A 144,179-nucleotide genomic window follows, 5' to 3' on the forward strand; every position below is an offset into this window, starting at 1 on the left:
CAGTGCAGTTTTTCCTGCTTCCAAATGCTGACGACCTCTTCCTGAATTGGTATAAAGCATACCCAGTCCACAGGCAAAGGTGGACCACCTGGGGGGAAAGTATGAAAGGGGGACTGCAAACATCATGGAACCACAGGCCCAGTGCAAAACTCCACATCCAGAAGTGGAAGTAAGAGGGGAGAAAAGAGATTTGAAGAAAAAAAATGCAGAGTGATTTCAATACCGTAATCGCAATTCGAGGAGTCACATAAAGCCATTTTCCTTACTGTTTCCTGGCTCTCTATGTTACGAATTTGCATGTTCTTTGTGTTTTCTTCCTTCATTACAATAGGTGGCAGGTAGGCATTAAAGTCAGCCAGAGCAGTCTTTATACTACCACTTCGTGAACTCAAACTATTTTTTTTCCCTCATTGGCCACTGGCGATCTCCTGAAATTAACAGAAGACCAAAACGTGCCTTTGGAGCAGGCTCCCAGCTTTTATGCTCCTGTTCTGTCATTCTGACAGTTGTGGGGTATTGTGAGAATATTCAGAGGTTCGTGAAAAATGTATGGAACATAGAACATAGAAAATAGGAGCAGGAGTAGGCCATTCGGCCCTTCGGGCCTGTCCCACCATTCAAAAAAAGATCATGGCTGATCGTCTAATTCAGTGCCCTGTTCCCACCTTCTCCCCATATCCCTTGATCCCTTTGGCATTAAGAAATATATCTATCTCCTTCTTGAATATATTTAATGACTTGGCCTCCACTGCCTTCTGCGGTAGAGAATTCCACAGATTCACCACCCTCTGAGTGAAGAAATTTCTCCTCGTCTCGGTTCTAAATGGCATACCCCGTGTCCTGAGACCATGACCCCTGGTTCTGGACTCCCCAGGCATCGGGAACATCTTCCCTGCATCTAGCCTGTCTAGTCCTGTTAGAATTTTATAGGTTTCTATGAGATCCCCTCTCATTCTTCTAAACTCTAGTGAATGTAGGCCTAGTCGATCCAATCTCTCCTCATACGTCAATTCTGCCATCCCAGGAATCAGTCTAGTAAATCTTCTTTGCACTCCCTCCAAAGCAAGAACATCCTTCCTCAGATAAGGAGACCAAAACTGCACACAATACTCCAGATGTGGTCTCACCAAGGCCCTAACTGCAGTAAGACATCCTTGCTCCTGTACTCAAATCCTCTTGCAATGAAGGCCAACATACCATTCGCTTTCTTAATTGCTTGCTGCACCTGAATGCTTGCTTTCAGCGACTGGTGTACAAGGACACCCAGATTTCGTTGCACCTCCCCCTTTCCCAATCTATCACCATTCAGATAATAATCTGCCTTTCTGTTTTTACAACCAAAGTGGATAACCTCACATTTATCCACATTATACTGCATCTGCCATGCATTTGCCCACTCACTCAACTTGTCTAAATCACATTGGAGTCTCTTTGCATCCTCCTCACAGTTCACATTCCCCCCCAGCTTTGTGTCGTCTGCAAACTTGGAAATGTTACATTTAGTTCCCTCACCTATCTGCCAAACCAATATTTTCTGTAAAATGAATAAATCAGTCTTGTTAAAGTACTTGGCAAATGCCAACGGTTGCCGAAGGCAGGGTCAAACACCTGAAGGGCGAGGCTCATCAATACACAAGCCTAGACAGGAAGGGTTGAATTCTCCTTGAAGAATTTCACTTTAAGTATTGGTTGCAGAAGAGTAACCATCAACCTCAAGCAGCACAAGGGACATCAGGCCACCAGATAGAACCTTGTCCACCTCCGTTAGGTGCTATTTTAAAAACCAGAACATCCAATTCATCATCAGCATTTTGCAGAGAAATAAAATCGTCATTGCTACAAATATTGGAGATGGTCCATTCTAAAAGTGCTGGTTTCAGAAGGTCTGCAGGGACAGTATATTTTTGCTTGGCAGCTTATACAATACATCAATGAAACTGAAACTGAAAATAAAGCACAATGGGGTGGATCTTGACTTTGCGAGATAATGTACAACAGGTGATAGCAAGAGGGCAGCCCGTTTTTCATCTCTCCCGATCTTTATTTTCATTGACGTCAAAACCAGGAGATATGTAAAATGGGCAAATGATTCACTATCACTATTTTACACGTTGGCACAAAGATAAGCCTCACAGCTGATACACCAGTGAGAATTTGGAGCTCATTTACTGTTGACCTTCAAATAATTTCTTCAGATTTGGCAATGTTCCCTTTCCGTTACACTTTTTCTTGCACCCTCCAGCTCAAAAGTTTTGCGTCTTAATTTGCTGGAACTGCAGGTTGATAACAGCACAGCGAGGGTAACAGGCCATCTGGGGCCTTAGTGAATGATGCATCCAACAGTCCATCAAATAAAGAAACAGAGGAATGACAGAGAAGAAATTAGAGTCAAATGAGGTACAGAGAGAGAAATAAAGTGAGCAAAAGAAAGATTCTATTACGAGGGAAAGAAAAAAAGATAGAAAGGAAAAGTAAGAAAAAATAATTCAAACTTTAAAATTTGAAATGTTTTAAATCTAAAGAGTTTACTACATGTAGGAATGAAACTCCACAGTTTAAATAGTTCCCCTTTTGGGTCAGAGAGATTGACTGGCATTGCAATAACAATTATCACGTCACTAAAAGGATATTTGCACTGTTAATTATTAGTCCTAACTTGCTGTAGTGAGTTTAATGGACAATTAATGTGCAAATCCAGCAAGTTCTTAAAAATAACAGGAAGGCTAAGGGCGAGATGCCTTTTGTGCAAAGCAAACCGCAGAGCAGCACAAATCAACAAGGAGGTTCTGGAGATTCCCAAATGATGGTGTATCTCTTCATCTCCTGAACTTGCTGTCTGATTTGCACATTAATAACAGCATGTGTTTTAGCCCAATATATGCACAATCAATATATTAATCTTGTGCAATTGTGAATTTCATGTCCACAAACCTTACTTCCTATTGTCAAGATTTTTATTTGCATCAGCACTATCATTTGCTATGTCAACATTTCCCATCCAAATTTTGTTAAGTCAACTGTCATAATGTAGTTGTAGGCCATTAGGTGACTCTGTGGAGGGAGTTTCTGAAGCCTCCCTCCAGGCTATTGTTTTATATATAAGTATTTGGAGCATTTGCGACCATCTTCAGCCAGAATCACCGAGTGGCTGATCCATCTTGGCCTTCGCCTGAGGTCCTCAGTATTTCAGATGCTAGTCCTCAGCCAATTCAATTGATCCCACGTGATATCAAGAAACGGCTGAAGGCACTGGATACTGCAAAGGTTATGGTTCCTACAACATCTCAGCTGTAGTACTGAAAACTTGTGCTCCAGAACTGGCCGCGCCCCTAGCCAAGCTGTTTCAGTACAGCTACAACACGATGGACCGCTGGGTTGAGCACTACCTAGAACTGTACTCCAGGGAGAATGCTGTCACTGAGACTGCCCTCAATGCAGCCCAGCCTCTACCAGTCATGGATGAGCTGGACATACAGCCAACCAAATCAGAACTCAGTGATGCCATTGATTCTCTAGCCAGTGGAAAAGCCCCTGGGAAGGACAGCATTACCCCTGAAATAATCAAGAGTGCCAAGCCTGCTATACTCTCAGCACTACATGAACTGCTATGCCTGTGCTGGGACGAGGGAGCAGTACCCCAGGACATGCGCGATGCCAATATCATCACCCTCTATAAAAACAAAGGTGACCGTGGTGACTGCAACAACTACCGTGGAACCTCCCTGCTCAGCATAGTGGGGAAAGTTTTTGCTCGACTCGCTCTGAACAGGCTCCAGAAGCTGGCCGAGTGCGTCTACCCTGAGGCACAGTGTGGCTTTCGTGCAGAGAGATCGACCGTTGACATGCTGTTCTCCCTTCGTCAGATACAGGAGAAATGCCGTGAACAACAGATGCCCCTCTACATTGCTTTCATTGATCTCACCAAAGCCTTTGACCTCGTCAGCAGACGTGGTCTCTTCAGACTACTAGAAAAGATTGGATGCCCACCAAAGCTACTAAGTATCATCACCTCATTCCATGACAATATGAAAGGCACAATTCAACATGTTGGCTCCTCCTCAGAGCCCTTTCCTATCCTGAATGGTGTGAAACAGGGCTGCGTTCTCACACCCACACTTTTTGGGATTTTCTTCTCCCTGCTGCTTTCACATGCGTTCAAGTCCTCTGAAGAAGGAATTTTCCTCCACACAAGATCAGGGGGCAGGTTGTTCAACCTTGCCCATCTAAGAGCGAAGTCCAAAGTACGGAAAGTCCTCATCAGGGAACTCCTCTTTGCTGACGATGCTGCTTTAACATCTCACACTGAAGAGTGCCTGCAGAGTCTCATCGACAGGTTTGCGGCTGCCTGCAATGAATTTGGCCTAACCAGCAGCCTCAAGAAAACAAACATCATGGGGCAGGATGTCAGAAATGCTCCATCCATCAATATTGGCGACCACGCTCTGGAAGTGGTTCAAGAGTTCACCTACCTAGGCTCAACTATCACCAGTAACCTGTCTCTAGATGCAGAAATCAACAAGCGCATGGGAAAGGCTTCCACTGCTATGTCCAGACTGGCCAAGAGAGTGTGGGAAAATGGCGCACTGACACGGAACACAAAAGTCCGAGTGTATCAGGCCTGTGTCCTCAGTACCTTGCTCTATGGCAGCGAGGCCTGGACAACGTATGTCAGCCAAGAGCGACGTCTCAATTCATTCCATCTTCGCTGCCTCCGGAGAATACTTGGCATCAGGTGGCAGGACCGTATCTCCAACACAGAAGTCCTCGAGGCGGCCAACATCCCCAGCTTGTACACACTACTGAGTCAGCGGCGCTTGAGATGGCTTGGCCATGTGAGCCGCATGGAAGATGGCAGGATCCCCAAAGACACATTGTACAGCGAGCTCGCCACTGGTATCAGACCCACCAGCCGTCCATGTCTCCGCTATAAAGACGTCTGCAAACGCGACATGAAATCCTGTGACATTGATCACAAGTCGTGGGAGTCAGTTGCCAGCGTTCGCCAGAGCTGGCGGGCAGCCATAAAGACAGGGCTAAAATGTGGCGAGTCGAAGAGACTTAGTATTTGGCAGGAAAAAAGACAGAGGCGCAAGGGGAGAGCCAACTGTGCAACAGCCCCGACAAACAAATTTCTCTGCAGCACCTGTGGAAAAGCCTGTCACTCTAGAATTGGCCTTTATAGCCACTCCAGGCACTGCTTCACAAACCACTGACCACCTCCAGGCGCGTATCCATTGTCTCTCAAGATAAGGAGGCCCAAAAGAAAGAAAACAAAAACAACACTGGCATCTAACCGACAATGTAGAAAATTGCCCAGGTATGTCCTATCCACAAAAAGCAGGACAAATCCAATCTGGTCAATTACCACCCTGTCAGTCTACTCTCAATCACCAGCAAAGTAATGGAAGGTGCCATCGACAGTGCTATCAAGTGCCAAACAGCAATAACCTGCTCACTGACACTAAGTTTGGGTTCCACCAGGGCCACTCGGCTCCAGACCACATTACAGAGTTTGTCGAAGCTTGAACCAAAGAGCTGAACTAAAGAGGTGAGGTGAGAGTGACTGCCCTTGATATCAAGGCAGTATTTGACTGAGTATGGCATCAAGGAGCCCTAGCAAAATTGAAGTAAATGGGAATCAGGGAGAAAACTCTCCACTGGTTGGAGTCATAACTAGCACAAAGGAAGACTTTTATGGTTGTTGGAGGCCAAGCATCCCAGCTCCAGGATATTGTTGCAGGAATTCCTCAGGGTAGTGTCTGAGGCCCAACCATCTTCAGCTGCTTCATCAATGTCCTTCCCTCCGTCATAAGGTCAGAAGTGGGAATGTTCATTGATGAATGTATGATGATCGGTACAAAGAACAAAGAACAAAGAACAAAGAAAATTACAGCACAGGAACAGGCCCTTCGGCCCTCCAAGCCTGCGCCGATCCAGATCCTCTATCTAAACATGTCGCCTATTTTCTAAGGGTCTGTATCTCTTTGCTTCCTGCCCATTCATGTATCTGTCTAGATACATCTTAAAAGACGCTACCGTGCCCGCATCTTCCACCTCCGCTGGCAACGCGTTCCAGGCACCCACCACCCTCTGCGTAAAGAACTTTCCATGCATATCCCCCCTAAACTTTTCCCCTCTTACTTTGAACTCGTGACCCCTAGTAATTGAATCCCCCACTCTGGGAAAAAACTTCTTGCTATCCACCCTGTCTATACCTCTCATGATTTTGTACACCTCAATCAGGTCCCCCCTCAACCTCCGTCTTTCTAATGAAAATAATCCTAATCGACTCAACCTCTCTTCATAGCCAGCGCCCTCCATATCAGGCAACATCCTGGTGAACCTCCGCTGCACCCTCTCCAAAGCATCTACATCCTTTTGGTAATGTGGCGATCAGAACTGCACGCAGTATTCTAAATGTGGCCGAACCAAAGTCTTATACAACTGTAACATGACCTGCCAACCCTTTTACTCAATACCCCGTCCGATGAAGGAAAGCATGCCGTATGCCTTCTTGACCACTCTATTGACCTGCGTTGCCACCTTCAGGGAACAATGGACCTGAACACCCAAATCTCTCTGTACATCAATTTTCCCCAGGACTTTTCCATTTACTGTATAGTTCACTCTTGAATTGGATCTTCCAAAATGCATCACCTCGCATTTGCCCTGATTGAACTCCATCTGCCATTTCTCTGCCCAACTCTCCAATCTATCTATATTCTGCTGTATTCTCTGACAGTCCCCTTCACTATCTGCTACTCCACCAATCTTAGTGTCGTCTGCAAACTTGCTAATCAGACCACCTATACTTTCCTCCAAATCATTTATGTATATCACAAACAACAGTGGTCCCAGCACGGATCCCTGTGGAACACCACTGGTCACACATCTCCATTTTGAGAAACTCCCTTCCACTGCTACTCTCTGTCTCCTGTTGCCCAGACAGTTCTTTATCCATCTAGCTAGTACACCCTGGACCCCATGCGACTTCACTTTCTCCATCAGCCTACCATGGGGAACCTTATCAAACGCCTTACTGAAGTCCATGTATATGACATCTACAGCCCTTCCCTCATCAATCAACTTTGTCACTTCCTCAAAGAATTCTATTAAGTTGGTAAGACATGACCTTCCCTGCACAAAACCATGTTGCCTATCACTGATGAGCCCATTTTCTTCCAAATGGGAATAGATCCTATCCCTCAGTATCTTCTCCAGCAGCTTCCCTACCACTGACGTCAGGCTCACCGGTCTATAATTACCTGGATTATCCCTGCTACCCTTCTTAAACGAGGGGACAACATTAGCAATTCTCCAGTCCTCCGGGACCTCACCCGTGTTTAAGGATGCTGCAAAGATATCTGTTAAGGCCCCAGCTATTTCCTCTCTCGCTTCCCTCAGGAACCTGGGATAGATCCCATCCGGACCTGGGGACTTGTCCACCTTAATGCCTTTAGAATACCCAACACCTCCTCCCTCCTTATGCCGACTTGACCTAGAGTAATCAAACATCTGTCCCTAACCTCAACATCCGTCATGTCCCTCTCCTTGGTGAATACCATTCGGTACCATTCGCAACTCCTCAGATACTGAAGTAGTCCATGTCCATAAGCAGCAAGACCAAGACAACATTCAGGCTTGGGCTGACAAGTGGCAATAACATTCATGCCACTTATGTGCCAGGCAATGACCATCTCCAACAAGAGAGAATCTAACCATCTCCCCTTGACAGTCAATGGCATTACCATCGTTGAATCCCCCACTATCAACATCCTGGGGGTTACCATCGACCAGAAACTGAACTGGACCAGCCACATAACTACTGTGGCTTCAAGAGCAAGTCAGAGGCTGGAAATTCTGTGGCGAGTAACTCACCTCCTGACTCCCCAAAGCCTGTCCACCACCTACAAGGCACAAGTCAGGAGTGTGATGAAATACTGTCCACTTGCCTGGATGTGTGCAGCTGCAACAACACTCAGGAAGCTCAACACCATCCAGGACAAAGCATCCCGTTTGACTGGCACTCCATCCACCAACTTAAACATTCACTCCCTCCACCACTGACGCACAGTGGCAGCATATACAAGATGCACCGCAACAATTCACCACGCCTCTTTTGACAGCACCTTCCAAACTCACGACCTCTTCCACCTAGAAGGACAGGGCAGCAGGTACATGGGAACACTGCCACCAGCAAGTTCCCCTCCAAGCCACACACCATCCTCACTTGGAACTATATTGCCATTCCTTCTCTGTTGCTGGTTCAAAATCCTGGAACTCCCTTCCTTACAGCACTGTGGGTATACCTACCGCACATGGACTGCAGCGGTTCAAGAAGGCAGCTCACCACCACCTTCTCAAGGGATGGGCAATAAATGTTGGCCTAGCCAGCGATGCTCACATCCCATGAAACAAATAAAAAAAATGTTCAAAACTGACTCTGGGCATCACGATTAGCTAATCATATTGAAAATTAGTAAGCAGTAAACTCACAAGAGTCAAGTTACTATTATTTATGCAATGGCTATATCAGCCACTCTTTGCATTCAGCCTGTGCCATCTCTCCCAAGTAGTGAGACATAACTATTATGTAACAATTGTCATGGACTTTTATTTAGGCCATAAGGAAGACTCTGAGTAATGACCTATTGGGTCCATTCTGTTCCTGATGGCACCGTCTACTGAAATCCCCTGGGGATCAGTACAAACTCACAGAGATGAACCTTGTGGTCATGCACTGTTTGGTTTTGCACTGATCCTTGACATGAACCGAGTTTTCAGTACTGTGTTACTTTGCATGTCAGATGTTTCTGATCTGATACAGCCTTGTTTTTCGTATTTCCTGTTTCACCTCTCGTTTAGCTTGCACAAAAAATATAAACTATTTGCAGAGCGCTTGTCACTTTCTTACTAGCCGCTTCCTTTCAGACTTTTAAAGAGTGATAAACCTTGCAGTATTTGCTTCTGTAGTCTTTGCTTAACTTGCTGGGACTTGCTGACCCTTAACAAACCATTCAAAGAAAACGATCTTAAAAAATAAATTTGTAGTGGGGGGCGGGGGTGTCATTTTCATCTTGCACGAGCAGTGAGTGTTGCTAAACAAGCATTCAGAGCTAGCTTACCAGCTGAGCTGGATGCTCAATGTTTAAAGGGGAGGCGGGGGTGGAGGACAGTGTGTGCAGATGGGCCAGTTGCAGCCCAGAGGAGCATTTATGTGCAAATATCTGCATTAAAAAAGTCACAGGAAATGGTTTTCTGGAACAGTCCCTTTAAGGCTCCCTGTTAGGCTGCTTGACAACTGGTACCAATGAGTGGAGCATTTATGGTGTACGCACCACCCATTTAGTACTTGGAAATTGCACAGGAGCCCTCCACTGGACACCCAACTGCACAGTCTCAATAATGGGGTCCCACCGGAAGCTGTTAGGTACCTATGTGAATCCCTGTGAAAGCCTCAATGGAAATGGCACTGGGCAGATCAGATGTGGGAACAGTGGTGGTAGGGGCTGTGAGGGCAAGAGGGAAAGAGTTTGGCACTTGCTGTTTACATAGCCTGGGTAAAACAGAGATGAAAATCACACCCCCTCACCACTCCCAAGAATGTTCAATCATTTAAACACTTACAATAAACAAAGATACCATGCCCCATTCTCCCCCAGTTCCCATGCCTCTGTGACCCATCAGAGGCCCATTATTCATATCATAGTTGCCCCCCTAGAAATGGTTCCAATTCTGCTCTAAAAAAATTGGATTTATCATTGTGTCACAGATTTACATAGATGTGTCGTTCAATTAGAGATCCAAAAGCATTCTCTGATTTTACAGCTTTCCTCCATTGTGTTCCAGAAGATTGTATTAAGCATGCCAAGGTGCTCAATATTAACTATTCAAGAGCCTGCTTGAATGCTTCTTGCACTTGCTTGAATGAATAATGGATCATAACCATTGTCTATTTTTAATCCTTCCCAATGAATAGGGCTGCTTCTTGCTGGAGTACAACAATAACCTGCATTTATATAGGGCCTTTAACGTAGTAAAATATCCCAAGGGGCCTAATCAGACAAAATTTGACACTGAGCCACATAAGAAAATATTGGGACGGGTAACTAAAAGCTTGGTCAAAGAGGTAAGCCTTAAGGAATGTGTTGAAGGAGGAACAAAGGAACAAGACTAGGCCACTCAACCACACAACCTGTTCCACCATTCAATCAGATCATGGCTGATCTGTATCTTAACTCCAACTACCCACCTAAGTTTTGTAACCCTTACTACCCTTGCCTAACAAAAATCAATCAATCTCATTTATGAAGTTTTCAATTGAATTAGCCTGAACAGATTTTTGTGGAAGTGAGTCCTAGATTTCCACTACCCTTTGTGTGAAGAAGTGCTTCCTGACATGACCCCTGAACAGCCGACTCGAATTTTATCGCTCTGCTCCCTTGTTCTGGACTCCCCACCAGAGGAAATAGTTTCTCTCTATCATTCAAACTGTTGTTGTGGAACGTCTCTTGATTTGCAAGTATGTGCTTATTGCATTTTCATGGCCAGACCTCTTTAAAAAGTCCTTTGGAAGCCTGAACTGGCATTGAGAGTATTGACAGCAATTGAGACTAGCTGGAATATGCACTGCACGTAGCTGTGGAATCTCAGCAACATTAATGATGCACTCTTGATGCTCAGAAGTGCTCCAGTTCCTCTTAATTTCAATGGACATTGAAGGCTTTTCATGATCAACCCAACTACTGGCAGACATTAAGTCGTTATTTTGTGTGAAGTGGACTTTCTAGGGCCCCAACTGTAAAAAGAAATCCCCAAGGTATCAATATACATTGATATAACTTGATGAATAGCCTATTGGAGTTATTTTGACCCACTGGTGTCCTGAAGGTGCCCTTGCTGTGCCGCTTAGAGAGGCTGCTTGTGACAACCTACTGCAGGTGCTTGCACCATCACCAAAAGTCCATTTGTTTTGGGAGGGTAGAGTAACCCAGTGTGATGAACGAGGGGAATAGTCCACAAAAGCCACAATGAATGAGGTAGCAGATGGAGGCAATCAATCGGTCACATAATGTTCCAGACTTTACGAGCTATGATTTATACAGTGACGCAGGCTTAAAAGGATTAATGTTAAAACTGGCCTTGCCACAAGAAAGTTAAAGCCCAGTTCCATTTCCCCCTTGACGCAAGTATTTTTTATGCAAATTCAAAGAAAATGTAGTCTAAAGTCTACTTCTGATCTGAAGGAAGGAACTCACTGACAGTTCTGGTTTTGTAATTGAGCTATGCGAGCAGCTGATATTGATAACATCTTTATCCATGGTTTAGTGCTGATTCTTGCTGACAACTAACAGAGAAACAGATGCTCCTCTAACTTCTTGGCTCCATTGTCGCATGTTTTTGTCTGCACTCAGTTTGTGAGTCATCAAGACGCCTTGCTTTGCCGTCAGTTGTGATTCTTAATGGAACAAACACTTGAGGGAAAAGGAGATGCAATAACTCCTTCACAACTGAACATCTCAATCATTGTGTTTAATAATAACAAACAAACTGCACAACATTTCCCTAGCTGAGCTTTAATTCATTGCATATTGAGAAATTCTCTATTGGAGACGTAACTATTCTCTGCAATGTGAAAGACCGCATGATTTTTAAGTTAGTTATGAAGTTCTGATTCACACTTGGGATAAAATGCTATTCCATAACTAGACAATAAATATTCTGTTGTTGCCAGTTACAACACCAGCAACAACTTGCATTTAGTTAACACCTTTAATATAGTAAAAATATCCCAAGGTGCTTCACTAAAGCATGATCAAACAAGCTACATAAAGATATATTAGTACAGGTGACCAAAAGCTTGGTCAAAGAGGCAGGTTTTAAGGAGCAACTTAAAGGAAGAGAGGCAGGTAGAGGTTATTTATTTATTTATAGATACAAAACTGAAACAGGCCCGTCGGCCCACCGAGTCTGTGCTGACCATCAACCACCCATTTATACTAATCCCGTATTCCTACCACATCCCCACTTGCCCCTCTACCACCTACCTATACTAGGAGCAATTTATAATGGCCAATTTACCTATCAACCTGCAAGTCTTTGGCTGTGGGCGAAAACCAGAGCACCCAGCGAAAACCCACACAGACACAGGGAGAACTTGTAAACTCCACACAGGCAGTACCCAGAATTGAACCCAGGTCACTGGAGCTGTGAGGCTGTGGTGTTAACCACTGTGCCACTGTTGCAAGGTTACAGAGTAAATTCCAGTGCTCAGGGCCCAGACAGCTGAAGGTAAGCCAGCAAAGGTAGGGCAAATAAAATCGGGGAAGCACAAGAGACCAGATTTGGACAAGCAATGAGATCTTGTAGGGTTCTAGAGCTGCAGGAGGCTACAGGGATATGAAGTAGCGGGTCCATGGAGGGATTTGTAAACAAGGATGTGAAATTTAAATCCAAGGGTTTCCTGTAAATTAGTTACTAAAGATCTGATTCACAGGTGGGATAAAATGCTATTCCATAATTATGTGAAAAATATTATTCTTGCCAGTTACTACTATTAATATATATTTGCAGATTCAAAAATACTTTTGAATTAATTTTTGATTGTGATTATTATAAGTATGCTCGGCGCTTTGCTTTCCCAATAGTCAGCTAAGCCAACTTTCAGCTCTCTTCAATGTTGGTTGGCACAATTCCTATTCTGCAGGAACTTTCTTACTCTCTGCTGATATTTAACTGCATATGGACAAAAAAAGGAAGGCAAGCCTGCAATCCATTAGGAATGAGGGAGGGAGTATGTCTTGGTTTAAATTAATCCTCTACTCAAGGATTGAAGTGATTTTTAAAATTGGATTTTGTAGGGGTGTGCGAAGCCGAACAGGACATGTGTATTCTGGTTTAGGGTGTAATCCATGGTTAGGACACTGATCATCTCATATATAAGGTTGGTGCTGTATGGCATTACTCAGGGCCAGAGTGGTCTCCAGACTAGATTCGATTGCCTAATATGCTTGGAGCGTAATTTTCCAGAACCTTTTGCTGCTAATTGGTTTGGGTTTTTATGTGGTTTTTTTTGCCTCTCCAAGGGGTGAGTTTTGTGTGGGGTGGGGAGTGTGTGTATTGTGATGCACAAGGTACCGCAGTTGTGTGGGATAGGCTGAATGGCCCAGTTGTTCATTTGTAAACCATGGTTGTTACAAACAGAATTGAGAGAAAACTGAAACCCCAGTTCTTTTCATTTTACTGTCCGTAATCAGTGTGTTTTTGACAAGGAAGATATGTTTCTTAACCATGAGTTATGGCCAATTTGAATAAGCGACAGCACACCTTTCGTGGGTTTAAATAAAGAGGATTATTTTTATTCACATGTTCACCCCGTAAGTCTGACACTATGTCACTCACTCACCACTCCCTCTCTGACACACACACACACACACACACACACACACTTGAGAAAGAAAGTCTTTAAAGAGGATAGTGCACTTTAACCAATTGCAAACAAAGGAATAGTTTGTAAGTCACGTGATTTGACTTATTTTGGGGAAAATACATGTGTTGCAGGCCGGGTGAAGAAGACTTCTTCATTCCTGAAGTGTAGTTAGGTAGATTCGATAGCTGGAGTCAGATAGCGAAGTTGTTGCAGGATTCTCTCGAAGAAGTTGATTTTCAGCAGATCACTAAGTTAGTTGCTTTTAGTCTCATTACCAGGAGGTCGGTTTTCTGTACTGAAAAGGATCAGGCTTGGAAGCCTTAAGATGTTACAGCCTCCAGTTCTTTTAAGGCACGATGTCTACTTTCTCTGCATCTGTTGGTTGCTGATTCACCAGTGTCTCCCTAGTGCTTGGAGTAATAGGATCTGTTATCTGTGATTAGTTTCAGTTATGTCACCACCTGATCAATACTTGCCTACCCAGAATGATTTGAAGTTCGAAGCCATTGCTACATAATTGGGGATGGATGATGGCCATTAGCAGCTACTTATGGTTTAACTGGTTTCTTTGTTAAGTTTCAAGCTCAGAGACAGTGAGTCTGGGAGTTCATAGATAGTGCGTTTTGGGTAGTACCACAAAATATAGAAGCAGAGTTAACGTTTCGGGTCAGTGACCCTTCTTCGGAACTGACAAATATTAGAAAAGTCACAGATTATAAACAAGTGAGGTGGGGGTGGGGCAAGAGATAACAAAGGAGAAGGTGCAGATTGGACCAGGCCACATAGCTGACCAAAAGGTCACGGAGCAAAGGCAAACAATATGTTAATGGTGTGTTGAAAGACAAAGCATTAGTAAAGATTAGGTGTGAATACACTGAATATTGAACAGCAGCAAGTGCAAACGTGAAGAAAAACAACCTGAAAAAAACAGTGGGTAAGCAAACTGAACAAACTAAGATGAAATGAAATAAATGCAAAAAAAGATTGTAAAAAATGTAAAAAGGAATGTAAAAAAAAAGGAAGAAAAAATAACTAAAAATGAAAGTAAAATGGGGGGCTGTCATGCTCTGAAATTATTGAACTCAATGTTCAGTCCGGCAGGCTGTAGTGTGCCTAATCGGTAGATGAGATGCTGTTCCTCGAGCTTGCGTTGATGTTCACTGGAACACTGCAGCAATCCCAGGACAGAGATGTGAGCTTGAGAGCAGGGGGGAGTGTTGAAATGGCAAGCAACCGGAAGCTCAGGGTCCTGCTTGCGGACTGAGCGGAGATGTTCCGCAAAGCGGTCACCCAGTCTGCGCTTGGTCTCCCCAATGTAGAGGAGACCACACTGTGAGCAGCGAATACAGTATACTACATTGAAAGAAGTACAAGTAAATCGCTGCTTCACCTGAAAGGAGTGTTTGGGGCCTGGGATAGTGAGGAGAGAGGAGGTAAATGGGCAGGTATTACACCTCCTGCGATTGCAGGGGAAGGTGCCCTGGGACGGGGACGAGGTGGTCGGGGTAATGGAGGAGTGGACCAGGGTGTCGCGGAGGGAACGATCCCTTCGGAATGCTGACAGGGGAAGGGAGGGGAAGATGCGACTGGTAGTGGCATCACGCTGGAGGTGGCAAAAATGGCGGAGGATGATCCTTTGGATATGGAGGCTGGTGAGATGAAAAGTGAGGACAAGGGGAACCCTGTCACGGTTCTGGGAGGGAGGGGAAGGGGTGAGGGTAGAGGTGCGGGGAATGGGTCGGACACGGTTGAGGGCCCTGTCAACCACAGTGGGGGGAAATCCTCGGTTGAGGAAAAAGGAGGTCATACCACCTCCAGCGTGATGCCACTACCAGTCGCATCTTCCCCTCCCTTCCCCTGTCAGCATTCCGAAGGGATCGTTCCCTCCGCGACACCCTGGTCCACTCCTCCATTACCCCGACCACCTCGTCCCCGTCCCAGGGCACCTTCCCCTGCAATCGCAGGAGGTGTAATACCTGCCCATTTACCTCCTCTCTCCTCACTATCCCAGGCCCCAAACACTCCTTTCAGGTGAAGCAGCGAGTTACTTGTACTTCTTTCAATGTAGTATACTGTATTCGCTGCTCACAGTGTGGTCTCCTCTACATTGGGGAGACCAAGCGCAGACTGGGTGACCGCTTTGCGGAACATCTCCGCTCAGTCCGCAAGCAGGACCCTGAGCTTCCGGTTGCTTGCCATTTCAACACTCCCCCCTGCTCTCATGCTCACATCTCTGTCCTGGGATTGCTGCAGTGTTCCAGTGAACATCAACGCAAGCTCGAGGAACAGCATCTCATCTACCGATTAGGCACACTACAGCCTGCCGGACTGAACATTGAGTTCAATAATTTCAGAGCATGACAGCCCCCCATTTTACTTTCATTTTTAGTTATTTTTTCTTCCTTTTTTTTACATTCCTTTTTACATTTTTTACAATCTTTTTTTGCATTTATTTCATTTCATCTTAGTTTGTTCAGTTTGCTTACCCACTGTTTTTTTCAGGTTGTTTTTCTTCACGTTTGCACTTGCTGCTGTTCAATATTCAGTGTATTCACACCTAATCTTTACTAATGCTTTGTCTTTCAACACACCATTAACATATTGTTTGCCTTTGCTCCGTGACCTTTTGGTCAGCTATGTGCAGCAATCTGCACCTTCTCCTTTGTTATCTCTTGCCCCACCCCCACCTCACTTGTTTATAATCTGTGACTTTTCTAATATTTGTCAGTTCCGAAGAAGGGTCACTGACCCGAAACGTTAACTCTGCTTCTCTTTCCACAGATGCTGCCAGACCTGCTGAGTGACACCAGCATTTCTTGTTTTTGTTTCAGATTTCCAGCATCCGCAGTATTTTGCTTTTATTATACCACAAAATATAGGAGGTGTGAATTCCATAAATGGTTTTGTCTTGATATGTCCATCAAAGGGAGGGACTCCACCCATGGTCATTCAATTGCATTATGGTTCATTTAAAAAAAAGGAAAATTCAGTTCCAGAAGACCGTGTGCTGAATATGGTCCATGTTTAAAGTTATGAATAGGACATGACACACCTCTGCCACACAGAAAAATAATGGAATTTTGATTCTTTTTTTTTTACATTGCTTTCCTGGTAAAGCAAGAGAAATACAAACACACATTCTTTGCACACACATTCCAACATTCACACATTAATCTTATACTGCAATTGTCTGTTACAGTCGCCTGCTGGCTTGCACTCTAGATAGTGCTTTTGGCTGTTAACTGAAAGGCTGGTGGACTTGAACCAGCTGGTCACAGCTCAGTCTGTAAGGGTTTTGTTTAATTGGTGGGGTGTCTCCTACATCCACGTTGTGAACTGTCAGTGAGGTACGTCCTGGTCAGTCCCTACACAGTTCTTTGAACTCCCTAAGCAGGCTGCTTATGTCTGTCTTCTGGTTGTCAATTAAATAGGTCAGCATGGTGTTTAAAATTAGGGGGAGGTGGTGGCGTAGTGGCAATGCCACTGGACTAGTAATCCAGAGCCCAGGCCAATGCTCTGGGGACATGGGTTTGAATCCCACCACAGCAGATGGTGAAATTTGATTTCAATTAGTAAATCTAGAATTAAAAAACTAGTCTCTCATGATGACCATGAAACCATGGTCGATTGTTGTAAAAACCCATCTTCTTCTCTTTGGCCTCCTTGTCTCGAGAGACAATGGGTAAGCACCTGGAGGTGGTCAGTGGTGTCAGTCGCTGCGAGGCAACTATGAAGTGACCTCTCCATGGCGCATGCCTGGGCGAATGTATGGAGGTTGAGAGTTGCCCAAGCGTCAAAACCCCCCTCTTGGCCTTTCTGGTGGGGTCCAAAGGAGTGCAGAGCACGACGTTTGGCACCAGTATGGCTGCAGGAACTGAAATATCCCTTATCCCTTAGGGAAGGAAATCTGCCATACTTCCCTGTCTGGCCTACATGTGACTCCAGACCTACAGCAATGTGGTTGACTCTTAAAATGCCCTCTGAAATGGCCTAGCAAGCCACTCACTTCAAGGGAAAATATGGATGGGCAATAAATGCTGGCCTAGCCAGAGATGCCCACAAACAAATAATAAAAAATAAACCTTCCAAAATCTCTGTGTTTGTAGGTCTTACAGTCGAGGATTCAACCTGTGAGTTTTCTAGTCCCTCTTCCTCGTCTATCTCATCCTGGCTGCCACTGCTGTCCTCTTCTATCCCGACCTTCTGGCAAACACCCACTGGTTGGCTGGGTTCTAGGATATAATATCTTTTTAACATGTTAAGGTGGCATAATCAGTGTTTCTTTCTCCAGTCAGGGGTATGAATCAGATAATTTACCTCATTGATCCTTTTGGTCACACTGTACGGGCCGCTAGATTTTGCTCTAAAGGGGTCACCTGGCTGTGGCAACAGCACTAGACCTGATCTCCTGGCTGGAGAGTTTGAGTCTCAGCATACCTGTCTGCCTGCTTCTTCACAATTGGCTGTGGGGCTTTTAAGTGCTCTTTGGCCATAGAACAGGCATTAAAGAGTAACATGTACTCGCGTAATGAGGTTTCCTCTCTTGGCTCCAGAAATTTTTCTTTTACTAGCTTCAAGGGGCCTCGCACCTCATGTGCATAAATTAATTCGAACAGACTGAAGCCTGTGGATTCATTAGGTGAATCTCTCGTGGAGAACAGCAAGAAACCTAATCCCTTATCCCAAACATGAGGGTGTTCAAGGCAGTAGATGCGGATCATGGTTTTGAGGGTCCAATGATACCGTTCTAATGATCCTTGGGTCTGTGGGTGGTAGGCTGAGGATTTCATCTTTACTATACCTAGGCTATGGACAACCTCCAGGAACATACGGGATATGAAATTTGTTCCTGGATCCGATTGGATCTTTTTTGACAGGCCGTACCGGGTAAAGAACTGGGTCAGCCCCTCAATCCCAGCTTTGGCTGCGATTTTCCTGAGAAGGCTGGCCTCAGGGAATTGAGTGGTCAGGTCCATTATAGTGAGGAGGTACTGATAGCCATCCTGGCTCTGGGCAAGGGTCCTACATGGTCTATCAGGATTCTGTTAAAGGGTTCACCAAACGCTGGGTATGGATTTGAGTGGGCAGGTTTAATTCAGGACCGTGGCTTTCCTGCAACCTGACAAGTGTGACAGGTCTTACAGAATTCGGCCACATCAGACTGGAGGTGAGGCCAGCAAAAATGCCTGTTTATTCGGGCCAAGGTCTTGGAGGCACCCACGTGTCCAGCCATTGGAATGGCATGGGCAATTCGTAAGATTTCCTTATGATACTCTGGGGGCACAACAATCTGGTGGAGCACTGTCCACTCCTCTTCTGTCAGTCTCCCATGGGGTCTCTACTTCTGCCCCGTCTCTCAGGTAATCGCATTCTGGGACCTGGGCGGCTTCTGCCTCGGAGCAGGCAGTCTGCGCTATATGCTTTAGGTTAGAGACTGCCAGCTGAGCCTTAATTAAGGAGGCTCGGCTGAGTACCTCCTCTCCTTCATTCAGGTTCCCAAAGAAGGTTTCAGCCAGCCAGACTTCTGGCTAATTCAACCAAGTTTCTGGCTTTTCATTATTTAAACTGGCCTGCCTGGCTTGGGATCGGGTCACAATATGGGAAGATCCCTGGGACCGCCTCCTGTAACTGTTCTGTTTCTTTCTTCCTGTTTGGCTTGTCTAGGATTATGGGGGATGCTACCACCTTACTGCCAACCGAATCATTATCAGGAAATCTATCCCAGCAACTGGCAGCTCAGGGACAATCCCTACAATGACTGGCCCAGAGACTAGGTCACATTGTTTTTTTTATTCCTTTGAGGGATGTGGGTGTCGCTGGCCAGGCCAGTATTTATTGCCCATCCCTAATTGCCCTTGAGAAGGTAGTGGTGAGCCACCTTCTTGAACCGCTGCAGTCCATGTGGGGTAGGTACACCCACAGTGCTGTTAAGAAGGGGGTTCCACGATTTTGACCCAGCAACAATGAAGGAATGGCAATATAGTTCCAAGTCAAGATGGTGTGTGACATGGAGGGGAACTTGCTGGTGGTGGTATTCCCATGCATCTGCTGCCCTTGTCTTTCTAGGTGGTAGAGGTCGCAGGTTTGGAAGGTGCTGTCAAAGGAGCCTTGGTGCATTGCTGCAGTGCATCTTGTATATGGTACACACTGCTGCCACTGTGCTTCGGTGGTGGAGGGAGTGAATGTTTGTGGATGGGGTGCCAATCAAGCCAGCTGCTTTATCCTGGATGGTGACGAGCTTCTTGAGTGTTGTTGGAGCTGCACCCATCCAGGCAAGTGGAGGGTATTCCATCACACTCCTGATTTGTGCCTTGGACAAGCTTTGGGGTGTCAGGAGGTGAGTTACTCACCGCAGGTTTCCTAGCCTCTGACCTGTTGTTGTAGCCATTGTATTTACATGGCTATTTCAGTTCAGTTTCAGTTCAGCTCAATGGTAACCCCTCAGGATGTTGATAGTGGGGGATTCAGCTATCCCCGATAGAGGGGAATGGACATGTATCCTCCTCCAGTCCTGTTGATTAGCACTTTGGCATTCATGGCAAGTGTCAGGTCTTTTCCCAACATCAAGGATTGTGTGACCCCTTTATCCTTGAGCAGTACCATTTAGGGGCTTGCCCATTTCCTTAGAGGGGTATGGAGACAATGTTCCTTGGAGGACAAAACTCCAGTAGTTTTCAGAGATTTTGTCCGGTTCTACCATGCATACGGCGGTACTGATAGAGGGGTCAATTTCAGCAGCTAGGGCCACAGTCTGATCTGCTATGCCACCTATCGGGGTATCCTTCTCAGGGCTGCTTTTGTGGATCTCTATAAAGAGGATTATTTTATTCACAGGTTCACCCCGACAATCTGAAACTACGTCACACACTCACCGCTCACACACATGCACACGCACACACTCACTCGCACTCAAGAAAGAAAGTCTTTAAGGAGAATAATGCACTTTTACCAATTGCTAACAAAGGAATAGATTATAAGTCACCTGATTTGGCTGTCTTGGGGAAAAGACATGTGTTGCGAGCCCGGTGAAGAAGGCATTTTCACTCCTGAAGTGTAGTTATCTAGATTCGATAGGGTCGTGAATCAAAGTCGTTGTAGGATTCTCCTGAAGAGCTGGATTTTCAGCAGGTCTCAAAGTTAGTTGCTTGTGGTCTCATTACCAGGAGGTCAGTTTTCTGTACAGGTGAACTTGAAAAGGAACAGGCTTGGAGACCTTAAGATGTTACAGCCTCCAGTTCTCTTAAGGCATGATGGTACTGCCTTGTCTGCTTTTTCTGCAGCTGTTTGTTGCTGACCCAGCAGTTTCTCCCTCGTGCTTGGAGTAATAAGATCTGTTTTCTGTGATTAGTTTTCGTTATGTGATGACCTGATCAATACTTCTATTGATCACCCGGAATGATTTGAAGTTCAAAGCCATTGCTACACAATGGGGGATGGATGGTGGCCATTCACACCTACATATTATTATAACCAGGTAAGAAAGGGGTCTAGGGTCCCCTCTCAGCCTTCACCTGGTCTTACCATTGCAGGGTGTTATTTTTTAACACACCGGTTTTTTTTAACCTCCCCCTTAGTGAATCCTTGTTCACTGCTTTCCAATTGTAAGGCAAAGAAACCAGCCAAACAGGTTTTCTTAGGCTTAAAGAAGAAAGGTTAAACTCTATTAAACTTAATTTAATTGGGTTAACGCCAATGGATACACGACGCACCCACGCTAGCATGCATCTGCAATACTCACATGCAGATAGAGACAGAAAAGAGCAGAAGAAATAAAGTGGAAATGTTTGAGGCAATATCTGAAGATGATTTTGGTTAGGGTTCTTAGAGCTTGCTGTAGAATCCTTGATTGTAGGTAGGTCTTGCTTTTCGTTGGGGTCCAGTATTCTTCTTAAACCTTGTTTGATGGAGGAGACTTTTCTCTCTTGATGGTCATGTGTTCTCAGTGGGTCCAGAGGCTTGTGAGAAAGAGATGGGGCCAGACAGGAGAGGCTGTGGTGAGCCAGCCAGGAGAGGTCTTTACAGCCCAGGAGCAAAACAATCTCTCTCTCAAACTATCTGTACAATTCAAAAAACTCAGGTTGCCCAGCAGGTTAGTCATGAGACTAGCTGGTTTGACCATGTCTGGTTGTGGATTCAGCCATCTTAGCAGTCATCCTGGAACGTGAGCTTCCTCACCTTCAATGTCTGGTGATCAAAGTCCATTGTGGGGTGAATGTATCAGGGAATGGTCCTTTGTCTCCACAAGCACTGTCTGTTGGTATGTAAATGTTTTTTCCAGCCACGGCTGATCTGTATAACTGTCATTTCCTCGCACCAGCAACAGTTTAAAATCAATGTTCATATGACAAAATTAATATGCCTCATTCTTGGCAGGTGGGAGTCTGCATGATAATATGATTTAACTGGTTTCTTACAGCTCTTTTTGTTAAGTTTTGAGCTCAGAGACAGTGAGTCTAGGAGTCCATAGATAGTGAGTTTTGAGTAGGACCACAAATAATAAGAGATGTGAATTTCATAAATAGTTTCATTTTGGTATGTCCATCCAAGGGAGCTCTTCACCCATGGTCATTCAGTTGCAAAGGTCACCTGGCCCGCTGCAACCATCTTATGCAGCGCTTTTAATTTCCAATGTGGTTCATTTAAAAAAAAAAGGAAAATTCAGTTCCGGAAGATTCTATGCTGAATACAGTCCATGTTTAAAGTATGAATAGGACATGCCTTTACTGGACATGACAATGGGACTCACCATGGAGGTGGATGTGGAAGTTGTGGGTTAAAGAGTTGCCTGGGTCCTAAACAGTTGATCTTGAAATTACTTAAAACTTTTTAGCTCTGGATAGCAATCAAAGGAATGGGGAAGTGGAAAAACTGCTAATAATTTGCTTTGGATCAATTAATATTCCTTCATTAGCCATATTTAATATATTAAAAAATCTTAGATTGTGTAGACTTCCTAACGTTTTGTCATTTTCTTTTTCATTATTAATTCCTCCATCCACATTTATAGTGGAAACTGTCTATGTCAACTTGTTATGCTGTAATTACATTCTTCCATCGGTGGTGGTGCTGTAGTGCCTCAGTTTGCTCCCAGCTCTTAACTTTTACTCAGACATTCCTTTGCTCCAAAAAACTCTGCTGTTGGCTTCCCCAATTTGGCTACTTAACTATGGATAATAATATAAAGTGAACTATTATATAGAAAGAAGGACAGAAAGTATGACTGAAGGGGGACTGAATTACATCTTCGTACGTTGATTCAATTATCCTCTGCCCTCCAACCTTACTTCATCTGAATACAACACTGGGTCTTAACTCCCTGGAAGGTAACCTTCTCTTTCACTGCTTGGCAGTAAATTGGGGAGCGGATTACCCTCCCATAACGGAACCAGTTGGTTGTTCTTTCCACCGTAAACAAATGCTCTGGAAACTGGCACAGAAGGCCGTGGCCTCGCATATCCTGCCTGATACGGCAAAGAATTGTGGATCACACCGACCAAGTTATTCTAGATTTAATCCACGGCCCAGTGGCTGCTTCTGCCACTGTAAATTTAAACTTGAAATAAAGTGACAAGTAATTGTGCATGCACAAGCAGGCATTGGCATACACATTTTTTTCTATGCACGTGTGTGTGCTGCAGGTGTGCACAGCATGTTCCTGCATGAAAAGACAGAATTCTGAGTGGGAAAAAAATTGCCTGGAAGCCTCCTGTATGCTATGTAATAGCTGAACTTCAGCTGCTCCTGAATCTTCCTGGCTTACTTCTTTAGGTGGGGTTCCGAACACAGATGATTCAGACATTATTCACTCCCTTTGCTCATAGCAACAAGATTGAGCCACATTTGTGTCCACTCGCTGCTGCTTCTAACAGAATATAGCACAAGCAACAGTGCAGTAAGAAAGATAGGACTAGTCGTTTGGTAGTACAGAACTTGAGTATTGCTGAAAACAGAGACATTTTGTTGAAACTTTTCGTCTTGCACTCATCAGGACAATTCACATACCAATATAAGGGAAAGCAGCAAATCTGAGAAGAGAGTGATGATTGGTTGGCAGATGGACTCTGATTGGTAGAGGTGTTGCCATGGAAAATGCACCAGTGACTGACAGTTAACTGCCAAGCTTTGTTTGAAATTTAAACCAGGCAGCTTGACTATGATTGATCAAGTCATTGCCATGAGGAATGAACCAGCGAATGGCTGTCACTTATTTTGCTTAGCTGAAACAGGCACAACGTGTGTACATGTTCTTTCTGTCTGCAAAGAATAGGGCCCTGTGTATATGTAGCTTCCAGTACGCACAAATGCACCACACTGCGAGCCCGACTGACAATCTTAAATTGGTTCTCAGCAAAATTCTTAGCACACTGTGGATTATTTAGCAAATATTGTCCAGTTGCGGAATCACAAAATGTTTCTGTTTTCAGCAATACAGATAGGACTTGCATTTACATGGCTGAAATTAATGCACACGGCACAGATCTTGGTGGTGGACTGGAAATAGGCGCCGTCACTGAATGGAAGAAAAGCGGCCGGCCGAAAGTGATCACACAGTGGCTGGCCAATTAACGGTCTGAGGGCAGGTCGCCCATCCAATGAGGTTGCGGGGGTGGGCCATGGGGTGCCAATCTCGGCATCACCTGATGCAGAGTCAGGTGCTGCTGCCATTTTTATGGGTCTGCCAGAACTGCAGTCACTCCTGCCTTGAATGCTGCCAATGGCAAAGCAGCATGCCAGAGGGGGAAGTCGCTCCAACTTGAAGGCTGACCAGTGGTGAATCCAACGCAATGATCATGGCTCAACCGGGCAGTCAAGGAGACAGCCAAGAGGGCACAGGAGACATGTTGGAGGGCAGATACCGGGTGGCCCCATGGTTTAGTGATGCCTCCCTGCAAGTTCTCCTCCAGCTGCACAGTAAAGGCAGGAGGTACTCGTCTCAAGGAATGGTAGGACTGTCTGACCAAGGAAGCCTGGATGGAGTAGCAGCAGAGGTCAGCAGCCATGGGGTCATCACGCCCCGGTGCTGGCTGAGTGTCGCAAATGGCTCAATGACCTCCCCAGCTTCGTCAGGGTGAGTCCTACATACTGCTGTCATCATTGGGGCTTGCATGTGGCAAAGCGAGATGAATCACTACATGAGGAAGGAGTGACCAACCGGGCGTTGACAAGGGGGAGCAGCAGCACCATCTTCCTTATGATGCATAGCTGCATCTTGATGACAGCCACACGTCCATCTTTGCTTACCCTCTCCATGTTCCTTGAGAGCTGACGGGAGGCATCTGGGAGCTCCCATCCTGGGCCAAAGGGATGCCAGCAGCATATGTGTTGTGCTAGTCTTTGTGTGGAAACTTACAATGTCCCTCCTTCTACCTGCAGGAGAAAAGGGCCCACAACAGTAAGGAGATGTCCAAGACCAGTGGTGGAGTTCCTGCCATTAGAGCACTGATGCCAGCAGAGGAGGAAGCCCTCAAACTAGCTGGAGTGTAGGGTGGCTGGGTGATAGCAGATCGCAAAACTGGAGTGGCAACCCAAGAGAGTGAAGAGGCATTGAGCTCATTTGTCCACCACTGACAGGCAGAGTAAGCATGGATGGGAGGACAAGATGTGAAGCCCTAACCACTAACTGTGTTCTCTCGTGCAGATCGCCACACTCAAGAAGGACAGGTTGCCGCTGAATCCAGGGGCCTGCAGTCCACCTCTGCGTAGCAGGAGGGATCCTCAGATGGTGTAGCATCACATCATTTCCCTGCACCTTCCCCCAGTGCAGATACTCCCACATCAGTGGGTATACACTCGTGACTAGAATCAGGGTTACAAGCTGGTGAGCAGATCACAGACGCCGAGGGAGGCTGTGAAAGCTGAGGCCACTGACTGTCAGAGGACTGTGACAGCCAGACCTTTGCTGAGTCCCAGGTTGATGACAGACCTCTGGTGTCGGTCACATGGAATCTGCTGGAGTGGCAGCAAAAGGGAAGGCAACCTCTTTCGGAGATGCCACAGGCCATGAGCAGCCATGCATGGACAATGGAGGAGCCTATCCAGGCTATGAGTGCTGCCATGTGTCAGGCATGTGGGTGAATAGCTTCCTCCATCAAGAGGTTGGTGACCCTCATGGAGAGCCAGATCCAGCAGACAAGTCAATGGATGCCGGAGATGCGTGTGCTCAATGCAGCAGTGGCAAGGTGAAAGGGGGATGAGGCACCTGGAGTTTCCTAGACGTGTGTGTCCATCTCAGGTAAGCAGGGGCAAGTGTGCCTTGCAGGAGAGGAGGAGTGGCTGCCTCTGGATCTGGGGGCTCATCTCAGGGCGCTCTGAGCGTGGACAACAGCTCCTCAGCACCTCCGCCAGTGACCCCAGTGCCTCCAGTAGCCATGCTAACAGAGGGGGGTCCTGCACCTGTGCTGGAGCCCCTCAACATGCCGGGGCCCTCCAGGCCTCGGGCAGCCAGAAGACAGCCGCCAAAGTCATCCCAGGCCACGGGGCAGCCCAGTCAACAGCTTGCCTTCACTACAGCTGTAAGCCCAGGGGTTGCATCTCATAGAAGCACTCATAAACACTTTAAGAAGAGTACGCAGATGCACTAGGGGTTCATGGGGGTTTAGATTTGGCACATGTTAAGAGTAGATAGTTTATTTACAATAAACGTATGTCACAGTTTCTTGTTTCCTGATCTTTGCTGTCTTGTCAGATGTCACCTACACCATGGCACACTCAGTGGGCTCCAGGGTAGGGGCAAACCTAATTTGGTCATCTCCTCAGATGTGTCAGTGAGCTTGGTGAGCTGGGCGCTAGGCAATGGAGTACGATTTGAGGCCAAAGTCGGGTGAGTTTTTATTTGGCAGGCATTGAAAGGGCATTATGGTTGCAGGAAGCGGAAATTAGATTGGCCCGATCCTCCCTTGCATGCCTCCCAATGCCCCTTGTCGCTGGTACAAGGGGCTCATCATCCTGTCCCATCTCCTCTGCCCCTCCTCCACTTTCTCCTCATCAGATGAGGAGTGACGCTCATCTACATCCTCCTGATGCAAAGCCTGCCCTCTCTGCAGTGCTAGATTATGCAGAGCACAGCAGACCTTGATGATATGGGAGACCCTTGCTGGGGTAAACTGCAGGGTGTTAATTGTGTTTAAACATATGCAGGTGGAGGGTGTTGATTAGGGTCGTACTTGAGTATATATAATGAGATACCTACTGAAACTGGATGAAGGTTTGAGTGAGGAGCTGCATATTTGAAATCTTTTTACTTTGTAAAATAAATGCAAGACTGAATAAAGATTGGCTCCAGCATATTCCTTCAACAAAAAGCTTTCTGGAATAAAACACAGGGCTCTACCGGATCGGTCGAGGCAATGGAATCTCATTGTTAGGAGGCCAACGGCCTGCTCGATAGTCGCTCGGGTGGACCCATGATGGAGGAGGAGTGGCACAGAGGGAGGGAGAACCAGGCTCTGGAGGCACCACTGCAGCAGGAGCAGCAAGAGCTCCAGCATCTGGCTGGGCAAGCCGCAGAAAGGCGCATTGTGCTTGGACAACATGTGGCCGCGTCAAGAAAGGCCAACTGTGGCCAAGAGTGTACCGGACTCGCCTAAACTACCTGCAGATATAAAAACACAAGAAAGAGGAGCAGCAGTAGACCAAATGGCCCGTCGAGCCTGCTCCGTCATTCAATTCGATCATGGCTGATCTTGGGCTTCAACTCCACTTTCCCGCCTGCTCCCCATATCCCTTGATTCCCTGAGAGACCAAAAATCTGTCTAACTCAGCCTTAAATATATTCAATGATGGAGCATCCACAACCTTCTGTGGTAGAGAATTCCAAGTATTCACAACTCTTTGAGTGAAGAAATTTCTCCTCATCTCAGTCCTAAATGATCGGCTCATTATCCTGATCTCGGGCCAGGAAGACTGGCTATGTGAGTCCCATGGCCATTGATCTCTCCTTTCTCGTGTGCTGCCCTTGAAGTCAACCTTCCCTGAGACCCCACCTTATCATTCCCCTTTGAACCAGCCACAATGACTGTATGTGTGTCTTGGTGAGAGGCCACCAACACAATTTTCTCCCACTGCTCCTCTGAGACCAACAGCAGAGTACTGTCCCCTCTCAGAGGCCTATCGCTGCAGTCCGGCAGTGGCCTCCTCTCTCCTTTCTTCCAGCTAATTCGAAAGATGAATGCAGGCACTTATACTACGGCTGACTTCCAAAGGCAAACGTGAGGCCTCGCTTTGGTGTCGCCACCTTTAAGTGATCAGGGATCTGACGGCTCGTGATCCCCGTGCGCTGCCTGTTGAATTCCAAACCGTGCACTGAATCCCAAACAACAGCATGTAAATGAGTACCTTGTCAATGAGTTCAATTGCCTTTCCGCTGCGGTACAGCAGCAACAGCACCTTAGAGGTTTCCCACCACTGGTAGAACGCGGACCCAACATCACGCCGCCGGGGTCCCACTCCAGCGCGTCCCCTGCAGAATCTCTGGCATGCACTACTTCCCAACCCGCTCCCGACAACTCCATTAAACTCCACCCAGGTAGTGCCTTTCAATATTTCTGCAGATCCCAAAGCACATTACAGCCAATTAAATACTTATGAAGTATAGTCCCTGTTGTATGTAGGCAAACACTGCAGCCAATTTGCACAGAATAAGATCCCACAAAGAGCAATGTGATAATGACAATATCATGGACACAATCTTTGGTTCAGCAGCACTGTTGGTGCCAGCACAATGGAAGCCAAAAACTCCAAAAAGTTGGCCGGAACATTTCCGGCCACTTTTGGTGCAGGCTGCGTAGTGCACTCTGACTGTAAGGGTACCAGCGCGGGAGAGCCATGCCTGCACCAAGAGCATGAAGAGCGGTTGAATTATGATGTCAGACAGCCTCTACGGTTGATTTGGGGCAGGATCTGACATTTTCTTTGCTGTTGCAGAGTTAGTGCAGGTAAAGCGTTGAGTGTTATTGAAGGAGTTTTGAAACCTTTTTGGATTGACGAGGGTGTGGAGCTGGATTTTGACAAGGAGGTCAGAGGGGTTGGAAGGTACGAAGGAGAAAGCTTGCTTTCTGTAATGGGGGCTATAGTTACAGTCCCTCTTGAGCTGCAGCCTGATTTAGAAATGCAGCAGAGGCAGCAGAAAGAAGAAGCAGTGTGCATGGGGAGGAGGAGGGGGGCTCTCAATAGAAGCCCCTACACAAGGGTCTTTAGGGAGCACTTCTCCTACCTCCACCTCAGTAAGGAGCAGTGTGCAAGATGTCAATATTTCACCAAGTAGGTGATAACTGCACTGTGCCACCTCCTACAATCTGGCTTGCAGCAACAATGCAGGGTGAGGACGGCGCTGTCAGTGGCTGTCAGGATCACTGTGACCCTAAAATTCTACGGCAGTGGATCCTTCCAGGTGGGAGCAGGTGGCATGAGTAACATTGCACAGTGTGCATCAGGGAGTTGATAGAGGATGTATATAGGAGTGGGGACTTTATCATTTTCTCACTGACCAGAGAGAAGCAGGAGAAGAAAGCATGTGGCTTTGCCAGACGTGCAGGATTCCCAATGGTGCAGATTACACGTACATGGCTCCACAGGACCCACATGTTAACGGGGTGATGTTATGCAACCACAAGGCATACCACTAAATCAACATCCATTCAATATGCGATCATGTCCAGAAGACCCTTCCATTGAATGCCCACTATCCTGGCAACAGCTAAAACGCATTCATTCATCTTGTGCCAGTCAGCTGCATCCACCATCTTTGACTTACTCGCCGGAGCATGTCTCCGAGTTTGTGGTGTCTGCTACGTGCTCCACAACCATGCTATCATTAGCCACCAGGCTTTCAGATGCTACCTTGGGAGGAGGACACAGAGGAGGAGGAGAAGGAAGAAGAAAAGGAAGGAGAAGGCATCCGGAACCCGTTCACTCCGGACAGGCTGTCCATGAGCAGATACACAGACTCGGGTTCCCCGAGATATCATCACAACATCACAGTTGCTCCACAATTCGACACCTTTCAGTCCATCTGCTACAGACCATTACTGCATCCTCTTGGCCCAAATCCTGAAATAAAGTCACCCTTAAAAAACCATTCCATAATAACTTTATCCAGCAACACTTCCAATGATACACACACAAAACTGAACGACTCACCCTTGTGCATTCCCTTGGTGTCTTTCGTGCAGCAGCTCTAGCCTATCCTGGTGCTCCTATGTGATTCCAGCCCAGCAGCTGCAGACGGCTGGTGGAAGGCTGCTGACTTTCACTGGGGGCGACTGCAGATGGCCTTGCAGGATGCCCTCAAGCAGCTCTGGGTCTTGAGGGCTCGGATTCAGACTACAGCACTTCGACATGGGCAGCAGTAGTTTGGCTGGCTGGTTGAAAGGTAACAGCAAGAGCACTGACGGAGTGGCAATGGTGGGAGGCCAAATGCTGTCAGCCTGAGAGAGGACAGAAAGTTCATGCTTTACAGAGTCAGTGATGCTATGGAGTCACTGACACTAGTCTGGGATGGCATCTTAGCAAACCTACAAATCCATTATAGGACAGATTGCAGGACTGTTGTGAGATCTTGCATGCCCCTTTGAGCAATGGACCCACAACCATGCTGACAGACGTCTGAGCCTACATGGCACTAAGCTGGGTTAACATGGCAACAAGCAAGGGTCTCATGACCTCAGTCTGAACTTCCACTGCAGCACTAAGACATTGGGTGGCTTCCGCCTGTGCTGCAATGGAAGCTGAGACATCGGCCACCAGACACTGCTTCATGACGGAATCCACAAATGCTGTCGTGGAGGTATAGAATCATAGAAAGTTTAAGGCACAGAAAGAGGCCACTTGGCCCATCGTGTCTGTGCCAGCACTTCCACATAGAAAGGGTGGACTCCATGCTCTGTATGTAAGCCTGTGCCAAGTTGCAGCTGGACTCCTCCATGCTCCTTGACAGTGACAAGAGGCTCTGTGGCAGGCCTGTCAACGCACTAAGCATCTCTGCGTGCATGTCCATCGGTGTTCTGCATGCCACCACATCGAAGTCATCATCTAAGTCCCCTGCAGCAGAACTCGTATGTGACTTCACCCTCTGGGGAGCTGGCACATGCGCTGTGCTGGCTGCACCTCCTTGTGCCCGGTGACTCAACATGTTTTGATCGTGACCCTCTACTCCCCTTTAAGGTATCCGCTGTTCCAGTATCTGAGCTAATGGCTGTGATTGTTGGATTCTTCATTAGAGATCTGGTGTTGCTCACACCCTTCAGGGTGAGGCTACACTGGCTGGACAGGTGACAAATCCCTGAAAGCAGAAATACAGAAGGGGAGGGTTAGAGTGAGGGAAGGGGAGTGGGGTGGAAAGCAAGAGGTCCATCGTTACACCATCGACAGATTGCACCATACCAGATAGCAGGATGAGGGTGACGTGGAATTCATCGACCTTGACTCCAGGAATCGACCTCTCTGGACACCTGCTCCCATTCCCTTCTCATGCTGTACCTTGAGGGCCTCCTAAGACGACATGGCATGTCTCCTCCTTTCCAACCATTCAAGCAGCTCCTGCAGCATTAGTGCAGCTCCCCTTTAAGAGGTACAGGCTGCCTTTCAGAGGCCAAGGCTAGCTGTGTATCATGCTAGCCATGCACGCTGCTGGGCCTCCTGCTGAGCGTGCAGCCAAACAGCAGCGCATTCCGTGTTGGGCTGCACAATGCAATCATGGAGATGAACAGGCAGTATGAAATTTGCATGCTGCCTGCCTCAACATGAGTGGGCATGGGATCCCTGTGCCTAATGACAGACCTAAGGCAATTTTCTCCCCCTTTGTTTTAGCGGTGTTGGTCAAGGGATAAATATTGAACAGCACACCGGGCTCACCTACTCTTTTTTTAAATAGTGTCATGGGATGTTTTACATCCATTTGGAAGGCAGGGGGCTTCAGTTGATATCTCATCCACACCTTTCCTTCAGTACTGCAGTGGAGTGTCAACCTGAATTTTGTGCAAGTTTCTGGAATGGGCTGGGCCTATAACCTTCTGATTCAGAGACAGAGACAGCTGATTCTTTGCCCCTTGCCATAGTATGAAAGCTTACCCATGTGTCCAAGGGGTCAAGTATCATAACCAGCTGTCTGTTTTCTGGGAAGATGAGCCCTTAATTTTTCTGCGAATCATCTGGGTAACAAAGAATACATCTAATCTGATTTAAGGTTACAGCAATGCTCTATTTATTCCTCTCATGCATAATTGCATTAAAAGTCAGGGGGCTCCTTAATTCAATTAGTGTCAAAACTAAGGATTTCGTCCTAATACTTGATCTACAGGGTCATAAACAGCATTGGGCTTGGTGACTTGGTGCTTGCAATACATTGTATTTGAGTTGCCTATAGCCCTGTGCTTTCTACGTTGTGGCTAAGAAGCTACTGCATTTGGTAGAAGGGAGAAGGTAAGATACTAGTTAGAAAATTCAAGAACATGGTGTGTCATTTTATTTAAATATACAAGTTAGGTGATAAAGCATTGATTCCACTGTCTCTTCATACACTTTTGTGGTCTTAAGAAACATTGTCATGTACATAAGTGCTCCAGGTTACATCTAATTATGGAGATATTTTTCACAGAATCACAGAAATGTTACAGTGCAGAAGGAGGCCATTCAGTCTGTTATGTCCACACCTACTTTCTGAAAGAGCAATTCCCTCAGTTCCGTTCCCCTGCCTTCTCCCCATAACCCTGCACATTCTTCCTTTTCATATAAATGTCTAATTCCCTTTTGAATGCTTCAATTGAACCTGCCTCCATCACTTTCTCAGGCAGCACATTCCAGACCTTAACCACTCGCTGTGTGAAAAAGTTTTTCTTCTTGTCACTTTTGCTTCTCTTACCAAATACTTAAAATCTGCGCCCTCTCATTCTCTATCCTTTCACGAGTGGGAACAGTTTCTCTCTATCTACTCTGTCCAGACCCCTCATGATTTTGAATACCTCTATCAAATCACCTCTCAGCCTACTCTTCTCCAAGGAAAACAGTCCTAACTTCTCCAATCTATCTTCATAACTGAAATTCCTCATCCCTGGAACCATTCTTGTGAATCTTTTCTGTCCTCTCTCCAATGCCCTCATGTCTTTCCTCAAGTGCAGTGCTCAGAATTGGATGCAATACTCCAGCTGAGGCTGAACTAGTGTCTTAAACAAGTTCAACATAACTTCCTTGCTCTTGTACTCTATGCCCCTTTTAATAAAGCCCAGGATACTGTATGCTTTATTAACCACTCTCTCAACCTGTCCTACCACCTTCAATGACTTATGCACATATGCACCCAGGTCCTCTGCTCCTGCACCCACTTTAGAATTGTATCCTTTATTCTTTATTGTCTCTCCATATCCTTCCTACCAAGATGAATCACTTCACATTTCTCTGCATTGAACTTCATCTGCCACCTGTTTGCCCATTCCACCAACATGTCTGTGTCCTTTAGAAGTTCTACACTATCCTCCTCACAGTTCACAATGCTTCCAAGTTTCATATCATCCACAAACTTTGAAATTGTGCCCTGTACAGCAAGGTCTACGTCATTAATATATATCAGAAAAAGCAAGGGTTCCAACACTGATTCCTAGGGAACTCCATTGCAAACCTTCCTCCAGCCAGAAAAACATCCATTAACCTCTACTCTTTGTTTCCTGTCACTCAGCCAATTTTGTATCAATGTTGCTGTCTCTTTTATTCCATGAGCTATAAGTTTGCTCAGAAGTCTGTTGTGTGGCACTGTATCAAATGCCTTTTGAAAGTCCATGTACACCACATCAACAGCATTGCCCTCATCAACCCTCTCTGTTACCTCCTCAAAAAATTCCAGCAAGTTAGTTAAACATGATTTTCACTTAGGAAATCCATGCTGGCTTTCCTTAATCAACTCACATTTGTCCATGTGACTATTGATTTTATCCCAAATTATTTTACCCGGACCTTTTCCCACCACCGAAGTTAAGCTGACTGGCCTGTAGTTGCTGGGATTATCTTTATACCCTTTTTTGAACAAGGCTGTGACATTTGCAATTCTCCAGTCCTCTGGCACCACCCCCGAGTCTAAGGAAGATTGAAAAATTATGGCCAGTACCTCTGCGATTTCCACCCTCACTTCCCTCAGTATCCTTGGATGCATATCATCTGGTCCCAGTGTTTTATCCACTTTAAGTACAGATAGCCATTCTAATTCTTTCACTTTATCAATTTTAAACTCCTCTAGCATCTGACTTACATCCTCTTTCAACAATGCCTCAGCTGTGCCCTCTGTCTCCATGTGTAAATCCTCTTTCTAGTCCCTAATAGGTCCCACTCCTCCTTTTATCACCTTTTTACTATTTATATGCATATAGGAAACTTTGGGATTGCCTTTAATTCTAGCTGACAGTCTGTTTTCATGCTCTCTCTTTGCTTCTCTTATTTGCTTTTTCACTTCCCCTCTGGACCTTCTATATTCAGCCTGGTTCTCAATACTATTTTCTACCTGGCATCTGTCATACGCACATTTTTTCTTCTTTATCTTAATCTCCACCTCTTTTGTCATCCAGGGAGCTCTGGATTTGTTTGCTCTATATTTCCCCTTCGAGGGAACATACCTTGACTGTGCCCTAACTATCTCTTCTTTGAAGGTAGCCCATTTTCATCTACCGGTTTTCCTGCCAGCTTTTGACTCCACATTATTCGCCCCAGCTCCATTCTTACCCCATTGAAGTTGGCCTTCCCCAGGTTAATTATTCTTACCCTGGATTGCTCTTTATCCTTTTCCATTGTCAGCCTAAACCTTATGATACAATGATCACTATCCCCTAAATGTTCTCCTACTGATACTTGATCCACTTGGCCCACCTCATTCCCAAGAACCACATCTAGCAGTGGCTCCTTTCTCGTTGGACTAGCAACATACTGTCGTAGAAAATTTTCCTGAACGCACTCTAGGAATTCTTGCCCCTCACTGCCCTTTACACTACTATTATCCCAGTCTATGTTTGGATGATTAAAGTCTCCCATTATAACTACCCTATAATTTTTGCACCTCTCTGTAATTTCCTTGCAAATTTATTCCTCCACGTCCTTCCCGCTAGCTGGTGGCCGATGGACAACACCAAGAAATGTAACTGCACCATTTTTGTTTAGCTCTCGCCAAATTGATTCTGTCCTCGACCCCTCTGGGACATCCTTTTTCTCCAGCACTGTAATGCTCTCCTTAATACCATCACCCCTCCCCCTTTTTTCCCTTTCCTATCTTTCCTGAACACCTTGTATCCGGGAATATTTAAAATTCAGTCCTGCCCTTCTTTGAGCCAGGTCTCTGTTATAGCCACAACATCATATTTCCACATGGCAATCTGCGCCTGTACCTCACCAATCTCATTAACCGCACACCGTGCATTCACATACATGCACATTAACCCTGATTTAGACTTTATTACTTTCTCCCTTACTCTGACCCCACCTAATAATGTACTATTCCCTACTCTCATGCTATCTATCTCCGCCAGTATTCTGTGCACCTTGGTATTCCTCTCTAATACTTGCTCCTGGTTTCCACACACCTGACAAGTTACCAGTTTTGCTTCCCTCCAATTTGAGCTCCCTCTCAGGTTCCCATCCCCCTGACAATTTAGTTTAAACCCTCCCCAACAGCACTAGCAAATCTCCCTGCGAGGATATTCGTCCCAGTCCTGCTAAAATGCAACCCGTCCATCATGTACAGGTCCCACCTGCCCCAGAACCAGTCCCAATGTCTCAGAAATCTGATGCCCTCCCTCCTACACCAGTTCTCCAGACACATGTTCAATTGCTCAGTTCTCCTATTTCTATGCTCACTTGCACGTGGGACTGGCAGTAATCCTGCTTTTGAGATCTTGCTTTTTAATCTCCTTCCTAGCTCCCTAAAATCTGCTTTCAGGACCTCATCCCCTTTCTTACCTATGTCATTGGTACCAATGTGGACCACGACCTCTGGCTGCTCACCCTCCCCCAGAAGAATGTCCTGCAGCCTCTCCGTGACATCCTTAACCCTGGCACCAGGGAGGCAACACACCATCCTGCAGTCACCTTTACTGCCGCAGAAACATTTGTCTGTTCCCCTAACTTACGAATCCCCTATCACTGCTGCTCTTCCACTCCTCTTCCTCCCCTCCTGTGCAACTTAGCTGTGACTGCAATCCTCTGAGGAACCATCACCCTCACCAGTATCCAAAATGGTAAACCGATTAGTGAGTGAGATCATATCAGGGGACTCCTGCACTACCTGCCTGGATCTGTTAGGCAGCCTGGCAGTCACCCATCCCCTCTCTGCCTGCATGCTCCTAACCTGTGCTGTGACTACCTCCCTAAACATGCTATCCACATAGTCCTCTGCCTCATGGATGCACAACTGTGACTCCAGCGCCGCTCGAGTTCCGAAACCCGGAGCTCAAGTTCCTGCAGCCAGTGACACTTCCTGTAGATGAGTTTGTCTAGGACACATGGTGCGTCCATGACTTCCCACATGCCACGAGCTGTACATTCCACTCGGCAAAGCTGCCCTGCCATACCTTAACTTTACAGATTATTTATTGTAAGTAGAATAGCTTACCCAGGTACTCACCAAACAGCTCCTTCCACTGCACTGAAGCAGGAACCAAATACTGGAAGGTTAAAAAAGTAGAAAAAAATTAGAAAAATGGAGCACCTCTCCCCACCCCCCCCCCCCCCCCCCCACCCCCCACCACCTTTGCACTGAACTTGTCACTCACCAAACTCAAATCTCTACACTCAACTTGCAATCTGCACTCCATTTGCTAAATATCTGCAATGTGTTCTGGGCATATTTGTGGCTGAGTGATTTTTGTTCTAATAAATGTCTAGCATAAATAGACTAGTAACTGGGAAAGCATCCAGCCTCAGCCTGTTATTGCTTCATATGGTTTGAGTGCTTCTATAATGAGAGCGAGAAAGTTCTGATAAATTCAGAATCATTTCTGAAGGGCGGCACAGTGGCGCAGTGGTTAGCACCGCAGCCTCACAGCTCCAGGGACCCGGGTTCGATTCTGGGTACTGCCTGTGCGGAGTTTGCAAGTTCTCCCTGTGTCTGCGTGGGTTTCCTCCGGGTGCTCCGGTTTCCTCCCACATGCCAAAAGACTTGCAGGTTGATAGGTTAATTGGCCATTATAAATTGTCACTAGTATAGGTAGATGGTAGGGAAATATATAGAGACAGTTGGGGATGTGACAGGAATATGGGATTAGTGTAGGATTTGTATAAAATGGGTGGTTAATGGTCGGCACAGACTCGGTGGGCCGAAGGGCCTGTTTCAGTGCTGTATCTCTAAAACTAAAACTAAAAACTAAAAATTTCATTCATTATTATTGATCAGCAGTTCCGTATAGCAGTGGTCCTGAAACATCTGGATTGCAGCTTTCTTCCTTCCCCTGCCAGGCATCATGAATTGAAGGCAGAATTTTCCACGTCACTCTGACGTCGGATCCTCCTCATTCTTTGTAAGTTCTAAACAAGTGCAGAATGACAGTTGATGGTATTGAGATGGAGTGTGGGGAAAAATGGCGACTGCTCTGAAGAACATGAATTCAATTGTCAAGACCAATAAAATAAATTGAGCACAATTTGAATGAGTACAGCAAGCACTTTGTGCTGCCATTTTCACATTATTTACACTTCCTGTGCAGGTGCATGTGTGTGCACATGTGTCTGCGTGCATGTGATGTGCGTGTGTGTATGTCCTGTGAGGAAAGATTAAATAGACTGGGCCTTTATTCTCTGGAGTTTAGAAGAATGAGAGGTGATCTCATTCAAACATACAAAATTCTTACAGGGCTGAACAGGGTTGATGCAAGAAGGATGATTTCCCTGGCTGAGGAGTCTAGAACCAAGGGACACAGTTTTAGAATAAGGGACAGGCCATTTAGGACTGAGATAAGGAGGAATTTCTTCACTCCGAGGGTGGTGAATCTTTGGAATTCTCTGCCCCAGAGGCAGTGGACGCTCAGTCATTGAGTATGTTCAAGACTGAGATCGATAGATTTCTACATATTAAAAGCATCAATATAGTGCAGGAAAAGGGTGTTGAAGTAGAAGGTCAGCCATGATCTGATTGAATGATTAGATTAGATTAGAGATACAGCACTGAAACAGGCCCTTCGGCCCACCGAGTCTGTGCCGACCATCAACCACCCATTTATACTAATCCTACACTAATCCCATATTCCTACCAAACATCCCCACCTGTCTCTATATTTCCCTACCACCTACCTATACTAGTGACAATTTATAATGGCCAATTTACCTACCAACCTGCAAGTCTTTTGGCTGGTGGGAGGAAACCGGAGCACCCGGAGGAAACCCACGCGGTCACAGGGAGAACTTACAAACTCCACACAGGCAGTACCCAGAATCGAACCCGGGTCCCTGCAGCTGTGAGGCTGCAGTGCTAACCACTGTGCCACTGTGCCACCCAAATGGTGGAGTGGGCTCGAAGGGCTGTATGGTTCCTGCTCCTATTTCTTATGTTCTTATGCATGTATGCTCCAACTAGGCCGAATGTGCTGAAAGCCATTTCTATGATTGACATATAAGTCACTGTAATGTTGCAAGTGGAATTGGGTGAGGAATTTTACACACACCAAAACATGCAAGTGAAATGGTTACAGCTGAGGGAGAAACCAGAAAAATAGTAGAAACTGAACATTTTCAGAAGAAGTGGGCCTCCTTATTGTAGAGAAGTATAAACACACATGACCTTAAATCCAATAAGGGTTGACCTCAGAACTTAAAGTATGCTGGGTCAGATTATAAAATGGCTTTAAACGGACAAATGAAAAGGCAACAACTAACTGCTGTGCAAAGGAGCCATGAAAAACCATTGCCCTATGGAGATTCATAACTATCAAGGTCGGGTATATGGGTCAAAAACACCTCTATTGACCCCTGCACAGCGACTTAAGAAATTTCAAGTAATAGTCTTGTAGACTTTGTTGCTTAAAAACATAATTATGTCAATAAATTCTCAATTGATGGATAAATCTGGGAACATTAATGTTTAATAAGCACTTGTACACAATCTGCGAACATAAAGGGAAGCAAATCAGTGTTATTTGAAGTTTTATAATGGAATGCTTGTAACAATAACAACTAGTTTCAACTGAAGACAGTGTTAATTTTACCCTACAGTCTCAAGCAAGGACTATTGCTGCACTCTGTACACTAGGGCAGTGGTTCTAAAACTTTTCTGTCTGCGGACCGCTTAGACAGGGCGGAGGACCCCACAGACCACTTATTGGTCCGACCCCTCACGCTTTCCCCTGCCACCTCAAAAAACTCATCAGAATTAATAGGAATGTAATAACTTTATGTGCATTATCATTTTTATTGTATACCCTAAATAAATTATTAATTCATGCCAGAAACAAAATAGACATTTTCATATTATAGACATTAATGCTATTTGAAACATTCTAATATGTTATAAAATTTTCACAGTAATCTGCTTCTGAGAAACTAATACTTATCCTCAATCTATATTAGTCAAACAAAATCAACAGTAACATAATCTTGTTTATAAAACTACATCATTGTTCCTTGTGCTAATGACAACTGGGGCCACGCACATGGAAGCCGGTCTGGTTGTGTGATGTCATGCGAGTGGTGGGGATGAGGGTTCTGGCTTTTTCTCTCATATGGCCTCGGCCGTGGTGTTGCGCATCAGTGATGCAATTCAGACCAGTTCACAGACCACCTGGAGGACCCTCACAGACCACACTTTGAGAATTACTGCACTAGGGCTCACTTTTAGCAATTGCTGCTTGTAGGAATCATGTGTTCCTTAAACTGAATGTGCCACTCTCAATAACTCTGCCAAATTTCCATCGATTTTTGTCCACTTGGTTTTGTGCTGGAATCCTCAGTGCGGTTCAACAGACCAACTGCACTCTTCAACTAGAATCTGGTACTTTAAACACAGAGCAGTAAACAGCTGATCAACTTCTTCTCCAATGTGTTGCTCAGATTCTTAATCCTCTTTCTTTTTTGTTGCATTCAGTTTCAGCACTTTTAAGCAGACCTCTATTTAGGACCCCACTGGCACTGATCAGTACTACAGTAGACATCTGGGGCTAAATTTTCCATGCCCTTTGAGGACGGTTTCGGAGGCGGGAGAGGGCGGAGTATTGCAACAGAAGACATTGGAACGGAAGACTGATGTCTTCATGTCAGATCCGGATTTTCCGAGGGGCGGGCAGCAAGGCAGGAGGACAGTATGCCTGGACATTGCAAAAAAGTAATTAAAGCAATTAAATTGCCAATTGCAAGCTATTTATGGGATTTTTTGAATTTTCCAGAAAGTGCACTGGAAACACGGGCCTTCAGAGCCCCGGCAGGTATATGGGGGCAATAAACAAGCAGAAGGTGACAGCTGCACTCAACAGCCATCAAGTGAGCCAGTGTGCCCTGGAAGGGAAAGTAGAGCAGTGCAGGCATCAGGTATCACTGTCAGATGTGGGGGCTAAGGTGCCAGCATAGCAGGGGTATGCTACCAGACTGCCATTTGGGAACTGGCACTTGTGTGTATTAATGGGGAGGAAGAGGTGTTGGGGTGGGTGAGTGGAGGAGGTGTCTGGGTAAGAAACCTTGGAAACTGAGAGTGCCCACCTGCCATGGGCATCGTGCACGCAGGAGGTGGGACCTCTAGTGAGGAGGAGCAGCAGAGAGGGAGAGAGCTGCAGCCACAGCCAGCGGTACAGCAGCAACCTCAGGGTTAACTGCGGCACCAGCCTCGGGGTGGGGATGCAGGAGGAGGGCGCAGAGGAGAATGCGAGCAGAATAGGGTACCCTGCAGGGAGGGTCTACTGTCGGAGGATGAGCTAGATGTACAAGCGGCAGTGTCACCAAAGACTGCGCCTCTCCAGGGAGGCCGTCATAGCTCTGTGTGCCATGATGGCAGATGAGCCCAATGGTGGTGGTGGCCACCCAATGCCAGTGACACTGAAGGTCACAGTGGCGCTAAACTTCGATGCCTCCGGTTCATTCCAGAGACCTACTGGAGACCCCTGCGGGATCTCCCAGTCTGCGGCACATCGGTGCATCACAGTGATGACCAATGTCCTGTTTAAGAGGGCCAACCAATACCGATTTCCACACCGATCCCGACGGTCAGGCTAACAGAGCCATTGAGTTTGGGGCATCGCTGGATTTCCCCAGGTGAGGGTGTGATTGACTGCACACGTGTGGACATCCAGGCTCCCATAGATCAGCCAGCAGGCTTCATCAACAGGAAGGATTCCACTTGCTCAATGTACAACCTGTCTGCGACCACCGCAAACGGATCCTTCAAATGTGTCAATGGTTCCCAGGAAACCGCCATGATGCCCACATACTAAGGCAGACCCAGGTGTCCGACCTTTTCACCCCATGTGCCTTCAAGGATGGATTATGGGAGATGTGGGCTACCACAAAACAGATGGCTACTTACGCCTGTGAGGATCCCAAGCACAGATACAGAGGAAAGGTACAATGCAATCCACGGGGCAACGTGAGTGACCAGCAAGCAGGCCGTTGATCTACTGAAAATGCGATTCAGGGGCTTGGATCGATCCAGTAGGACCCTTCAAAATGCCGCAGCAAGGGTCTTGCGTATCGTGGTGGTCTGCTGTGCACAACACAACCTGGCGCTACAGAGGGGAGAGGTGTTGAACAATAAGGATATAGTGGAGCGCGATGCTTCCTCAGATGATGAGGATGTGGAGGAAGCTGGTGACCAGGCAATGCAAGATGAAGGACCTCAGGGACCATAGGAAAGGCGCAAGGGAAGCTCGGGATGCTCTAATACAGGAATGTTTCAGAATGACCCTTGCAACCTGATCCTTCCATTCCAATAAAGTGTTAGCCATAGGGTGACAGTAATGGAAGAGGATGTCAGCAGAATGAAGTACATCTTTATTGAATGTGAAAACAGACTGAAACAGTAAATCTTAACAATGCTCTCGCCCATGAACCCCAAGTGCAGTTAGATGCTCTTCCTAAATCTCTTACGCGTGCTCCTATGAGGTGCTCCTTCTGCACTGTCAGCTGAGGTGGAGGCAGGCTGCTGACCTTGCTTCCCATGGCTTGGGATGAGCTTGGCAGCTGTCCTCTGGCTGCCTGAGGCCTGGAGGGCTCCAACATACTGTGGGGCACCTGCACAGGTGCAGGAGCTTCCTCTGTCATTGTGGCTATATGAGGCACTGGTGTCACTGGCAAAGGGGTTGAGGAGCCGCTGTCTACAGCAGGAGCACCCTGAGAGGAGCCCCCAGATGTGGAAGTCTCCTCCTCCCTCACAAGGCACACTTGTACCTCTCTGCTGACCTGAGTAGTCTGAGGACCTGGTGGTGAAGCCAGGCACCTCGTCCGTCTCTTCCCCCAGTTATTGATGCACAAGGTTCATGGATTCAGCATTGGTGTGAACGTCTGTGTGCATCTACGCCATCCACTAATCTGGCTCTCCATGAGGGTCACCAATCTCACAATGGAGGAAGTCATGTGCAAATGAGAGGGAAATGGCAGCACTCATGGATTGGATGAACTCCTCCACTGTCCGAGCCTGGGTGCGCTTACCCTCTGAAATCTCTGCCAGATCTTCATCCACCTCACACTGTACCTCCAGCATCTGCCAACTTACCCAGTGGCACATCATCGGCCTGGGGCTCAGCATCACCAGGCCCTCCTATACTCCTCCAAGCGTCAGTGGCCTCGGCTGTCACAGCCTGCGTCAGCTGCTCTGGTATGTCTGTTGTGTTCTCACCAGGTTGTGACCATGAATCTAAATGAAAACAGATACCCATCGATGTGAGAGTATCTGTGCTGGTGGAGGGTGCGGGGGAGAATGATGCGATAGTGCGTCCACTGAGGATCCCTCCTCCTCCTCAGATGTGGGCGACTGTCCCTCAGTCACAGCAGCTCTCTGCTCCTGTTGCTGACCCGAGTAAGAGAAAATATAGAATTAAAGGTTCTGCACCTCCCACCACATCCTTCCAGCTAATACCTCTGTGGAGGTCCATGTGCCCACAATGCCCTGTGCTTGCCAAAGGCTATCTTTTGTGTGTCTCCTCCTCCATTGATGTCAGGATAGCCAGGAATGGGGTGCCACCGTCGGTCCGGGCACTTTCCTTGACATTTTGAGCTCTCTTTTCTTCAGGCACAAAGATAAACAATGTTAGTCACCCAGCAAAGACTAGAACAATGCCTAAGCTGGTGGCAGCCTAGCTGTCTATGATGGTGTCATACTAATGCCTCCTGCATGCCACCACTCTGGAGTGACCTTGTCAGAGCTACCACTGACAGGCCATCGCCTGTTGCTGGGGTGCAGCCACGCCTCTGACATTGCCTGATCCCATTGGCACCAAATGGGCGGGCATTCCCTCTCCACCAACCTCACCCTTAGATGTTGCCACTTGTAAGCTCCTAAGGGAAGTGAGGTGTGTAGTAATCACCTTGACTAAATGAACAAGGTCATTCACCCCATGGCTGCTGACCTCCTCTGCGACCTCCATCTAGGCTTGCTTGGTCAGGCAAGCCGGTCTCCTCCTGCCATCCCTGGGGAAGAGGACCTCCTGCCTTTCCCGAACAACCTGGCTGAGAGTCTGCAGGAAGATATCACTGAACCGTGGGGGCACCCAGGATCTTGCTTCTGCCATGCCTTCAGTGCCTTCTTCCTTCAGTGGGGTTGATATGGATTGCAGCAGCACTTTTCAAGGCAGCAGGCTTGTTTGAAGCAGCAGGGATACTCAAGACACCATTTGTACTCAAGGGAAGAGAGGCATTCAAAGAGAGCTGGCAGCCCTTTCAATATGGTGCCAGCACCTCACCGCATCTGCTGCCTCACTGCCCGCCTCCATTCCCTGATAGGTCAGCCCCCCACCCCACCCCACCCCAACTCCTGCTGGCAGTTAATTGGCGTGCCAGCTCAAGATTGCTATCTCCCGGTCGCTCACCTCACAAGCGGCAGTGGAACTGGCTTCCAGTCCCGACGGCTGGACCTCGGACCTACTCACAAAATCCAGCCCTGGGAAATGTCCACTGTGATCAGTCAGGTGCAGTGTTCATTTGAACTATTGGTCAAACTGCTCACTTATAAGCTGATTCTACTGAACTGGAACGATGTCCCTGAGCAAAGGAAAATCAAGCATTCACCAGTCAAAATCCAGCAACAGCTTTGCAAGCAATGGAGAGCTTCCTGAGCACACTCAGACTGTACTATCCCAGGGAGTCCTTAGAGAAGAGGAAATGAAGGCAGGAGAGCCAATCAGAAACTCTGTGGGGCCTCAAAAAGGGTGAAAAAGTTATTTGAAAGGAGCACGTGTAAAAAAATGTGCTTTGTATTTCAAGACGTCTCGATAAACACGAAGAAAACTGCAGACAGTCTTACCACCAAAATTTGTGAAATAGTGCGGTCATTTGTGAGCCAGCTGGACAGTTATCAATCCGCTGCCTCAGACCTATTGGCTGGATCAACCTCAAACATCCAACAAGTGTCGCAGAGTGATCGTCCGAGAGCTGTGGTGAAAAATGGGTTACTTTAAAATGAAAATAATGGTCGTCTTCATGAAAAGGAAAACTGTGGGCGAAGGAAAGTCAAATACTTGAACTAGAAACAAACTAAAATAGTTCAAGCAGAACATTAAGGTGCACAGAAAATGCACTTCATGGATTAATTTTGTATAAATAATTGGAGAATTTAGACGTTTATTTTACATTTAAGAATATTTTTGTGCAAACTTTTTTTTACTTGATTTGCTGTTCTTTCAGTCATGGATGAAATGCTGATTGAAGATAATTTCCATTTCTCTCAGATTCAGACAAAATTGCATGACCCACATGGTTTTTTTAAGGGAGGCTTTAACTTCAGCTTCCTCTACAAGCTCTGGCCAGTCATCTTAAACTGAAGGACACAAATGGATAACTGTGGGAACAGTTCACATGTTAATTCAGATAAAAACTATGAGCTTTGAACTACAATTTAGTTCTCCAGTAGAAAAACACCATTAGGATCCACACCTCTGTATCAGGTTGTAAAGAAAGAAAGTCCTGTATTTCATGACCTCAAGAGGTCCCTAAGCACCTTACAGCCAACTAAGTATTGTTGAAGTGTTGTAATGTAGGAAATACATCAGCCAACTTGCAAGGTTGCACAAACAGCATTATGATAATTTCCAGATAGTCTGTTTTTGTGATGTTGGCTGAGGATAAATATTAGCCAGGACACTGAGGAGAACTCCCCTGCTCTTCTTTGAAGAGTGCCATAGGATCTTTGAGACGGCAGATGGGGCCTCGTTTTAAAGTCTTATCCATAAGACGGCACCTCTGACAGTAGCGCACCCCATCAAGCTATAGCATCTGTCCTTACAAACCCAGCAACTTTCTTAAAGCGTGACTGCCTAGTTCCAAGAAAAATTAGCTGTGCATTCAGTTTTTATCCAAGATTTCTTTATCACCAAGCAATGCATTGTATTGCAAATAACTGTAACCGCAGAAGCCTGTAAATCTTGTGCACAAATGACTTCTCTCTGCAATGCTATGCAACGAGAAAATACTGACCAACAACAACTGATATTTATATAGTACCTTTAACGTAATTAAACATCCCAAGGCACTTCACAGGAGCATTATAAAACTGAAGGCTGGATTTTGTGCAGGAGGCGGGGCTCCCGGCGCTGGGCTGAAAATTTGGGTAAAGTCCCGCCTCAGCATTTTTTCAGACCCCCGCTCCCCCCCCCCCCCCCCCCCCCCGGAGCGATCCTCCGATCTTTTGAGGTCAAGTTTAAGGAGGCGGGATCCCCGTCCCTTTGAAGACTTTATAGGGTAGGAGATCCCGCCTCCAACAGCTGCTGGCCAATCAGAGGGTCGGCAGTACAGCAGTCTCAGCAGCACCACCAGGAACAGTGGCCACTGCCGGTACTGCAGAGGTCTTGGATCCAGGCCCAGCATTGGAACCCCAGAATGCAAGCAGCTGAGGTGGGGTCGCCGGGCCAATCTGCAAGGCCCTGGCAAGGGGGTTGGGGGGGTGGGGGGGTGGTGGTTGTTTTGTCCAGTGGGTGGGAGTCCCAGGGGTTACAGCTGTTCCCAATGGGGTCCTCCATCGGCCACAAATTACCCACGAAGATGGGACCCATCCCAAGCCTGCAGGGAGGGAGCTTCGTTTTCCAAGGTATTCTCACTGCATGCGGAAGCCCCACCCCCTTCCCCCGCCACTGGTAAGATTCCAGTAGCGGCGGGAAGAGGCCCTTATTTGGCCTCTGGACGGGATGGTCGTCATCGGGCTATCCTGCCACGGAAGAGTCAGAACCAGAATTCCCGGCGTCGGGTTCCATGGTGGGCGATTCTGCCCCGATTCTCCACCACCCCTGCCATGATACCCTCCGTTGGGATGAGAACAAAATCCCGGCCAAAGTATGACACCAAGCCACTAAAGGAGATATTAGGTCAGATGACCAAAAGCTTTGTCAAAGAGGTAGGATTTAAGGAGTGTCTCAAAGGAGGAAAGTGAGGTGGAGAGGTGGGGAAGTGTAGGGAGGGTATTCCAGTGCTTGGGGCCTAGGCAATTGAAGGTGCAGCCTCCAATGGTGGAGCAATTAAAATCAGTGATACACAAGACACCAGAATTAGAGGAGCACAGATATCTTGGAGGGCTGTGGTACTGGAGGAGATTACAGAGATAGGGAGGGGTGAGGCCATGGAGAGATTTGAAAACAAGGATGAGAATTTTAAAATCAAGACTTTGCTTGACTGAGAGCCAATGTAGGTCAGTGAGCACAGTGGTTATAGGAGAACGGGACTTGGTGCGAGTTAAGACACTGTTACGGACAGGTGGTAAGTGGTGTGAGTAACTGCCACTCCTCACTTCCCAACTGACTGCAATTGTGTTTTGTTAAAAAATGGTGTGTTAGTCCCCTGAGCATTTTAGAGTTAAATAAATAGACAAATGACAGGTTTTCTCGTAGGTTTTAAAAAAAAGATTAAATTTATTTAAACAGCAAAAACCTGAATTTCACAACCTTCACCCACTCATGTGTTCACAGACACATGAATGCACAAGATTAGATAGACAGAGAGAGAAAGGGTAGGATGCAATTTAGGTTCAAAGGGAGGTAAGAGTTTGTGGTTTACAGAAAACCTGTTGTATCTTCTCGAGCGGAAAAGTCTTTTCAAAGGTGCAGGCCTGTATGTTTGTAGTCGTGAACTTGCTGACATGTTGAAGCTTTCTGGTGGTTAAAACTTCAGACTGTAGGCAATGGTCACTTTAAGTTGTCTGACGCAGCAAGCTGGAGTGTAGAATTAGCAGCAGAATTCTTATTTATGCTGGTATGATCTCACAGCCTTTGGCTGGACTGGTTTTTGTTTTTTCTCTATCTCCTCTCTCTCTTCAGAAGGCTACCTTTTAAGGTAAAACCTTTGATTTTCTGTTAGGTGACACATGGCCCTCTCCCCTGGTGTAACCACACAATGGAACTGGATGTGGAAATCATGGCTATCTGTTGATGTCTAAATGGGGACCATTCTGTATAATGATGCTAATCCACACCTATTCATTTTGTTTTGGGCTGTGAGTCAGCTTTTCTCCATAACCCTTTGTTACTTCGTTCATGTAGATAGGAGTCATCAATATGCAGTGGTGGTCCTTTCAATTTCAATGGGTTCTCCCCAGAGCTATTCAGATACAGTTAATAAGTTTCATCTTTGCAGACAGGTTTGTTGATTTCCAGTACAGGCATGACCACTACTTCATTTTGACTATGGTACAAGTGCTCATGTTCTTGTGGTTTAGTTTAACAGTTGACTTTTTATTTTCATAATTCCTCCAATTCATTGTTCATTTCTTCACAACTCCTTCTGACAATGACAACATGGGCAGAGAGTTTTGGATAACCAGCCAAGAGTGCATTGAAATAGTGAAGTCTAGAGGTAATGAAGGCATGAATAAGGGTTTCAGCAGCAGATGAGCTGAGACAGGGGTGAAGTCGATCGATGTTACAGAGGTGGAAATAGGTGGTTTTAGTGATGGTATGAATATGAGGTCGGAAGCTCACCTCGGGGTCAAATGTAACACCAAGTTTGCGAACAGACTGGCTTAATCTCAAACTGTTGCCAAGGAAGATGGAGTCAGTAGCTAGGGAACGGAGTTTGAAGTGGAGACCGGAAACAATGGTTTCATTCTTCCCACTATTTAATTGGTGGAAATTTTTGTTCATCCTGTACAAGATGTTGGATAAGCAATCTGATAATTTAGCCATGGTAGACAAGTCAAGAGAGGCGGTGGTGAGGTAGAGCTGAGTGTCATCAGTGTATAAATGAAAACTAACACTGTGCTTTCAGATGATGTTGCTGAAGGGCAGCACGTAGATGAGAAATAGGAGGAGACCAAGAATAGATCTTTGGGGACCACCAAAGGTAACAGTGCGGGAGCAGGAATAGAAGCCATTGCAAGTGATTCTCTGGCCATGCATTCCATGGTTCCAGACATCCTGAGGTTGGTAATGGCAGAAAGGAAAATTTCTGCGAGGGGCAAGGAATTTGGGCTGGAAGTCGCTTCTTCCAGGATTCTGCCATGATGGAAATGCCCTTGTAAATTCACTGGGATTGTGTTGGCAAATATTCCCTCTGCATTTCCGCTCCCCCCCCCCCCACCCCCCGCCAAACCCGCATCAATAGGGCACTTCTGGGGGAGTTCCAGACTATGCTAGGAAATTCAGACCTTAGAAGGCCTCAGCGGACCTCACGCCTGCTGAGAGCTGGTGTCATTTCCCCTGAATGCCTTACAAAGACCCCTTACTATTGTGAGGTAAGCAATTCCAGAAGAAATTGATTATCCTCCCAAAGAGGCCTGCATGTTCCATTGAGGGAAGAAAGGGACTTTCATCAGGCCCTCCCAGGGCCTACTGTCTTCGGTCTGTTGGCATGGTAACCATTTGACAATCCAATCAGTAGTTCAGGTGCGGGATACCGCCGACATGGTATACCAACCCCTTGGACTTTGGAATGGGGTAGGTGCATTTTTGGACTTGGTTAGGGGGGTATCTGCTCTGCTGCACTTCTGATGGCACAGTAGGACACTGAGGCCCTGTGTATTTAATTCATTACCATCTTCTAGAATATTACAGTTTCTCTCTCCCTTGCCCTTCTGTTCTTGCCCCAGATTATTTCTCCTGAGGCATTAGGAGGGCTACTGTTGGAGGCTACCCTGGCCAAAAATGGCTCTGTAGTACAGTCACTTGACCAACAGGGGCTTTGAACTCTATTTGGAAAGTGGAATGCAACAAATTACATGAGGCTGCAGCCCTTAACAGTAAATGAGTGTGAAAGGGAAAAGATTGTTTGACCTTTATAGAACTGAAAAATATTTTAAGATATGTTTATAGCCACATGGGAGTGAAAGAAGCAGCATGTTAAAACAAAGTGAAGACAAACTAAGTAAGGACTCATGAATCCGAGTCTGTGGGCAAGTGACAGCCACAAAACATCTTGGAACCATAACCCAGTGTGAGCCATCTCATTCGACCCACTGTCAACACTGCCAATGAATTGCTCGCTGCTTGAAACTTCATGCTTATTCAGGGATAGTTAGTGGCAATTGGCTGTGCCCCCAGGCGCAAGCAACAATTGAATGAAGGCCTTGAAGCGACAAGTGAATTATGTAGAATTTAATATCACTTACACATTTTACACCCCTGTTAAGTCATTGATAAAACTGCAAACAGGGACTCTTCTTGACTCAATACCCAAGTAGCCTTTTGATGGGGCTCTAGTTAAGAATTTTCTATTGAGAAAATAATGCAAAATCCTTGCCATGACATCTCTCACCTCTCTGGGAGTAGTTTATCCTTTATTGCATAAATTGCAGCTAAAATTTCAGCGATGGCATTTCCTTCTAACCACTAAATCTGATTATGACACAGGATAATGGCCACTTCCCTTTTCAGGACTAGTCTGCAGGAACTACTTAAAAATCCTTCTCATTTACAGGAGAGTACGTGATCACCCATACAGAACCTCTTGCTAATTTTTCCTAACTTCCGGCTTTTTCCAAATGGTAGTTGTTTGCCAAGGCCAAGAGATTCTTTTTTAGTTTTCAAACCAGGAATGTAGGATATGGCCCAGAGTGAAAAGAGAAAACAGGAAAGAGAGAAACTGCATAAATAAATATTTTTTGAAAAACATTAAATAACAATCAAAACTGAATGGACAAGAATCCTCAGGATCAAATAAATAATTGGGGGCCAATTTCCCAGGTCTCTCCCCCAGTTCCCAGTGCTGGGTAGACTTGGAGACGAGAGTATTATCACTGAGTCACAGTTGACACCAAAAAGAAACATGTATCCGTGCGGCATGTTGTAAAGGCATTAGAGAGAGTGCAGAAAAGATTCACAAACTTGGTTCCAGGGATGAGGAACCTCAGTTATGTGGATAGATTGGAGGAGCTGTGGCTGTTCTCCTTGGAGAAAAGAAGGTTGAGAGGAGATTTGATAGAGGTGTTCGGGGTCTGGGCAGAGTAGATAAGGAGAAACTGTTCCCATTCGCAGGAGGATCCAGAAACAGAAGACACCAATTTAAGGTGATTGACAAAAGAAGCAAAGGTGACATGAAGAAAATATTTTATACGTAATGAGTGGTCAGGATCTGGGATGCACTGCCTGAGAGTGTGATGGAGGCAGATTCAATCGTAGCTTCCAAAAGGGAATTGGATAATTATCTGAAGAGAAAAAATTTGCAGGGATACTGGGAACAAGCCGGGGGAGTGGGACTAGATACAATGGGCTGAATGACTTCCTTTTGTGCCATAACCATTCTATGATTCTATTTTGAAAATCTACTCCACTGAAATGCTGATGTACGCACAAATCGAATACAATTGGAAGATCCCTAAACTATTTAATTACAGATCATCAGAGATTGTAAATTTCAAGTTGTTACGACCCAGGGAGAAAGAGGTCTAGGGTTCTCTTTCTGCCTTCACCTGGCCTTACTATAACACAGTTTAATTTTAAACACTCCATGTTTTTAGCTCCCACTTGGTGAATCCTTGTTCACTGCTATCCAATTATAAGGCAAAGAAACCAGCACAAACAGGTTTTCTTAGATTTAAAGAAGAAAAGTTGAAATTTATTAAACTTAAACTTAAACTCTAATTCGGTTAACACCTACGGATACACAATGCGCCCACACGAGCATGCACACGCGACACACATGCGCAGATAGAGACCAAAAGAAAACAGAAGAAATAAAGTGGAAACGTTTGAGGCAATATCTGAAGAGTTGTTGTTACTGTTCTTCGAGCTCACTGTAGAGTCCTTGATTGTAGGTAGATCTTGCTTTTCGTTAGGGCCCAGTATTCTTCTTAAACCTTGTTCGCTGTAGGAGACTTTTCTCTCTTGGTGTTCATGTGTCTTCAGTGGATTCAGAGGCATGTGAGAAAGAGATGGGAGCAGACAGGAAAGATTTTCTCAGTCCAGGAGCATTCTGCTATCTACCCAAACTATTTGTACAAATTCAAAAAACTCAGGTTGCCCAGCAGATTAGTCATGTGACTAGCTGGTTTGACCATGTCCATTTGTGTATTTGGCCATCTTAGCAGTCAACCTGGAATGCGAGCTTCCCCACCTTCAACATCTGGTGATCAAAAGTCCATTGTGGGTTGAATGTCTTATTTGTCCTTTGTCCTTTCCAAGTGCAGTCTGTTGATATGCAAATGTTTTTCCAGCCAAGATCTGACAAATTTTTTAAAGCAAGTCCTTACTTCACTTCAACAAAAGTTTGAAATTTAATGTCCATGTGGTGAAATTAATATGTCTCATGCTTGGCAGGTGGGGGCCTGCATGACAACATTGTTCCCAGTTTTGCATGAATGGGCAGCATGTAAACACTGAGTTCCAAAAATTTGTCGTAGTGCAACAGAAGACATTTGAAGTGGCCCATTAATAGTGAGCTGTTACAGATGGAACAGGACTATGATATTCTGACATTTATTTGATCATTTATATATTCAGGATTCAGATAGTACGTAACCCCATCAGTTTGATTAATCATTGAAGAGCTGACATTTTTCAATACAAATGTGTGTTCCACCAGCTAACATCTGGAAAAAAAGATCTTTCAGAAAACATGAATGCTGAGCATATTAAAACATAGAATAAAGATTTTTTAAGCTCATTCTTCGGATGTGGGTGTGTGCAAATATTGCCCATATTTAGTTGCCATTGAGAAAGTGGTGGTGGGCCTTCTGTTGTATGATTGCCTTTAAAAGTAATGTCCCTTTATGCTAATGAGCTAAGTACCTGGATGTATTCATGCGACCCAAAGCCAGAGTTACTCTGCAACTGTAAGGAAGGTTCTGTAAAACGTTTGCTCTGTACTGTACATACTAGTTTAACTGTTAGAGCTCTTCAACCAACTGGACTCCACGCATCTTATTTATGTTGCATCAGACAACATAAAGAACTCCTTATATGGTGGCAGCAATGGGACAAAAAAAAAGTCTAACTCATTACATCTTCTTCTTGAACTGCTGCAGTCCATGTGACGAGGATGTTCCTGCAGTTTTGTTAGGTTAGGAGTTCCAGGACTTTGACCCAGCGATGATGAAGGAACAATGATTCATGTCCAAGTTGAGATGGTGCTTGACTTGGAAGGGAACCTGAAGGAGGTGGTGTTCCCATGTGCCTGCTGTTTTTGTCCTTCTAGGTGTGGAATAGTGTGGTATTCCTTTATTTCAGCAAAGGGCTTCAAATAATAGTAACCTATTTTCCGCCTTTTCAAATGCTGTGTACTTCAGCCATTTCCTATTTTATTTCAGATTTCCTATATTCAAAGTTTTTATTTATTTATCTTTTTTGCACCTGTAGGGTTTGCTGAAAATTATAACCTTGTCATTTGAGTAATAATAGATAATAGCCTGCGCGAAACTGAAGAATTTAATAGGTGGGTCAGTATGACAGAAAAGTCCATCATTATGAGTTGATCACAAAATTTTTGGGTTATTTGCAGCTTTTAAGAAGCACAACAAAGAGCTGAACCAGTGGAGGCTGCCCATAATGAAACCATTTATTAGCTGATGCCTGTTAATGGACAGGTTGATAATGGGGCCAATTGCTCAAGACACAAACCATTCATTGCACAATATTTTCAAATACAAAAAGAACAAAGCCCTTTAGATTTACAGTTGGTTTGGACTTGGAAGTTGCTGTTTTTGAGGTCCAAACAAACTTCCTACATAGCAACCTTTCAGAAGAAAGTGGGTCAACAGGCTAACCAAGGAGATAGATCATTTGGAAATTAAAACAGAAAATGCTGGAAATATTCAGCATTTGTGGAGAGCGAAACAGATGTAAGGAATGGAATTTTTTCCAGGCTGGCGGAGGTGGGATTGGAGGCAAGTGGGCCAGAAAAATAGCAAAAAATGCTGTCAGGCCGCTATCTGACATCTTCCCGCCTCCTTCCGTCTTTCCCAGGACAGGTTGGCAGTGAAGTTGGAAACCTCACGGCTGAAGTGCAAAGGCTATTTAAGTACTTAAGAAGGTAATTAAGAGGGACTTTGCAAATGGATTCCTGCTTTTTCAATAGCGGAGTGGTCCCACGCTGTGTCTCCAACCAATCAGGTTGGGAAGGCGAGTGCATAGCGGGAAGAACTTCCTCAGTAAAACTGACACACTGAGGAAGCTTTTATCAGTTACACTGAAGAGCTTCAGCCATGGCCAGGTTAGAAGCTGCTCTGCAAAGCATTCCTGTCAGACATTGCTATCACTGCTTGATGGGTTATTGCCAGCTATCTTGAAAGCACTTCACCCACCTTCAGCTGCACTTCCCCACCGCCAGCCTGTAGAGTGGCATAGGAACAGCTTATGCAGCTCCCCTGTCCACCTCTGCTGAGTTGCAAGGGCAGTACCAGCAGTAACACCAGCTGCCTTCTCCTCAACCACATGCCCTTTCACAAGGCAGAGGGGATGGATACAGAGATCCAGCTTGAAGGAGGCGAGAACCTAACACAGGGTCTACAGGCAGAGAATCAGTTCTGTCGACATGGTCTGAGCACCAGTGCTTTAGGAGGCTCAGGGTCTCATGGCAGGTCGCTGCTGGCATCTGTGTCCTCAAGGAGCAAGACTGCCTTCCCAGTGGACCAGGTGAGTATGTATGGTCAATGGCTGACAAGGTGCCTGTCACCGGAGGCCCAGCCCCCTACCCCCCACCCCGTGTCTCCGACTCCTGCAAGAAGAGAAAGCAGGGAGACATAATGGCTTGTGTGCAGAGGAAGGAAGGACACCATTTTTAGAAAGTAGTGCCGAGGCATGGGTGTGAGAGGGCAGTAGGCTGAGGGGTGTGAGTGTTGGCTGCTCAGGGGGGTATATGAGGCGTCTGCAATCAGAGGAATGAGTGTGTTGACCTGAGGGATGCTGTGCAGGAGAATGCTGGGAAAGTCAGTGTGGCACTTGGCATCTGATAGTGTTATGGTGCTCACCTGTTGTGCCATCCTGGGTTCCTAGATCCTCTTGGTGCATTGCCTGCAGGGTGGAGGAAACACAGTTGCTGCTCACTTCCTCAGTCACTTCCAAACAAACCTGCTTGCTTGGAGAGGATGTCCTCTTCTTCCTCCCATCCTTAGGAGACCTCACTTCACTGCAGCCCCTCAGCTCCCTCAGCTCGACCTCTAGGTTAGAGTGGGAGACACGGGGTGGGGGGGGGGGGGAGTGGGTGGGGGGGCAGTCTTCTCAGGTCTCCTCACCATTCCTGTGGGTGCAGCAGCCTGAACAATTTAGGTGCTGCTAAGCTTTTCTGACACATGCTATGGTCCCTTTAAACGGAAATCCTTCCTCTGACAAAATGGTTGCATCATCCCACCTGCCCACTCTAATTGATTGAGGGAACAGAGGCAGGCCGTCTGATGAAGAGCAACCAGAAGGCCCACTAATCCAGAAATCGGGTTCAGGACCCGAAACGGGTCCCACCATTGCACCAGAGACTAAGTCCATAAGATTCCACCCAATGTTTCAAGTTGATAACCTTTCATCAGAGCTGGAAAAAGTTAGAAATGTAGCAGGTTTTAATTAAGTGCAGGGGTAGGGAAAGTTGAGGGGGGAAAGAATATAAGGGAAGGTCTTTGATAGGGGAGAAGGCAGGAGAGATTAAATGGCAAAAGGATCATTTGGGAATGTGGACTGAACTGTTTAAAGTCTACCCATGTACTGAAAATAGTGTGGTGACTGAGCTAAATAGCTCCATTCGGCTTTCTGCAATAGTAAGAGATTTATTTTAGTGTGGCATTCTCCAAAAATCCTTTAAAAAGATTGCTGATTAAATTCCTTGTACACAGTGTAGCTGTTTGACCATATCTTGCACAGCCCCCTATTAGCTTGATGGAGCTCTATGGGTCAGTTTTATGCTCACTAACGTCCTCTGTGCACTGGTTATTATTAATGGGCTCACTGCAATGCAGCAATGTTGTTGTGCTGTTGTGGCTCAGTTGGTAGCACTCTTGTCTCTGAGTCAGAAAGTTGTGGACTCAAGTCTCATTCCAGGACCTGAGTGCAACAATCAAGGCTGCTGCTCCAGTGCAGTACTGAGGGAGTGCTTGACTGTCAGAGGTGCTGTCTTGCAGATGAGGTGGTAAACTAAGGCCCTGTCTGCCCTCTCAGGTGGATGTAAAAGATTCCATGGCAATATCTTGTTGAAGAGTTACTCATGGTGGCCTGGCTAATATTTATCCCTCAACCAACATAACAAATTATGTAGTCATTATCATATTGCTGCTTGTGGGAGTTTGCTGTGTGCAAGTTGGCTGCCATATTTCCTGCATTAGAATAGTGATTATACTTCAAAAGTGGAATCACAGTTGTTTGATTTGGGAGCATTGCCTGGTGATGGGCCTGCTTTGGACTGAGTCCTATTGGCCTTACTTCAATGTAATTGATAATCAGGTGTAAACTTGAATATTATCTCCATTAAAATAACTTATTTCAGTTAAGTGAAAATGGTTTTACTTTCAGATTGCAGTTTTTTTCTCAATGAAACAGCTCATTTAAAACTGTGAATATGGATTGAGAACAGGAAGGTCCTGCTCGATAGTTATTTTAATCTCTTCATGAAAGTGACCTCCCAAGTTGTCAGTGTCATGCCTACAATGTATTGTGCCCAGACTTCCAAAAGGCATTTGACAAAATATCATATGAAAGCCTATGAGTTTAGCTCAAAGCTGCAGGGATTCAGAGTAAATTGGGTCTGGACAAGAAATTGGCTGAGGGATAGGAAACAATGAGTACTCATTAAAGATGTTACAGTAGGATGGGAGAAATAGTAAATGGGATGTCCCAGGGATCACTGTTGGGACTATTATAATATTTAGTTTACATCAATGAATATTTTCCAAATTTGCAGATGCTGGAAAAGTAGGAAAGGCAATGTTAAAAAGTATCTCAAAAAGCTTTGTTGTTTTGGTTTGAAGTATCAGTGAAAGTCAGGGAATGTATTATTGTCTATTATTATTTTTGCTTTCGCACAATGTATTCCTAGATAAGTGTGGCTTATTAGTTTTTAGCCTGAAGTATATAGTCTGGTAGTGTTCTCTGCTGTTATAAACAAATCTGGAGCACATGTTGTATTTACCAGATTATTGCCAGAACTATGTGTCCTGGCTTGTCGGAAGACCTTACACAAATCAACGACTCTCGGAAGACCGCCATCATTAACAACGAGGTCAGTAGACTCAATGTGGACATTGCAGCAGTTCATGGACACACCTCCCTGCGAGCGGATCTCTAAGAGAGCAAGACTACACCTTCTTCTGGCAGGGTAGGGATCCTGAAGAACCAAGACAGCATGGAGTGGGCTTCGCCATCAGAAACTCTTTGCTCAGCATGATAGAGCCACCTTCAAATGGCTCAGAACGCATACTGTCCATCCGACTGCTCACCGCCTCTGGTCCAGTACACCTACTCAGCATCTATGCTCCAACACTCTGCTCCCCACCTGAAGTTAAAGACCAGTTCTACGAGGAACTCCATAATATCATTAGTAGCATCCCCATTATCGAACACCTGTTCCTGCTGGGGGACTTTAATGCCAGGGTTGGGGCCGACCATGACTCATGGCCCTCCTGCCTTGGGTGCTACGGCATTGGAAGGATCAATGAGAATGGACAGAGACTGCTGGAGTTGTGTACCTATCACAACCTCTGCATCACCAACTCATTCTTTCATACTAAACCCTGTCACCAAGTTTCATGAAGGCACCCAAGATCATGTCGTTGGCACCAGCTGGACCTCATCGTCACAAGGCGAGCCTCTATAAACAGTGTCCAAATCACACACAGCTTCCACAGTGTGGACTGCGACACTGACCACTCCCTGGTGTGCAGCGAGGTTAGACTCAAACCAAAGAAGCTACATCACTCCAAGCAGAAGGGCCACCTGCGCATCAACACGAACAGAATTTCTTATCCACAGCTGTTACATAAGTTTCTAAATTCACTTGAAAAAGCCCTTCACAACACTCCTGCAGCGGATGCAGAGATCAAGTGGGCCCAAATCAGAGACGCCATCTAGAACTCAGCAATGACCACCTTTGGCAAATGTGAGAAGCAGAATGCAGACTGGTTTCAATCTCACTTTGAAGAGCTGGAACCTGTCATAGCTGCTAAGCGCACTGCACTGTTGAACTACAAGAAAGCCCCCAGCGAGTTAGCATCTGTAGCACTTAAAGTATCCAGAAGCACTGCACAAAGAACAGCCAGGTGCTGCGCAAATGACTACTGGCAATGCCTATGCAGTCGTATTCAACTGGCCTCCGACACCGGAAACATCAGAGCAATGTATGATGGCATTAAGAGAGCTTTTGGGCCAACCATCAGGAAGATCGCCCCCCCTCAAGTCTAAATCAGGGGACACGATCACTGACAAACGCAAACAAATGGACCGCTGGGTGGTGCACTACCTAGAACTGTACTCCAGGGAAAATGCTGTCACTTAGACCGCTCTCATTGCAGCACAGTCTCTGCCAGTCATGGATGAGCTGGACGAACAGCCAACTAAATCGGAACTCAGTGATGCCATTGATTCTCTAGCCACTGGAAAAGCCCCTGGAATGGACGGCATTACTCGTGAAATAATCAAGAGTGCCAAGCCTGCTATACTCTCAGCACTACATGAACTACTTTGCCTGTGCTGGGATGAGGGAGCAGTACCACAGGACATGCGTGATGCCAATATCATCACCCTCTATAAGAACAAGGGTGACCGTGGTGACTGCAACAACTACCATGGAATCTCCCTGCTCAGCATAGTGGGGAAAGTCTTCACTCGAGTTGTTTTAAACAGACTCCAGAAGCTGGCTGAGCGTGTCTACCCTGAGGCACAGTGTGGCTTTCGAGCAGAGAGATCCACCATTGACATGCTGTTCTCCCTTCGCCAGTTACAGGAGAAATGCTGCGAACAACAGATGCCCCTCTACGTTGCTTTCATAGATCTCACCAAAGCCTTTGACCTCGTCAGCAAACATGGTCTCTTCAGACTACTAGAAAAGATCGGATGTCCACCAAAGCTACTAAGTATCATCACCTCATTCCTTGACAATATGAAAGGCACAATTCAGCACAGCGGCGCCTCATCAGACCCCTTTCCTATCCTGAGTGGTGTGAAACAGGGCTGCGTTCTCGCACCTACACTGGGATCTTCTCACTGCTGATCTCACATGCATTCAAGCCTTCAGAAGAAGGAATTTTCCTCCACACAAGATCAGATGGCAGGTTGTTCAATCTTGCCCGTCTAAGAGCAAAGAACGAAGTACAGAAGGTCCTCATCAGGGAACTCCTCTTTGCAGACGATGCTGCATTAACATCCCACACAGAAGAGTGTCTGCAGAGACTCATCGACAGGATAGCGGCTGCCTGCAACAAATTTGGCCTAACCATCAGCCTCAACAAAACAAACATCATGGGACAGGACGTCAGAAATGCTCCATCCATCAATATCGGCGACCACACTCTGGAGTTCAAGAGTTCACGAACCTAGGCTCAACTATCAGTAACCTGTCTCTCGATGCAGAAATCAATAAGCGCATAGGAAAGGCGTCCGCTGCTATCTCCAAACTGGCCAAGAGGGTGTGGGAAAATGGCGTACTGACACGGAACACAAAAGTCCAAGTGTTTCAAGCCTGTGTCCTCAGTACCTTGCTCTACGGCAGCGAGGCCTGGACAACGTATGTCAGCCAAGAACGACATCTCAACTGATTCCATCTTCGCTGCCTCCGGAGAATCCTTGGCATCAGGTGGCAGGACCATATCTCCAATGCAGAAGTCCTCGAGGCGGCCAACATCCCCAACATATACACACTACTGAGCCAGCGGTGCTTGAGATGGCTTGGCCATGTGAGCTGCATGGAAGATGGCAGGATCCCTAAGGACGCATTGTACAGCGAGCTCATCACTGGTATCAGATCCACCTGACATCCATGTCTCTGTTTCAAAGACATCTGCAAACGCGACATGAAGTCCTGTGACATTGACCACAAGTCGTGGGAGTCAGTTGCCAGTGATCGCCAGAGCTGGCGGACAGCCATAAAGGCGGGCTAAAGAGTGGCGAGTCGAAGAGACTTAGCAGTTGGCAGGAAAAAAGACAAGCGCAAGGCGAGAGCCAACTGTGTAACAGCCCCGACAACCAATTTTATCTGCAGCACCTGTGGAAGAGTTTGTCACTCTAGAATTGGCCTTTATAGTCACTCCAGGCGCTGCTTCACAAACCACTGACCACCTCTCGGCGCTTACCCATTGTCTCTCGAGACAAGAAGGCCAAAGAAGAAGAAGGAGATATCCCAATGTAACACCCGACAGCAATTCTATCCCATACACCTCGGCATTTGGTCAAGTTCTGATACACAGAAGTGTGAACTTACTAAGCGAGGCTGAATTTTTGCAGAGTATGAATAAATTGTATCGCAAATTAGCCAAATTGTATAAGTCACCAATGAGGCAAACTCAGGAAGCAGCCTTTACAACTTTCTTTTGTCCCAACTTGTCAGTAGAACTGAAGGGAGTAAAAAAGAGTTGATTGTTAAAACCTTCTTACATGTGTGCAATAAAGATAAGAATCATTAAAGTTGACAAAATATCCACAAAATGTCAATGTCATTGCAAAGTGCTAAGAACTGTTTGTTGTGGGGAGGACAGCCATGTTTGCTTCAATGGAAGTTTGACGCTGCCAATGACTCTGGTCCATAACGCCAAATGTATCCTTGACTAAGGAGCAATAGAGCAAATTTACATCTGAAGAAAAGACCATACAGGAAGCAAAGATAAAGCTTCTTAAACAAAAACCTTATCATGGGAAGAACAATGTAACTGTGACAGCACCGTGATGTCAGTGGTCAGCAGATTGTGCCTGCTCTAAATGATTCTTTAGTGTCTTCGCTTTAAATCAAACGTTACAGTGAAATCTGAAAATGTTTGGAGTGTGGCAACAGACATCGGCCAAAGGGAAGCCAAGATGTGGGTGGATATTTGGGAGCAGGTTTTTGTAGAAACAATAACATATGTAGAACTTTTACGTAGACAAAAGTCTCTAAGGCACTTCACAGGAATATTAACTGACAAAATTCAACACTGAGCCACATAAGCTTGGTCAAAGACTGTCTTAAAGCAGGAGAGAGAGCTGGAGAGGTGGAGAGATTTAGGGAGTGAATTCCATAGCTTAGGGCTTAAACATCTGAAGGCGCGGCCACCAATAGTCAGGCGAAGGAAATCAGGAATGCGCAAGAGGCCAGAATTGGAGGGAAACATAGATCTCAGAGGGTTTTTTGGGCTGGGAGAGATAACAGAGAAAGGGATGGGTGAGACTGTGAAGGGATTTTAACAAAAAGATGAGAATTTTAAAATTGAGAAACTGAGCCTGCCTGGAAACAGTTTAACAAGTAAGAACGCCCCTTTAATCTGCCACCAAATATTTTTTTTTTAAAACACATATAAAGCTTTTATTCTTGCTTAATGGAAGCAGCATGCTGGCGCCAGTAATGAAGACAAGGTAAGGAAGACAAAGGTTTAAATATGATACAGATCAATGTGCGAGTTATCCTGCACCAAGGGTGAATGAGAGAGCACCAAGTGATGGGAATAGAAAGGGAAGGTAGAGCAGGGAAAGAGCGATCACACTGATTCAATCATTCAAGGCACTTGAATCCTGATAAACACACAAATAAGTTGCCAAGAAATTATGTGGATTATGCTTTATTTTACATTTCTGCTGTATTTTGAGGTCTGCCAAAAGGATAACACTGGACTATAAAAAAAAGCATTTGTTTAATTGCACTACAATACTGGGTAATGTCTATCACAGGAAAGAAAGATGTACATTTATATAGCACCTCTCACAACCTCAGGACCTCCTAAAGCGCTTTACATCTAATGAAGGACTTTTGAAGTGTAATGACTATTGTAATGTAGAAAATGTGGCTGCCAATTTGCACACAATTTGTAAAGTGTGCCACAAGCAGCAATCAGATAAATGACCAGATAATCTGCTTTAATGCTGTAGCTTGAGGAACAAATATGGCCTGCTCTTCTTCGAAGTAGTGTCATGGGATCTTCTATGTCCACCTGAGAGGGCAGATGGGGTCTTGGTTTAATGTCCCATCTGCAAGACAGTACCGCCAAGAATGCCAACATTTTGGTAGCCAAGATTTGGTGCTCAAACCTTAGGAGTAGGTCTTGAACCCACAATCTTCTGAGGCGTGTGTGCTCCTATTGGCCACAGGAAATGTTGCAAAACTCTGCTTCTCTTCCACTTCCTGTCATGTAAATGCTGAGCTACTGCAGTTATCAGTCCAAATGCTCAAATTTGCAAATATACTGACTGAAATAACCCACATTTGCTGCCAAAGCTGGTCAGGGTTGAATTTCACATAACTGTGATATGATCTTGGGCTTTGGATGATGTCAACATACTTGAATGAGTGAAAGTGTGATGTGAAATGAAGGTCCTGAAATTTGTAACCACTTATTGTGATTCTATTTTGTAACAACAATGTTCCATTAATTAAAGAAAGATTAAGAAATATATAGAACTCAGTGCTGATTTTGCAGTCAGCAGCGAACAAACAGCGATAGCTGTTCACTACGCTTACACTTGCCCACAGCCATTCAGTGGGCTTTTGTACTGGAACTTGTAGTTTTTAGAAGGTTAAAACAGTGCAGCACCATCAACGGGGAACCTGTTTGAACAGGGCCAGCAGTGGTGTGTCTCCCGAACCCGATTGAAGAATCCTTACTAAGACACACAAGGCAGACTCTTATCACCTTAGTCTCTGGTGAAACAGTGGGGCAATTTCTGGGTCAGGAACATGAACCTCCAAGTAGCGGGCCTTCTGGCTGCTCTTTCTGGGAGCCATCCAAATAAGAGTCCAGTTCTGGGATTGTCATCCAATTAGGGAAAGCGGGTAGGATGAAGCGTCAGAAGCACAAATGAAGGATCAGTATTTAAAGGGACATCAACAGTACTCACTGTGGCAGCACTGTGCAGTGTGGTTTGCTCAGTGAGAGGCATGAAAGAATCACAGGCTGGAACTTTTCTGAGGTGGCAATATATTAAATCCGATGGTCTGCAAAATGCTAGATGTTGATCCTCTGTCACTTACGTGCAGCAGTAACGAATGTCTTTCATCTCCTGCAGGGGTATTGCTGGAGGTTCACCAGGAGATGAGAGAAAAGGCAGTGCAGTTCTCAAAGAAGGATCAGCACTCTGAGGAAGCACTGTCACATGACTCATGTGCATCCTCCACCAGCACAGATACACTCACCTAAGTGGGTCCGACGTCACAGAAGGAAAGAGTGGCACAAGGTGAGGAGCATCAGCAGGTGCTGGAGGCAGAGACTGCTCTGGGGTGTCCCCATCAGAGGCCTGAGGACACCTCCAGCTAGGCTCAACTCAACACAGATGCTGAGCCTCTCTCAGACAGAAAGCCATCTCACTCCGCCGACCTCCTGCCGAGCTACCACCCTGGCAATTTCAAGGGTCTCCTCCTCCATGACCATCAATATAGTGAGATGTGCCACTCCACCACCGGTGCAACCCCTTTCTCACATGTTGTGTACTCTTTTTTCCTGCAAGATCAAGAGCAAGAGAAGTAAGACCATGGTGCTCTCCGTCACTGCATCCAGCAGTGTCAATTGTGATGTGAGTGTTTCCCATGGCTCAGTAGTGCACCTCACTATTCCCAAGCACTATGCACCCTCAGGTTGCTCCATTCATAGGTGTGCTGATGACTCCAGAACTGGAGGCCTGTCATCTGGGTGTAGCATTCCACTCACCTTGCCAGACATAAGAAAGTCATTGAAGCGATTCCTGCACTGCACCCACAGCCTGCTGACCACACTGCAACTGCACACCTCCTGAGCCATCTCCTTCCATGCTTGCTTTGTCTGACTGGCTGGTCTCCTCCTGCTGCTCTCCAGAAACAGGATGCTCTGCTGCGCTGTCACTGCCTCTAAAAGCACCTCAAGGGAGGCATCGGCAAATCATGGGGCCGCCCTTCCACGGGTACATGCTAAGCTGCTGCTCCACTGTGTTCTGTCCTCTGCCATCACCAAGGATGCTGGTATTCACAATAATGGCTGCTGGGTGCCTTTTAAATCAGGCCCACCATGTCTGCATCCTGCTTCCTCAATGTGTCTGCTACCCCTAATTGGACAGCGAACTCACCATTGGGTCACTAATTGACTATCCCCTTCAGAATAGTGCCGGACATCAGGCATCAATATGGAATGGCATCGGGAACCGGAAATGGTCCCAACTTCGGTGTCCCAACCCTGAAATGAAAATCCAGCCCAACATGTCAGTTTCAGGCCTCAATGACTTCCAGCTCTGCACTTGCCTTGTATAACTTGCCAAGTTCTCAACACAAAGAGCCATTGCAAGCATAACATGGCTCTTGATTGACATTTTAATTACCTCAGTTGGCCTCAGCTACGGAGGTTTCCAACTTTACTGCCAACGCACCCTTGGGAAAGACAGAAGGAGGCGGGAACACTTGGGATCCCAACCCGATGTCATTTTCTACAATTTTCTTAACACCCCCATCCCTGAGCCCACCTCCCCTGCCTGGGAAAATCCCACCCACAGAGTCTAAACCAGGAAGCATAGAGTTAGAATACTTAACTCAATTCCAAAGCATGAACAGAAAGCAAATTAAAGCGGGGGAAAGAAAGATGGGATTAAGAGAGAAAGAAATAACAGACAGAAAGAAAAACTTGAAAATAAATTATTTTAATTTTTTAATGTTTTTGTATCTCCAACCATAATTATTACCTAAAGGAATGAGACGCCACACTTTTAACAGTAAACTTTCAATGCCAGAGAGATTGTTTGGCAGTAATCACGACTTATCATGCTGTTAAAAATTCACTTACACTTGAATGAAGAAGCCTCAACTTATTCTGGCATGTTTTGTGGTTATCCATCACCTAAGTACCGCAAAATTACCATCTTCCACGTATGTGAATAGTAAAACTCTCAGCAAGATACAGTTCTGGAGAAGCAGGGCTTCTTGGACAGTAACTTCCTGATTTCCATGTTTAACTGTGGATGACGAAAGTTGCGGTTCGATTTACTCCTTAATAACGGTGAGCACAGATAGCCTTACTGTTACTTTTCCCCCAAATCCAGAACAATATATCTTGGAGTCAAGTATATAGCATATTATATTACTAGATAATTAGGCCTGATACTGGAACAAAACGAGTGCTGAGTGTGGGCCAGGCTGCAGGCTTACTCTGATTCAGCCACGTTAATTCCCAGGCATGTCTACTCCTGAAGGTATTGGCCCAGATTTTGCTGTGGTAAATGATGGTGAAACCGTCAGTGTTCATCATCATTACTCCACTGAAACTGACAGCAACTGCAGTTCGAACATGCACAATTAAACATGGAAATCCAGAAGCTGCTGTCAGTGAGTCTACGCTCCTCCATAGGGTACGCTATAGAGGCTCCCACAGACTACAATCTCCCTTACAATCATGAATTGATGAAAACTATATTGAAAAACATTTTTAAAAAAATATTTTAAAGTCTGTTTATCTTTATTTCAGTTTCTGTTTTCATATTTTCCTACCTGAAAAGTTAAGCCAGAAGTGAAGGATTTTAAGTTCTTCTAACTTGCTGGTTTGCTGTATGTGAATACTTCAATTTGATTGCTTGCCTACTTGCTTGCTGACATCTCTCCTGCAGCACACCAAGACACCCCCTGGATTTGGTGTCAGGTTTAAACTGCCACAGAGATCACTCGACCTTTGAGGGCAACTTTCTTTGAGGTCAGTCGTGAGTGCCCTTCCTTCAGCACTGAGCACGAAATCCAGGCCATTGATTCCTTGAGGGAGTGCAATTCCACTGGCGCTCCTTCACCATTCAGGTTCCCAACCCACAAATGGTCCCGCCATTTGTCCAGGTACTAAGTCCGCAAAATGTTGTCCCGGAATCTTCCTGGTACATGTGGCTTAGTTGTTTCTCAATAAACTGGCTGAGCTGTCAAGGGAGCAGTTTTTTCTCCTTCGTAACATTTAACTTTCCCACAGTGCCACCAAGTAAGAACGAAAAACGGCTGAGGTGGCAGATCTCCCCTGTCGCTGAGGACGTGATCCTACAGCAAAGGCCTGGCACTGTTCATTCGGGTCACCATGGCAGCTGAGAACAGATTTATTAATTTAGCTTGCTACCATGGCAATACGCATCCTGCAGTCAAGTTGTGGTTCTTTGCCACTTGATTTAATACTGTGACCCTTCCTGCCTTTTCACAATGGCTTTTTCCTCACATTTGAAGCCAATTCGTCTATTCACTTATCTACAGTATTGTATGGACTGGATTATATGTTGAAGTAATGGAGTCAGCTAACAGCATCACTGTCTGTGTGGTTCTAAGTGCTTTGTTCTGTCTGTTGGTACTCGAGTGTTAATATATGGCTGTAAGAAGAAGAAAGAGAGACTTTACATTGATATAGAGTGGTTCATGACCTCAGGATGTCCAAAGTACTTCACAAGCAATGAACTACTTTTAACGTGCAGTCTCAGTTGTATTGTGGGGAAAGATGGCGAGGTCCCACAAACAGCAAGTGAGACAAATGAGCAATTAAACAGTTTTAGTGTTGTTGGATGTGGGTTAAATATTGACCAAAGACATTGGGAAGAACTCCCCTATTCTTTTTTGTAAAGCACCATGGATCTTTTACATTACCTCAGAGGGCAGACAGGGCTTTGGTTGAATGTCTTATCTGAAGGATGGCACCTCTGACAATGCAGCACCCTCAGTACTGCACTGGGGTTGCCAGTTTAGATTCTGTGCTCAAGTCTCTGCAGTGAGAATGAAACACATACCCTTCTAATTGTGCATGTGCCAGTTTGTGTATCCATGCTTTTGTGCCAGTGTGTGTGAGAGAATTATGTAGCTGATGGTACAAAAATGTGAGTGTGACGCATCTGGAAAGAATGTTTGGATTGTATGTCCTGTACACAAGGAAGGTGAGCATTCCAGCTAAAGCAAGATAGAAGCAGACTGGTATTAGCTGTGCTTCATCAAAGGCATTTTTCCTTATTATTTGTTATTGGAATGTGAGTGGCATTTATTGCCCATCCCTTGTCAGTCACGTAGTGTGGGACAGGAGTCACAAGTAGGCCAGATGGGGCAATGGGTGCCAGGTAAGCTTCTCTACCGAGGAATTAGTGAACCAGTTGGGTTTTTAATTGCAATCCAGCAGTTTTTGTGGCCATTTTTTGGCACCAATCCACAATTAAAAGAATTGCTTGTGTGTAAGTACCAAAAGATAAATAAAATATGTGAAGCAAACTATTCCACGTAACAGGAGGCCCGATTTCCTGATCAAACACGAACAATACTCAGAGGGGTGAATTATAGACCGTGAAATCACAGGTCTGTTGTGCCTGATTCATTTCCATTGATAGAGAATCAAGGGCTATAAACACTATTCCATTTCCTGAGGAAATCAGCACCAATATTTTTTGCAGCTATTATTGTTGGATAAACATAATATTATTTAAGGTACCGTGGACAATATCATATAGAAAACATTTGTGCTTACCAGAGGAGCCTGCATCAACTTTCTACAGGATCTGTGAGAACTTTTAGTTAACATGACCCCCCTCAATTGTCTTCCTGGCCTGGAAATTGATCACTATCTTTACTTATCTTCTTTACATCCTCATATTGTTTTGTGACCTACTGTGGGTCAAGACACATTCAACCTCCATATTATTTCTTCTCAGGCCTGTTTACTGGAGTGTGAATTAAGGGAGGGGGAGGGGCCTTACTCCCATGCTGGTGATCACTGAGCACCTCAACAGTACCTCTTAAATGATAAGGCCATCACCACCTCACTAAACCAAACCATCCTTAGCATTAGGTAGGAGTAAGCTTTTGTGTTAGTGATTAGCATTCCTGTCACTGAGTCAGAAGGTGCAGGATTGGAGACTGGAGGCCAAATCTCTGGTTCTGAATTTTGAGATACTCACGTCCTGTGGGTGTGGGTGAGGCCACTCAACCCCCACCCTACTCCTGCACCCCCCACCCCCACTCCCCCATTGTACAGGTTGTGGGAGCCCATAAAGCATTTCCACCATCTAGGACTAACCACCCTACCGGCTGGTATAAAGCTGGTTATGGCCACAGAAGAAGCATCCACGGCACAGCCTGTCAGACTGTTCATCAGCCTGCAAATCAAACCACTACTTCATGCTCTTCTCCAAGAAGATGTGAAAGCAACAACAACATGACGTTAGGTTGAAATTTCCTGATTATCATGTCTAGCTTACGGGCTGCTTGGAGTCTTACAAAAGCATTTTTTACATTGCAGAACTATGATTATCAAAACTGAATTCTGTCTGGTTGAGACTTTTGGCTTACGCATTGAAAGCTGTGTATTAACTGGTCATTTGCTGACCAATTCAACTAGTGGTGCAGAAAATTCCCCACAGATGTGGCATTTGAGGGACTATTGAAATAGTTACTCTTTGAGAGTGAGAGAAGAGGATCTCTTACCTAAAAAGGAGAGTGTTCACCAGAGAAGTATCTTCTATAATTCACAAGTGAAGTTGTTTGGGTGATGATATTGACAAGCAGCTTTCCCAGTGGAAGTCACAACTATAAGAAAATGCCACACACTGGTTCAAATAAATGACCTCAAGTAGTAAGGTAGTGGCCAATAAAGGCCTTTGTTCTAATTGAAGTAATACTACCTCTTGCCAGCTGACTGCATGCCTTCACTCTGTGTTTGGACATTGACAACAATATGGAGCTGCCCAGCCAAAGTAGTCAGATCTTACTGAGGAGATAGCAAGAAATTATTGTCAACACTTACAGAGAAGAAGCAGAACAAAGGCAGTCTCAAGTAAAAAAAGTAGTAGGAGGAGAATATTGGGCGATTCCGTTTGTGCCACTTGCCCTGTTTCTCTTAGCTTCTGAATGTGCACTGTTTATTACCTTTGACCTAAAAGCCAAGCCCTCACTTTACCAGTATAAACAAAGAAAGAACTTGCATTTATATAGCGCCTTTCATAACCTCAGGATATCCCAAAGTGCTTTAACAGCCAATGTTGTACTTTTGAAGTGTCGTCACTTCAAATTGCCAATTTGTGCACAGCATGGACCCATAAACAGCAATAAGATAATGACCAGATCATTTTTTTTTCATGATGTTGATTGAGGGATGAATATTGGCCAGGACATCAGGGCATGCTTCCCTGCTCTTCTTTGAATAGTGCCATGGGATCTTTTACGTCCACCTGAACAGGCAGACTGGCCTTTGTTTAAAGTCTTATCCCAAATATAATACCTCTGACAGTGCTGCACTCCCTCAGTAATGTTCTGGCATGTCAGCCTAGATTTTGTGTCCAAGGTTCTGGAAAGTGTGTGGCTATCGGATAATGGCAAGGTCAAGTTTGGTTGTAATGACCCACATCAAATCATAACAATTGCATGAACAAAGGAGGCCATTTGGCCCATCATACCTAATTTTTCAATTGGAGCCATTTACTCTAATCCCCTTTTCCTGTATCCTTTTATATTTTTCTTTTTCAAAATACTTACCCAATTCCTTTTCATTGATGTTATAGATGTTGCATCAATAGTTTCTTGTGGTTGAGCATTCCATACTCTAATAACCTTCTGTGAGAAAACATTTCTTCTACCACTCTTCCTCCCCAACACCCCCGTGCTTCTGACAGTAGTTCCAAATCTACTGATTTGCCAACCAGAGGAAACAATCCTTCAATATTTGGGACATCCTGAGGCCAGGAAAGGGGCTATATAAATGCAAATCTTTCTCTCTTTATCCCAATGAGGAGTCAATGCCTCCAGGAGGGGAGGAGGAGAAGTAGGAGAGGGAAGATTGGCTGTGAGAGGAGACTAAAGAGCAAATATTACACATTTCCAATAGGAAATATCCTTTTTCCTAAGAACTAACAGTACATTGGCCAAATGCTGAAACAAGAATGTCAGTCCTTCCTGCTCAGCTAAGACGACATAAACATTCCCTTTGAATTGTTGATGACTTGTTACATTTGTAATTAATAAATGGAATAAAAGGCATACTTTGAAGTTTTACTTTGAATCGTGTGAAACTCAAACCTGAATTTGCTTTCATGTTCCTGAGATACGATCAATTGTGGTTGGTTATGTCACTTTTGCGTCGTAGTTTGTGACAGTAAATCATAAAAGTGATGCAAGAAAAACATATTTACGCTCTTCTTTCTGACACTGACTATAGCTTCCTGTAGTAATGGGGCAGGGGTGGGATACTTTGAACTAGATCAACCTGATAATGAACGTTTTTTGAGAAAGATGTGATTTCCTTCTTTTCAACCTTGCTGGCACTGAAATGACTGTTGTGCTCATGAAGGCTACAAGATTATGAAGTGTGAAAAGTGCAGTAAAAAACAGACATCTCAATAAAGAAAAAAAGTATTATTATGAGGGCCCAAGGATTTGAACTCCCTCTGCCCAGCGTGAACAGGAGTTCGTAACCATGAGGTACGCTTACCACTCTATTTCTGTACCCACCATCCTTCTAACTATATTGAATCCAGGTGACTGAGGTGTCCACCTGACTCGGGCTCGGGCAGATGCCCCATGAATTTGTAAAAGAGAGTTCATTCAGTAAGGAGCCGGGAACCAGTTTAGTGCAGTAGCAAGAAAATGTGTTGCAGAAGCCCTTTCCGGTGACTGCACGCAAACGAGGCCCAGCCATTGAAATGGACCAGAACTTTCCCTCCCCAGCACAACATATCTACCCCCATCATCCCACCCCACCAGAAGGTCTGTCTCTGTGTTCCACCAGCTGAGTGGGAGTTAAGTTTCCCCCTAACAACTGGTCCTCAGAATTTTGTCCAACCTCGTGAGTTCAGAGTTCACACAGACTACAGTCTTTGGGAATCAGCCTATTCAACATTACTTGGCATTAATTCATTGTCCAAAATTAAAATTCTGAAGGGCTTTTGGCACTTTCAAGAGAGCAAATAACACACATTAGAACTAAAAACAGAAAAAGCTGGAAGTACAGATCAGGTCCTTCGGCATCTGTAAAGATATAAAGCAGGTTAGCATCGCAGGTGTAAACCTTTCATCAGAACTCAAAGAAATCTTATTACTGGGATGGATTTATTGATTCCTTGCCCACTTTAAGGTAGGTACAGGTAGTGCAGTGATTATGTTACTGGACCAGTAATCCAGAAGGCTAGGCTAATAATGCAGAGAATGTGACAGTTTGAGAATTTGAACTAGGTTTAAAAAAGCTGGAAATAAATAGCTGGTATAGGAAAAATTATCATGAAGCTGTTGGTTTGTCATAAAAACCCAACTGGTTCACTACAGTTCTTCAGTAAAGGAAAGATGTAGTCCTTATCCTATGTCATCACGCCTATGTATGAGTCCAGTCCCACACCAATGTGTTCGACTCTTAAATTTTTCTCAAGTGGCCGAGCAAGCCATTAAGTTGCACTAGGGATGGGCAACAAATGCCAGCCTTACCAGCAATGCCTATATCCTGTGAGTGAATAGAAACAAAAAGGGTGCATCAGAAAATTACGGGCATCGCACCTCTAATCTGCCTATCAGCACTCTTTAGGGGCCCTGCACCTCACCATAGGTATGGATTCAAAGACCCTTATCTCAATCGTAGCCACATGGCGGTGAGCTCAGCTGAATCTGATGGCCTAACATCTGTGAGGATAAAAGATCTCAGGAATGCTCAGATATTAAACTCCTGCAACAACAAAAAAACCCAGGAACATATTTTACATCAAACAATACACTTCTTTGTTACTTCTAGACTGTGTGGAATGTTCTGGCATATGCTATAGAAGTGCTACAAGGCTTTGTTATAGTTTTCTTATTTAATAGCAACGCAAATGATGCCAACAAATGAACTCCTGTCGCTTTAAATCCTGCCTCTTGGCCCCTTATGCTGTTCTCCTGTGAATGAAACAAAGGATACCAGCTCTGACCTGCCTACTGTTTCCTGCCGAAAATGTTTTCCATTGATGTCACACAATGGATCACAAAAGGCTTCTCATTACAGACAATCTGGAACACTGCAGCAATTCTTTTTTAGCAGGGAGAGGTGAATTCTGCTGAATTATCACAATCCTGAGTGAATCACAGAAACATACAGTACTGAAGGAGGCCATTTGGCCCATTGAGCCTGGTTCAGTTCTTTGATAGAACTATCCAATTAGTTCCCATATCTCAGCATTTTTCCCCAATAGTCGTGCAACTTTTCCCCTTTAACTTTATTTCCAATTCCCTTTTGAAAGTTACTATTGAATCTGCCTCAACCACCCTTTCAGATAGTGCATTCCAGATCATAACAGCTCACTGCACACTCACCTTTTGGCAATGATTTTATACCTATGTCCTTTGGTTACCGACCCTCCTGCCAGTGGCAACTGTTTCTCTCAACTACTCTATCAAAACCCTTCATAATTTTCAACACCCCTATTAAGTAGAATGTATATGTTTTATTGCTATTATTGTCAATGTTTCTCTGGCTCTCCTGAAAGCTTTGACTCCTTGCTGGGATGTTAGTCCACAGCAACATTGCCCTCTGATGCCCCAATTCGCCATTATTTATGGGTGAGCTTTGACGGGGTGCGGACAGACAATACTGACCACCCGGTTTTAACTCCCTCTGCCTGGCGGAAACACAGCAGGAGGACTTACCCATTCCTTTCTCACCTCAATTCGATCAAAATATTTGCGATGGGAAGGAAGTCTGCCTGTCCAGATGGGACAGTTAGAGGTGGGGGGTCATGTGCTGAAAACTCCAGGAATATGGCCCGTTGGAGTTGGCAACCCTCGGCTCTGAATCTTTCTAACATTTCCCCTCCTTCGCTGTTCCCAGTCACTGTGTTCTGTGGTTCTGGCTACCTTGGGAAGGTACATTGTGGAGGTGCCATTCGTGTGACTGCAGGAGAACATTTTGACATGCTGAACACAATGGAGTTTAACTTGGTCATTCACAGGTTAATGGCTGTAATGTCTGTTTATATTAACCTGTTAATAACTACAGTAAAACAGTGCACAAAATAATTTAATGACTGCTTGGAGCAGGAAGAATATTCCTGATCTGTCGACAAACCACATAAAACATAGTATGAGAGTACTGGATTGTGGAGTGTGTTAAACACCACCCTTTCACATCTGGGTTCAAATCCAACATCTCCCAATGGGGTAAAAGTCCTACATGGGTTTGGAAGCATGGTTTGCCAACTCTTGTTGGCTATATTCCTGGAGTTTTCATCACATGGCCCCCTGTTTCCAACCACCCCACCCAATCAAATGGCCTTTCATCCCGTCTCCAATGCTTTTTATAACTAATAAACAAAAGTGTTCAAACAACAACGACAACTTATATTCATATAGCGCCCTTAACATACCAAAACATCCCCAAGCGCTTCCCAGGGACATTGTAAAACCAAGTCTGACACTGAGCCACATAAGGAGCTATTAGGTCAGACAACCAAAAGCTTTGTCAAAAAGGTAGGTTTTAAAGAATGACTTAAAGGAGGAAAACGAAGTGGAGAGGTGGAGAGGTTTAAGGAGGGAATTCCAGAGCTTGGGGCCTAGGCAACTGAAGGTGCAACCACCAATAGTGGAGTGATTAAAATCGGGGACGCTCAAGAGGCCAGAATTAGAGGAGCACAGATACCTCAGAAGGATGTGGGGCTGAAGGAGATTACAGAGATAGGGAGCGAGGCCATGGACGGATTTGAAAACAAGGATGAGAATTTTAAAATCAAGATGTTACTTGATCAGGAGCCAATGTAGGTCAGCGAGCACAGGGGTGATAGGGAAACAGGACTTGGTGCAAGTTAAGACATGGACAGCAGAGTTTTGGATGGCCTCAAGTTTCCAGGGGGTAGAATGTGGGAGACCAGCCAGGACTGTGTTGGAATTGCCAAGTCTAGAGGTAACAAAGGCATGAATGGGGATTTTAGCAGCAGATGAGCTGAGATGGGGCAAAGTTGAGCGATGTTACGGAAGTTCAAATAGGCAGTCTCAGTGGTGGCGCGGGTTTCAGGGCGGAACTTCATCTCAGGGTCAAATGTGACACCAAGGTTGTGAACAGATTGGTTTAATCTCAGACTGTTGCCTGGGAACGGGATGGAGTCGGTAGCTAGGGAATGGAGTTTGGAGCGGAGACTGAAAACAATGGCTTCAATCTTCCCAGTATTTAACTGGAGGAAATTTCTGCTCATCCGATACTGGATGTCGGATAAGCAGTCTGATAATTTAGCAACAGCGGAGGAGTCGAGAGAGGTGGTGGTGAGATAGAGCTGGCCATCATCAGTGTACAAGGGAAAAGTAACGTGTACTTTCGGATGATGTTGCGCAAGGGCAGCATGTAGATGAGAAAAATGAGGCGGCTAAGGATAGATCCTTGGGGGACACCAGAGGTAACGGGAACAAGAAGGGAAGCCATTGCAGGTGATACTCTGGCTCCGATTAGATAGATAAGAATGGAACCAGGCAAGAGCACTGCACACCCAGCTAGATGACACTGGAATGGCATTGGAGGAGGATGGTGTGTTTAATCACGTCAAAGGCTGAAAGAGATGGAGGAGGTTGAAGAGGGAACGTTTACCTTTGTCACAGCCACATAGCACGTCATTTGTGACTTTGATAAGAGCCATTTTGGCACTAATTGCACCACCATTGGTGGCCGTGCCTTCAGGGTGGAAACCTGACTGAAGGGATTCAGATATGGAGTTCTGGGCAAGACGAAAAAAAAGACAAAATTTTTTTTTAATGCCACTATGACTTTTCTCCCGAGGTTTCTCGTATCCGTGCCCACAAGATTAATCTTTACTTCCTGGAGATTCCAGGGTAATCTCGAGGGTTGGCATCCCTATATCAACAGCCTGGCTGAGACATATTTAAAATAAGTAATTCGCTTTCCAACAAATCAGGAAAGCACCTAACTTGAATTGAAGAGTGAGAACTTCTGATCTTCCAGGGATTAAAACTAATCCCTAAAATGTACGGCTATGTTCATTTGTAGCGTATGGAACTTCTGCGGCAAATGAAGAGAATACATCAGAGTTTCCTTGGAAATGCTCCCACACCCACTGCTTTGCCAGAAGTGCATTGGCACCTCCAGCCTCTCTCCCCCCCACACCCCCATCTAGACCGCGCTTGTATTTTCTTGGGTATAAAAGATTCTGGGGTGATCTTATTGAGCTGATTAAGATGATTAAAGAATTTGATAGGCTAGATAGAGAGAAACTATTTCCCTTCATGGGGGAGTCCAGTACAAGGGGGAATAGCCTTAAAATTAGAGTTATGCTGCTCAGAGGTGTTGCCAGGAAGCACTTCTTCACATAAAAGGTATCGAACTCTCTCACCCCAAAAAGCTGTTGAGTCTAGGATCGTTGAAAATTTCAAAACTGAGATTGATAAATTTTTATTAGTCAAGGGTGTTAAAGGTTGCAGAGCCAAGGCAGGTAGATCGAGTGAAGATACAGATCAGCCATAATCAAATTGAACGATAAAACATGTTCACGGGGCTGAAGGCTTACTTCTATTCCTATATTCTCCCCCTTTAAGTGAATCTTAAGTGATGGAACGGGAGCTGCTCTGAGGAAATTTCAGGCCATTGGCTCCTTTATAAACTGAGGAGCATACGAAAGAATCATCTACACCTGATGCAGGGTCTTGCATTGGTAAACCCAGGTAACAGCAATTATGTGATTAGCACTGCCACAACTGTAGCACTCAACAAGGGTAAAAAAACATGAATAAAAGCAAAATACTGCAGATGCTGGAAATCTGAAATAAAAACTAGAAACCCTGGAAATACTCATCAGGTCTGGCAGCATCTGGGGAGAGAGAAGCAGAGTTAACGTTTCAGGTCAGTGACCCTTCTTCAGAACTGGCAGATAAGAAACATGAATATCGGTGCAGTAAATGGTGTCCTGCAATGTATGCGGCTCGAGTTGCATTATCCTTGGATCCCAGTCTGAGCCATGCAGAGTGGAAGAGCAGAGGTTTCAGCCTTGTCCATCTGAAGAGAGTGAACCCCAGGAGATGTGAGTCCCACCCAGGTAGCAGCTGGGTACAAGATGTAGTCCACAAACCTTGTCCTGTCGGCCACAGTCGAGATGAATGAAGGGTCAGAGTCCAAAATGGGAACACAGGAACAGGATTAGGCTTCTCAGTCCATTGAGCCTGTTCCGCCATTCATTGAGATTGTAGCTGATCTGTATCTTAACTCCATTTACCCACTTTAGTTCCATACCCCTTGCCTAACAAAAATATCATCAATCATAGTTTTGAAATTTTCCTAGCTTCAACAGTTTTTTGAGGGAGAAGGCTCCAGATTTCCAGTAAATAAAAGCTCAGATCTAACGTTGAAAAACACATAAAACCTGAAGGGCACATTTTAGAAGTTTACAGAGCAGAAAATACAGCTTCAGCAATCTCAACCCTTCTCCCGTGACCACTTAATGACAGAGCAAATGAATTGTGAAGCAGATTGTTTCCTGATTGTAATGAACTGGACCTCCCTGAAAACTTTCCAAATAGCTGATAACCACCACTACCCACCCCCTTGCACCCCCCACCCCAGCCCCCCTTTAAACTCTGTGCCACCTTTGTTGGTTCAATCCTAGAGGCAAACATATTTATAGCACAGACTGAAAGAGTTTAGTCATCAGGAACAACAGAGTTAGTGTATAGCAAAGGTTTATTTGTCTTGGCCCAAAGCTCTAATATACACCTTGGAGTTCATTTCTGCCATTGGATCCCATTGGAATTATTATTTTTTATGTACTTGACTTAAACAAAGTAACAAGTTCCAATTCAAAATTCAACTATCACTGCAGCTAATCCTGAGGTAGCAATTGGCTGTGTTAGGCCAAACAATTTTTTGAAGAACGATTAAATATTTACCCATTTGTTGCTAAATGGCCTCATCACACAATACTGGAAATTGAACATCTCTCTACTTGAAGACCCAAGTTCCCTTCTCTAAATTGGATACCAGTTACAAATCTACCCAGAATTGAATCAGGCACCTGATATCTTGCCAATAGTGTTATGGGAGAATGCCAAAGTGGTTCTTTGTAGCAGTCTTACATTCTATTGCTTCAGGGGAAAAAAGAGGCCCCTACTTAGAAAAAGAAAACTGGAAAGAATCAAAAATCAATGGTTCAGAGTCATAACATAATTTGACTATTGCTAAATATTATGAACATGAGTTGAACGAGAACATCCTCTGACTACCTACTACTGGAGAAGCTAACTCAAAAAAGTTACTCCATGTAGCATGGTTCCATATCACTCAGACTTCAGAAAGTCAATGACTTACTCTAATGTACCTCCTGCAGTATGAGCTCCCAACCCGGGCAAGAATTATGCTTGTCACTTGTAAAGCAACATTATAAATTACATTTAAGAATAAGAGTACATATTGGACAAAAGGTCACCGTCCTGAAACGTGGACTGAATTTTAATCTGCAGGAGCACATCTGTTTGGGAATGGTTGCGAGATTAAAACCAGTGGAATTGACAGCGTGTTGGGAAGCCAGTTTCAACCTGCTGATTTCCACATTTCACGAGTGTGCGTTAGGCTTCGTGCACACAGCCCCCTCAGGAGAGACAGGTTGTCAATTACCAGATACTAATCACTCAATTAGAGTGATATTTCAACACAATTTTGGCTCTAACGTCAGGTTCGCGTGTTTCCTGGGCTTCCTGAAACTCTCCAGTGAAAGCAAGGCGAATAGAGAATGACAAATGAGGGGACTGAATCAATCTCAGGAAAATATGCTAATAAATGCTCAGTACTCACAGTTGCTTCCTTACCTGCTTGTGGGAAAGGGTTTGTTCACCATACCTTTGCTGAGAGGTTACTTTCTACACTTTGGAGGTTTGTTCGCTCACATCAGGATGGGTACCATAGATACTGCTTTAGATGAGGACCAAAATGACCAGCAACAGCACACACAATCTGCTGGTCGCAGACCTGTAGCTGCACAGGAGACAGGCAACCAGCAGAGAAGTGATCAGCAGAGAGGGGACCAGCAAGAGAGGGGACCAGCAAGAGAGGCAACCAGCAGAGAGGCAATGAGCAGAGAGGTGACCAACAGAGAGAAGACCGGGGGAGGGGACTAGCAGGGAGGTGCCACTTATAGGAAATACTACAAAGCAGGGTCTACAATGTCAAGAAAGACAATGTGCCAAATAAGGAATATTAATTCATCAGTTGGAAACTTACATTAAACATTTAATGGAAACAAGTCTTGCAATTAACTTTTTAAAAACTGGCAGCCAAGATGGCCACTGCAATTTGCATCTGAAACACCTTTTCCCATTCCAAGGCCTCCAACAGGAGACGGAGGTCTGAGGAGCATGGACCCAGAACAATGGCTTTCTCTAAGTGATTGAATTACCTAAGATTGCGTCATTAGCACGGCATTCAAGGCAATCCTAACACCTTGACTTTGAAAGCGCAAACCCTTGCAAGTGTAAATATTGGTATCCTGGGGCCTGGGGAGCCAATTCCAAACCTTGAATCTCATTAGAAGGTTCCAGAGAATACACTGAGGCAGTCATATTACCGTCAGTCATTCTCTGTGAAAGCTGGGAGTTTCCTTGAACAAAGAGAGACAAGCAGTAACTCAAACTGTGCAGCAAGAGAAAGGCTGTGTGCCTCCCTCCCTCTCTCTATCCATCTCTCTCCAGATAACACCACAAGTTTGAAAACCATCTGCGACTGTGGACCCTCCAAGCCTACAGTTTGCTATAGATGGAGACCAGGGGAAGAGAGCCACCTACAAGGCTGCCTTCAAGAAAACCCTGAGCCAAGCGGGTCAGCCACAAAGTGCACTTTGACCAGCCAATGACTTCAAGAATACAACTTGTGAGAAGACCACTGAATCATCCAACCTCACAGACTGTGTATTTAACTTTTATTTATTCTTGACTCTAATCCAACCACAAAATCTACTTCGCACTCTGTAATCTATTTGTGTGTGCGTGATTCTCGTGTGAATGTGTGCATGCATGTGTAGCGTTTTTTTATTATTTTATTTAGACCAGGTTCAAATTGTTAAGTATAACAAACTCACCTCTCGTTTAAACTCAAGAAAACCTGACCAATTGGTTCTTTCACGATCACATTAAAGGTAAAAGGTAAAACACTCACTGAGGTGGTAAGCACATTCACTATTTTAAAAACGGAATAAACCCGGTTGCGGTCAAATAAGAGGAAGGGCAAGAGGGGAGTCTGTGTCTCCTCCTTACCTGACAGCAGCAAATGGCAGAGGCTCAGTTTCCTTGACATGTTTGGACACCAGCGTGTCAGGAGGCTTAGGCTGTCACACCATGTGTAAGACAGGCAATTGATGTTTGCCAGTGCTGGCAATTATGTCAACTTTGCCTGCAATGATGCCAGTCAGAATGTGTGAGACTGGCTTTTCACCTCTGGCTGGCTTCCCACAGGTGCAGGGCGCCATCGACTGCATACATTTGGCAATCCAGGCACCCACAAATCACCCAGGAGTATTCACCAACTATAAGGGTTTCCACTTCATCTACATGCAACTGGTGTGCAACCACAAAAAAGATCTTTATGTTGTTACGTAAAAGATTCCCGGGCAGCTGCCTTGATTCTTTTGTCCTGCAGCAGTCCAAGCTACCTGGTCTCTTCAGACCTGGAAGCATACCTAAGCAGTGGCTACTAGGCAATAAGGGATACCCACTGTAAGCATAGCTCATGACACCTGTTAGAAACCCAGCCACTGAAACCCAAGAGCACTAAAATGAGGATCATTTGTTAGGGGTAATATATTAGCATGGATAGAGGTTTGGTTAACGGACAGGAAACAAAGAGCGGGCATAAACGAGGCATTTTCAAATTGGCAGGCAGTGAATAGTGGAGTGCCGCAAGGATCAGTGCTGCGGCCTCAGCTATTTACAACCTATATTAACGACTTAGATGAAAAGACAGAGTGTAATATATCTATGTTTGCTGATCATACAAAAGTAGGTGGAAAGGTAAGCTGTGGGGAGGACACAGAGAAGCTCTAAAAAGAGATAAAACAGGTTAAGTGAGTGGGCAACAAGATGGCAGATGAAGTACTATGTAGGAAAGTGTGAAGTTATTCACTTTGGTCATAAGAATAGAAATGCAGAATATTTTTTAAAAGGTGTGAAACTTGGATGCGTTGATGTTCAGGGAGACTTGGGGGTGCTTGTACAAGTGAAGCAGAAAGTTAACATGCAGATACAGCAAGCAATTAGGAAGGCATATGACATGTTGGCCTTTTTTGCAAGGGGATTGGAGTACAGGAATAAGGAAGTCTTGCTAAAATTGTACAGGGTTTGGTGAGACCACATCTGGTCTGTAATGTGTGCAGTTTTGGTCTCCACATTTAAGAAAGGATATTTTTGCATTGCAGGCGGTACTGCAAAGGTTCACTACATTGGTCCCTGGGATGTGGGCGTTGTCCTATGATGAGAAGCTGAGTAAATTGGGCCTATAATCTCTAGAGTTTAGAAGAATAAGAGATGATCTCATTGAAACATACAAGATTCTGAAGGGGCTGATAGGGTAGACACTGAGAGATTATTTCTGCTGGTCGGGGAAATCTAAAGCACGGGGGTACAGTCTCAGGATAAGGGGCCGATCATTTAGGACTGTGATGAGTAGAAATTAATTCTCTCAATGGGTTATGAATCTTTGGAATTCTCTACCCCAGAGGGTTATGGGTGCTCCATCACTGAATACATCTAAGGCTGGGATAGACTGATTTTTGGTCTCTCAGGGAATCAAGGGGTATGGTGAACACATGGGAAAGTGGAGTTGAAGCCCAAGATCAGCAATGATGAAAGTGAATGGCAGAGCAGGCTCGCTGGGCCATATGGTCTACTCCTGCTCTTATTTCTTGTGTTCTTGTGATTTAACAGGCCCTCGGAATGCCAAAGATGCATTTCAGGTGCCTTGACAGACCTAGATGCGATCTTCTGTACTCACCAGCCAGAGTCTCCAGAATGGTTGTAGAGTGCTGTGCTCTGCACACCAATGCACAGCCAGGAGGCTCGGAGTTGCAGGAGAACAAATTACAGAGCTCAGATCCTTCTCGGACAATTCGGACAGGGAGGAAGGTGAAGAGGAAGAGGTGGAGGAAGGTAATGAGGGCAATGCAGCAGCACCTGCTCACGTTACTGTCTAGGATGCCAGGGTTGCCCTTATTAATGCACGGTTCTTAGGTTACAGCTTTGGATTCATGTCACCATAAAATGGAACAGCCACTCTTCATGCTCCCCCCACAGCCACCCAAAGCAGTCTTGCAACTAATCAACTGCCTCTTCAACATCCCCTCATTTGTCCCTATCAATTCATCTCTTCACATTCATCATGAATGGGGGCCCTCTCTGGTTCTCTGCCTCTCCCTGGTATTCTATGCTCTCTTCTACTCCAAGGAGGGAAAGAACAGATCTATGAGTGAGTGAAATGGCATGTGTTCATCCAATGGATGGAGTGCATTTGATGAGAGTGATTTTAAGGGAGAGGCATGACATTGCATAAGAATGTAGGTGAGTGGGAGTAGTGAATGGATAGATGGGGTTGTGAGAAAGTGCATAGACAGATAGGGATGGGTGCACATATAGGGTAAGCGGATCTGAGGAGTAGCTTGACAAGGCAGAGGGAGGGGATGGGGTGATGCACACAGTAGGATGTAGGTGAATCTGCCACTGTGCACACCTTTCCTGGCCTGCTTAGTTCATTAAACAGCTTTCTGTACTGAATCTAGGTGCGTGGCACTACACTCCTGCTGCTGACCTTCTCCGCAACCTCCAACCATGCCTTCATTGTCTCAGCAGTAGGCTTCTTCTTCCCATTTGCTAGGGAAGGGTATCTCTTTCATAATCCACACAATCCTCACAGTCCCTAGCAGCACATCCAGGGAGGCATCACTGAAACAGAGAACAGCCTTTGCTCGTCTGGGTTCCCTTCTGACACTTCCAGTTCTCTGATAGCCAACTCCAACTCCTTTAATGTGCATGTTGGGATTATCCCTTTAAATAGTGGAGTTGAGAGCGAGTCACGTGGGTTCACATCATGCCTGCTGCTGCTGATTGGAAAGAAAATTTGGATGTAAAATGATAATGAGGTAGCTGAATTAAAAAGCCACTGACAGATGAGCGGCACGTACCTCCAGGTTTCCCATGTGCAATTGGGCCCCCCCCCCCATACCCCACCCCCCGCTCCCAGTGCATTGGAATCTCAAAATCAGGGCCATTTACTCTGTTTCTCTTTTCACAGTTGCTGCTTGACCTGCTGAGCATTTCCAACAATTTTTATTTTTATTTCAGATTTCCAGCTTCCACAGTATTTTGCCTTCATAATTATTTAGTTCACTCAGATGTACATGCTCTGGAGTCTGTGATGGTACTCTCTCCAAGCACTGAAAAATGACTTGACACAGTGGAATAGATGTTCTTTCATTCTCGCAGTGGCCTTTTGTGAAAATGAACCCATATTCTCATTCACCCTCTCCACCCCACCCTGTCATGATTACTTCATTTGACCTGTTCCAGAAGCCTTGTCAGGGTGCCCATTATCTTCCAATGTAGCAGAGCGTCAGTAACCAAAAGAGACAGATTTAAGAGTTAAGTTAATTGGAAAAAGAACCAGGAAGGAGAAGAGGAATTATTTTTTATATACAGTAAGTTTTTATGATCTGGAATGCACTGTCTAAAATGAGCAGTGGAAGCAAATCCAATAGTAACTTTCAAAAGGGAATTGGATATCTACTTGAAAAGGAAAAATTTGGTTTGGCTTTCAGGACAGTGTAGGGGAGTGGGTCCAATTGAATATCTCTTTCATGGAGCCGGCATGGACACAATGAACCAAATGACCTCATTCTGTGCTATATGAGTCTATGATTACCTTTTATCTCCCTGGCTATTACAACCTATGCTACTGGAGCTAGTCACTTTGTTTGGTGTATCCAGTTAGGAGTGCAAAATCTTGCTGTGTGACAGAGATATCCTTTTCTACATATCCAGACCTTGTGTTGCTCCATTAATGTTGTGACTTGCATCAAGCAGTATGTTCAATGCCTTGGCACAAGGTCAGTTGTATTATGGTAGAAGTGATGACCTTGGGCCCACTGCTCATTGATTGCATCATAGAGTTAGTTTGCATTATGTAGGCCCTCAACTGTGCCTGGGCACTCCAATCACTTTGAACTTACAACTTCCTAAAATGAAGCAGGTTTATCCCATTCAAATAAGAGCCATTTAATAGATTTGTTACTGTGCTAGGTAGAGTGACAACTAATTGCATCACACTTTGGAAGACCAAATGAATCATGAAATGTGGAAATAAGTGGGTTGAAACCAACTTCCCAACATGCCGTTTTAACCCTGCAACCGTTCCCATGCGCTCCTGCAGATTAAAATTCAGTCCACATTTCAGGACAGTGACCTTTCGTCCAACTTTCTCTTAAATGTAATTTATAATGTTGCTATACAAGTGACAAGCACAATTCATGCCTGGGTTGGGAGATGTCCGTCTAGCCTGCCCCAGTATAATGCTGTGGTCAAACTGCAACTTGAACACTGCATTCAGTTCTTATCATTAAGACACAAAGGAAACATACAAGCCTTGGAAACAGGGAAGAGAAGAAGAGTAATGACAATTATCGTTAGATGACCGAATTCCGAGGAAAGGTGAGAAAGCCTTCAAATCTTCATCCTTGATAGGAGTATCTTACCAACAGCACAAATAAATATAAAAGGTAAAATTATTGTATCAATTCAAGTCAAACCACAGCTCGAATACAAGAAGTCACGAGTGCAAACTGGTAAAAGGCAATTTCAGGACAGATGCCACGAAGAACTTCTTTACACAAAGACTGATTAATGGTTGGACTGACTTCCGGATAGGGTAGTGAAAGCAAACACATTGAAATCATTCAAGATGCAGCTAGGCGTTATTTTGGGAGAGTGTATATTTCAATGAACAAGATGAGCCAAGTGGCTTCCAAAACCTCTACTGAACTTTGTGACATGAAAACAATACAGCAGCTCACATCTCCCTGATGAACTTACCCTTTCTCTCCTTCCTTATCTACACCCCTTGGAATATCTTGGGTGACTATTCCCTTGGTGACCCCTGGGAGCTTCCTCCTTGGGATACTCTTGCCTGGGTGACTCTTCCTTAAGAGACTCTTCCCTGCATTGCTATTCCTATGTTTCTCTTCCCTGTGTTACTCTTCCCTGGGTTACTCTTCCGTCGGTTACTTTTTCCTGGCTGACCAAATCTTTATTAACTTTTCCACTTGTTTCCCTCTAACTCAACCTGGGTTCACACGATGTTGAGTCTCACCTTGATTATATTCTGATTAACAGGTCACTCTCCTCTAAATGGTCAAATAAACAGACAATGAGCATTGAATATCAATAAACTGAGGCTTCAACAAACAGATACAAATTTTCTGCAAGCAAACAATATACAAAGCTATAAAAACTATCATACTAGAAATCAAAAAAACAAGTTACTGAACAATAGTATTATTTTTTAAATAAGTTCCAGAGGGTTCTAGAGACAATAAATTCAATAAAAATGAAACTTTTTTGAAAAGAAAATAATTCTGCCTCAAAATTACACTGTTGTTGAAATGTTGATGTAATCATTCCTTGTCTTGAATCTACAAATTAGCTGCATCAAATGTGGCATTTTCAAAGCATTGGTCAGAATTACATGTGAGATATGTTTTGTCTTGACCTTTGTGTCGGTAAGATTGACAAAACAAGACCGGTTGTTTCATGACTATTTTTAAAGTGGAAAATGCGCAATACTTTCAGTTTTCCTCCCACTACTGTCTGCCCACAGGTACAAGACCGCTCCACTCAAAATTTCCCCTCAAGGGGATTTTCTCAGATTTGAGTCAAACAAATGCACAATATCTGTGCAAAAGCTCTGAAAGTAGGAATCTGCACAAATGTCTGGTGAATTTTTAATGAACTCTCGGAATAGGTTATCAGTACTCATTGCTGATGCACCTATACACATATATTTGAATATAATTGAAGAAGAAAATATCTTATATTCCAAACAGCACTTATATAGGTTCAAGTGGCTGAATGGCCTACTCCTGTTCCTATATAATGCATGGACCAAACCACTTAACTAAGTTGTCACTTGTGTCTTATGGGCTCTGTGACTCTGGAAGTGTTAACATCACATTGGGTTCACTGTGAATCTCTAATTAAGTAATACATTGTTTTGTATAGTGGGTATTTTTTTATCATAAACTATGAAAGTTTAGGATTTCTAACTAGAAGTGAAGGGCATAAGGATGTTTTTGGGATCTGTTGGCACATAGCAAGCAGATCAGAAAGGATCCGAGTGTTACGGGAAAACCTGCCTCTCTACTTACATTGAGCTTAGTGGGTTTACAAAGCTGGATCCCGCACTGCTTTGACAAACTAAAGAGATGTGATACTATCCCCTCCAGTGAAGTTTCATTTCAGACTCAGGTCTTGACAGGGTGGATGTGGAAAGGATGTTTCCTCTTGTGGGAGAATCTAGAACTAGGGGTCACTGTTTAAAAATAAGGGGTCGCCCATTTAAGACAGAGATGAGGAGAAATTTTTTCTCTCAGAGGGTCGTGAGTCTTTGGAACTCTCTTCCTCAAAAGGCGGTGGAAGCAGGGACTTTGAATATTTTTAAGGCAGAGGTAGATAGATTCTTGATTAGTAAGGGGGTGAAAGGTTATCGGGGGTAGGCGGGAATGTGAAGTAATCAGTTCAGCCATGAATTTACTGAATGGCGGAGCAGACTCGAGGCTCGAAGTGGCCTACTCCTGCTCCTAATTCGTATGTTCATACATTCGTATGATATAAACCAATGCTAGACCCACCTATGTAAATGCACCTTACGGGGAACTAACACCAGATTCATTCTGATTGGGATGAGTGCGCTCGCTAGAGTATGGTGTTCTTTTCGTCCTTCATTCTTCTCAATATGGACTGTTATTAAGGTAAAGAAAGAAAGAACTTGCATTTCTTTGGCCTCTTCACCACCTCTGGATGTCCCAAGGCACTTTACAGTCAATGAAGCATTTTTTGAAGTGTAGTCAACGTTGGCATGTAGGAAACAAGGCAGCCAATTTGCATACACCCAGGAGCCACAAACAGCAATGAAATGACCAGGTAATCTGTTTTGGTGATGTTGCTTGAGGGATAAATATTGGCCAGGATACCAGGAATAAATCCCCTGTTCTTTGAATTGTGCCATGGGACCTTTTACATCCACCTGAAAGGGCAGATGGGGCCTACATTTATTGTGTCATTTGCAAGAAGGAAAAAAGGCATCTCTGACAATGCAGCACTCCCTCAGTACTGCACTGAAGTGTAACTTCTTACAATACTACAAACCAACAGGCAACTCTAAAGCTGCTCTGTAAAGAAATGCCTGGTACAAATAGGACTTTGTACAAAATTAAGGCGGTTTTAGTGCACTGTAATTGGGCAAACAGAAAGCTGTTCTCTTTTTAATTCATCTTAAATTCTCTTACATAGCATTTACAGCACAGAGGCAGGCCATTCAGCCCAAAAGAACCATGCTGGTATTTATGCTCCACACAAGCCTTCTCCCACTCTTCTTCATTAACATATTCTGCTATTGCATTTCTCTCATGTGTTTACCTAACTTCCCCTTAAATACATCTATACTACTTGCCTCAACTACTCCTTGTAGTAGCAAGTTGCATATTCTAAGCACTCTCTGGGTAAAGAAGTTTCTTCTGAATTTCATATTGGATTTATTAGGAGATGTCTTGCATTTATGGCTCCTAGTTCGGGTCTCCTCCTCAAGTGGAAACATCTTCTCTGCATCTACCAGATCAAACCCTTTCATAATATTAAGACCTCTATCAGGTCACCCCTCAGTCCTCCTTTTTCTCGAGAAATTTAGTCCCAACCTGTTCAATCGTTCCTGATAGGGATAGCCTCATAGCTCTGGAATTATTCTCTCATCTTCTCCAGTGCCTTCACATCTTTTTTATAATATGGTGATAACAACTGTACTCCAAGGGTGGACTGTCCCTGAGGTGTAGAAATTCAGCGACACAGTGACCTTCAACACCACTGACATTGGGTGGACATCACTTCCCACTGGGCTCAGCCCATCCGACCCCTCCCACCTCCCAGCCTGACCCCAATGCGCCTGGAAAATTCAGTCCTAAGACCAGTGGTGCAGTTGGTTGGATATTGCATTTGAAGATACATTCGCTGACCTTGACCGTTCGTGTGAGGTCATTGAGCTTCTTATGGCCTCTCATTTCCCAGCATTGACTGCCACAGCTATATGCTCCCACTGCCTTTGCACAGTTTGTCTGGAGGGTCTCATAGGCCCCAGTGGATAGGGAATCTCTCTCCCCCAATCTCCCTCCTCTACCAGTACGGCAACAGGAAACGTTGGAGCATGCTCTCTGCCCTGTCTTTCAATGTTTTTCTTGCTCACACTCTCTTCTACAACCAGTTCCAACACCTGCTCCAGCCAGTTTGCACCTCCCCTTTAAGAGGTGCAGGATAACTTTAAATAGTGCCAGCTAGCTTTAAGTGGTGGGCCCCCTGCTGAGGCACGCAGCCACTTGGCGGTGAATTTAGTGCTGGCCACACGCGGCTATCATCCAAATCAACAGGCAGCACAAAGTTTACGTGCTGCCTACATCAAAGCAACAGGAGCAAGTTAATTATGTATTGCAATACCCGTGCCTATTTTTGGGCCTTGTCTCATCTCGCAGCTACAATCACACAGCACTCAGTTAGAGGATGCAGTCGGAGATCTTGAGGAGGCAGCATCAGGTGAAGCATATGGTGATAGCAGAGAAGTGGGTACCTGCGGGCAACCATCAAAAAGAAATCAATGGTTCCAATAGCAATCATACCAAAGGTTCCAACAGAAATTGCACCAACCAAAGATGGCAGCTACAAAACCCTTGGCGCAAATGGTCAGAAATAATATGGTGTCAAATAAGTAAATTATTGTATTGATCGTGAGTTCAAATCCCACCACGGCAGCTGGGGGAATTAAATTACAACATTTCCTCTCTGAGCATTCGCAATGGGGCTGGGCTGAATGAAGTTCCAGCAAAGGCAAATCCCCACTGTTAATTCTGATTTACCCTTCTTTCCACTTTGTTCTGTCAGCAGGGATGTAACTGGCCTGAAAGTTCACCCTCATCGGTCTAAAGCTGCCTGCTGGAATGCTGAAGTCATTGGCCATTAACTTATTCAGAATGGACAGACCCAATTGCACTCCTAGATCCAACTTTCAAATGTATAACACACTACTCAATACAAGGTGGAGAAGAAATTGATGTTGAGGTATCAACCGTGGCTCCATGGGTAGCACTCTCACTTTCACAGACTTGAGCACAAAAATATAGGCTGATAATCCAGGACAATATTGAGGGAGTGCAGCACTTTGGATCAGACATTTAAACTGAGGCCATGTCTGCTCTCTCTGGTGAACATAAACAATCCCATGGAATTACCACAAAGAAGAGCAGGGGAGTTATCCCTGGTGTCCTGCCAATATCTATGCCTCAATCAACATCACTAAAAAACTGATTATCTGGCTATTATCCCACTGCTGCTTGTGGGAGCTTGCTGTGCGCAAGTTGACTGCTGTATTTCCTACATTGCAATAATGACTATACTTCAAAAGCACTTCATTGGGTGTGAAACACTTTGGAACATCCTGAGGTCATGGAAGGCACTATATAAATGCAAGTTCATTCTTTCTTTTTTCTTTCTCTGCACTGGAAGATCTTTGGTTCAAGTCCTGCTCCAGAGACTTGAGCATATCATCTGGGTTGGCACTTCAATGCAGTACTGAGGGAGGTGCTATATAAATGCAAGTATTTATTTCTTTTAATGGTGTTCTATACCTAGATATTTTTCATCATGCTTTGTCCAACTTGTTCAGTTGGATGCATAGCTGAAAGCTGGAGCTTGACATAGGCCCAAAAGCTTCCAGAACGTTCTGGGCACAGTAGGCATTGGGGGTCAACATGTGTGTATGTGGTTCAAAAACACTGCATTGAAGGAGTGATAAAATGGGTCAGAGCTGGGATGTTCTGCAACATTAAAATTTCAAAGCAGAAATGAATGAGTATAGTCCTCCAACTCTAAAACACCGTGGGTGCAATCTTATTGCCTTTGAAGATTTTCTGAGATCAAAAGCAGCTGGTGATGCCTGGCCACCCACCTGCACAATCTTATCACATGCGGCCAATTAAGAAGACACTTCTTGGACAGCTGTCCAATTAAAGATGATGGGCGGGACCGGCACCAGGCTGGCCAAATGGGAGGGTCCGCAGCAGCATCCTGTCAGCAGCGCCAGCAATAGAAGTGGGCGCTGCTGCAGCAAGCAGGATAAAGTGAGGGTGCCTCAAGATGGAGGAGCCCTCAGAAGATGTGTGGTTATTAAAATTGTGGAGGGGGACTCCTCCACAGAATGGCCTGTATCTGCAGCAGTAGCCCTGTGGCAGAAGCAGCTCCGAGGCGGAGATAAATAAAGGAGGCCTCGCTGGCCCCTCAGCCCTGCTGCCAGGACCTGTCAGGCTTTGCCTGCAGGGTGGGTCCTGTCTGCCGCCAGTAAGATGCCGGTGGAGCCCCCAATCTGGCCTCAAGTGTCCAGTTAATTGCCACTAACTGGCTACCTGCTGCTGCCAGTCTGTTAGCCGCTTGCGTTGGGCACGTGCTCGGGCAAGATCACCTGGTGGCGGGAGCACATCGGCCCGCCAACCCAATGGTGACCTGTCAGATTTCCCTCACAGTCCTACCTCCAGTCCTGCTCTGCGGTTCTCGTAAGGTTCTGTCCAATAAGCTTAAACACATATTAAGCATTCTTAAACCATATTAACAAAATCAAGTTCCACAACTATCATATTCCTCTGTAATGAATGTGTATTTTTTATAGAGACATAGGCCGGAATTTTACGCCACCCCAGCGAGCTGGATGGTGGCGACGGGGGAAGGAGGCATAAAATTGAGCAGGAGGCTCCAAGAGGCCTTCCCAACCCGCTCCTGCCTCTGCCCCACTTTACGTGTGCCGGGGTTGGGGGGGGGCGCGAGAAATGGGCCACCCGTTCCAGGCTAATCAAGACCCTAAAGTGGCCACTTAAGAGCCTTCACCCGCCTCCACGGGGATTTTACCCGTGGCAAGCGGGTGTCCGGGAGACGTGAAAGGCCGTCCAGTGATAGCTGGCCCTCATAGCGCCCTGGGGGTGGGCCCTGACAAATGGGCACAGGGTGCCCGATTGAGGGCCACCCCCGCTTCCCCAACCACCCCAGGACCCGAGATTCCCCCTTCCCTCCAAACGACCATCCTTGCCTCTCCAGGACGCAACCGATCTCCCTGGCGAGGCAAACCAAACTTACCTGCACTCCTGGCTCCATGTTCTCGGCTAGGCTGCAGTCCCAGCAGTGGCCACCGCTCCCAGTGGCACTGCTGGGACTAAGAGCTGCTGGACTGATGATTGGCCAGCAGCTCAATGAGGCGGGACCTCCTCCCTCGAGCAGGTCGAAGTCCCGCCTCGGGATAATTAAAACCCAGGGACCATAAATTGCGGGTCGGATGCCAGGGCCAGGCAGAAGCAGGTTCGCCACTGACTTTTACATCGGTGGCCAGCTCCCATCTGCCCGACATAAAATCCAGCCCATAGAGTCATAAGAGTTATACAGCACAGAAACAGGCCCTTCAGCCCACCGTGTCCGTGCCAGCCACCAAACCTATCCATTCTAATCCCATTTACCCCAGACTTTACCTGTAACCTTGTATGCTATGGCATTTCAAGTGCTCATCTAAATACTTCTTAAATGTTGTGATGGTTTCTGCCTCTACCACCTCTTCAGGTAGTGTGTTCCAGATTCCAACCACCCTCTGAGTGAAAAAAATGTTTCCTCAAATCCCCTCTAAACCTCCTGCCCCTTACCTTAAATCTATGCTCCCTGGTTATTGACACCTCCGATAAATGAAAATGTTTCTTTCTATCTACCCTATCTATGCCCCTCATCCTTTTGTATACCTCAAACAGGTCCCCCCTCAGCCTTCTCTGCTCTAAGGAAACAACCCTCGCCTATCCAGTTTCTCTTCATAGCTGAAATGCTCCAGCCCAGGCAACATCCTGGTGAATCTCCTCTGCATCCTCTCCAGTGCAATCACAACCTTCCTATAGTGTGGTGACCAGAACGGTACACAGTACTCCAACTGTGACCTAACTAGCTTTTTATACAGCTCCATCATAACCTCCTTGCTCTTATATTCTATGCCTTAGCTAATAAAGGCAAGTATCCCATATGCCTTCCTAACCACCTTATCTACCTGTGCTGCTGCCTTCAGTGATCTATGGACAAGTACACCAAGGTCCCTCTGACCCTCTGTACTTCCGAGGGTCCTACCATCCACTGTATGTTCCCTTGCCTTGTTAGTCCTCCCAAAGTGCATCACCTCACACTTCTCAGGATTAAATTCCATTTGCCACTGCTCCGCCCATCTTATCAGCCCATCTATATCGCCCTGTATTTAAGGCTTTCCTCCTCACTATATACGAGACTACCAATGTTCATGTCATCTGCAAACTTACTGATCATACCTCCTATATTCATGTCTAAATCATTAATGTACACTACAAACAGCAAGGGTCCGAACACCAATTATGAATGAGTGAAGTCCTCCATTTCTTCATTTATGCTTACTTGAACAAAAAATTGCAAACTAAAGGCCATCAAAATGGCTTAACCATTGAATCTGTAAGACCCCAAAGTGATAGCACACTTAAAAAAGTGGACTCAACAAGATATAACAGTGACCTGCGTATTGTATAGTTCTGCTTGTAGGTATATGTTGTATTGTACTGGGACTTATGAGATGGACTGAATGAGATAGACAGACATAGATCGATAAATTGGTAGATAGATAGATAGATAGATAGATAGATAGATAGATAGATAGATGGATAGATGGATAGATGGATAGATGGATAGATAGATAGATAGATAGATGGATAGATGGATAGATGGATGGATAGATGGATGGATGGATGGATGGATGGATGGATGGATGGATGGATGGATGGACAAAAAACATATTAAACCCCCTATAAATCTATTCTTTTGACATAGCAAACCAAAGCAAAAATGACGATGTTGTGAGTTAAGTGATGAGGAATGTATTCGTTTGAGGTTATATCCACCCACACAATGAATTGTGGTTAGGTTTTGTTCAGTGAACTGTACGACTATGTTGGTACTTTGTCAGTCACACAAATGTGTAACTGAAGTGGCATTTATAAAATGTTTCCTCCACCCACTGCCTTTCTGCTTTGCTGAAGCTTACACAAAGAGCACCATTGCTCTCTTTGTTTTATTTAACTTGGCAGCTTTCATTAATTTAAAGAGTAAGTCACAAGGTTGAGATTCTGATTTGCCAATTAGAAGCCAATGAATTATATCATTGCAATAGGGGCTGAGCAAAGATTGTCTGAATGGGGTGGAATGGACTCTATAAGAGCATCTATTAAATCAAGATCAGCAGGATTCTAGGGAGGGGGAAATTTGATGCAGTTTGAAGCAATAGTTGATCTAATCTTGTCGCCTTTTAGAACTTATAATTTTATTAAATGTCCTTGCATTTCAAGTGAACTGGCAACATAACAGGAAAAGCAAACTTCAAGTAAACCAAAGCTATCATCTTCTGCCCTACCATAACCCACCCATTCCCCCAACCAACAACGCCCCACCCCACCTTCCTTGTCCATGACCTGTGCTCTATCTCAGGCACAAGTAGACCTCATCATCGCTCATCTTAATTTTTGATGGATGGTCTTCAAATCCCAAAGACACTTATCTCCACTTCATTTTTCAGCTGTGTATTTTACATGCTTCATAAACACCTCTGCTTTATTAACTAATTCTCATGAAACAAAACACTGCTGAAAAGTGCTCACCACAAGCTGGCAGGAGAAAGGTGTCATCCTTCCCAGGATATACTGCAGGAAGCAAAGACAATCATATTGCTTTGCAAATCTGGATTTCACAACAAGGTCACAAGTGCATTGTTTAAAGCACTTGGCAGAGCAGTGGGTTTCTGAGCAACTGTTGAGGTGTACGCATTTTGTTATAACAATAAAATAAAGAAGTGGCTGGCACAAGAAAGGAGTATTCCTTTCTCTGTGTGATCTCCTGGACTGGTTTCGATCACCAGAGGGGGGTTGGAAAGGAATTTTCCAGAGTATTTGTTTTCCTTATCAGTCCTGGGATTTTCTCTGTTTGTTTTTGCCTCTCCCAGGAGATTACACGGCTGTGGAGGGGATAGGAAAAGTTTAGCCATAATACTTCAGGCATCGTGAGTGTGGGCAGGCTTGCTGGGTCTGTCAGTCTTTTACATCCACTTGAGAGAACAGACAAGGCTTCCACTTAATGCCTCAACTGCAGCACCTCTAACAGTGCAGCACTCCCTCAGTACTGCAGTGGAGTGTCTGCCTAGATTTTGTGTTCAAGCCTCTGGAGTGGAACTTGAACAACCTGCTGACTCAGAGGTGAAAGTGCTACCCGCTGAGCGACTGCTGTCACCACAGGGGAGATGTATAACAGGCAGCTGAATTGATATTGCTTGTTTCACACAATAACTCACAGTTAAAATGACTCCCCCGCAAGTGTCCATAGGCCTGGGCTGTGATACCAACCGTTGGTCAATATTTCATGGACGAAGGGGAATAGTCACTTGGGAAAAGTACAGGAACACTGTCTGTTGCATGGAATAATCTCTCCTGAGACTCATAAGAATCTTAAGAAATAGGAGCAGAAGTAGGGCATTTGGCCCCTCAAGCCTGCTCTGCTATTTAAGAAGATCATGGCTGATCTTATTGTGGCCCGTATTCCACTTTCCTGCTGGCCGCCCCCAGAACCCCTAACTCCCTTGTAGACCAAAATCTGTGTAGCTCAGTCTTGAATATATTCAATGACCCAGCCTCCACTGCTCTCTGGGAAGAGATTTACAAAGATTAATGACACTCTGAGAAAGAAATTCCTCTTCATCATCTTAAATGGGAGACCCTTTATTTTGAAACTGTGCCCCTTAGATCTAGATTCCCCCACAAGGGGAAACGTCCTCTCAGCATCTACCCTGTCAAACCTCCTCAGAATCTTAGAAGTTTCAATAACGTAATCTCTCATTCTTCTAAATTCCAATGAGTACAGACCCAACCTGCTCAACCTTTCCTCATTAGACAACATCTTCATCCCAGGAATCAACCTAGTGAGCCTCCTCTGAACTGCTTCCAATGCAAGTATATCCCTCCTTAAGTAAGGAGACCAAAACTATATGAAGTGCTCTAGGTGCAGTCTCATCAACACCCTGTACAGTTGTAGCAAGACTTCCCTACTTTTATACTCCATCCCCCTTACAATAAATGCCAGCACTGCATTTGTTTGTCTAATTATTTACTGTAACTGCATGCTAACTTTTTGTGATTCATGTACAAGGATACCCAGATCCCTTCGCACTGCTGCTTTCTGCAGTCTCTCTCCATTTAAATAATATTCTGCTTTTCTTTTCTTCCAACCGAAGTGGAGAACCTCACATTTTCCCACATTATGGGCTGGATTTTACAGCCCCCCCCCCCCCCCCCGATGTCGGGGGTCATGGAGGGGGCGCCCAGAAAATGCCTCTGGTAGAGGCCCGCCATGGGCCTCGACACCGGGAAGGTCTGGTCTCATATGGCTGGTAATGGTGAGGCCTCGTGGCTGACCCCCTGCTGTTCGGCGACGGGACCAACATTACTGTAGTCAAAAAAATGCTAATTAATTGATTAAATACTTACCCGCTCTCACTGTCCGTTCCAGTGCCATATTGGCTGCAGCAGCCGGTACTGCCATGCCTTTGGATCTTCGTACGGAGATCCGATGTGGGACACTGGTGGGGAGGGGGGGAAGCAGGTAAGTATTTCAGTGCAGGGTGGGGGAGCGGGGGGAAAACTATTCTGATTGGTGGAGTGGCTGGTGGGAAGCAGTTGAAGGTAAAAGTTAATGAACTCTGGGGGGGGCGGAGGTCAGGTACACAAGGTAAGTATTTTGGGGGGGGTGAGAGGGTAAGGAACAAATTAAATGGATATAGGGTGGTGGTGGGAGAGGGGATAGAAACATTTCTTTAATATTTTTAAATAAAGTGCATATTCCTTTAAAAAAATTAATTAAATTTAAGGGCTAGTCGCCCTTTAAAAATGGCGTCAGTGCCTGCGCAGTGGTGCTGGACACTGTTGCCGGGACGGACTGCCCGCCCCCTGCACGTCATTGGGGTGGGGAGGGGTGGAATGCGGTATGCCCCACCATGTAAATAAGCCTCTGCGCTTAATATTGCTGCGGCTCCGCAGAGTAAAGCCCACGCATACGGGCCACCATTTGTTACTGCGCAATGGCAACATAAAATGCAGCCCTATATCCCATCTGCCAAATTTTGCTCATTCACTTAACCTATCTCTATCCCTTTGCAAACTCTTTGTGTTCTCCTCACAACTTGCTTTCCTACCCATCTTTGTATCGTCTGCAAATTTAGCAACAATACACTCGGTCTCTTCATCCAAGTTATTAATATAGATTGGAAAAGATTCAGTGCCTTGCTGCAGCAGGTATCTAAGGTTGATCTGCTAAAATATTCTAAATATCCTCTGAGCAGCCTTAATCTGTGGTTTCCATTTCAATTCGCATTCATGTTATGTAACCATATCCACAATGAGGGATCCCCAATCACAACAGAGATAATCAACCTTCTCTCCTCCGATATCCTGAGGTTAAATTATAACTTCTGGGGAATGTGGAGGAGGGAAGGGTGGTCGAACTACTGCTTGACTTCAGGACACTAGTAAGATAAATGCCCTGTGAATGGAGCGATTGTCCATGTGCCTGTATTGCAGGATTAAATCACAGTAGCTCCTTGTTCTGTAGATGTTTGGTGGTGACATTCTAAAATCACAATAGTAGCATTCGGAGAACATGGATGAAACCCAAAGATTAGGCTTGAAACCACCACTCTTAGTTAAAGGGGCAGCACCAAAGATTTTGGATACACTCAGGAACCAAAAGGAGAGGCCTGGGATCCTGAGCTTTATTAACAGGGGCATAGAGTACAAGAGCAAGGAGATTATGTTGAACTTGTATAAGACACTAGTTTGGCCTCAGCTGGAGTATTGTGTCCAGTTCCGGATGCTACGCTTTAGGAAGGACATGAAGGCATTAGAGAGGGTGCAGAAAAGATTCACGAGAATGGTTCCAGGGATGAGGAACTTCAGTTATGAAGAGAGATTGGAGAAGTTGGGATTGTTTTCCTTGGAGAAGAGAAGACTGAGAGGAGATTTGATAGAGATATTCAAAATCATGATGAGTCTGGACAGAGTAGATAGAAACTGTTCCCACTGGTGAAAGGATCGAGAATGAGAGGGCACAGATTTAAAGTAATTGGTAAAAGAAGCAAAAGTGACATGAGGAAAACCTTCTTCACAGAGCGAGTGGTTAAGGTCTGGAATGCACTGCCTGAGAGTGTGATGGAGGCAAATTCAATTGAAGCATTCAGAACGGAATTAGACAGTTATATGAAAAGGAAGAATGTGCAGGGTTATGGGGAGAAGGCAGGGGAATGGAACTAACTGAAATGCCCATTAGGTGAGCCGGTGCAGACACAATGGGCTGAATGGCCTTCTTCTGCACTGTAACAATTCTGTGATTCTGCACGAGCGGAGCAGCAAAAAAGGAGATGCCCGGCAGAGGAACAACACAAAAGTGAGACTTTGGAACTCATTTCCTCAAAAGGCAGTGGAAGCAGAGTCTTTGAATATTTTTAAGGCAGAGATAGATAGGTTCTTGATAAGCAAGTGGTGAAAGGTTATCAGGAGTAGGTGGGAATGTGGAGTTGAGGTAACAATCAGATCAGCCATGATCTGAATGAATGGCGGAACAGGCTCGAGGGACCAAGTGGCCTACTCCTGCTCCTAATTCAAATGTAAAAGGAGAGGCCTGGGAGAGGAGCAGCACAAAATGAAAGGCCTGGGAGAGGAGCAGCACAAAAGGAGAGGCCTGGGAGAGGAGCAGCACAAAAGGAGAGGCCTGGGAGAGGAGCAGCACAAAAGGAAAGGCCTGGGAGAGGAGCAGCGCAAAAGGAAAGGCCTGGGAGAGGAGCAGCACAAAAGGAAAGGCCTGGGAGAGGAGCAGTACAAAAGGAAAGGCCTGGGAGAGGAGCAGCACAAAAGGAAAGGCCTGGGAGAGGAGTAGCGCAAAAGTAGTAGATTAAAATCTGAATATATTGATAATAAGAGTTAAGTAACACATATAAATTAACTCCCTATAAAATAAAGTGAAGTTAGCACACATGAAGCAGCTGATTGGTGAGTAGCTGATGAGTGCTTATTTATTTAAGTCTTAAGTTTATTTCTGTTAAGTCAGTTAATAGCCTAATATCGAGACATGGCACGGCATCACGGACTCGTACAGTGCACATCCTGTTCCATGTGGGAACTCCAAGATGTTTCTCATGTCCTGGACAAGTACCTGCTGCAGCAGCTCAAGATCCGGGTTTTGGATTTGAGCGGCAGCTAGGTCACTGTGGTGCATCCCCGAGGCTATGAGTTTTGTGGATAGCACGTTCCTGGAGGTGGTCACCCTGCAGCTTCAGGGTGTGCAGGCAGAGAGGGAATGGGTGACCACCAGACAGTCAAGAAGGACCAGGCAAGAAGTGCAGAAGTCCCCTGAGTGCATCTCGCTCTACAACCAGTATTCAGTACTGAATACTGGTGCTAGTGATGGTTGCTCTGGCGAGTACAGCCAGAGCCAAGTCTATAGCACCACAGCTGGCTCAGCTGTACAGGAGACCAGGAAGAAGAGTGGGAAAGCAATAGTGAAAGGGGATTCTATAGTTAAGGGAACAAACAGGCATTTTTGTAACCACAAACATGATTCCAGGATGCTGCGTTGCCTCCCTGGTGCCAGGGTCAGGGATGTCACTGAGTTGCTGCCAAGCTCTCTGAGGGGGGAAGGTGAATAGCCAGCAGTCGTGGTCCATATCGATACCAATGACATGGGTAGAAAAAAGGATGATGTCCTGCAGGCAGAGTTTAGGGAGCTAAGAAAGAAACTAGCAAGTAGGACCTCAAAGGGAGTAATCTCCGGATTACTCCCAGTGCCATGCGCTAGTGAATATAGAAATAGGAAGATAGAGCAGATGAATGTGTGACTGGAGAAATGGAGCAGGAGGGAGGCCTTTAGATTCCTGGGACATAGGGATCTGTTCTGGGGAGATTGTACCTGTACAGGCTGGATGGGTTGCAGCTGAACAGAGCTGGGACAAATGTGTGTTGCAGGGTGGTTTGCTAGTGCTTTGGGGAGGGTTTAAACAAACTTGCCAGGATGTAATATTAGAGAGGAAAACCAAGGTGCACAAAGAATTGGGAGAGCCAGCGAGTATTAAAGCAAAAGAAAGTAAGGGATCAGGTGAGGCCAGAGTGAGAGGAAGTGCAATAAGGGCTAAATTTAGTTTACTGTGCATGTATGTGAACATACTGAGTGTGGTAAATAAGGTTAGTGAGCTGCAGGCACAGGTAGCTGTGTGGGAATATGATGTTGTGGTGATAACAGAGACCTGGCTCAAAAAAAGGACACAAGTGGGTACTAAATATTCCTGGATACAAATATTCAGGAAAGATAGGGAAGGAAAGAAAGGAGGAGGGGTGGCAGTATTGATTAAGGATAATATTACAGGATATCCTACAGGGGTCAAAGACAGCATCTATTTAGTAAGAGCCAAGAAACATTAGAGGTAGCATTACACTACTGGATGTATTCTATAGGCCACCAAACAGTGGAAAAGATATAGAGGAACAAATTTGCAAGGAAATTACATAGAGGTGCAAAAACTATAGAGTAGTTATAATGGGAGACTTTAATTATCGTAATATTGACTGGGATGGCAATAGTGCAAAAGGCAGAGATGGGGAGGAGTTTCTGAAATGTATTCAGGAGAATTTTCTGGACCAGTATGCTTCTGGTCCAATGAGGAAGCTGACATTGCTGATCAGGTTCTGGGGAGTGAGGTGGATCAAGTATCAGTAGTGGAACATTTAGAGGACAGTGATCATAGTCATAAGGTTTAGATTAGCTATGAAAAGGACAAGGAGCAATCCAGAGTAAAAATAATTAATTTCAAATGGGATGAAAATGGATCTGGTCCAGGTAAATTGGAATCAAAGATTGGCAAAACTGTAATTGGACAACGGGCTGCTTTTAAAGAGGATATAGTTTGGGTGCAGTTGAGGTGGATTCCCACAAGGAGGAAAGGTGGGAAAACAAAGTGGGAACTCTCTGGATGATGAAAGAGATAGAGAGTAAAATGAAGTAGAAGAAGGGGGAGTATGACAGATGTCAGGTTGATAATACAAATAAGAACCAGACTAAATATAGCAAGTTGAGAGGGAAAATGAAAAAAGAAATAAGAGCAACAAAGAGAGAACATGAGAAGAGACTGGCAGCCAATATAAAAGGGAATCCAAAAGTCTTCTATAGGCATATAGAAATTATAAAGGTGGTAAAAGGAGAAGTAGGGCTGATTAGGACCATATGGGGGATTTACGCAAGGAGGCAAAGGGCATGGCTGAGGTACTAAATAAGTACTTTGCATCTGTCTTTACCAAGGAAGAAGATGGTGCCAAAGTCGTAGTGAAAAAGGAGGTAATTGAGATACTGGATGGGCTAAAAATTGAAAAAGGGGAGGTATTTGAAAGGATGGCTGTACTAAAAGTTAATAAGGCACCAGGACCAGGTCAGATGCATCCGAGGATACTGAGGAAATTGCGGAGGCATTGATCATAATCTTCCAATCCTCCTTAGATACAGCTGTGGTGCCAAAGGACTGGAGATTTGCAAATGTTACACCCTAGTTCCAAAAACTGTGTAAGCATAAGCCCAGCAACTACAGGCCAGTTAGTTTAAACCCCATGGTGGTAAAGCTTTTAAAAACAATAATCCAGGACAAAATTAACAGTCAGTTGGACAAATGTGGATTAATTAAGGAAAGTCAGCAAAGTTAAAGGCAAATTGTGTTTAGCTAATCTGACTGAGTTTTTTGATGAGGTAACAAAGGGTTGATGAGGGTAATGCGATTGATGTGATGTGCATGGGCTTCCAAAAGGCGTTTGCTAAAGTGCCACATAACAGACTTGTCAGCAAAGTTGAAGCCTAAGTAATAAAAGGGACTGTGGCAGCATGGATACGAAGTTGGTTGAGTGACAGAAAACAGAGAGTAGGAGTGTACAGTTGTTTTACAGATTGGAGGACAGTATATAGTGGTGTTCCCCAGGGGTTGGTATTAGGACTACTGCATATCTAGATCTACATTAATGACCTAGACTCGGGTGTACAGGGCATAATTTTAAGATTTGCTGATGACACAAAACTTGGAAGTATTGTGAACTGTGAGGAGGATAGTGATAAACTTCAAGAGGACATGGATAGGTTGGTGGAATGGGCAGACAAGTGGCAGATGAAATTTAAAACAGAGAAGTGATGCATTTTTGTAGGAAGAATGAAGAAAAGCAATATAAAATAAAGGATAAAATTTGAAAGGGGTGCAGGAGCAGAGTAACCTGGGTGTATAAGTGCACAAATCATTGAAGGTGGCAGGGCAGGTTGCGAAAACGGCTAATAAGGCAAACAGGATCCTGGGCTTTATAAACCGAGGCATATAGTACAAAAGTAAGGAAGTTATGGTGAACCTATATAAAACACTGGTTTAACCTCAAGTGGAATAGTGTATCCAATTCAAGGATGTGAAGGCATTTTGGGAGGGGCGGGGTGCAGAAAAGATTTACAAGAATGGCTCCAGGGATGTGGCTAGATTGGCAAAGCTGGGGCTGTTCTCCTTAGAGAAGAGAAGGTTGAGAGGAGATTTGACAGACATGTTCAAAATCATAAGGGTCTGGACAGAATATATAGGGAGAAACTGTTCCCATTGGTCGAAGGGTTGAAAACCAAAGGACACTGATTTAAAGTGACTAGCAAAAGAACCAGAGGTGACATGAGAAATTTTTTTTTTTTACACAGCGAGTGATCAGGATCTGGAATGCACTGCCTGAGCTGTGGTGGAGGCAGATTCAATCGTGGCTTTCAAAAGGGAATTGGATAATTATCCGAAGAGAAAGGATTTGCGGGCTACAGGGAAAAGGCAGGGAAGTGGGACTAGCTGAGTTGCTGTCACAGAGAGCTGGTACAGTTATGCTGGGCTGAATAGCCTCCTTTTGTGTTGTACCCATTCTCTGGGCTGAATTTTATTAGCACGCCACACATCGCCGCTACTGGTTAAATTCGGCGGGGCCTCCTCAGCATCGTGGGTCATGGCGGGCCTCTCCAGCAAGTATTTTATGGGCCCCTCCTGCCCCGCCATGACCCCTGACATCGAGAGGCTAGTACAATTCAGCCCTATGATTCTAAATTGTATTACAATAACATTTCAAAATTGAATAGGGGCATGTTGAAAATTCTCTCAGATGAGCTATTAAACCGAGGTCATGTCTGCCCTCTCAGGTGGATGCCAAAGATTTCATAGCTATATTTTGAAGAAGAGCAGGGGCATTCTTCCTTGGGTCCTGGCCTATATGTATCCGTCAAACAATATGACTAAAAAAGATTATCTGGTCATTATCACATTTCTATTTGTGGGACCTTGCTGCGCACAAATTCGCTACTGTGTTTCCTACATTGCAACAGTGGCTTCACTTCAAAACTTCAAAAGGCCTTTGTTTACCGTAAATGCTTTGGGAAATCCCAAGGTCATTAGAACACTATATAATTGCAAGTTTATTCTTTTTCTTTTGTTCTTTTTATTAGGACTTGATTGAAAGAAAATTATCTGCAACAGGTAAGAAAGAATAAAAGCAGTAAGGGTTCCAGCTGGTAGTCTCTACTGGGAAGTGTGTGAATTGGGTGAGGACACATTTAGAAGTGCCTGTGATGACACTTATTGTCAACAATTACACCTAAACTTCAACAGTGGTTGATTTTGCCATTAAAATAAAGCTGATCTGAAAATCTGGCTTTCAATAATTAGTCAGATGTTCAATAACAAATGGATAAGGGCAACACTGCAAGGCATTAACACAAAAGAGACTTTATTATATAGCAGCCAGCTTAAATTAGCAATGATTTTAGAAAGCTGTTATCAGTCACACCATTCCTATCATACAGTTATCCTATTGTGCCCCAATTGGCCGCAGCCCACTACCAGCAGCCTAGAAGATCAGTTATCTGATGGTTCACATTATTGCTGAGAAAACACATTCAAAAATCAAACAGTGCACTTTCACCCAAGAAAAACATGGCAAAAGACTAAATAAACTGGATCTGTGCATGAATATAAAGCTGCCGTGTGTACTGGGAAAGTGCCCTATGCTACATAAAGTCCAGAGTGATCAGCCTGTGAGGCAGAGGGAGGAAAGAAAAGATAAACTTGTATTTATAGAGCACCTGTCAGAATCTCAGGACACCCCCGAGTGCTGTGCAGCCAATGAAGTACTCTTGAAGTGTAGCCAGTGTCACAAAGGCAGATCATTTGCGCACAGCAATGTTCTCAGGAACATAAATCAGACAACCTGTTTTTAGTAAGGTTCGCTGAGGGGCAAATATTCTCCATGACACTGGGGAGAATTATCCTGCTCTTCTTTTGTTAATTTAATTTCTCAGCTGAAAGACAGAACCTCCAACAGTGTAGCACTCCCTCAATACTGCACTGAAGCGTTAGCCTAGATTTCAGACTGAAGTCTCTGGAGTACGATTTAAACCCACAATCTTCTGACTCAGAGACAATAGCACTACCCATTAGGACATGGCTAACTCACTTCATAACAATGCTCATCTCTGGCTCCAAACCACCAATTATATAATAAAACCAAGTTGTTTTTCTTTTATTTTCTAGTTCTGAAGTGCAGACCTGTTTCGTCGTTTGTCAGCTTCTGGAGAGATACTATTATTCATTTAGATAAGATTATAATTTACCCAAGAATGATTGTATCTACAGGATTCAGAAGGCAAAAAGGTGTGCTCTGGAGCTTTATCGTTTAAAGCACCTAGCTGATTATTTATTTATTTTACTTAGAACATACAGCACTGAAACAGGCCCTTCGGCCCACCGAGTCTGTGCCGACCATCAACCACCCATTTATACTAATCCTACATTAATCCCATTACCCTCTCACATCCCCACCACCACCTACCTATACTCGGGGCAATTTATAACGGCCAATTTACTTATCAACCTGCAAGTCTTTGGCTGTGGGAGGAAACCAGAGCACCCGGTGAAAACCCACGCGGTCACAGGGAGAACTTGCAAACTCCGCACAGGCAGTATCCAGAATTGAACCCAGGTCGCTGGAGCTGTGAGGCTGCGGTGCTAACCACTGCGCCGCTGTGCCGCCCATGATACTTCATGTGATAGGGCGGCATGGCGGCAGTTTGAATAGTCATCGAGCCATTTAAAGCACAGAAGGAGGCCATTAGGCCCATGGAGGCCATTAGGCCCATCGAGTCCATTCTGGCTCTCTACAGAGAAATCCAGCTAGTCCCACTCCCCCACTCGATCACTGGAGCCCAGCAAGTTTATTTCCTCAAGTTCCCAACAAATTTGCTTTTGAAATTATTGATTGTCTCCGCTTCCATCCCCCTCATGGGCAGCGAGTTCCAGGTCACTGCCACTCGCTGTGTAAAAAAGTTCTTCCTCACATTCCCCCGCATCTCTTGCACAAAAGCTTCAATCTGTGTCCCCTAGTCCTTGTGCCATCTGTTAATGAAAACAGTTTTTCCTTGACTACCTTAAATAAGCCTGTCATAATCTTCTACACCTCTATCAAACTTCCCCTCAATCTCCTTTGCTCCAGGGAGAACAACTCCAGCTTTTCCAACCTAACCTTGTAACTAAAATCCCTCATCCCTGGAACCAATCTGGTACATCTCCTCTGCATCCTCTCAAGGGCCCTCACATTCTTCCTGAAGTGTGGTGACCAGAACTGGACACAATACTTGGGGCTTAACCAGAGTTTTATAAAGGTTCAGCATAACCTCCCTGCATTTGTACTCAATGAGCTGAATGTTATGATTTGAACGCCAGTCCTGTCATCAGGTGCAGAGTCGGACACAATGCATGTCAGGGTACGGAGCGGCAGGCCGGACACAATTCAGTGGCGGCTGGCCAATTAAGACTAATGAGCCATGACCTCCAACAAATTGCGTGATCAGAGTCGGGCCTGGAGGCAGGGAGCAGGCCATCAGGTGACACCTCAGCAGAGTCTGACGCCATTTTTAAAGGGCTGCCAACCCTGCATTGAACTCTGCATTGGGAAGGCCTAGAAGAGGAGAAGGTGACATCGGATGATTGGAGATGACTGACTGGAGACTCCGTATGGCCCTACGCAAGGGACAGGAGGAGGAGACCAGCGAGCCAAACCGCGCAGGCCTGGCTCCAATCACTGAGAAAGTCATCAGCCATGGGATAACCCCACACGCACGTATACAGTGCCACAAGGAGCTCAATTACCTCATCCAGGCTGCGAAAGTGAGTATCCTAAAGTCCCTTCATCCTCTTATATCTGTCGAAGTAGGACATTGTGCTGGGATGAGAGCAATCTATTCCCCAGACATGGGCAAAGGGATAGGGGATGCAACATGTCTGTCAGTAGCCTGTCTCGTTGGCCCTGAAAACAGGCCCCCTGTCATATTTGAATCTCATGAGATCCCTGGGAAGGGAACACATGCAGGAGGCGACTCTGTGCCCCCATCAGTGGCAATTGGACTGCCATCAGCCAGTGTGTTGGGATTGATGTCGCTGGGGGTCCAACATCTCCCTTCCCGCTGTCTGCAGGAGAAGCTAGCACATAAGCGTAGAGAGCGGGTGAAGACCGGAGGTGGGCTGCCATTGCTGCATGTCCTAACGCCAATAGAGGAGGAGGCCATGGAGCTGGTCAGACCACAGGATGGAAAGCAGCATTGCAGACGGAGAGACAGGGGCACACTCCCAAAATAGTAAGTAGGGTATACATGGGGAACAATGCTGTATCTGCAATAATGGAGCCATGCTGCTCATCAGACATCCAGTGCACACAGGGTCTGCATTGTAGGGGTGTCTGCAATGGATGGATGTCAGGCCCTGACCCTTATATGTCTTTATTCTGTCATGCAGGTCAAGCTGTGCCAAATTGGACACCAGTGGAAAATGCCGTGGTTCCTGCCACCTCTGAGGGGAGGATAGAGCCTCAGAGTGTCCATCAGCATCTCATACTCCTCCACCCTGCACCAGCACAGATACATGCTCCTCAGTGGGTTTGTGCACAAGTTTAGATCTGGGCGCAGAATCTGGTGAGCACAGCACACGCGCACCCGAGCAGACAACAGAGGCAGTGACAACCCAAGCCTCTGACAATCGGAGGATTGTTGGAGGTCCCAAGTAAAGGCCTCCGACCTGACCCGAACCCGATGGGACCCGACGATGTGTCGGGTTCGGGTCGTGTAGTAGGTCTGCAATGCTCCTTTCTATCCTGTGGTCTGACCAGCTCCATGGCCTCCTCCTCTATCGGCGTTGCACTTCTGGATCCAGCATTTGGGCTCGGGTTGAGTCGGGCCGGATCGGACACGGTCTATCATCACCTCAGGTAAGTGACTTTAATGTTAATTTACTTTTTGGACTTTAAAGGTGGTTTTGTTACAGTTATTTTAAGCAGTGCAGATCAGCAACAAAGTGAAAAACGGAAGGTAAGTTAACTGATGGTGGGGTTGGGTCGAGCGCGAGAAAAAGTCGAAGGACTCGGGCCGGGTCAGGCTCGGAGTCGGATGGGAGTTCTGTCAGGCTCAGGTCAGGTCTCATTTGCAGACCCGAGGAGGCCTTTAGTCCCAAGCTCATGACGTGTCTCTGGTTTTGGCAGCAACAAGGGAAATACTGGAGTTGCAGTGAGAGGTGCAGCAACATCTGGAAGAGATGCCAAAGGCTATGTGTGCCAAAGGATGGTCGATGGAGAGTCCAGTCAAGCCTTGACCTCGACATGATGGGCCCAGACCGATATTGCTGGCGGCGACGAGGCCTCATGGCGACCTCCCTGCCGCTCGGTGGCGGGTGCCCATAAACATATTTAAATAAATTAAAATTGATCAATTAATGATACTTACGCTGCCGCCTTCCGTCCTACTGCGATCTTCCTGCCGCTGTCCGGCACTCACGTGCCTTTGGATCCCCGTCCAGGGAAATGAGGCAGAACACTTGTGGGAAGGGGAGAGGTAAGTTTCTCAGTGTGGCGGGGGGAGGGGGGTGGGTGGCGGAACGGGTTTGAGGTGAAAGTTTATGCAGTTTGTGGGGTGGGAGGTCAGGTGGACAAGGTAAGTGTTTGGTTCGGGAGAGGACAAGTAATTAATTTTATGGTTTTTGTGGGGGTGGGAGAGGAGCAAAATGAATAGATTTTTTTTAACTGCATCTTTAAATATTTAAATTTAATGGTAAGGCTTTAATCAGTAGACATGTCACATTTTTTAGGGAAACTTTAAGGACATCCTTGTAACATTTCCTCTGCCCTCCTGGTAGCCTCTTGCCGTGACGGAGCTCAGAGTAGAAAGCTTGTCTTGGGAGTCTTGTGTCGGGCATGCGAATGATGTGGCCCACCCAACGTAAATGACTAACCATGATAAGTGTCTCGATACTGGGGATATTGGCCTGAGAGAGGACACTGATATTGGAGTGCCTGTCTTGCCACTGAATTTGCAGGATCTTGCGGAGGCACCGCTGGTGATATCTCTCCAGGGCTTTGAGATGTCTGCTGTACAGTTGCTGTCCATGTTTCCGACGCGTACAAGAGGGTAAGTAACACTGCGGCCCTGTAGACCATGAGCTTGGTGCCAGGTTTGAGGTCTTTGTCGTCAAACACTCTTTTCCTCAGAGGACCGAAGGCTGTGCTGGCACACTGGAGGCGATGCTGAGTTTCATCGTCAATGTCTGCCCTTGCTGAGAGGAGGCTTCCAAGGTATGGGAAGTGATCCACATTGTCCAGTGGTTCGCCGTGGATTTTGATAGTCGGGGGCAGTGTTGCGCTGTGGGAGCAGACTGGTAAAGGACCTTTGTCTTCCGGATGTTTAGCTTAAGGCCCATTCTTTATATACCTCCATGAATGCATCGACGGGGGTTTGAAGCTCGACCTCCGAGTATGTGCATACGCAAGCATTGTCAACATACTACAGCTCGATGACAGAGGACATAGGACCGCGGCGGCTCCACGACCTGTGGCCCATATGGGCAGGTCGCCATTGTTTTCACCTGCCGCCATTTTGAGCGGTGGGAGTATAAATGTCAGCCCGATGTTTCTGACTGGTGCAGGAGTGGCCTCCTCCATTGAGAGGTTGGTGGATTTGTTGGAGAGCCACATCCAGCAGAGTGCTCAGTGTTTGCTGGATATTTGTGCAGACCTCCATACCTTTGTTCTGACCATGGGTGCAAGGCAGCAGTGGCAAGGCAAGAAGGGAACAAGGAACCTCGAGTCACCACCAGGTCCTCTGTTCTCTCAGGTCAGCAGGGAGGCAGAAGTCTGCCTTGATAGGACAGAGGAATGTTTGCCTCCCACAGCTAGGGGCTCCTCTCTGGGTGATTTTGGTGCAAGCAGAACCTCCTCTACCCCTCTGCCAGAGTGGCCGGTTCATCCAACATCCCAGCTGAAAGCGGGCAGTACTGCTTCTTTCAGAAGGCCCACAGCATGCTGGGGCTCTCCAGACCCAAGGCATCCCGAGGGCGGCCACCAAGGTCATCCATAGCCATGGGGCACCAAGGTCAACAGGCAGCCTCCACCTCAGCTGACAACAAAGGGAAAGCACCGCGTAGGAGTTCACCTAAGCTCATTAAAAAGTACACTTAGGATCACTGGCTTTTCATGGGTGAGCATTTGTTTATCATGGGGCGGTCCAGCCTTTTCGCGTGGGGGGGCCACATTACAAATTTTGTCCTACATAGCGGGCCAGTGAGAAAATTTCATTCAAAAATGATCTTACTATCAATCAAAGCAACAAATGTGCATTCTTATGAGGAAGCTTTAAATGAGAAGACTAATTTATTGACTTACTTTCTCGTCTCTATGTTGAATACTGATTTAGTGACATACCTGGCATTGTTTTTGCTTGCATAAGTACTCAATCTCTGCCCACATATTTTATGTAGCAATGTGGAGTATTCCATCTGTCTATCTGTCAGGAGTGACCTTGATCTCTTTCTCTCCCCCCGTCTGTCTCTTTCTTTCTCTCTCTCCCCCCTCTCTCTGTCTGTCTCTCTGTCCCCCCTCTCTCTGTCTGTAAATCTGTCTCTCTCTCTCTTTCTCTCTCTCCTCTCTCTATCTGTCTGTCTCCTCCCCACTGTCTGTCTTTCTCTTCCCCATGTCTCTCTCTCTCTCTCCCCCCTCTCTCTGTCTGTCTTTCTATCATCCCCATTCCCTCCACTCCCACTCCCCACTCTCCTGTCCCTCCACTCCCTGCTCCCTCCATTCCCTGCTCTCCACTTTCATCGCTCCCTACTCCCCTATGTATAATAGAGGCAGGCTGTGAATGCCACCTCTTCGCTGGGTGCAGCCATGTTGTGTGGGAGCGGGGTCCTAACATTGCTGTCCGCTGAGATGCCTGACATTTCAGCAGTTTACATCCACGGGCTGGATGGAAACGTTTGGAGGGCTGGAGTCTGGCCCATGGGGTGTATGTTGGACAACGATGGTCTATCATTCCATTGTCTGCCTCCATTATGACTGTAAATAAATCTTTACTGCTAGGCATGGTCTCCCTCCCTTTATCCTTCATTAAGGGCTTGACCCTTCACTGCATCCCAGCCTCTAGTAAGAAGCTGGGCGATCACTGTTGCTTTGAGGGCTCCACTCTAGAGCCTCACCAGATCAGCTATTGTGAATGTTCAATAAGACAATGCATCGTTAAGGAAGGACTGATGCAAGGTGGCTGCATAAAGGAAGTCTTTATTGGATAAAGTACAAGGGCCATAAAGGATCAAATGAAATGTAAATGTATAAGGACATTGCGAGCCTCCCTTGTGTGTCTCTCATGTCCAATGTCATGTTGCCCCTAGGGTTCTTCATCTGGCCTAGCTTGATTGTCTTCCTGCTCCACACCCTCATCATTTCAGGAGACAGTCCGCTCCTCACTTTCCTCATTGATCATTGGCTCCTTCCTCTGCAGAGCAAGGTTGTGCAGTGCAGAGCAAACCATGATGATACATACGGGAGATCCTCGTTGGGGCATACTGAAGGGCTCCCCCAGACCGATCTAGGCACCTGAATCTCATTTCAGCAGACCAATGGCCTGCTCAATGGTAGCTCACACTGTTCAATGGCAGGCACTGTACCTCTCCTCTGCATCCATGCGTGGGTTCCTCACAGGGCATCAGCAGCCCTGTCCTCAGCGGGTAGCCCTTGTCTCCAACGATCCCTGAAGGCTGGAAGGAGGGCAGAAAAGTTCAGGAACCTGAAACTGCCTCAAAATGGAGGCATTATGGCAACTTCCGGGGATGCGTGTGCAGACCTGCGGGATTCGTTTACTGTGGTTTAACACCAGTTGTAAATTGAGGGAATGGAAGCCCTTCCCGGTGATGAAGGCCATTGACTGGTGTTCTGGAGCCTTGGTGGTTACATGCGTGCAGTCATTGACCCTCTGCACCTGGGCGAATCCAACTATGGCCCCGAAAACAATGGGCCTCTCTGCTTGTGGCTTCAGATCAGTGCGGAAGTGCACATAATCTCCGGCCCTCCTGAACAGGGCATTGGTGATCTCTTTGATGCACTGATGTGCACAGACTGCGAGATTCCACAAATGATGCCTGTGGATCCCTGGAATGATCCAGTGGCATAAGAAATAGGAGCAGGAGTAGGCCATTTGCCTCCTCAAGCCTGCCCCTCCATTCAATAAGATCATGGCTGATCTGCCCCAGACCTCAACTCTTTCGTGCCAGCTCCTCATAGCCCTCAACTCCCTGAAATTTCAAAAATCTATCTACCTCCACTTTAAATACTTTCAGTGATCTAGTCTCTACAGCTCTCTGGGGTAGAGAATTCCACACATTCACCACCCTCTGAGAGAAGAAATTCCTTCGCATCTCAGTTTTAAATGAGTGTCCCCTTATTCTGTAACTATGTCCACTAATTCGAGATTCCTCCATTAGTGGAAACATCTTCTCAACATCTACCCCGTCAAGCCCCCTCAGAATCTTGTACGTTTCAATAAGATCACCCCTCATTCTTCTAAACTCTAATGAATAAAGGCCTAACCTGTTTAGCCGTTCTTGATAAGTCAACCCCTTCATCCCAGGAATCAGTCTAGTGAATCTCTTTTGAACTGCCTCCAATGCCAGAATATCCTTTCTCAAATACAGGAACCAAAACTGTCCACAGTACTCCAGGTGCGGCCTCACCAACACCCTGTACAGTTGTAACAAGACTTCCCTATTTTTAAACTCCAACCCCCTAGCAATAAAGGCCAAAATTCTATTTGCCTTCTGAATTACTTGCTGCAACTGCATGTTAACGTTTTGTGTTTCATGCACAAGAACACCCAGGTCCCTCTGTGCTGCACTTTTTTGGAGTCTCTCTCCATTTAAATAATAGTCTGCCTTTTGATTCTTCCTACCAAAGTGCATGACCTCACACTTTCCTACATTAGCTCCATCTGCCAAGTTTTTGCCCACTCACTCAATCTATCTATATCCCCATGCAGATTCCTTATGTCCTCATCACAACATGCCCTCCCACCTATTTTTGTATCATCAGTAAATTTGGATATATTACACTCTGCCTCCTCCTCCAAGTCATTAATATAGATAGTAAATAATTGAGGCCCTCGGACTGATCCTTGTGGCACTCCACTCGTTACGTCTTTCCAAACTCAAAAAGACCCATTAATCCCGACTATCTGTCTTCTGTGAGTTAACCAATCCCCAATCCATGCTAATACATTACCCCCAATACCATGAGCTCCTATCTTGTGCAATAATCTTTTATGTGGCACCTTATCGAATGCCATAGAAGTTCAGCGCTACAGTGACCTTCAGGGCCACTGGCATTAAATTGCCACTGAGTCCCCTGAGGCACAGCTCATTGTGCATCATTGCACACAGGTCAGTGACGGCCTCCCTGGAGAGCCATAGTCTTCGTTGGCACTGCCTCTCGGACATCTGCAGGTAGTTGAGCATCAGCCAGTCTGCTCTTTCTGGACAGGACCTCCTTCTGCACCAGTCGCCTCCCTCGCTCGCTTCTCGTAACCTTTCTTCCATGTCCGGTGGCCACTGAGTTCCCTCCTGTGGGCTCATAGTCCATTGTGGTGCCGCTGAAGGTGCCTGTCCCTCCCTCCCGCTCAGGTGCATTATGTCTTCAACGGGATCTCCGAAGCCTGGGTGAATGATGCTCATGATAAATAGCCTCTCCCTTAAAGGCAGTCTTCTCCTGTCAGTGTCCCCCTCTTGACGCCCACACTTGTGGCCCTTGCCCAGATGTCACTTGCTCATTGCCCTCTTGAATTGGCCCCCTGTTGCTGAGCCAACCTTCCCCTCACTCCTGACATGCTAAGCTCAGCACTTCCTTCATGGCACTTCCAGGCCCTTGATGTTTGGCCTTCTGATAGCCTCCCCTTCCAGGCAGGCATGATCTGCCGCCTCAATGTCGCCTCCCTTAAGGAGACGAGACTCTGAAACCCCATGAGACCTGTGCACCATTTATAAAATTACATCCAGAACATGAAATAGCTTTCAATTGGACATTTAACTAGCTTAATTACCTGCCTGCTGTGTCATCGTTGGACCTCCGTCCTCCATATCTGCCGACATGTACAAAATCAGGAATGGACGTCATGACGACGGACTTCCTGTCCGATGTGTCCCATCCTAATTTTATGTCCCCCATGCCACCATACCCATCCGCATTGTTCCCTTAAAATTCAGCCCAATGCCTCTACTTACAAAGTCCAAGATCCCAAATGCTTTAATAACCACTCTTTCAATATGTCTTACCACCTTCAAAGATCCATGCACATGCACCCTCTGTTCCTGCACACTCTTTAGAACTGTGCCTCACCCTATCCCTTCTGCCAAAATGCATAATCTCACACTTCACTGTATTAAATTCCACCTGCCATTTGCCTGCCCATTCTGCTAGTCTATCTATGTCAGAATACGGAGGAAAGTGAGCCCAACTTGCAGCCCACAGAGTGTTCCATTCATTCGTATTAGTATTAAAATTCTGATGTCCTTATGTCTGCAAGAGTTTGCACTGATGAATAGGCCAAACATTGTGCAGCTTAGGAGTCAGTTGCTTTGGATTCTTGATGTGCTTTGCTGAAGCTATCAGTGTAAATCTGCAATTTAAAATGTAGATTATTAGCACATAATCTAGGCTGAATGCAGTGCAGTACGGAGGGAGTGCTACACTGTGAGAGGTGTTGTCTTTCAGGTGTGCCACTAAACCAAGGCTTCGTCTGTCCTCTGAGTGGATGTAAAAGATCCCACGGCACTATTCCTAAGCAAGTTCTCCCTGGAGTCCTTACCGAATATTTATTTCCAGTGTCTCTTCTGAGTGCCACCTCAGACATATAGCATTCTCTCAGTAGTGCACTAGAATGTCAGCCTAGATTATGTGCTCAGTTCTCTGTAGTAGGACTGGAACCCATAAACTTCCACCTTAGACACTAGAGTGCTACCAACTGTGCCATGGCTGGCAGCAATACAATAGTTTATATCTATAGAAATCCGCTTAGCATACAGAGGAAATCACCCTCAGATCAATGGCATTTTGTTTTCACCAATCATACCCAATCATAAGAATGGAAAATAATTACTAATAATATATTTTAAAAGAAATTCTCATTGAAAATTCCCTTGAAATCATTTGCAATTCAACATCACAACTAGCAAGCATCAAAACCCAGAATGTGTAAGCCAAGTTCTTGGAGCAGGCTGATCCTGCCTACTTATGCAGCTGCGGCTACCTGAAAATTCCCCAACAGGCTGAAGAAGTCCCCTTCAAAATTGGAGTGCATATACAGTGTCCACAAGCACAGGCTGCTTCAGCTATTGTCACAGCATTAAGAACAAGGGCATATGATCATATGATCGTAAAATTAGAGCTAAGCCATTTGAGAGCGAAATAAGGAAGCACTTCTTCACAAAATGATCGTGGAAATCTGGAACGCTTTCCCCTCCCCCCCCCCCCCCCCCCCTTCCCAAAAGGCTGTGGATGCTGGAACAACTGAAGCTTTCAAAACTGAGACGGATAAGTTTTTGTTAGGTGAGATTATCAAGCGATATGATGCAAAGGCAGGTAAATGGAGCTGAACTGCAATTCATTCATTATCTAATTAAATAGCAGAGCAAGCCCAAGGCGCTAAACGGCCTTCTCCTGCTCCTAATGTTCCTATAATGTCTAATGACCTTAAGCTTCCCAATGGAGGGTTCAGGCTATACTTTATACTGAGGTAATGTGTGTTTCCTATACAGATGAGATAAATTTATCCGCCTGCTTTTCTGGTTGTGTGGTGTTCTGTTGAACATGTGTGTTAGCCCTTAACCCTATTACATTCTACCTTTCCGCTGTGCTAATAAAAATTAATGGGAGATCTAACTGGCTTTGACCGGAATGGAAGGAATTAATTTCTCTCCCACATGTAACACGTCTGCTAATCAGTATATAGGCGTTAAAGGAGCAGTACATCATACATGAGATAGAGCTCTCACACAATTCTACCACAGAATCTTTCATCTGCAGGATGCCATTTGGCCCATTGTGACTATACTGGCTCTTTCAAAGAGCTGTCAAATTCCTCATACTCCACTGCTCTTTCCCCATAGCCTTGCAAATTTTTCCTTTTCAAGTTTGTATCCAATTTCCTTTTGATAATTATGATTGAATCTGCTTCCACCATCCTTTCAGACAGAGCATTCCCAATCATAAGAACTCGCTGTCTTAAAAAAAATTCTCCTCATCTCCCCTTTCGTTCTTTTGCCAATTATCTTGCACCTGTGATGTCTGCTAACTAGCCCTCCTGTCAGTGGAAACCATTTCTTGTTATTTATTCTATTAAAACCCTTCAAAATTCTGAACACCTCTATTAAATCTCCCTTTCATCTACTCTGTTCTAAGGAGAAAAGTCCCCGTGGCAGCAAGTCCACAGAAAGTCTTCCTTTCTTTATAAAAGTCAGCTTCTGGTGGAGCAGAGCTTCTACCATCCTGGCAGGGTTGTCATTTTAAGTGTGGGCACTTAAACAGACAAACTGGCACCATGGCAGATGCACAAACTTGCCGTCACAATCCAGCTGGCGAAGGGACACAATGGATTCGTAATTCAGTATTAGCTATTGAAAAAAATCATTGTTACAAAACGTGAAGCCATTTTATAGAATGAGAATAGAAAAAATGGTCAAATATATACATGTTAACCGCAACTGTACTTTCCTTGAAAAAACAGCTTCATGCCAATAAACCATACCCATAAGTGATCCCTCACTCCTGGGAATCTGGAACTCTCTCTCCTAAAACGTTATTGAGGCTAGGTCAACTGAAAATTTCAAAACTGAGATCAATAGATTTTTGTTAGTTAAGAGTATTAAGGGATATGGAACGAAGGTAGCTAAATGGAGTTAAGATACTGATCCGCCATGATCAAACTGAACAGCAAACAGTCTCAAGTAGCTGCATGGCCTATTCCTGTTTCTATGTACCACTCCATGAAGCAGAATGTGACTTTACAGGCTTATATAATATTTCCCCAGGGTGATCAGAAACCATGTTACTGTAGTTAGCTCATTGGATGGGACGTTGGTCCTTTTGTGATCCCTGGACTTCTGATGGCATGAGAACAAATAACATACTGGACCTTGATTTGGGCTATGAACTGCTGAGCAGGTTTGTTCAAAGTATCAAACAAACAGCAGCATAATTCCTTGAAACTTTGGGCTGAATTTTGTCAGCCCGTCGCAGGTCCCTGTGGTGGCACCGGAAGCAGGTGCCATTTGCCGCATGTCAGATGTGTGGCCAGCCGACTACAATCACGCGGCGGCCGGCCAATTAACATAACCGAGGTGCAGGACCCGTCTTATTCCAAGACAGGGGCTGACTATGAGACGTTGATCATGGTGTCAGATGACCAGAACGCTGGCACTGGTGCCATCTTTAAAGCGTGCCAGCCCTGCTTGTACTGCTGCCTTTCATTGGAGTAGTGAACCTGGAGTGCTTCTGGAACCTTTTGTTGCTCCTGCAACTCCTGGACCTCACTCTACTACAATGCTGCTGCAGCTGGATCCACCTCTATCACTGCTGCTATTGTAACTCCTGGACCCCTCTCCACCACTGCTGCTACTGTAACTCCTGGACCCCTCTCCACCACTGCTGCTACTGTAACTCCTGGACCCCTCTCCACCACTGCTGCTACTGTAACTCCTGGACTCCCCTCCACCACTGCTGCTACTGTAACTCCTGGACTCCCCTCCACCACTGCTGCTACTGTAACTCCTGGACTCCCCTCCACCACAGCTGCTATTGTAACTCCTGGACCCCTCTCCACCACTGCTGCTACTGTAACTCCTGGACCCCTCTCCACCACTGCTGCTATTGTAACTCCTGGACCCCTCTCCACCACTGCTGCTACTGTAACTCCTGGACCCCTCTCCACCACTGCTGCTACTGTAACTCCTGGACCCCTCTCCACCACTGCTGCTACTGTAACTCCTGGACCTCTCTCCACCACTGCCGCTACTGTAACTCCTGGACCTCTCTCCACCATTGCTGCTACTGTAACTCCTGGACCTCTCTCCACCACTGCTGCTACTGTAACTCCTGGACCCCTCTCCACCACTGCTGCTACTGTAACTCCTGGACCCCTCTCCACCACTGCTGCTACTGTAACTCCTGGACCCCTCTCCACCACTGCTGCTATTGTAACTCCTGGACCCCTCTCCACCACTGCTGCTATTGTAACTCCTGGACCCCTCTCCACCACTGCTGCTACTGTAACTCCTGGACCCCTCTCCACCACTGCTGCTACTGTAACTCCTGGACCCCTCTCCACCACTGCTGCTACTGTAACTCCTGGACCCCTCTCCACCACTGCTGCTACTGTAACTCCTGGACCCCTCTCCACCACTGCTGCTATTGTAACTCCTGGACCCCTCTCCACCACTGCTGCTACTGTAACTCCTGGACCCCTCTCCACCACTGCTGCTACTGTAACTCCTGGACCCCTCTCCACCACTGCTGCTACTGTAACTCCTGGACTCCCCTCCACCACTGCTGCTACTGTAACTCCTGGACTCCCCTCCACCACTGCTGCTACTGTAACTCCTGGACTCCCCTCCACCACTGCTGCTACTGTAACTCCTGGACCCCTCTCCACCACTGCTGCTATTGTAACTCCTGGACCCCTCTCCACCACTGCTGCTACTGTAACTCCTGGACCCCTCTCCACCACTGCTGCTACTGTAACTCCTGGACCCCTCTCCACCACTGCTGCTACTGTAACTCCTGGACCTCTCTCCACCACTGCCGCTACTGTAACTCCTGGACCTCTCTCCACCATTGCTGCTACTGTAACTCCTGGACCTCTCTCCACCACTGCTGCTACTGTAACTCCTGGACTCCCCTCCACCACTGCTGCTACTGTAACTCCTGGACTCCCCTCCACCACAGCTGCTATTGTAACTCCTGGACCCCTCTCCACCACTGCTGCTACTGTAACTCCTGGACCACTCTCCACCACTGCTGCTACTGTAACTCCTGGACCCCTCTCCACCACTGCTGCTACTGTAACTCCTGGACCCCTCTCCACCACTGCTGCTACTGTAACTCCTGGACCTCTCTCCACCACTGCTGCTACTGTAACTCCTGGACCCCTCTCCACCACTGCTGCTACTGTAACTCCTGGACTCCCCGCCACCACTGCTGCTACTGTAACTCCTGGACTCCCCTCCACCACTGCTGCTACTGTAACTCCTGGACTCCCCTCCACCACAGCTGCTATTGTAACTCCTGGACCCCTCTCCACCACTGCTGCTACTGTAACTCCTGGACCCCTCTCCACCACTGCTGCTATTGTAACTCCTGGACCCCTCTCCACCACTGCTGCTACTGTAACTCCTGGACCCCTCTCCACCACTGCTGCTACTGTAACTCCTGGACCCCTCTCCACCACTGCTGCTACTGTAACTCCTGGACCTCTCTCCACCACTGCCGCTACTGTAACTCCTGGACCTCTCTCCACCATTGCTGCTACTGTAACTCCTGGACCTCTCTCCACCACTGCTGCTACTGTAACTCCTGGACCCCTCTCCACCACTGCTGCTACTGTAACTCCTGGACCCCTCTCCACCACTGCTGCTACTGTAACTCCTGGACCCCTCTCCACCACTGCTGCTATTGTAACTCCTGGACCCCTCTCCACCACTGCTGCTATTGTAACTCCTGGACCCCTCTCCACCACTGCTGCTACTGTAACTCCTGGACCCCTCTCCACCACTGCTGCTACTGTAACTCCTGGACCCCTCTCCACCACTGCTGCTACTGTAACTCCTGGACCCCTCTCCACCACTGCTGCTACTGTAACTCCTGGACCCCTCTCCACCACTGCTGCTATTGTAACTCCTGGACCCCTCTCCACCACTGCTGCTACTGTAACTCCTGGACCCCTCTCCACCACTGCTGCTACTGTAACTCCTGGACCCCTCTCTACCACTGCTGCTACTGTAACTCCTGGACCTCTCTCCACCACTGCCGCTACTGTAACTCCTGGACCTCTCTCCACCATTGCTGCTACTGTAACTCCTGGACCCCTCTCCACCACTGCTGCTACTGTAACTCCTGGACCCCTCTCCACCACTGCTGCTACTGTAACTCCTGGACCCCTCTCCACCACTGCTGCTACTGTAACTCCTGGACCCCTCTCCACCACTGCCGCTACTGTAACTCCTGGACCTCTCTCCACCACTGCTGCTACTGTAACTCCTGGACCCCTCTCCACCACTGCTGCTATTGTAATTCCTGGACCTCTCTCCACCACTGCTGCTATTGTAATTCCTGGACCTCTCTCCACCACTGCTGCTATTGTAATTCCTGGACCCCTCTCCACCACTGCCACTACTGTAACTCCTGGACCCCTCTCCACCACTGCTGCTACTGTAACTCCTGGACCTCTCTCCACCATTGCTGCTACTGTAACTCCTGGACCCCTCTCCACCACTGCTGCTACTGTAACTCCTGGACCCCTCTCCACCACTGCTGCTACTGTAACTCCTGGACCCCTCTCCACCACTGCCGCTACTGTAACTCCTGGACCTCTCTCCACCACTGCTGCTACTGTAACTCCTGGACCCCTCTCCACCACTGCTGCTACTGTAACTCCTGGACCCCTCTCCACCACTGCTGCTACTGTAACTCCTGGACCCCTCTCCACCACTGCTGCTACTGTAATTCCTGGACCTCTCTCCACCATTGCTGCTACTGTAACTCCTGGACCCCTCTCCACCATTGCTGCTACTGTAACTCCTGGACCTCTCTCCACCATTGCTGCTACTGTAACTCCTGGACCCCTCTCCACCACTGCTGCTATTGTAATTCCTGGACCTCTCTCCACCACTGCTGCTACTGTAACTCCTGGACCCCTCTCCACCACTGCTGCTACTGTAACTCCTGGACCCCTCTCCACCACTGCCGCTACTGTAACTCCTGGACCCCTCTCCACCACTGCCGCTACTGTAACTCCTGGACTCCTCTCCACCACTGCTGCTACTGTAACTCCTGGACCCCTCTCCACCACTGCTGCTACTGTAACTCCTGGACCCCTCTCCACCACTGCCGCTACTGTAACTCCTGGACCTCTCTCCACCACTGCTGCTACTGTAACTCCTGGACCCCTCTCCACCACTGCTGCTACTGTAATTCCTGGACCTCTCTCCACCATTGCTGCTACTGTAACTCCTGGACCCCTCTCCACCATTGCTGCTACTGTAACTCCTGGACCTCTCTCCACCATTGCTGCTACTGTAACTCCTGGACCCCTCTCCACCACTGCTGCTATTGTAATTCCTGGACCTCTCTCCACCACTGCTGCTACTGTAACTCCTGGACCCCTCTCCACCACTGCTGCTACTGTAACTCCTGGACCCCTCTCCACCACTGCCGCTACTGTAACTCCTGGACCCCTCTCCACCACTGCCGCTACTGTAACTCCTGGACTCCTCTCCACCACTGCTGCTACTGTAACTCCTGGACCCCTCTCCACCACTGCTGCTACTGTAACTCCTGGACCCCTCTCCACCACTGCCGCTACTGTAACTCCTGGACCCCTCTCCACCACTGCTGCTACTGTAACTCCTGGACCCCTCTCCACCACTGCTGCTACTGTAACTCCTGGACCCCTCTCCACCACTGCTGCTACTGTAACTCCTGGACCCCTCTCCACCACTGCTGCTACTGTAATTCCTGGACCTCTCTCCACCATTGCTGCTACTGTAACTCCTGGACCTCTCTCCACCATTGCTGCTACTGTAACTCCTGGACCTCTCTCCACCATTGCTGCTACTGTAACTCCTGGACCCCTCTCCACCACTGCTGCTATTGTAATTCCTGGACCTCTCTCCACCACTGCTGCTACTGTAACTCCTGGACCCCTCTCCACCACTGCCGCTACTGTAACTCCTGGACCCCTGTCCACCACTGCTGCTACTGTAACTCCTGGACCTCTCTCCACCATTGCTGCTACTGTAACTCCTGGACCCCTCTCCACCACTGCTGCTATTGTAATTCCTGGACCTCTCTCCACCATTGCTGCTACTGTAACTCCTGGACCCCTCTCCACCACTGCTGCTATTGTAATTCCTGGACCTCTCTCCACCACTGCTGCTACTGTAACTCCTGGACCCCTCTCCACCACTGCTGCTATTGTAATTCCTGGACCTCTCTCCACCATTGCTGCTACTGTAACTCCTGGACCCCTCTCCACCACTGCTGCTATTGTAATTCCTGGACCTCTCTCCACCATTGCTGCTGCTGTAACTCCTGGACCTCTCTCCACCATTGCTGCTACTGTAACTCCTGGACCCCTCTCCACCACTGCCGCTACTGTAACTCCTGGACCTCTCTCCACCATTGCTGCTTTTGTAACTCCTGGACCCCTCTCCACCACTGCTGCTATTGTAACTCCTGGACCCCTCTCCACCACTGCTGCTACTGTAACTCCTGGACCCCTCTCCACCATCGCTGCTATTGTAACTCCTGGACCCCTCTCCACCACTGCTGCTATTGTAACTCCTGGACCCCTCTCCACCACTGCTGCGACTGTAACTCCTGGACCCCTCTCCACCACTGCCGCTACTGTAACTCCTGGACCTCTCTCCACCACTGCCGCTACTGTAACTCCTGGACCTCTCTCCACCACTGCTGCTACTGTAACTCCTGGACCCCTCTCCACCACTGCTGCTACTGTAACTCCTGGACCCCTCTCCACCACTGCCGCTACTGTAACTCCTGGACCTCTCTCCACCATTGCTGCTTTTGTAACTCCTGGACCCCTCTCCACCACTGCTGCTACTGTAACTCCTGGACCCCTCTCCACCACTGCTACTACTGTAACTCCTGGACCCCTCTCCACCACTGCTGCTATTGTAATTCCTGGAACCCTCTCCACCACTGCCGCTACTGTATCTCCTGGACCTCTCTCCACCATTGCTGCTTTTGTAACTCCTGGACCCCTCTCCACCACTGCTGCTACTGTAACTCCTGGACCCCTCTCCACCACTGCCGCTACTGTAACTCCTGGACCTCTCTCCACCATTGCTGCTTTTGTAACTCCTGGACCCCTCTCCACCACTGCTGCTACTGTAACTCCTGGACCCCTCTCCACCACTGCTGCTACTGTAACTCCTGGACCCCTCTCCACCACTGCCGCTACTGTAACTCCTGGACCTCTCTCCACCATTGCTGCTTTTGTAACTCCTGGACCCCTCTCCACCACTGCTGCTACTGTAACTCCTGGACCCCTCTCCACCACTGCTGCTATTGTAATTCCTGGACCTCTCTCCACCACTGCCGCTACTGTAACTCCTGGACCTCTCTCCACCACTGCTGCTATTGTAATTCCTGGACCCCTCTCCACCACTGCTGCTACTGTAACTCCTGGACCCCTCTCCACCACTGCTGCTACTGTAACTCCTGGACCTCTCTCCACCATTGCTGCTACTGTAACTCCTGGACCCCTCTCCACCACTGCCGCTACTGTAACTCCGGGACCTCTCTCCACCATTGCTGCTTTTGTAACTCCTGGACCCCTCTCCACCACTGCTGCTACTGTAACTCCTGGACCCCTCTCCACCACTGCTGCTACTGTAACTCCTGGACCCCTCTCCACCACTGCCGCTACTGTAACTCCTGGACCTCTCTCCACCACTGCTGCTACTGTAACTCCTGGACCCCTCTCCACCACTGCTGCTACTGTAACTCCTGGACCCCTCTCCACCACTGCCGCTACTGTAACTCCTGGACCTATCTCCACCACTGCTGCTATTGTAATTCCTGGACCTCTCTCCACCATTGCTGCTACTGTAACTCCTGGACCTCTCTCCACCATTGCTGCTACTGTAACTCCTGGACCCCTCTCCACCACTGCCGCTACTGTAACTCCTGGACCTCTCTCCACCATTGCTGCTTTTGTAACTCCTGGACCCCTCTCCACCACTGCTGCTATTGTAACTCCTGGACCCCTCTCCACCACTGCCGCTACTGTAACTCCTGGACCCCTCTCCACCACTGCCGCTACTGTAACTCCTGGACCTCTCTCCACCATTGCTGCTTTTGTAACTCCTGGACCCCTCTCCACCACTGCTGCTACTGTAACTCCTGGACCCTTTTCCACCACTGCCGCTACTGTAACTCCTGGACCCCTCTCCACCACTGCTGCTACTGTAACTCCTGGACCCCTCTCCACCACTGCTGCTACTGTAACTCTTGGACCCCTCTCCACCACTGCCGCTACTGTAACTCCTGGACCTCTCTCCACCACTGCTGCTACTGTAACTCCTGGACCCCTCTCCACCACTGCTGCTACTGTAACTCCTGGACCCCTCTCCACCACTGCCGCTACTGTAACTCCTGGACCTCTCTCCACCATTGCTGCTTTTGTAACTCCTGGACCCCTCTCCACCACTGCTGCTATTGTAACTCCTGGACCCCTCTCCACCACTGCTGCTACTGTAACTCCTGGACCCCTCTCCACCACTGCTGCTACTGTAACTCCTGGACCCCTCTCCACCACTGCTGCTATTGTAATTCCTGGACCCTCCGCTGCTGATGCTGCTCTTGGACCCCCCCTCTACAACTGCTGTGACTCCTGTGCCCCTGCACCAAGACTGCTAACCGATTGGACAGAGCGGGAGCCAACTGGGACCATGTCTGAGACTGGATTGAAATTTAGCCATGTTTGGTAAGAAATGTGAGGCAGAGACTAAGACAGAGGCAGCAAGCTTTGAACATAATGAAGCCTTCTGTTATTCTGGTGTAGTTTCACTTTCCCTTTGCTAGCATGTGTGTTCTACAGCAACTCTAAGTGTACACAAAGCACAATGTAATTGCAATTTCAAAACACAACACTGCATCCCTCCCCTTCTTAGTAAATGAGAGACATAGCATGTTTCAATTGTGTGTTTCCAAAACTGTAAACAATAACTTAAACATAAATAGTTCACTTTGTAACATTGTCACTTAAGTATGGTGGGCATTTTCTTCCAGAACTAGGATTTTGTCTGACATCAGATGTGATCTCATTTGGCTCATGTTCTTCAGCTGAGATGTCAGAATTGGATTCAATGCTTATGAGTGGTGTTCTCAGTGCTTTGAAGAATGTCACTTTTCTTGTGATGATTTGTGAACTGCGCTTAGCAGTGATCATTGATCATTTTGTCAGAACAAATGGTTGGATGTCATAAGGGGTTGTTTGTTTTCCAATATGACCATCATGTTTCACAAGTACTTTAGTAGTGTAGCTCTAAATTTCATGTTTTGCTCTGCATTTACTTTCATTAGCTCTTAGACAACTGAGTGTGATTTTTCTTTGAGTGAACCCTAGGTAGTTTGCAAATTTACTGAACTCATTGCTGTTAAATAGGGTCCATTGTCAGTTCTTATCGTTTGAGGGATTCCAAACAAAACGAAGATCTGGTCAAGCTTTGGGATAACTGCTTTCATTGAAGTTGACATAAATAATTCCACGATTGGGAATCTGCTGTAGTCGTCAGTGACAACAATCAGGTGTTCATTCACCTGTAGGAAAATCTGTGATGTCAATGCTAACTTCAATCCATGGTCATGGAGGTAGTTCAGACATCTTGAAAGGATCAGGAAGAGTTGACATTGTGGTTGCTTGACATGGCAGACACTGATTGATTTTGTGCTCTACCTTTTCCCTAAGGAGTTGTTTGATTTTAACTATTCCCTGGTGTCCTTCATGTGCTATATCGACAACACATTCCCTCAATGAGTGTGGAATGGCAATGCAGTTGTTGCATAAGACGAGATCAGATGTGGTTGTAACAGTTAGCTCATTTTAAGTATTGTGAAGATCTTGTAGTGTGTGAGTGATTTCGTTAGTAGAAACTTTCTTGGTCACATCTTTCCAGTTTCGTGATTCTATAGCCTTCATATATAATTGTAAAGCCTCATCTTGTTTTGTTGCTGCTTTGATGTCGGCTAGTTTTAGCAACTTTGGCACTGCATTTATGATTACATAGTTAAGATGTTGTTCAGTAACCTTTTCCTCACAACTAGTAGGACCGACTGTTGGCAACGTATGTCATGAAAGACAGTCCGCTGGGTTGAGCTTGCTTGGCTGATACTCAACATGGAACTCATACTCTGGTAATTTGAGTATCCAACATTCTATTTGAGTGGATGGTTTGTTATGTGGGTTGCTGACCAAGCTCACTAGTGGTCTATGATCGGTTATTACTTTAAATTCATGTAGGTAGAGATGAAAGTGTATGATACCCATGTGATTGAGAGCACTTCTCACCCTGCTTGTGAATAGCTCTACAGGCATTAACGATCTGCTTGCCATTGCAATGATTGATGGGTTACCTGTCTTGTCTTTCTGTATGAGAACTGCACCTAAGTCAACTGGGCTTGCATCCACAACTAGCTAAGTGGTTTTCTCAGGATCGAAATAGGCATTTGTGTAACTTTCTGACAATCGTTGTTTGATCTGGTGTACCGCCTGTTTTTGTGGGTTAGTCCATTCCCACTTGACGGTCTCTTTTCTCAGATTGTGTAGGGGGGCAGATAGTGTAGCGAGGTCAGGAATGAAATGACTGCAGTACGTGATGAGTCCTAGCAGACTCCAGACCTCTTGCACATTTGTAGGATCTGCAGTGTTTGCAATGGTTTCAACTTTCTGTGGATCTGGTGATACTCCTTCACCATTGAACACATGATCGAAGAATTCAATTCTGCTTTCATTGAACAAACATTTGTTCAAGGTGAGGTTACTTTCTCTGAGATGTTGTAGGCTTGCATGTAGGCGTGCCTCGAGTTCACTTTTGGTGCGGCCATAGATGAGAATGTCATCACTGATGTTCAGCGGGCCTTCTAAGTCCCTGAAGTGCAGATTTCAAATGCTGAAATAGCTTAGCTGCTGAACTGAGTCCAAAGTTTAACATCGTGTATTGGAAAAGTCTGATGTGAGTGGAGAATACAGTAAGATATCTCGATTCTTCTGCAAGCTCGATTTGATGTTAGCCTGCATTGAGGTCAAGTTTAGCAAAGTGTTCAGCACCATTCCATTTCTGTATGATGTCAATGATTGTTGGTGTCAAGTGTCTTTCTCATTGTATGGCTTGGTTTGGTGATCGCTTATCAATGCAGACTGAGTGAGACCAGAACAGTTTAAAAGTGCAGCAGGAAGGAGCGAGACAGAGTGAGACCAGCACAGTTTAAAAGTGCAGTGGCAGCAGGAAGGAGCGAGGCTGAGTGAGACCGGCAGAGTTTAAAAGTGCAGCGGCAGCAGGAAGGAGCGAGACTGAGTGAGACCGGCACAGTTTAAAAGTGCAGCGGCAGCGGAAAAAAGCGAGACTGAGTAAGACTGGCAGAGTTTAAAAGTGCAGCGGCAGCGGAAAAGAGCGAGACTGAGTAAGACTGGCAGAGTTTAAAAGTGCAGCGGCAGCGGAAAAGAGCGAGACTGAGTAAGACTGGCAGAGTTTAAAAGTGCAGCGGCAGCGCGCCGGAGTTTTGAAAAAAAATGCCAACAGTGATGTCACAGGAGAGCTGCAAGGTGATTGGTTGGTGAGTCACTGCTGTTGGGGAATAGCTCTAAATAACTGGGTAAGTATCTCAGGTAAGAAAAGTTTAAAAGTTTAAAGTTTATTTCAGATATAGCAAGTAGTTTTTTTTTTAGGGAGTTCTGTAGTAACGAGGACCAGGGAAGAAGTGCCCAAGGGTAACTGATATAATTGGACATTAAGATCTTCCAGAAGGTTTAATTTAATTTAAAGGGTTAAGTCATGGCAGGAGAGCTCAAAGCCGTGGTGTGCTCCTCGTGCTCCATGTCGGAAGCCGGTAACATTTCCAGTGCCTGGGACCAGCATGTGTGCAGGAAGTGTCTCCAGCTGCAGCTCCTGGAAGCCCGGGTTTCGGAGCTGGGGTGGCAGCTGGGGACACTGTGGAGCATCCACGAGACAGAGAGTATCGTGGATAGAACGTATAGAGAGGTGGTCACACCACAGGCTCAGACCCCACAGGCAGGAGGGGGATGGGTGACCACCAGGCAGAGCAAAAGGACTAGGCAGGCAGTTCAGGAATCTCCTGTGGCTATTCCCCTTCAAAACAGGTATACTGCTTTGGATACTGTTGGGGGGAATGGCCTCTCAGGGGAAAGCAACAACAGCCCAATTTGTTGCACCACGGTTGGTTCAGCTGAACAGGGGAGGAATAAAAAGTGTGGGAATGCAATAGTTATAGGGGATTCAATTGTAGGGGGAATAGATAAGCATTTCTGTGGCCGCAAAAGAAACTCCAGGATGGTATGTTGCCTCCCTGGTTCTAGAGTCAAGGATGTCTCAGAGCGGTTACAGGACATTCTGAAGGGGGAGGGTGAACAGCCAGTGGTCATGGTACACATTGGTACAAACAACATAGGTAAAAAAAAAAGATGAGGTCCGAAAAGCAGAATATAGGGAGCTAGGAAGTAAGTTGAAAAGTAGGACCTCAAAGGTAGTGATCTCAGGATTACTACCAGTGCCACGTGCTAGTCAGAGTAGAAATAGCAGGATATATCGGATGAATACATGGCTGAAGAGATGGTGTGAGGGTGAGGGTTTTAGATTGCTGGGGCATTGGGACTGGTTCTGAGGGAGGTGGGACCAGTACAAACTGGACGGGTTACACCTGGGCAGGACCAGAGCTGATGTCCTAGGGGGAGTATTTGCTAGAGGGTTTAAACTAAAATGGCAGGAGGGTGGGAACCTTTGCAAGGAGTCAGAGGAAGGGGGATCAAAGACAAGAACAAAAGACAGTAAGGGGAATAAGAAAAGTGATAGGCAGAGAAATCAAGGGCCAGAATCAAACAGGGCCACAGTGAAAAATAGTGGGAAGGGGACAAGTAATGTTAAAAAGACAAGCCTTAAGGCTTTGTGCCTTAACGCGGGGAGCATTCTCAATAAAGTGGATGAATTAATCACGCAAATCGATGTAAACGGATATGATATAGTCCGGATTATGGAGATTTGGCTGCAAGATGACCAGGGATGGGAAATGAACATCCAGGGATATTCAGTATTTAGGAAGGTCAGACAAAAAGCAAAAGGCAGTGGAGTTGCATTGCTGGTTAAAGAGGAAATTAACGCAATAGTGAGGAAAGATATTAGCTCTGACAATGTGGAATCTGGATGGGTAGAGCTGAGAAACACTAAGGGGCAAAAAATGTGACTGGAGGTTGTATATAGACCCCCCAAACTGTAGTGGTGATGTTGGGAATGGCATTAAACAGGAAATTAGAGATGCATGCGATAAAGAAACATTTGTAATTATGGATGACTTTAATCCGCATATAGATTGGGCAAATCAAATTAGTCACAATATCGTAGAGGAGGAATTCTTAGAGTGTATACGGGATGGTTTTCTGGACCAATACATTGAGGAACCAACTAGCGAATAGGCCATCCTAGACTGGGTATTGTGTAATGAGAGAGGAATAATTGACAAGCTAGTGGTGCGAGACCCCTTGGGGATGAACGACCATAATATGATAGAATTCTTCATCAAGATGGAGAGTGACATAGCTGATTCTGAGACGAGGGCCCTGAACCTTAGTAAAGGAAACTACAAAGGTATGAGGCGCGAGTTGGCCATGACGGATTGGGAAACGTTACTTAAAGGGATGACGGTGGATAGGCAACGGTAAACATTTAAAGAGCGCATGAATGAACTGCAACAATTGTTTATCCCTGTCTGGCACAAAAGTAAAATGGGAAAGCTAGCCAAACTATGGCTTACAAGGGAAATTAGAGATAGCATTAGATCCAAGGAAGAGGTATATAAATTTGCCAGGAAAAACAACAGATCTGAAGATTGGGAGCAGTTTAGAATTCAGCAAAGGAGAACCAAGGGATTGATTAAGAAGGGGAAAATAGAGCAAGCTTGAAGGGAACATAAAAACTGACTCTAAAAGTTTCTATAGGTATGTGAAGAGAAAAAGATTGGTGAAGTCAAATGTAGGTCCCTTACAGTCAGAAACAGGGGAATTTATTATGGGGAATAAAGAAATGGCTGAACAACTAAATGCATACTTTGGTTCTGTCTTCACAAAGGAGGACACAAATATCATACCAGAAATGTTGGGGAACAAAGGGCTTAGTGAGAGAGAGGAACTGAAAGAAATCAGTATTAGTAGAGAAATGGTGTTGGGAAAATTGATGGGATTGAACGGCAATAAATCCCCAAGGCCTGATGGCATGCATCCCAGAGTACTTAAGGAAATGGCCCTAGAAATAGTGGAGGCATTCATTGGTGGTCATCTTCCAAGATTCTATAGACTCTGGAACAGTTCCTACAGATTGGAGGGTAGCTAATGTGACTCCACTATTTAAAAAGAGAGGTAGAGAGAAAGCGGGGAATTATAGACCAGTCAGCCTGACATTGGTAGCGGGGTAAATTCTAGAGTCCATTATCAAAGATTTTAAAGCAGAGCACTTAGAGAACAGTGGTAGAATTGGACAGAGTCAGCATTGATTTACGAAAGGGAAGTCATGCTTGACAAATCTACTAGAATTCTTCGAGGATGTAACTAGTAGAGTTGATGAGGGGGAGCTAGTGGATATGGTTTATTTGGACTTTCAGAAGGCTTTCGCCAAAGTCCCACATAAGTGATTAGCATGTAAAATTAAAGTGCATGGGATTGGGGGTAGTGTACTGCGATGGACAGAAAATTGGTTGGCGGACAAGAAACAAAGAGTAGGGATAAATGGGTCTTTTTCCGAATGGCAGGCAGTGACGAGTGAGGTACCGCAGCGATCGGTGCTAGGACCCCAGCTATTCACAATATACATTAATGATTTAGATGAGGGAACTAAATGTAATATCTCCAAATTTGCAGATGACAAACTGGGTGGGAGGGTGAGTTATGAGGAGGATGCAGAGAGGCTTCAGGGTGATTTGGACAAGTTGATTGAGTGGGCTAATGCATGGCAGATGCAGTATAATGTGGATAAATGTGAAGTTATTCACTTTGGTAGCAAAAACAGGAAGACAGATTATTATCTGAACGGCTATAAACTGAGAGAGGGGACTATGCAGCGAGACCTGGGTGCTCTCGTACACCAGTCGCTGAAGGTAAGCATGCAGGTGCAACAGGCAGTAAAAAAGGCAAATGGTATGTTGGCCTTCTTAGCGAGAGGATTCAAGTACAGGAGCAGGGATGTCTTGCTGCAATTATACAGGGCCTTGGTGAGGCCACACCTGGAATATTGTGTACAGTTTTGGTCTCCTTATCTAAGGAAGGATGTTCTTGCTAAAGAGGGAGTGCAACGAAGGTTTACCAGACTGATTCCTGGGATGGCGGGTCTGACGTATGAGGAGAGACTGAGTCGGTTGGGATTATATTCGCTGGAGTTCAGGAGAGTGAGGGGGGATCTCATAGAAACCTATAAAATTCTAACAGGACTTGACAGGGTAGATGCAGGAAGGATGTTCCCAATGCTAGGGGAGTCCAGAACCAGCAGTTATAGTCTAAGCATATGGGGTAAACTTTTCAGAACTGAGATGAGGAGAAATTCCTTCATCCAGAGAGTGGTGAGCCTGTGGAATTCGCTACCACAGAAAGCAGTTAGTCATAGAGAGATACAGCACTGAAACAGGCCCTTCAGCCCACCGAGTCTGTGCCGACCAGCAACCACCCATTTATACTAATCCTACATTAACCCCATATTCCCTACCACATCCCCACAATTCTCCTACCACCTACCTATACTAGGGGCAATTTACAATGGCCTATTTACCTATCAACCTGCAAGTCTTTGGCTGTGGGAGGAAACCAGAGCACCCGGCAGAAACCCACACAGTCACAGGGAGAACTTGCAAAATCCGCACAGGCAGTACACAGAAATGAACCCAGGTCGCTTGAGCTGTGAGGCTGCAGTGCTAACCACTGCACCACTGTGCCGCCCCAAGTTGAGGCCAAAACATTGTATGTTTTCAAGAAGGAGTTAGATATAGCTCTTGGGTATAAAGGGATCAAAGGGTATGGGGTAAAAGCGGGAACAGGCTACTGAGTTGCATGATCAACCATGATCATAATGAATGGCGGAGCAGGCTCGAAGGGCCGAATGGCCTACTCCTGCTCCTATTTTCTATGTTTCTATGTTTCTAATCTGGTTCTTGCTCTTGTATTTCTTGACGACTTGCAGAGGTGAGACACAAGGGGTTTTCTCATCCCCAACTTTCTCAATAATGACAAGGTCAAGTAGGTGCTGAAGTTCCTTTTCTGTCTGTTTTCTGACATGAAAAGGTATTCAACGCTGTTGATGCACAACTGGGAGTACATTGGGGTCTATATGCATCTTGCGTGTAACACCTTTCAATCCTCTGATACCAGTGAAGCGACCAGCATGCAGTTTGAGAATACTTTTGTTTTTATGTGTAGGAATTGTGGAAGTGACTGCAATCATGTGCAGATCTGTTGTTGTGTGGAAACTGATAAGTGTGTCACATTCTCCAGATATGACATAGAATACAGCTTTCATTCTAGTGTCTTTGAATGAGACTGGGGTTTCAAAAGTTCCGAGAATTTTCAGCAGTTTGTCACTGTTGTAAGGGAAAATTTTCGTATTCCCTGGTTTGCAGAGAATGAGGCAATCCTGAAGTTCATTGAATATTTTGTTTCCCATGACATTGACAGACGCTCCTGTGTCTATGAAAACATCCACATCTGAGCAGCCAATGGTCACAGTCACATGTGGCTGTTTGCTGTGTCTGAGACAGAGCTCAAAAGTATGTTCGGGGTCATCAACCTCTACTTGGACTACATTCTCTCACCTTTTTGCTGTGGTATACATGTATGACACCCTTTTGTTGGTATTGGTCTATGTTGATTTTGCTGATGAACGATAAACATGAGCAAAATGGTTGGGTTTTCCACAGGATTTGCCAGTAGCAGAACACTCTGTCCAATGTGGGTAAGCACCACCACAGTGGAAGCATTCTTTGGATAAGTCGTAACTGTTCATGATATGGCTGTTGTTGCTTTGCAGGTTGTTTCCTGGCACATGAGTGATGAATAGCGTTAACAGGAGTTGAACTTGGAGTGTGGTAGGTACTGTTAGCAGCCTCAACTTCAGTAGCTCTGGACTCTGAGAGCGATAGTGATCTTGCTAAGTCCAACAGCTCTGACAACTTTCTCAAGTGTTTTTTGGCATACTTGATTGGAGAAACAGCCTTACATTATTTGTGTTTTAATTTTCCGTTCAACATGTTCAACATCACTGAAGTCACATTTGTTTTCTAGTTACGTCAATCACATGCAACATTGATCAATTATCTTGTTTGCTTCTGATGAAAGGTCTCAGACCTGAAACATTAACTCTGTTTCTCTGTCCACAGATGCTGCCAGACCTGCTGTGTATTTCCTGCACTTTCTGTGTTTATGTCTTGTTTGCTTCTTGCTTAGGGCATCGGAAGGCAATAGTTTTATATATGGTGTTTTTCTTAGGCGTAAAGTAGGTCATCAGCACATTTTTTGCTGAATTGTAGTCATTTTACTCAGGCGTAAGTGTCTCAAAGATATCTTTTAATTCTTCACCTCTGTCGTATAGAAGCAAGGCTTTTTTCCATGGATTGCAAAACCTACAATCACGCCTTCAAAACATCGCAGGCACTTTTGCCAATGTGGGGATACAGATGATGGCTCTGAATACACATCAAAAGGTGGCAGATTGGGGATTGACAATGCCATATTGATCAGCAACTCAGTGATAATTTGTGATCAGGGATCTGGGATCGTGTTCTTTTCAAAGGAAACTTCTCTGCAATGATCCAAGATTTTTTTTGGGTGGGATGGTTATTTTGTAGAGATCAGTGTGTGAGTATACACTGTGAAAACTTGCTGTATGTCACTCTAACACAGTCTGCAACTTAAAATGCTATCTGTAAAAGTAGGCAAGAAACTTCCCAAATTTTCATACCTGACTGCAATGTTTCCAGTTTTTCACCATTCTTTGCAACTTACCTTCTTGCCATTGTGATGTCCACCTGAGAAGCAGATGGGCATTGGTTTAACAGCTAAACTGAAAGATGGCATCCTCAACAGTGCAGCACTCCTTCAGTACTGTACTGAAAAAGCATTAGCTTAGAATATGTGCTCAGGTCTTTAGAGGAACATGAATATATAGCCTTCTGACTCAGAGGTGAGAGTGCTACCACCGAATCAAGGCTGACTGTTTACTGACACATTTCCTGAATATTATTAGCCATTTCCTAATATCCTACTGGGGCTTTGAGTTGCAGCTTCTGTTCTCAAGTCCACTTGAGATATGTGAAGACCTGATTTGGATTATTGTGGATAATGTTGATAGCTGGCATAGATCTTTGAGCATTACTGCAGACCAATATCATTCTAAGATATTGTTCTATGGTACGAGAAGAGACTGCCAGAATTGAACTTGATTTAATTGAAGCAAAGAAAATTGAGGGGGCGATAATCCAGGTCTTAGCATACTGAGAAACTTAGGGATAGTATAGATCTGGGCGAGGCAGTGGCGTAATGGTAATGTTGCTGCACTCGTAACCCAGACCCACAGGGTAATGCTCTGGGGACATGGGTTCTGATCCCCCCACAGCAGATGATGGAATTGAATTCAATTAATAAAGCTGGAATTTAAAAAGCTAGTCTAGTGGTGACCATGAAACCATTGTTGTAAAAACCCATCTGCTTCACTAATGTCCTTTAGGGATCAAAATCTACCATCCTTGTTTACATGTGACTCCAGACCCACAGCAATGTGGTTGACTCTGAAATAGCCTAGCAAGCCACTCAGTTGTATCAAACTGCTACAAAGCCTAAGAAAAGGAATGAAACTGGATAGACCACCTGTCATTGACCTAGGCACCAGAAATGACAATGGCAAACCCAGTGCTGTCAACCCTGCAAAGTCTTCCTTTGTTACATCTGGGGGCTTGAGCCAAATTTGGGAGAGCTGTCCCACAGACTAGTCAAGCAACAGCTTGACAGAATCATACCTTGCAGACAATGTCCCAGACACCACCATCACCATCCCTAGGTAGTCCTGTCCAACCGGCAGGGCAGACCCACCAGAAGTGCTGGCACAGTGGTAATCAATTGGGAGGGAGTTGCCTTGGGAGTCCTCAACATTGACTACAGACCCCATGAAGTATCATGGCATCATGTTAAACATGGGCAAGGAAACCTCCTGCTGATCACTGCCCCTGCGCACCCCACCTCCCCCTCCATCGGCTGATGAATAAGTGCTTCTCCATGTTGAACACCAATTGGAGGTAGCAAGGGCACAAAATGTACTGTGGGTGGGGGACTTCAATGTCCATCACCAAGAGTGGCCCGGTAGCACGACTACTGGCCGAGCCCTAAAGCACATAGCTACTAGACTGGATCTGCGGCAGGTTGTGAGGGAACTAAGAGGAGAAAAAAGACTACTTGACCTCATCCTCGCCAATCTACCTGTTGCAGATGCATCTGTCCATGACAGTATTGGTATGAGTGACCACTGCACAGTTCTTGTGGAGACGCAGTCCCGTCTTCACACTGAGGGTACCTGCCATTGTGTTATGTGGTGCTACCACTGTGCTGAATCAGATAGATTTCGAACAGATCCAGCAACTCAAAACTGGGCCATCAGCAGCAGAATTGTATTCAACCATAATCTGTAACCTCATGGCCCAGAATGTCCACAACTCAACCATTACCATCAAGACGGGGACCAACCCCGGTTGAATGAAGAGTGCAGGAGGACATGCCAGGAGAAGCACCAGGCATACCTAAAAATGATGTGTCAGCCTGGTGAAGCTACAACACAGGACTACTTGCATGCCAAACAATGGAAGCAGCATGCAATAGACAGGGCTAAGCGATCCCACAACCAATGGATCAGATCTAAGCTCTGCAGTCCTGCCATATCCAGTCATGAAAGCTGGTGGCCAATTAAACAACTGACAGGAAGAGGAGGCTCACACATGCCAGTCTTCAACCAATCCGATTCACTCTGCATGATATCAAGAAACAGCTGAAGGCACTGAATACTGCAAAGGCTACGGGTCCTGACAACATTCTGGCAATAGTATTGAAGACTTGTGCTCCAGAGCCAGCTGTATCTCTAGCCAAGCTGTTCCAGTGCAGCTACAACGCTGGCATCTACCTAACAATATGGAAAATTACCCAGGTATGTCTTGTGCACAAAAAGCAGGATAAATCCAACCCAGCCAATCACAGTCTACTCCCGATCATCAGCAAAGTGACGGAAGGGGTCGTCGACAGTGCTATCAAGTGGCACTTACTCAGCAATAACCTGCTCAATGTTCAGTTTGAATTCCGCCAGAGCCATTCAGCTCCTGACCTTGGTCCAAACATGGATAAAAGAGCTGAACTCCAGTGGTGAGGTGAGAGTGACTGCCCTTGACATCAAGGCAGCATTTGACCGAGTATGGCATCAAGGAGCCCTAGAAAAACTGGAGTCAATGGGAATCGGGGGAAAACTCTCTGTTGGTTGGTGTCATACCTAACGCAAAGGAAGATAATTCTGGTTGTTGGAGGTCAATCATCGCAGTCCCAAGACATCACTGCAGGAGTTTCTCAGGGTAGTATCGTAAACCCAACCATCTTCAGCTGCTTCATCAATGACCTTCCCTCCATCATAAGGTCATAAGTGTGGATTCTCGTTGATGATTGCACAATGTTCATCACCATACACGACTCCTCAGATACTGAAGCAGGCTTGGGCTGATAAGTGGCATTTAACATTTGTGCCACACAAGTGCCAGGCTATGACCATTTCAAACAAGAGGGACTCTAACCATCTTCCCTTGGCGTTCAATGGCATTACCATCATTGAATCCCCCACCATCAAAATCCTGGGGGTCACCATTGACCAGAAACTGAATTGGACCAGCCACATAAATACTATGGCTACAAGAGCAGATCAGAAGCTGGGAATTCTGCAGCAAGTAACTCACCTCCTATCTCCCCAATGTCTCTCCACCATCTAGAAGGCAGAAGTTAGGAGTGTGATGGAATACTCTCCACTTGCCTGGATGGGCGCAGTTCCAACAACACTCAAGAAGCTCAACCCCAGCCACAACCTTCAACATTCACTCCTTCTATCACAGTGGCAGCAGTGTGTACCATATACAAGATGTACTGCAGCAACTCACCAAGGCTCCTTCGACAGCACCTTCCTAGCTTGCGACCTCTACCACCAAGGACAAGCGCAGCACATGCATGGGAACACCACCACCTGCAAGTTCCCCTCCAAGCCACAAACCATCCTGATTTGGAACTATATCGCCATTCCTTCACTGCTGCTCAGTCAAAATCCTGGAACTCCCTTCCTAACGGCACTGTTGGTGTACCTACACCCCAAGGACTGCAGCGGTTCAAGAAAGCAGCTCACCACCACCTTCTCAACGGCAAATAGGGATGGGCAATAATTTCTGGCCTAGCCAGCGATGCCCACATACCCCAAATGAATTTTTTTAAATGTATACTTCGGGATAGTGTAGCGATAAATAGACGATTGGACTTAAACTGTGTGCAGGTTATTGATTTATGTTTAACAAGTCACAATGAAGTCTAGGGTTGGGATACCGCTTTTGCTCAGAGTGGTGGATATATGGGGTAGAGTCCCACCAAAAGCAGTTGAGTCCGATTCACCAAACACCTTACAAAAAGAGTTGAATAAGTATTTAGTTGAGATCAACTTTGGAGGTTGTAGGGAGGGGCGTGAAGCAAGGTGACCAAATACAGAATGGGAAAGTTCTCCGCTGCTGGGGCTGAGAGATGGACTGTTCTCTGTGGAGAATAGCAGACTCGATATTAGGATGAAGGAATGTTGTGGGATTTTACATAATGACCTTTGGAAATCAAGGATCATTTCTGTAAACTTTCAGGTAATTCAATGGGTCAAGAGAAATCTGCGAAAGTTGAAATTGTATATGGTTTGTGGAGAAGTGGGCTGATGGGCTGAATGGCCTCTTCTCATTCTATGTTTTTTCTGTATTCTTAAGTGTGTTCAATGAGTTTTTTTTAATTTGTTGTTCATGTTAGTTGGGATTGTAATGTTTTAACAGACAGGGAATATGCATCAGCTTGGCTAAGTTTGTAGCATTCTTGCTTCTCAGATCATAATCTGAGTTGACTGAGAGAATGCTGTACTGTTGGACGTACTGTTTTTCTAGCAAAGTATTCTACAGATGTCCCATCTGCTTGTTTTGATGGATGTTATAGATCTCATAGCACTATTTGAAAAAGAGCAGGGAGTTCTTCCAGTTTCCTGGATCAACATTCCCCCCTCAATCAACTTCAGCCAAGTACATTAACAGGTTAGGAGAAGGCAGGGGAGTGGCACTAAGTAAACTCAGATTCTCTGGATTATTAATCCAGGCCTCTAGATTACCAGTCCAGTGAAATAACCAAATGCACTCCTATTTCCCTTGCTCCAATGATGGATTGAGGTACCAGCTTTAATTCCTGGACTGTTCTGAGTTAGCTACTCATTAAGTATATTAGCCTTGCCCTGCGCTTCTAAACATATATTACCCTCTTTGTCCCTAATAGACCGCACTCCACTTCCTACTTCCCGCTTACTATTACATGCCGGTAGAAGAGTTTTGGGTTCCCTTTTATTATGACTGCCAATCTATTCTCTTATTCTCTCTTTACCAGTCTAATTTTTCTCTTCACGTGCCCTCTCAACTTATTGTATTTGGCCTGGCATGCATCATACACCTTTTTTTTGTTTCATCGTAATCTCTATCTCCTTCATCATCCAAGGAGCCCTGTTTTTGATTCCCTTACCTTTCGCTCTTATTCGAATGTACCGAGCCTGTACCTGAAGCATCTCTTCCTCGAAGATAACCCATTGTTCTGATACAGCTCTTCCTGTCAGTATTTGGTTCCACTCTACCCTGGCTAAATCCCTTCTCATCGCGTTGAAATTAGCCCTCTTCCAATCTAGACATTCAACCTTAATTTGTTCCTTTCTTTTCTGCATTACTAGTCTAAATCTTATGATATGATAATCACTCTTACCCAAGTGCTCCCTGACAGACACTTGGTCCACTTGGCCCACCTCATTTCCCAGCATCAGATCCAGCGATGTCTCCTTTCTAGTTGGACTGAGAACATACTGATCAAGGAAGTTCTCCTGAATGCATTTCAGAAATTCCTCTCCCACCTTACCCTTTACTCTAAAATTATCCAAATCGATATTTGGGTAATTAAAGTCCAAATATTACCACTCTATAGTTCTTGCACATCTCTCTGATTTCCCTGCAGATTTGCTCTTCTATCTCTCTCTCATTATTTGAAGGCATAGAAAACCCCCTAGTAATGTTATCATAACCATTTTGCTTCTCAACTCTAACCAAGTGGATTCTTCCTTTGCCCCTTCAAAGACATCCTCCCTTTCCAACATCATATTCCCATACTGCTATTTGTGCTGGTAGCTCACCAACCTTATTCACCACGCTTTGTGCATTTACACACAAGCATTGTAATCCAGTCTTTGCATTCTTCGCAGTCCTCAGTCCACTCCCATCTAATATGGAACTACTCCCTTCTCTAACACTCCCACCTTATGCACCTTATTCCTCTTTTCTACTTCAGTATGCTGGTCCCCATCCCCCTGCTAATTTAGTTTCAACCCTCCCCAGCCATGCTAGTGAACCATGAGGACAGTGGTTCCAGTCCTGTTGAGGTGCAACCAGCCCTTGAATAGGTGCCTCCTGCTCCAGAACTGGTCCCAGTGCCCCAAGAATCTGAAGCCCTCCCTCCTGCATCATGCTTCAAGCCATGCATTGATTCTCCCTATCTTCCTATTTCTTCTTTCGCTAGCACGTGGCACTGGGAGTAATCCAGTGATTACTACCCTCGACATCCCACTCTTTAGCTTCCTCCCTAGCTCCTGAAAATCTGACCATAGAACCTCAAAAGCTGCCTTTGCTATATCATTGGTACCAACACGTACCACAACTTCTAGCTTACACCCTTCCCCCTACAGAATATCCTGCACCCTCTCCATGATGTCCTTTACCCTGGCACCAGAGAGGCAGCACACCATGCAGGACTCACAAAAACTGTTACAGAAATGCCTACTTGTACCCCCTGACTATGGAATCACCTATAACAACTCAATTTCTGCACTTTGCTGCTCCCTCCTGTACAATCCCTTGCCCATCGGTGCCATGGTCTGGACTGCACTCCTCCAAGGTGTCGTCACTTCCAGCAGTCTCCAAAGCTGAGTACCAGTTTGAGAGTGGCAAACACCCCAAAGGCTCCTGCACTTCCTGCCTCTTCCTACACTTCCGGATGGCTGCCCACTTACTATCCTGAACTCCTACTGCCTGTGGGGTGACCACCTCCTGGAACATACAATCCAGGAAACTGTCCTGCTTCCTGACGCTCCGCAGTGATTCCAGCTGCTCCTCAACCTTGGAAATCCTGAGCTCGAGCTGAAGCAACTGAAGACACTTCCTACACACATGGTAGCCCAGGACACATGAAGTGTCCTGAAGTTCCCACATGGCACAGGAATTGCAAGTAACAGGTCACAGCTGCCCATTCATGATCTAAACAAAAACCCTCTATTCCCTTTTTAAACAAGCTATTTGGTATCCTATCTGAACTATCAATTTTAATTGATGTCACTAGTCTTGCTCGGTACTTATACTCTTATTACAAAACACACTGTCAGGCTACCTCAATTGAATATTTTTAATTGCCCAGCTCCTAATTTGAACCAATGTCCTCCCTGCTGGTTTTGCTCTCTCTCTCTCTCTCTCTCTATGGTAAATTATAAAATCTGCCTTAGTTTTTAGTTTTAATACTAATGAATCGATCAAGTCTTATTTATTGTTTGATTAATTTAGATTAAATTAAAAGCTTACTGGTATACTCACCCCAGCTGGCTTTCTGTCTCCCTGCGCTCTCTGTTGATTGTGCCGTCACTCTTCGATTCACTTATCAATTTTTGAGTTGGCTCCGAGTCTCCGCTCTTCTCCTGTTGCTTTCTCTCCAGCCTTCGATCTTTTAGCACGCATTGTAAATTTCTATTCTTCTCCCGCTACGTTCTCTCAGGTTTCCGACCTTTTGGCACACTTTTTAAATCTCCACTCTGCTTCCGCTGCTCTCTCCGTGAGGCCAAATATGTCGCCCATTACACATCATGGCCGATATCCCTTTCCATTGTCGATAGGAAAATCAGGCGGAGTGTGTAAGGTGTAGCGATTCGATTGCACTTGATTTTCATTATTGTTCAATGTTAAAATGATACCTATTGTATTTTTCAGGGCAATGTTTTCTATTGTCCAACTTGGTCCATAGTGCTGTACTACACTTCATTTCAGCCAGAAGGATTGGGATGATTGGGATTGTGGACCTCCTAATAACCATTATCTCCACTACTGCACCATTGTTTAATGCAAGATTTGTTTTGTTTGAAGAATGAGCTGTTGTGATGTGGCCTCCTCTACCCCTCAACCTTACATTCATTGTATTCCTGTGGCTGGCCCTTTTTTCTCCAAGATGGAGTACTCTGTTGTCAATTGGTGTCAACTGTGGTTCCGTTGGTAATCACTGAGTAGCTGCAGAGCACTCTGAGAGGGGAAGGTGAAGAACCAGAGGTGACGGTCCATATCAACACCAATAGCATAGGTAGAAAGAGGGATGAGGTCCTGCAAGCAGATTTTAGAGAGTTAGAAAAGAGACTAGTAAGCAGGACCTCAAAAGTAGCAATCTTCGGATTACTCCCAGTGTCACGCACTAGTAAGTATAGAAATAGGAGGATATAGTAGATGAATGTGTGGCTGGAGAGATGGTGCAGGAGGGAGGGCTTTAGATTCCTGGGACATTGGAACTGTTTCTGTGGGAGGCGAGACCTATGCAGGGTGGGTGGGTTGCACCAAAACAGAGCCGGGAGCAGGGCAGTCCTTGCAGGGCAGATTGCTAGTGCTTTTGGGGATGGTTTAAAATAACTTGGCAGGAGGATGGGAACCAGGATGTATCATTAGGAAGGATAAACAAGGCGTGCAAAGGATTAGGAGAGATAGGTAGCACTAGAGTAAGAAATAGTAAAGAATTAGTTGGGGTCAGAATAAGAGGTAATGCAATAAGGTCTACATTAGAGGTACAGTGCATATATGTAAATACACAAAGTGTACCAAAAAATGTTGGTGAGCTGCAGGCGCAAATAACCACATGGGAGTATGATGTTGTAGTGAAAACAGAGGCCTGGCTCAAAAAAGGGCAGGAAGGAGTATTAAATATTCCTGGATACAAGGTTTTCAGGAAAGATAGGGAAAAAAAGAAAGAAGCAGTGGTGGCGGTGTTGATTAAGGAGAATATAACAGTGCTAGAGAGAGGATATCCTGGAGGGATTAAGGACTCGAGCTGCCATTACACTTCTGAATATATTTTATAAGCCACCAATGAGTGGGAAAGAAATGGAGGTGACAATTTGCAGGGAAATTACAGAGAGGTGCAAAACCTTTGGAGTAGTGATAATGGAGGACTTCAATTACCCTAATATAGACTGAGATAGTAATAGTGTAAAGGGCAGAGAGGGGGAAGACTTCCTGAAATGCTTTCATGAGAATTTTCTTGATCAGTATGTTTCTGGCCCAATGAGCAAGGAGGCTTTGTTGAACCTGGTTCTGGGAAATGATGTGGGTCAAATGGGTCAAGTGAATCAAGTGCCAGTCAGGGAACTTTTAGGGGATAGTGAGCATAATATCATAAGGTTTAGATTAGCCATGGAAAAGGACAAGGAGCCTTTAAAGAGGAGATTCTTCAGGTACAGTCGAGATACACTCCCACGAAGGGTAAGGTAAGGCAACTAAAGCCAGAGCTCCCTGGATGCCGAGAGAGATAGAGAGTAAGATGAAGCAGAAAAAGGGTGCATATGACAGATACCAAGTTGATAATACAAGTGAGAACCAGGCTAAATAGAGAAAGTTCAAAGGTGAAGTGAAAAAGAAGTGTCAAAGAGGAAGTATGAGAAGAGATTGGCAGCTAACATAAAATGGAATACAGAAGTCTTCTATCGGCATATAAATGGTAAAAGAGTAGTAAAAGGAGGGGCGGGCTGATTCGGGACCAAAAAGGGGATCGACGCATGCAGGCAGAGGGCTTGGCTGAGGTACAAAATGTGTACTTTGCATCTGTCTTTACCAGAAAAGAAGATTCTGCCAAAGTCATAGCGAAAGAGATATTGGATGGGCTAAAAATTGCTAAAGAGAAGGCATTATAAAGGCAGGCTGTACTTAAAGTTGCTAAATAAACAGGACTGGATAGGTTGCATCTGAGGATGCTGAAGGAAGTAAGGATGGAAATTGGGGAGGCACTGATCATAATCTTCTAATCCTTCTTAGATACAGAGGTGGTGCCAGAGGACTGTAGAATTGCAAATGTTACACACCCTTGTTCAAAAATGTATGCAAGAATAAACCCAACAACTACAGACCAGTCAGTTTAACCTCAGTGGTGGGAATGCTTTTAGAGACGATAATCGGGGACAAAATTTACAGTCACTTGAACAAGTGCGGATTAATTAAGGAAAGCCAGCACAGATTTGTTAAAGGCAAATCGTGTTTAACTAACTTGATTGAGTTTTTGATAAGGTAACAGAGAGCATTGATGAGGGTAATACAGTTGATGTGGTGTACATGGACTTCCAAAGGATGTTTGATACAGTGCCGCAAAATAAACTTACGAGCAAAGTTGAAGCCCATGGAATAAAAGGGAACGTGGCAGCATGGATATGAAGCTGACTGAGTGACTGGAAACAGACAGCAGTGATGAACAGTTGTTTTTCAGACTCCAAGGTGGTATACAATGGGTTTCCCCAGGAAACTGTACTCAGACCACGTCTTTTCTCAATATATATTAATGGCCTAGACTTGAGTGTGCAGGGCACAATTTCAAAACTTGCAGATGACACAAAGCATGGAAGTATTGTTAACTGTGAGAAGAATAATGATAGACTTCAAGAGGACATAGACAGGTTGATGGAATGGCCAGACATGTGGCAGATGAAATTTATTGTAGAAAAATCTGAAGTGATACATTTTGGCAGGAAGAATGAGGAGAGGCAATATAAAATAAAAGCCATAATTCTAAGGGGGTGCAAAAACAAAATGACCTGGGGTGTATGTGCACAAACTGTTGAAGGTGGTGAGCAGGTTGAGAAAGTGGTTAAAAAGGCACAGGGTACAAAAGCGAGGAGGTTATGATGACCATTTATAAATCTCTGGTTTGGCCTCAGTTGGAGTATTGTGTTCAATTCTGGGCACTGCACTTAGGAAGGATATTAAGGCTTGCAGAAAAAAATCATGAGAATGATTCCAAGGATGAGGGTCTTCAGTTATGTGGATAGATTGGAGAAGCTGGGGTTGTTCTGCTTAGAGAACTGAAGGTGGAGAGGAGATTTGATAGAGGTTTTCAAAATCATGAGATGTCTAGACAGAGTGGATAGAGAAAAAATGTTTACATTGGCAGAAGTGCCACAAACCAGAGGACACTGATTTAAGGTGACTGGCGAAAGAACCAACAGAGACATGAGGAAAAACATTTTTCTGCAGCAAATGGTTAGGATCTGGAAAGCACTGTCTGAGATTGTAGTGGAGGTAGACAAAATGGGGGCTTTCAAAAAGGAATTGGATAAGCATCTGAAGAGGAAACATTTGCACGGCTAAGGGGACAGGGCAGAGGAGTGCTAATGCAGAGAACCGGCATGGAGACGATGGGCCGAATGGCTTCCTTCTGTGTTGTAACCATTCTACGGATCTATGATTTTATGATCTCATTCCTGTTTGTGGCATCTTGCTGTGCACTGCCTTATTGGCTGCTCTGTTTCCTTTATTACAACAGTCACTACACTTCAGAAGTACTTCATTGGTTGTAAAGCATTTGGGACATCCTGAGGTCATGAGATATAACTACAAGTTTCTCTTTCTTTCTTTTCTCTATTGCTACACAAAATGCTCTGCAGAACCTATTTTCATAGCTTTTAAAGCCACAGCTTAGTTGACCAAAGGATGATACAGTTACATTCCAGGTGACAATTGGACGTTATGTCACTGTTATGTTACTACAAATTAAAACAAATAGCAGAGAAACTGGATAACATTGCAAGTGGCTTGCCAGCTGAAATCTGTTTGTCCAGTGCAAATTTACCAAAAGTAAAACACCAGGGGAGGCAGTGGTGTAGTGGCATTGTCGCTGGACTTATAACCTGGGAACATGGGTTTGAATCCCACCATAGCTGAAAGTGGAGTTTGAATTCAATTAATAAAAAAATCTGGAATTAAAAAGCTTAAAAATAATTGTTACAAAACCCAGCTGGTTCACGAATGTCCTATCTGTGACTTCAGAATCATAGCAATGTGGTTGACTGAAATGGTATAGCAAGCCACTGAGTTATATCTAACCACTAAAAAGTCAATAAGGAATGAAAGCAGATGGACCACCCAACACCGACCCTGCAAAGTCCGAAAGGCTTTTACCAAAGTTGGGTACAGTTCCACAGATTAGTCAAGCAACAGCCTGATATAGTCATGCTCACTGAATCATACCTTGCAGATAATGTCCCAGACATCACTATCCCTGGGTATGTCTTGTCCCACCAGCAGAGGTGGTGACACAATGGTATACAGTCAGGAGGGAGTTTCCCTGGGAACCCTCAACATCAAACCTGGACCCCATGAAGTCTCATGGCATCAGCTCAAACATGGGTAAGGACACATCCTGCTGTTTACCACTGACTGCCTCAGCTAATGAAATCAACACTCCTCCATGTTGAGGATCACCAAGGGTGCAGAATGTCAATCACCAAGAGTAGCTTGGTAGCACCACTACTGGTTGAGTCCTAAAGGACGCAGCTGCTAGACTGTGTCTAGGGCAGGTGGTGGCAGCAGTGGAACCAACAAGAGGGAAAAACATATTTGACCTCATCCTCACCAATCTGCAGATGCATCTGGCCATAACAGTACTGGTAAGAGTGACCACCGCACAGTCCTTGTGGAGACAAAGTCCTATCTTCACATTGAGGATAACCTCCATTGTGTTGTATGGTACTACCACTGTGCTAAATGGGATAGATTTCAAACAGATCTAGCAATGCAAAACATAGCAGCAGAATTGTACTCAACCACAATCTGTAACCTCATGGCCTGGGATATCCCCCACAGGGATCAACCCTGGCTCAATGAAGAGTGCAGGAGCAACACCAGGCATACCTCAAAATGAGAATTCAACCTGGTGAAGCGACAACCCAGGACTACTTGCATGCCAAGCAGCATGCGATAGACAGAGCTAAGACCTGCCACATCCAGTCGCGAATGGTAGTGGACAATTAAACAACTAACAGGAGATGGCTCCACGAATAGTCCCATCCTCAATGATGGGGGAGCCCAGCACATCAGTGCAAAAGATAAGGCTGAAGCATTTGCAACAATCTTCAGCCAGAAGTGCCTAGTTGATGATCCATCTCTAAATCCTTCTGACACCCCCAGCATCACAGATGCCAGTCTTCAGTCAATTCGTTTCACTCCTCATGATATCAAGAAACGATTGAAGGCACTGGATACTGCAAAGATTACGGGTCCTGACAACATTCCAGCAATAGTACTGAAGACTTGTGCTCCAGAACTTGCTGCACACCTAGCCAAGCTGTTCCAGTACAGCTACAACACTGGCATCTACCCTGCAATGTGGAAAATTGCCCAGGTATGTCCTGTACACAAAAAGCAGGACAAATCCAACCCGGCCAATTACTGTTCCATCAGTCTACTCTCAATCATCAATAAAGTGATGGAAGGTATCATTGAAAATGCTATCAAGTGGCACTTGCTTAGTAATAGTTTGGGTTCCGCAAGGGCCACTCAGCTCCCAACTTCATTACAGCCTTGGTTAAAAGATGAACAGAAGAGCTGAACTGGTGGGGTGAGAGTGACTGCCCTTGACATCAAGGCAGCATTTGACCGAGTATGGCATCAAGGAGCCCTAGCAAAGCTGGAGTCAATAGGAATCGGGGAAAACTCTCTGCTGGTTAGAACCGTACTTAACGCAAAGGAAGATGGTTGTGATTGTTGGAGGTCAATCATCTCAGCTCCAGGACATCACTGCAGGAGTTCCTCAGGGTAGTGTCCTAGGCCCAACCATCTTCAGCTACTTCATCAATGACATTCATTCAATCATAAGGTCAGAAGTAGGGATGTTCGCTGATGGTTGCACAATGTTCGGCAACATTCGCGACTCCTCAGATACTGAAGCAGTCCGTGTTGAAATGCAGCAGGACCTGGACAATATCCAGGCTTGGGCTGATAAGTGGCAAGCAGCATTTGTGCCAGGCAATGACCATCTCCAACAAGAGAGAATCTAA

Source organism: Heterodontus francisci, chromosome 2, assembly GCF_036365525.1.
Source record: "Heterodontus francisci isolate sHetFra1 chromosome 2, sHetFra1.hap1, whole genome shotgun sequence".
Lineage (NCBI taxonomy): Eukaryota > Metazoa > Chordata > Chondrichthyes > Heterodontiformes > Heterodontidae > Heterodontus > Heterodontus francisci.